Here is a 144,179-nt window from a genome sequence, read left to right on the forward strand (position 1 = left end):
GTATGGCTGCCCGGGCTGAGGTAATTCCCCCACCCGCCATTCCTCCTGCCGTTATACACAGTCACTACTGGTTTCCCCCCCCCCCCCGGGGCCTCCTGTATCACCACCGTGTTATTATTGTATCCCACACACATATGTATAGCCGTAACGGGAATAACCCCGCCATCTAACGGAGCCGCCGCTCATCTAACGGCACACAGCCTCCCGCGTCACGTGACCACTCCGAGAGGCCGCCGGACCTGCAGCCTGAGGCGCGCTCACGGACGGGCCTGAAGGGGGCGGGGCTTTTGCGCGCGTCCTTGCGTGGGCGGGGACTGTGTGTGTGTCTGGCAGTGGAGGAGGAGGGACTGGATGCGTGGGTGCGCGCCCCGGCTGGTGAGGGCATTGCTGGTACTCACAGAGTCCCCGGTTACTGGCAGCTCCATGCAGGGTACGGCGGGAGAGGTGAGTGCTGTGAGGCTGGGGGGTGCGTTAGTAGTGGGGACGGGGGGAGCAGCAGGGGGGCTCTGCGTCTTCTCCCTTCATGTGGCCGCGGCGGTGCTGCTGCTGTTAGCTCTCTATGTGTGTGTGTGCGCTCATGTATGTGCGGGCTGTGCGCTGCCCCATCCTCACAGGGGCTGGAGGTGGCACAGAAGTTACTGACTGGCACACCAGCCTGTCTGTTCCTGGGAAAGCTGAGTGCTGACCTGCCAGGCTCCTCCCCCTCAGTCCTGACTGACAGGACCCAGGCTGGTCAGCCGATCAGTGCGCTGGGAAAGCTGAGTGCTGACCTGCCAGGCTCCTCCCCCTCAGTCCTGACTGACAGGACCCAGGCTGGTCAGCCGATCAGTGCGCTGGGAAAGCTGAGTGCTGACCTGCCAGGCTCCTCCCCCTCAGTCCTGACTGACAGGACCCTGGCTGGTCAGCCGATCAGTGCGCTGGGAAAGCTGAGTGCTGACCTGCCAGGCTCCTCCCCCTCAGTCCTGACTGACAGGACCCAGGCTGGCCAGCCGATCAGTGCGCTGGGAAAGCTGAGTGCTGACCTGTCAGGCTCCTCCCCCTCAGTCCTGACTGACAGGACCTAGGCTGGCCAGCCGATCAGTGCGCTGGGAAAGCTGAGTGCTGACCTGCCAGGCTCCTCCCCCTCAGTCCTGACTGACAGGACCCAGGCTGGCCAGCCAATCAGTGCGCTGGGAAAGCTGAGTGCTGACCTGTCAGGCTCCTCCCCCTCAGTCCTGACTGACAGGACCTAGGCTGGCCAGCCGATCAGTGCGCTGGGAAAGCTGAGTGCTGACCTCTCAGGCTCCTCCCCCTCAGTCCTGACTGACAGGACCTAGGCTGGCCAGCCGATCAGTGCGCTGGGAAAGCTGAGTGCTGACCTGCCAGGCTCCTCCCCCTCAGTCCTGACTGACAGGACCTAGGCTGGCCAGCCGATCAGTGCGCTGGGAAAGCTGAGTGCTGACCTGTCAGGCTCCTCCCCCTCAGTCCTGACTGACAGGACCTAGGCTGGCCAGCCGATCAGTGCGCTGGGAAAGCTGAGTGCTGACCTGCCAGGCTCCTCCCCCTCAGTCCTGACTGACAGGACCTAGGCTGGCCAGCCGATCAGTGCGCTGGGAAAGCTTAATGCTGACCTGCCAGGCTCCTCCCCCTCAGTCCTGACTGACAGGACCTAGGCTGGCCAGCCGATCAGTGCGCTGGGAAAGCTGAGTGCTGACCTGCCAGGCTCCTCCCCCTCAATTTAAGCACGCCTGGGATAAACATACATCAATCCTAAGATAATAAGAAAGAAAATACTAAAAGGGCAGACTAGATGGACCCAGTGGTCTTTTTCTGCCGACAACCTTCTATGTTTCTATGTTATGTACTACAGTGTACATACACGCCGTGCTTTGTGTTGTGCGTAGGGGAGGGGGGCCCGTTAAAATTTTTTGCTATGGGGCCCCGTGAACCCTAGCTACGCCCCTGCACAGAACCCTCACCAGTTGTGCTGAGTGAACCTGTCCTAGTGTTTGGGTCCATCAGCGTTCTGCGCTTGATTCCCCTGCGGTTGCATAAGTTGGATGCCACCCTAGGGAGTCCTGGAATACATGGATACATACAGTCTGTGGCCGTATCTATGTTTTCCACGACTCCCTAGGGCGGCATCCAACTTATGCAGCCGCAGAGCATTCGGTGACGCTGCCAAACCCAAACATTTTGACAGATTCTCACCAGGAACTGACCCGTCAATCCTTGAAGCGAACCATTTACCAGGATTCCACTGACTGATGGTGTGTCTACCATAGCCTACAGATTTTGAAGCCAAAGCCAGGAATGGATTATAAACAGAGAACAGGTTATAAAGGAAAGACTGAGCTTTCTCCTCTTTTCAAATCCATTCCTGGCTTTGGCTTCTAAAATCTGTCAGATACATTTCTCTGTATAAAGGCGCCCTAAACCACTAGCATTGCGCAATAGTAGTGTCAGGCGGACTTGGCGGACATTCACTGAACCCGAACATTGGATGCAGCCCTAAGGCTGCCAGGAAAACATAAACACAGCCCAAGGCTATGTTCACACAATGTACGGACAGCGGCCGTTGTTTGGCACTCAGAAAAAATGGCTGGAAATAATTGACATGTCTATCATTTTGATGGCCGTAGCAAACAACTCCCAACTTTAACACGGCACATTTCACTATGAAAAGGATGGCCTTTTTAATTAAAAACAATGGCCGTTCTTTTCATAAAAAGTATGTTGTGTGAACATAGACTATGGCTGTATCAGTGTTTTCCAGGACTCTATAGGGCGGCATTCAACTTCTGTTGTTGAGTGGAAGAGATTCCCATCTGTGTACGACACAATAGGCGGCAGTGGAGGGACAGCTATCTGCCATCTGTGGGAGCGACAATGGAGGTCTATAGAGAGAAACCTCCACATATTACCTGAAAAGTACCACATTAAAGGGGTTGTCCAGCGAAAATCTTTTTCCTTCAAATCAACTGGTGTCAGAAAGTTATACAGATTTGTAATTTACTTCTATTAAAAAATCTTAAGACTTCCCATACTTATTAGCTGCTGTATGTCCTGCAGGAAATGTTGTTTTATTTCCAGTCTGACACAGCGCTCTCTGCTGCCATCTCTGGCCGAGACATGAACTGTCCAGAGCAGGAGAGGTTTTCTATAGGGATTCATAGAAAACGGAGACAGAGTTCCTGTCTCGGCCAGAGATGTCAGCAGAGAGCATAGTGTCAGACTGAAAATAAAACAACATTTCCTGCAGGACATACAGCGGCTAATAAGTAAGGGAAGACTGGTGATTTTTTAATGGAAGTAAATTATAAATCTATATAACTTTCTGACACCAGTTGATATGAAAGAAAAATATTTTCGCTGTTTTTTTTGTTTTTGTTTTTTCAAGATGATTATTTCTGGGCCTTTTTCATTGAAGGCCTGTGTTCAGGTTAGGCCTTAAAGGGATTATCCAGCAAAGATCTTTTTCTTTCAAATAAACTGGTGTCAGAAAGTTATATAGATTAGTAATATACTTTAATTTAAAAATTTCAAGTCTTCCCATACTTATCAGCTGCTGTATGCCCTTCAAGAAATGTTGTTTTCTCTCCAGTCTGATACAGTGCTCTCAGACCCCATAGAAAATCTCTCTCCGGCTCTGGACCGTTCCTGTCCCAGACAGAGATGTCAGCAGAGAGCACTGTGTCAGACTGGAAAGAAAACACCATTTCTTGCAGGACATACAGCAGCTGATAAGTATCGGAAGACTTGAGAATTTTAAATAGAAGTAAATTACAAATCTATATAATTTTCTGACACCAGTTGATTTGAAAGAAAAAGCATTGTGTAGTTCTAGGTTACTGTTGTGGAATTCTTTTTTTTTTTTTTTTTTTTATACGGTTTTTGTGTCAGAGGTCATCAGAATGCAGAATGCTCAGTGGGTGGCCGGCTTTTAAGCAGTTTGTTCCATTATCTTCCGTGTATCAGTGTGTTGTGTTTATGTTTCGTGTGTTGCGTTTTGTTTAAAATCACAAATTAAAAAAGCGCCACAAATAGAAGCAGATATTAAAACACTTCATTTAAAGAAGAAAAAATGCATTAACAATAATAAAATAAGTTAGTATTTTAGCTGTTTTTTTATTTTATAATTCCAAATTGAAATAAAAAAAAAAAAAACCCCCCCAAAAAAAACCAGTGTGTGCAGGAAGATTTAAGGGGCCTTAGGGAGTAATTTGAGAGTATTAAAAAGGAAGTACGGTAACTGCTTCCTTATTTTTCGCTTTTCAAGTCTAAAAATACAAGTAGAACACGTTGGCATTTTCCCATTTAAGTGTTTAAAAACATGGAAAACAATTGTAATAAAAAGTTTTTTTTTTTTTATCCAGCTGAAGTTTCTGGAGAACAATTCCCGAAATATGCCATACCTAGAGTATGCTAGAGAAATGTCACTTTATTTGGCACCTTTTCCAGACCTGTTAGTGATTGTTTATGTACCATGTTTGGGTCCGTTTACACACACAGATTATCTGACAGATTTTTGCAGCCAAAACCAGAAATGGATTTGAAAAAAAAAAAAGAGAAATCTTAGTCTTTTCTTTATGACCTGTTCCCTGTTTATAGTCCATTCCTGGCTTTGGCTGCAAAAATCTGTCAGATATCTTTCAGATAATCTTTGTGTGTAAACGGACCCTTAGATTGCGGAATACATAGACAGGTTTGTAACAATGAAACATAAACTAGGAGCCGCGCCTGTGTCATCCCCGATCACTGATAGCCGGGAACCCCCCACAACTCTCAGCATCGAAGACGCGCTCCGGTGCTGAGAGTTAACCCTGTAGATACTGCAGTCAGCACGACCACAGCATCTATAGGGCTCCTGACAGAGAATTCTCCCTCTACAGAGGGAGAATTCTCTGTCCGGTGTCCATCGGGGCTCTGCTACGGAGGCTGGTGCGGGAGAGGGAGGGAGGGAATCAGGGCGCGCACCGGGCATTGGGCCGTGAGCTCTGCCCTCTCCCCTGCTGCTGTCACAAGATAGTAACATCAGCAGGGGACAGAGGAGAGGGGGCAGACATAGGGACTTCAGTTTATGGGATCATTATGATCCTATAAGCTGATGTCCAAAAAACGACCTGGGCATTGATGCATCAATTAACCCCAGGTCGTGAAAAGGTTAAAATTGCAGAAATTACAGCATGTCAAAACAAATGACACATGGTCTTCACCCAGCTTGTTTCACCAGCTGTGCCCTGTGTTGTCAGGGGCCACATGACTTCATGTTGGGCATTATATATGTTATACACCGCTAAGGCTAGGTTCACACTGCGTTTTCAGCATCCGTTTAACGCATCCGTTTTTTGCAAAAAAACGCATGAAAAACGGATTGCAAAAAACGGATTCATTTGTGTGCATCCGTTTTTCCATTGACTTCCATTATAAAAAAAAAAACGGATCCGTTTTTTTTGGCGGACCAAAACGGACCAAAAAACGTTGCTGACCCTATTTTTCTGGACGTTAAAAAAAACGGATCCGTTAAACGGATGCTGAAAACGCAGTGTGAACCTAGCCTAAGGAAACAGAAAATTATTAAATAAAAGTGATTTAGCACTTACTCTAGGGGTCATCTTGCAGAATATCGACGGTCTGCCAGATGCAGTGGACCTTAGAGTTTTTTACTTTACTGTTTGTAATAAATTTGCTTCTTATATTGTAGAGTGATATGGTTTTCTTTTCTTTTTTTTTTGCTCTCAGTAATGGGATTGACTATGATCTTTTATATGCTCACACATATTTGTGTTGCAGCATAAGGGCCGTATTACACGGCCAGATCACTTTAGTAAACAAGCGACGGTCTGCTAGATCAGTGATTTTCAACCTTTTTTGAGCCGCGGCACACTTTTTATACTTAAAAAATCCCGGGGCACACCACCAACCAAAATGGCACAAAATGACACTAAAACAGTACATATTATTAATAATATAGATTCTAAATGTATTTATACTCAGTGTGAAACCTGGGCCTGTTTTCTTCTCCCCCCTGTGCTTCTCTCCTGTGATTCTCTCCACCATACTTCTCCCCCCTACTTCTCTCCTGTGCTTCTCTCCCCCCGTGCTTCTCTCCCCTGTTTCTCCCCCATCCCCAGGTTTCTCTCCCCCATTGTTTTCTCCTGTTTCACAGGAGCACCATAGTTTGGGGAACTTTCCCGGGCGGCACACCCGACCATGTGCCACGGCACACTGGTTGAAAATCACTGTGCTAGATCACTCTCACTATTACACATAGCAATGCACGGTTGATGGCCGATTATTTTCGGTCTGGACCAAAAGACACGACTAACCAATGATTGAATTGGCCTGATTCAGCATATTATCTCTCCGTGTAATAGGGCCCTAAGCCATAGCAGCCCATTGCCACCTACCTATGTCTAGCCAGTGTTATCAGTCAGCTCTTGCACACTACCGCCTAGTAACAGACTCCCGGCTATGATGTAATAGTATGCTATGAGGCAAGAAGGAGCTAAATGATAACCCGCTGTCTGTGGTTGGACAAATGTCAAGAGGAAAGTCGCAGATGTCAACACTGCCAGTTGTTTTCTAGTGACGTTTCTAATGTCTCGCTACTAAGAGAACCAATTTGCCAATCCAGGTCCATATGGTTTTTAAAGGCTACAATAATCTCTACCACTGAACGAAGGCTTGTGTGAGGCAGCTCGGCACTGTTGTTGGTACTGATTGTTGTTACTGCAGGCAGACACAGTCCACCTGAGCTCTTAGTATTTTCTGTCCAATAAAAATGGTCACGGACGTGTGAAGGGGGCATTCATGTGTTCCGTATATACAGATGTTGTGCTGCTGAATGGAATAAATCATGATGCCATGAGCTTCGAATCGTTTTAAGGGTACATACACACTGGGAGAATCCGCAGCGGATTTATTGCTGCGAATTCGCAGCGAGACCCGCTGCAGATCCCTGCCCAGTACACTCATGGCCAGACAAACTTGCAGCGTATACATCACCTGGTCCCGCTCCGGCTTGCTTTGCCCCGCAGCAGTACACTGATTGGCTGAGCGCAACGCGAAGACACCGGGAACCCCAAAGCAAGCCGGAGTGGTTACCAGGTGATGTATACGCTCCGGCGGCCAGGGGATTAACGGGGCAGGCTGCGGACATACTCATAGCGGGATGGACATCCCGCTGCGAGTTTGTCTGGCCATGAGTGTACTGGGCAGGGATCCGCAGGGGGTCTTGCTGTGAATTCGCAGTGAGAAATCCCTTGCGGATTCGCCCAGTGTGTTTGTACCCTTAGGGTATGTTCACACGTACTGTACCCGCAGCAAATTTTACGCTGCGAGTTCACTGGGCAGTGCACTGATTGGCTTAGCACCAGGAGCCCCTGAAGCAAGCCGGAGCGGGGACCCGGTAAAGTATGTACCTCGGCCGCGGGGGTTAAGGGAGCTGACTTTGACATACTCGCAGCTGGATGACTCTGCATCCTGCTGCGGGTATATCATCCCATTAAATAAATGGACAGGTATCCGCAGCGGATTTCGTTGCAAACTCGCAACGTAAAATCCGCTGCGGATACGGTACGTGTGAACGTACCCTCAATCTTTGTGCTAGAGTACTGACACAGCCACCTTGAGATGTAAACCGATTTGAAGCTCCCGGCATCATCATGATACATGATGCCGAGAGTTCAGTAATTTCTGTCTGTAGCACATCTTCCGTATGAGGCCCCTTATCAGGGAACGTGTGAATGCCCCCTTAGGGCCCTTTTACACGGCCCAATATGGCATAGGTAGTTAGTGTCACTGCTAGGTTAAATTGGGAGCCTTGTCTGCAGCCCCCCTACAGTAACAATGTTGCTCCGCTCTAAATGTAGCTGAATGGCTTCTCCATCCAAACATGGCTGCCTGGGAGGGAAAACTCGACCATACGTGACCCTGTGCTTCCTCCAGTGCACCTGCTCTCTTTGCTTGAGCACAGTGCACAGCTATAGAGGAGGCACAGTGATGTTTATTATCATGTGTTCCTTACAGGCCGCAATGTATAGACAGGGAATTCAGAGACCAGGGGAGGAGTGACATTGTTTCTCTGAGTGGGGCTGCAGAGAAGGCTCCCGATATAAGTAAGTCAGCAGCACTCACTGCTATAGTTTAAAAATAAATAAATAATTAAAAAAATTTAAGGAGACCAACCCCTTTTAAAGTTGTTCAGTGTGCCTGTACATGATCAGTGATGTCAGGCAGTGACGACAAATGATCTCACGGAAAATATTTTGAGAATATTTTTTCGTAAGCGAAAGTTTTTCTTGAACAAATGATCTTTTGTCAGACTATTGTCCGGCTTCTTTTCACACTATATCACACTGTCAACAGTAAGCAAAATGATAGTTTGTGGGTACAGAGTCACTTTAACAACAATCTGGCCCCCCAAACCACTTGTACCGTCAGATAGCTGCTTTTAATCCAAGATCTGTCCTGTGGTCCGTTCAGCAGGTGATGCAGTTATTGTCCTGAAAAACAACTTTTAAACTGGCAGCCCTGTGCCCTATGGGCGTGGCCTAGATTGTGTATGCATCAGGCTGGCACACCCTATCTGTCCCTCCTCCTCACCCTCCTTATCATTAGCAATGCTCCAGGCAGATTGTCTCCTATTCCCCACCTGTGTCATCCCGGCACATTGGCTGGATCGTTAAGGCACCTGTGCAATGTTCAGACAGCAGAAAATGTTCCAGTGGCATTCCTAATGCTGAAGAGGGTTGGGAGGAAGGACGGAGGGGTGGTGCAAAGTTAGGGCACAGATACTCCCGTTTGGCACGGGGCTGCAATAACTGCATCACCTGCCGAACGGAGCGCAGGACAGGTCTTGGATTAAAAGCAACTATCTGACGATTCAAGTGGTTTGGGGGGGGGCAGAATGTGGGTCGCTTTAAACTTCAGCCATCAAAGGGCTGGCAATGCTAAGGATGATGGTCATTTTCTAACCTTCGTCCTCAACATTGTTTTGGTAAATCTTGACTTTTTCAGAATTAGTTGGTTTGGCTGGGTTCACACTACATTTTTGCAATCAGTTTTTTTGCAAAAAAAAATGATGAAAAACTTATTGAAAAAAAAACTATTGCAACTGTGTGCATCTGTTTTGATCCGTTTTTCCATTGACTTCCATTACAAAAAAAAAGGAACAAAACGGATACTTTTTTTTTTAGTGTACACAAAAACGTGGTCAACCTCATTTTTGTGTCTGCTAAAAAAATAACGATCCTTTTTTTTTTATAATGGAAGTCAATGGAAAAACGGATGCTCACACATGCATTCGTTTTTTCTATCCGTTTTTTTGCAAAAAAAAATAAAATAAAATTAAAAAAAAAAAAAAAAACGTAGTGTGAACCCAGCCTTAGGTGCACTGAGGAGCGAATAAAGCCCTCAGTACACTGATCCACCCTACTGTCTGCCCCCCCCATATGAATATAGAGACAGCACTCTGTAATGACAGCACTTGGCGGACCATCATTGCAGAGCGCCGGGTGAATTTTCAAACCAAGAAGCGAGCCAGTTGGGCAGATCAGTGCACCAAACCACCTCTCCTCATGAATATTCATCCGTCATTTTACAATGAAGAGCAGCCGGAGCGACATTACTGTAGAACTTTACCTCAAGGAGATGGCAGATGGGGGCGGATCTGTAGTCCCTCCCCCTGTGCACCAAACCATCTAATTTACATATTAAGTTTTAAATAAAAAGATGGCTCGAAGAATAAAAGTAAACAAATTGCCTTCATTCTAAGCACCCCCAGTCCTATGGAACATAACAGCAGGTGAGAGTCTCCTAACCTGCCGTTAGTTTCCCTTTAATTGAAGTCAATATTTTCTCTGTTCTGTCTGACCTTAAAATGAAAGGCTGTTGGAATAGAATGGATATAGCTGATTGATCACCTCTGTCTTCGTAGGATTAATTTAACATCTGCTTCTCCTTGCATGTACTCGCTCTTCAAAAGCCCCATTGATGTCCAAAAGCAGGTTTTAATTTAGATTTTTGCCGATTTCCCTGTGATGTGCACTTGTATCATCAGGGCTCGCTGTTTCAGCGTCTACTTTGAGAGGGAGCAGTAGCGGAATGTATTTCTTCACCTGATGTAATCGCTATAAACTCCACTAGAGAAGCGCAAACTTGCTAAAAGTTTGGGTTTGCGCGAACCCAGACGATCGACATTAGAATCCAGCTGCCTGAAAAAGATGGATGTAGTCTGAGGACTGCCCAGAAAACATTGGATATGGCCCATGGCAGGGATGGGGAACCTTCGGCCCTCCAGATGTGACCAAACTACAATTCCCATCATGCCTGGACAGCTAAAGCTTTAGGGCCATAAAATGGCCATTTCATGGTTTAAAAAAAGGCACAAAATGCCATGTGGGAACAAGTACTATGAAATAAAAATGTGAAGCATATAAAAAAGAATACCATTTTAACAAAGTATCTTCAACTTAAAATGAAGTCCAGACGTTCTCTATATTTAAAGGGGAACTCCAGGTAGAGGTTTAAAAAAAAAACTTCTGCAGAAGCAGAACGCATTACTTACCTGTCTATCCCAGTTTTGAAACTACCAAAAATCCATTTGTTGGGGGGGTTTGCTCTGTTTTGTGTTTCTGTTCTTCCTGGTTTGGCATAGAATGCCAATGCCAGAATGCAATGCTTTCCCTCATGTGATCATCACAGCCCCCACCCATTACAGTCAGTAAAATTAGTGCAGCAGCTGCTTCTGGTTAGAGATGGTGAATCAGTCAGGGGATTGGGGGATCCAGCCAAGCGTCCTGTGACATCACGATCTGCCGCCTGTCTGCATCATCAGAAAACACACACAATGTGAGACGGAGGCATGGAAGATTTGTCTCCTAAGGGGGGATAGCAGAAGGAGCAGGAGAAAACAAGTTTTTCTAATCCGGAGTTCCCCTTTAACCCATAGCTGCACCAGGACGTTACTGAACGTCCTCGTGCCGCTATGGGAGTTCAGAGGGGGGTCGCGCGGCGACCCCCCTCTGAACTGCCGCGATCCCGGGTGCCGCATGTAGCCCGGGATCGCAGCTATTAGCGGGCACGGTCCGATCGCCGTAAGGCAGGGCCTACGCGCTGATGACTTCACCAGGGGGGTGGGATTGTGGGCGGGGCGAAGTGCTTGCTTCCTTCCTGATGCCTGTTCGCATTCTGTGCCATTACATGCATCAACATTATTACATTACATATTACACGGACCACTGGGAGCAGACAGTTGCTGTCGTGATCATTTTCATACAACATGGTAAAAGACAATGATCAGCCAACAATGGACATATCAGCTGATCGTTGCCTTTTAACATGACGTATTACACCAAACGATTATCGGCAATTAAGGCCCTTATCCATTAAGTGTCATTCCCCTGATGGACGCCTCTGGGTGCCTTTTGTACTGATCGGACTGGTATGCTTTGGCGTTCCTTTTTTAACTGAATATGAAGCAGAAAAGACAGAGGACAGAGGGCCAACGCAAAGAGAAAAAATGCAATGTATGGCAACTTATACCACTGTATGCTTTTACAACATCATAAAACTGAGCCTGCTGTCTAAGGTATGTCATGTATGTGAGACAATCTATTATGTAACTATCGTGATTTCCTCTCCCCGTTGGGTGACTCAGACACGCTTGTGGGTATAATATACACGGCCTTGGTGGGTACATATATTTAGCATGCGGCACATCTGCCATCCTGAGGAAACCACAGGTCTTTAGAGTTCAACCGTGCACAAATATATTTATTACTGTTATTTGTGTGTGTGTGTGTGTGTGTGTATGTATGTATATATATGTGTGTGTGTGTGTGTGTATATATAATTCCAAAGCAAATTTTCCCATAAGAAAAATAGCAGCCTTTGTAGATAAAGAATGGAGGTGCAGATCCCTATAATACAGTAGTGTAGTTCAACAGACTAATTTAGAGAAGCAGGGCTGCTGTCTGAGGTCTGTGTGGTCACATGACGGCAATGGGGAAGGGGTGTGTGTTCAGCATGGACCAATCAGGAAGTGAGAATAACAGCTATACAGTGACAGAAACTTTTCTATACAGCAGTGTGTATAGCTGAGTGTAAGTGCAGGCACATTATGGCAGCAGTGTGTATAGGTGAGTGTAGGTGCAGAAACATTATAGCAGCAGTGTGTATAGCTGAGTGTAAGTGCAGGCACATTATGGCAGCAGTGTTTATAGGTGAGTGTAAGTGCAGGCACAATATAGCAGCAGTGTGTATAGCTTTGTGTGAGTGCAGGCACATTATAGCAGAAATGAAGAGAATGGGAAACATAAGGGCTGACAGAGACTGCGGGGAGCATGAAGCAATGAGCAGGACATATGTGGGCACATAAATGCAGCACACTCAGCTATGAAGAGATTACCTCCACAGTCCTGTCTCCTGATGCAAGCCCCAGCCTGAAGTGGATCTGCTATGATTTGGAAGGTGAGGGAGACTTTCTGGGTCAGAGTACAGAGCTGTAGACCCTGCTATGCAGACCAGCTGCTGTATGTCATAGACAAAGATATGTAGGACATACAGCAGCTGATAAGTACTGGAAGACTTTCAATTGTAAATTACAAGTCTCAGACACTTTCTAACACCAGTTGGTTAGAAAGAAAAAGATTTTTTGCGGGAGTTGCCCTTTTAGAAAAGTTTTAAGGGTACCTGTCATTAGAAATGAAAAAAAATATCTAGTTAATGCTTGCCTTATGTATGCTGTTGCCTTCTATGTTAAATGGGTTGTCTTGCATTAAGCAACTTTCAATATATATATATATTGCTACTTTTATATAGAAAACAATAAAAAGCCTATGCTTGCCTGTCTGCACACCCATGGTGTCACACCTCCTGTGATGTTATCGGTGTCCCCCGCTGACTGCAGCCCCTCCACTTCCGAACTCATCTTGGGACTGACAGCCCACTCAGCCAATCACTGACTAAGGCAAGACAGCGCCGTGTCCAATGATTGGCTGAGCAGGCTGTTAGTGTCAGAAGTTGAGGCACTGCAGTCAGCGGAGGATACTAGTAACACTACAGGAGGACACCAGGGTGGTGCGTATAGGTAAAAGTTTTGATCGGTCTGGGTCTGAGTATTCAGACTTGTCTCAATCGGGAGAACACGCCAGGAGAAGACTAATCGCGGCCCTCTCCCTGCTCTGTGTCCCTGTAATGTGTCGGGCTACTAATGTAAGTCTATGGAACCTGACTCTCTTCACTGACACAGCGGGGAGCGGACCATTGCTGTTTGTTCTCACGATCGCTACGTGTCTGAACACTCAGACCCGGAACGATCAAAGTTTTTGCTATCTCAATGACATGTCAAAAGTTTTTTATGACGACAGGTACACTTTAAAATAGACCTGTTTTCCATTTAGTGATATTGAATTCAATGGGAATACGCTGCACAGTTGACATTTTATTTTACAGGCCTATAAAGTGACATGGCTTTTGATGTGTATTAAAGTAAGTTACATGCAGGCTTCAATAATCAGCCTGGTAAAATACACGTCTGACAGACCTTTCAGGAGCGTTCCTGCCTCGTATTTGTCTTTGTTTTACACCATGCGAGTTCTATAAAGGAGCTGCACAATGCAGACTCCCAACAAAGGATTCTTCCAAATTGTTTTATTATAAGGAATGCAAGTATGTATGGAAATAGGTTACAAGTAGTGTTGAGCAGTTATTAAAATGTTTGGGTTCGGCAATGTTATCTGGTCCCGATTGTTCGCCGTTTGATTTCCTGTGGCTGGAGAAGTGGATGCCGTCCTAGGGCTGCCAGGAAAACATGGATACAGCCTATGGCAGCCATAGGGCAGCATCCAACTTCTCCAGACACCAGGAAATCAAACATGGTGTAAAGTGAAACTGGCCCAGTTGCCCCTAGCAACCAATCAGATTCCACTTCTAATTCCTCACAGGCTCTTTGGAAAATGAAAGATGGAATCTGATTGGTTGCTAGGGGCAACTGAGCCAGTTTCACTTTACACCATGTTTGATAAATCTCCCTCAGAGTGTTCTGGTTCAGAAAACATTGTTGAACCCAACTCTCTCCACAGATCCACTCAACACTAGTCATCAGTGGTGACCGGTCCTCTTTAACCCTTTCTCTGCCTTAGGGCTCTTATCGTGTAATAAAGACAACGATCAGCCGATGACAAGGATCATTGGCTGGTCGAGTCTTTTGGTCCGGACATAAGATCATCGGCTGCCGTTTGCGTGTAATAGTGAGGTGCGGCCAATGGTTAATGAATATGTAAATAAAATAATAAACTGTATACATTACCTCTCTACACTCCCTGGTGTCTTCCTGGTTTCTCATGGCTCCCCGCAGCCGCCGGTACAACTGCAGAGCCGCTCTCTGAAGTGACAGGCTGCTCAGCCAATCACTGGCTGGTACAGCCACCACGGCTTGTGATTGGCTGAGCAGCCTGTCACTTCAGAGAGCAGCTCTGTAGTTGCACCGGCTGTGGGGAGAAACAAGGGAGCATGGAGAGGAGAGGTGAAGTATACAGTTTATTATTTACTATATACAGCAGGGGCTGTACGGATATTGCTAAATAGTGTGTGTGTGTGTGTATATATATATATATATATATATATTATGTGTGTGTGTGCGCATGGCATCACTGATTGGCTGATGGGGACCGACGGGAGCCTCACACTCAGCCGCAGCACCAAGCAGGTAGTGTATGCTCCAGGCGGGGGGTTAAGGGGGCCGGCTTACATATCTGCAGTGGAATGAATATTCCGCTGCGGGTATGTGACCCCATAGACCTTCACACTACATTGATCCGCAGCGGATTTCGCTGTAAACTCTCGTCGTGAAATCTACTGCGGATCCGGTACATGTGAAGGCACCCTAAGATGTATGTCGAGTGTCCTTGATGGGAGGAATGTGTAACTAAGCAGCTGTACTGTCTGTGGCTTCATCACTGACACAGTGGACCTGTAGCTGCAAGTCCAGGACTCCAGTCCTGGTAATGCTGCATTTACACGGAACGATAATTCGCCCAATCGATCGTTTAACCATTTTGAAGCAACAATTTGGTTTTTATAACAATCAGCAGCGAATTTTTAGCGAACGACCAACGACGATTTGAGAACATGCTGAAAGGCCAAAATGAACCATTTCTCGCTCGTTGCTTGATTGTTTGCTTTGTTTACACAGAACGATTATCGCTCAAATGCCATTGTTATTGTGAAAATTCGAACGATAATGGTTTCCTGTAAACACACCATAAGTTTAAAGTGTATTACAATAAGCTAGCAGGACTGGGCAGGCAGTTCTGGGAAACTAAACACACACCAGTGGTTTGATGTCCCAAAACAAGCTGAACTTTTTAAAAATATGTTGGTTTTTCCAGTTTTTGCAGTTTTTTGAAAGTATGTGAAAACAGAACTAGGCCTAAAGTATGACAGAAGTATACATCAGCAACCTGTCAAAAAGGTATGCCAATATATATTGTAACATACTGTTAGCAGGCTCATTGAGTGTAATGGACTTAATGCAGGGGATTAAACTGGATGGACAGTATACATCTGCAAACCCTTGACAGCAAAAGGGTTAAGGCTAAGGGAACATGCTCGTAGGAGATCTGAAATAAGAATACCTTGACATAGGGATATTTCCTACTTAATTTGTTGGAAAAATTGGCATAGGGTTAACACCATATTTTTCCATGTACATTGCTCAAAAAAGCAATGAAGCAAAACTGGTAAAATCAGATGTGTGCTACATATACTATTCTAAGAAAGTTAGCGACCTTTGGCTTGTGGGTCGTCATTTAAGTAGAAGCATGCAATGGTGATTTTTTTTCCCCCAAAATTATTTATTGAAATAAAACCAGTGTTGGGTATAACCCAGCAAAAAAAAGTCAGTGTCCCTCATTATTTCTTATCATCTGCTAGGGCATGGCATCCCAACTCCTCTTGAAGGATGGTCCTCAAGTCATTGAGAGTTTCCAGCCTCCCAATGGCATAGGTTTTTCCATGGGATTCAGGACTGAAGAAAGTGCAGGCCACTCTATTTGAGGTCCCCCACTCTATTTGAGGTCCCCCAGTCTACAGCCGCCGTTCCCTAATGCTGCAACCTCGATGAGCTGGAGCATTGTCATCCATAAAGACGAAATTAGGCGGCTGTGTTGCTCATGCAGAGGCACAATAACTGGATTACTGATGTTATTCAAGTAGTATGGGCTGTCATTATATCATTCACAAAGTGTTGGGCGGTTCTGTATTAGGGTGCTTTCACACACACCGTATCCGCAGCGGATTTTACAGTGCAGATTTAATGCTGTGTTTATTCATTTAGTCAAATCCACTGCGGATCCGCAGCAGAAAATCCGCTGCAGATCCGGTAGGTGTGAAGGCACCCTTAAGTAGACGCACCTTTTTCACATCGTAACCGAAGCCAACAGTGGCTGATGTGTAGCGCTCTCCTTCTTCATTGGACGAGGGATCAGTGGGCCTTAGCGCTGATGAAAGTCTGTTCATGCTGAGCAGAAATAATGTCCGCGAGTATTGATGGAGAAGCCAAGAAGAGTGCAATGCATCAGCCTTTGTTGGCAGCCATCTGTCATGCCATCAGGAACATGCCTACACGTGGTCATGTATGATTCTTTTACAAGTGCTTGGTGGTCCCATGTTGGTAGTCACAAGTGGTGGCTTCTTACTGTATTGGGTGATGTAACTGGGTGTTTGTGTTCATTAAAGACCGTCCCTTTAAATATGCAACTGCCGGGGTGATTAGTTAATAACAAACAGCTGATGTTTCCAGGGGGAGCTCGAGTGCATTGGAGTCACCCTCCATCATAGAGGGGGTCTCCAGCCAGGAGACAACTCGATTAATTAAAATGTCTTAGTATATGCCGCTAAGATGGGGTCAGACCTGTGGGTGACAATGCTTGTACTATGCAGAATCTAATCATTGGCTTCATCTTCATTAACATACCAGAGAGTTGGCAGGGTACCTTCACTAAATATAGAAACAGTGACCATGGAGTTTTACTTGTGATACTGTGCCAATAGTTACTACCTGTGGAAAGCTACAGAGGATATCTTTAGCTCGGAAATGAGTGGTATTAGTTCATTCTGGCCTGTTATCATTTATAACAATGACAGTGATTTTTATAGAATCAAAGAGGAACTGTGGTAAATTATCTTGGTTTGTAATGAGGTCATTTAAAGTGTCACTGTCGGGTTTTTTTTTTTTCTGAAATCAATAGTCCTGGCGAGTTTAAAAAAACTTTTTAATTGGGTTTATTAGGCAAATATGGCATTATCTGTATTCAAAAAGACTTTCCCCAGGTCCCCTCCCTCCTCTCTCTCATTCACTGCTCATTATCAGGAAATCTCTACTCTTTTACATTAGTCGAGCCCTGTCTAAACTATGGAGGGGGAAGGGGGGAGGCGGGAGATTAGTCACCAGCAGAGAACAAAGGATTACACAGTGGGAGCCAGTATTTAGAGTAGCTGTAAATTAACTCTTTGTTGTCCTGTTTTGGTGCCTCATCTCCCTCCACCCCTCCCCTCTCCATAAAAAACCATGAAGACAGGGGGAGAGCTTCAAACTGCTTTTTCATGATTAAAATGCATTTTTCAGCTAATAAACCCAATTACAAAGTTTCTTAAAATCGCCTGTACTATTAATTTCTGCAAAAAATAAAAATAAACAATGACACTATAACCTTTCAAGGACCAAGTCAACCTTGGGCATAAAAAACAGTGTTGCTATATATCTGTGATTCTTGTAACGCCTGGACTAGTGGATCCACTGGACCGTCACCAGCGATGGCACTAACCTCCCCAGGGAGCGGAGTCTAAGGGGCCGCTGGTTTTCACCAGAGCCCGCCGCAAGGCGGGATGGACGGAGCACGGGACGCCGCCGCGGCCGTGACAATTCTAATATGTACATATCTGAGCACAGCAGATCCTGTGGACGATAGGTTAGAGAGCCTCTCCAGCGTTATGTCATATAGAGAGTGCTGTGCCTGGAACTGTAGGCCTCTGAGTGATGAGGTCCGTGATGATGCTTAGGCAGTTAGACAGTGTTGCATGATACGGTAATCTACTTCCTACATGTTAAGAATTTGTTCCAGCTCAAAACCTCATTTACCACCAGATGACTCAGATAACAGGCACGGCTCTGTAGTTTAGACGACTTTCCAGAGTCTCATGTGTAAAGTGACGCCTCTACATTTTAATATAAGGTCTGCACAGTTTAGCTAACATATAGATCTCTATACGATTTGTACATGATCTTCTGATGGTTGTAGTATGCAAAAATGTTAATAATATTAAATGCTCTCTGTCACTTAAATTTTTTTTTAAAACATCCAAATGACCCTGATTAAAAGTTTACATACCCCAGCTCTTAATACCGTGATTTTTGCCCCCCCCCCTAAAATCAATGACAGCTTGAAGTCTTTTGTGGTAGTTGTAGATGAGGCTCTTTATTTTATCAGATAATGCTGCCCATTCTTCTTGGCAAAAAGCTTTCCAACCCATTTTTTTTTTTAAGTGCCTTCTTATTGTTTATCTTGAAACAACCACACCACTAGTTTTCAGAGAGTCCTGGGTTTTTCTTTGAACCCCGAACAATTTTCCTGACAAAATTTTTTGTTGGTCTACCGGAGCGTGGTTTGGTTTGTACAGAGCCCCAGATTTTCCATTTGTTAATTACAATTTGAACACTGCAGATTGGCATTATCAATTCTTTTAATATCTTTTTGTATCCTTTTCCTTTTTTATACAGTTCAACTACCTTTTCCAGTAGATCCATTGAAAATTATTTTGCTTTCCCCGTGACTCACAATCCAGAAACGTCAGTGGGTCTGTCTGGACCCCAAAAACTCACTCAGGGTGTAATTGCAGGCACATTATAGCAGGAATGGAGAGGATAGGAAACACAAGGACTGACAGAGACTGCAGGGGGCATGAAGGAATGAGCAGGACAGATGTGGGCACATACATGCAGTGCTCTCTGTCTGGGGATAGAGGGGTTACAGCTATGAAGAGATTACCTCCACAGTCCTGTCCCCTGATGTAAACCTCAGCCTGAAGTGGATCTGCTATGATGTTAAAGGTGAGGGAGACTTCCTGGGTCAGAGTACAGGGCTGTAGACCCCGCTATGCAGACCATGTCCCTCCCCCACTCCCCTCCCACCCAGTACAGGGAGCTCTTAAACCAAAGCAATGCTCCTAATCCAAGTTACAATTTTGAAAAACTTAAAGTTACTCTTAAACCAGGGTACCACTGTAAATGGCTTCACCCAACCACTAACCATGAGTGGAAAAAATTGTGTTTTTATTCATATTCTCAGAAAAAAGGACAACAAACAAAAACAACAAAAATTCTGCTGGGGTATGTAAACGTTTGAGCACAGTTGATTGGCCTACGTTCCATCCGTGCGCTGAGAGACGGACACCCAGTGTAAGGGCCCTATTCCACCGGACGATTATCGTTCAGATTATTGTTAAATCTTTCAAATCTAAACGATAATCGTTCGGTTGAAATGCTGTTAACGATTAACAACCGAACGAGAAATCGTTGATCACTTTATAAGACCTGGACCTATTTTTATGGTCGCAAATCGTTCTCATTGAATAAGACATCGTTCGCAGTAGATATGAACGCAATAGCAAAGAAATAGCGAAGAAAAAACCGATCGCAAATACGATTATAAGTAACGATTATCGTTCCATGGAGATGAGTGAACGTTTTCAGGTCTTTTGCAATAGCGGTCGTTTGAGAACGTTAATCGTTAACGATTATGCAAACGATAATCGTCTGGTGGAATAGGGCGCTAAGTCTATGGTACCATCTTGGTTGTGTTTACAGTGAGTAATTTAGAGCGCAGTGGGCCAACGTTCATGTGATTACTGCCGGTTCCTTGGGTGAGGTTGTCACTAATCGAATACTTTTCACATATCCTGTAGATGGGTGAAGGTTTTAAAGTTCAGGATAACCCTTCTTAAAGGGGTTTTCTGGGAAGGAAGGTATTTGTTATATTCACATTGGGACGTGTTATGCTCTCTTCACAGCATCCACAGGATAGGGCATAGTTAAGAGATCACTGGGGTCACTGAAATCAATTGCTGGATGCACATGCGCACCACCGCTCCATTTATTATCTAGGAGCCATTAGAGAAAGATGAAAGCAGTTTTTGGCCACTCCGTAGAGAATGAATGGAGCATCCCGATGCTCGTATTTCGGGATTCCCATTCTCAAGACTGTGGGGGGCTCTAGCGGTCAGACCCTCTTCAATCTTTTATTTATGCCCTATCCAGTGGATACTGTGCATAAGACAACGCTTGTCCAGATGGAAACACCCCTTTTAAAGTGAAAATAATAAGACACAAAAAAAAATTACATACTCACCTGCCCTGATCCCCCCCCCCCCCCCTTTGCTGGCATTTTGATGCTTTTCAGTCCCTGCTGCTCTCCTTACTGGTTCTTGTGATATTTTTTTCGAGCAGGAATTGGCCGCTCAGCCTATTACTAAAAAGTCAATGGAGGAAAACACCATATACTGTATACCAAGTGAATTATCCGTCTGAATAAAACCTCTTCTGACTACAAAGTGTCACACTGTGATATACGTCAGCTGGACCTGTGAGGATCACATTGTGATATACATCGGCATACTCTTTAACAGTTTGCATTCCAAAAATATAAATGGGGTCAGAACTTTGTGCGTAGATGCCACCATTATCAGTGTAGTTTTTTTTTCTGTCCCGTGTTCTCTCATGGGAGGTCCATACTAATTTGTATCTATTTCCAAGCGATGCGCCTGATGTGTTGTGTGGTGCAGCTGCGCGGGGACAACCCAAAGTGTCCAGGAAGTTGTGGGTTAGCAGCCCTACAAGTTTCTCTGAATTTCTTCTTCAATTCACTATTTAGGGGTTATAAAATAGAGTGTAAACAGCTGACTGATACTGTGACCCAATTGTAGTCATAAATGTCATACAATTAAGGTTTCATCTTATACCATGATCATTGAAAGATACCAAACCAAATGCGGTTATCAAAATGATTTTCCGTGAGATAATGTTCTGAATAACAGAGCTTACACCTTTCCGTCCCCACAGAGGAAGTGTTCTAAGTCTGACCATTAAAGTTTTAAAGTGTCACTGTAGTTTTTTTTTTTTTTTTTTATTATTATTTTTGCAGAAATCAATAGACCAGGCGATTTTAAGAAACTTTGTAATTGGGTTTATTAGGCAAATATGCCATTATCTGCATTCAAAAAGACTTTCCCCAGGTCGTCCCCTCTCTCATTTACTGCTCATTATCAGGAAATCTCAACTCTTTTACATCAGTCAGGCCCTGTGTAACCTATGGAGAGAGGAGGGGGGAGGAGGCAGATTAGTCACCAGCAGAGAGCAGAGAACAAAGGATTACACAACAGAGCTGTGAGAAAGCCAGTATTCAGAGGTCAGAAAGGTCAGTGCCGCCTTCAGAGGAGATAGCCGGTGATGTAGCTGTAAATTAACGCTTTGTTGTCCCTTTTTGGTGCCTCATCTCCCTCCACCCCTCCCCTCTCCATAGAGAACCATGAAGACAGGGGGGAGAGCTTGAAACTGCTTTTTCATGATAAAAATGCATTTTTCAGCAAATAAACCCAATTGCAAAGTTTCTTAAAATTGCCTGTACTATTGATTTCTGGGGAAAAAAAAAAATGTAAACGACAGTGACACTTATAGATGCAAAAGGAATTGTCTGCATGTCTATGGGGGTGGTTATATTTGCCAAAGGCTATCATGGCCTATACATACGGTATGGATTGCTCATTGGTTCCCTAAAGCTGAGCCAAGATGACAGGACATGGCTCACGTTTTTCATGGTGTCTTTCTCTGGAATACCCCTTTAAGAGCTACGTATAAAATTACTCTTTTTTTATTATATGACAGGCATATAATTCCGCACTTTTACGCATTGTTCTAAGTGTGATTATACATTTTACTTACAAAGATATTGGTATTTAGTTCTGTTTTGTAGAATCTTTGACAACAGAAAATGCAGCCATATTGGTCTCCAGTTTCAAATCAGCTTTGTAGAATCCGTCAGTCGATGGGTTTTGTCAGCATGTAAATCGGGAACAAGCAAATAAGCCATGAATTCCATGTCCTACATTAAGGTGTGAAACAGCTGTATGCAAAGTGATATTATAATTGCGTCCATACAGCAGGTCTGTCATCCCAATATATCCTTCCTAAATAAGGCTATTGTATAATAGGTACATGGCCTACTTAGCTTATGGACACATCCCGAAGCAAAAATAATCAGGCATTTTGGTAAAAGACCATATCATCTGGACACGTGTCTGCGCCCGCCCCGCACGGCCTCTGCCCACCAGCTCTCCAGCTGCTTCCTGTCTGCTCCAGAATGATTGACAGATGGAGATGGCTGAGTGGCAGCCTGAAGATACAGCATTGGCTGGAGAGTGGGCAGGCAGATGGGCAGCAATTTGAGATACGCTTTTTAGTGTGTCCCACGGACGAATTCGAATAATGTTTTTAAACTATAAACAGATATTACCTTTCACTGTATACCTGTGCGTGATAATAAGGAGGACAGTGCATTAAAGTGATCTGTAAAGAACAGGAAGCTTACTTTTAGGCTTAGTGGCTAGAATAAAAACTGTAAGATTTCAGGATTATTTTGTAATATAGATAGTAAAATTGTAAATTTAGGAAAAACCATATTCCTAAAAAAAAATAATAATAATAATCATAAAAAACTTTGCATACCATCTGATCAGCCCTGCCGTGCAGACTCTAGCTTTGCCACCTTTGCCGATTCCTGAGATCACCTCCAGTTTGTATATATGCAAATGTGCTAGTTTGGTGCACTGGAGGCGGGCCCAGTGCCCCCCAGTGTACAGATATAGTCTTGCCCTCGTTGATGCACTGCCTTCAGAATGATGCCTGTCCCTGGCCTGGATCAGAGAGATCTGTCCACTGTGGTTCTGGGCCTGCCTCCAGTGCACCAAACTAGCACATTTGCATATACACAAACTAGAGTAGATCCCCGGAAGAGGGCGGCGATATGAGGAATAGTTGGCATCTTGTGGTACATTGGCTGTAAGGTGTCACTGTCGTTTCCCAACACCTTTGACATGTCATAAAGACGTCAAAAGTTTTGATCGGTCCATGTCTGAGTTTTCAGACCCATATCGATCGGGAGAAAAACGTGCTAAGCACGGTCCTCTCCCGGCTCTGTGTCACATGATCAGTCAGACTTATCAGTTGGGCGCCATAGAGCTCCATTCTAAGTCTGACTGATGACGTGACACAGAGCCAGGAGAGGACCACTCTTAGTGCGGTCTTCTCCCGATCGATATGGATCTGAGACCCGGACCAGTCAAAAATTTTGACTTGTCTCTATAACATGTGAAAAGTTTTGTGAAATGACAGTGACACTTTAAACAAAGTAATGGAACTGTAATCCAACTTAAAGTTGCAAAAAATATTTTTATATATATATCTTGTACTTGAAATGATACAAATAAAGTCTTTCACATAAAGAACATAAAGAAAGTCACCACAGTGTAACGGACGGACAGACGCCAGGTGGTTTTCGCACCATGTTCCGGTGCACAGCAAGTCTCAGTCCTTACAAGGCTCTCACCCTCTGGGAAATGATGACGCAGAGACGCACGCTACGTTTCGAGGGAGGAGCCCTCTTTCTCAAGCGCTTCTCAGCGCTTGAGAAAGAGGGCTCCTCCCTCGAAACGTAGCGTGCGTCTCTGCGTCATCATTTCCCAGAGGGTGAGAGCCTTGTAAGGACTGAGACTTGCTGTGCACCGGAACATGGTGCGAAAACCACCTGGCGTCTGTCCGTCCGTTACACTGTGGTGACTTTCTTTATGTTCTTTATGTGAAAGACTTTATTTGTATCATTTCAAGTACAAGATATATATATAAAAATATTTTTTGCAACTTTAAGTTGGATTACAGTTCCATTACTTTGGTTATTAATGATGTGGATACCGAGTTAGCGGCTTGGTTTTTGATTGGGACATAGTCACACAGTGTATTAAGCACCAGTACCAATTTTATTATTTGCAGTGACACTTTAAACGATAGCTAATTTTCTACCCTGAGAGGACCAGGCCAATTTTCATGTTTACACTTTCGTTATTTCCTCCTCATGTATATAAGGCCATGGCGTGTGCATTTTTCCACCTAGAGACCCAGATGAGCCCTTATTTTTTGGCCCACTAATTGTACTTTGCAATGGTAGACATAATTTTGGCCTAAAGTATGCTGTGAAACCAGGCAAAAATTATATGCGCTGTGAACTTGAAAAAAAAAATGCAATTTGACAGCTGCATCTAAATGTCTAATTAGCAGGCACGGCGAACGGACCGTGCCAGCTAATAGCCGCGGTCCCGGGCTGCATATAGCAGCTGGGATTTCAGTGGTTCAGAGTGGGGTCGCCGTGCGGCTCCACTCTGAACTCCCCCTAGCGATGCAAGGACGTACATATACATCCTGGGTAGGGATGGTCCGAACCGAGTTCGGTTCAGGTTCGTACGAACCCGAACCCTCGGTAATGATTCCCGCTGTCTGCCCGCTCCATGCAGCGGGCGGATCCAGCGGGAGGACCGCCTGGAAAACTGGGATACAGCCTATGGCTATGGCTGTATCCCAGTTTTCCAGGCGGTCCTCCCGCTGGATCCGCCCGCTGCACGGAGCGGGCAGACAGCGGGAATCCGATGCCGAGCGTTCGGGTTCATCCGAACCTCGGCGGGTTCGGACCATCCCTAATCCTGGGTCGTCTAGGGGTTAAAGACGCATTCCTGTTAATCTGTTTACTAACAAACTTCTGTCATATAGTATTAGAAGCTTCCACTTTTTCCCCTAATAACAATGAAATGAAGAGGAGACTATATTTAGTCACAGTCCCGGGAACAGCTGGAAGCAATATCTGTACAAACTGTTTGCGTAGTGCCGATGCCGGGCCGCATTACAGACAGTGCTCCATATGATGTGCAGGTGGGAATTTTGGCCTAGGGGAGGATTCTAGTGTCGTAACTGCAATCCACAAACTATTCCAGAAAGGCTTTATATAATGCAGAGGATCTGAGCACCACATAGCAGCCAGGAAGAGACCCGATTTATAGCCAGGAACGGCTAAATAAATATATAGATGTTATGTCTTATATAAAGTGTTTTTTTTTTTTATGGACAATTCTAATGAGCAAAGTTGAGATCGGAGAATAACTTGTGATCCTTTGCTGACAGGGGTATCCCTCGGGGAGCTGTCACAGCGCGCCAGGTTTAGGAAATATGTCAGCTCTTCTATGGTTTCTGTCCATTGGCATCTATTAGTGGCTGTAAGTCGTAGGACAGGCCGATGCCCCTGGAAACGTGTCCGTTGAGCGGAGGTGGTTAGGGCTGATTATACTTTCTGCCTGTCAGAGCCTCCTGCAATGTTAAATAATAGGATATAAAACTTTATAAAAGTTTTCAGTTTTGTGAAATAACCCATATGACAGCTCTGTAATAGCACGATAGTTTGGATTGACTAAGACCTGAAAGTGCTATGTACACATTGATGTTGTTAGATGACTTGTCTAATTGTACTTGACACGTTAGTGTGACATTTGCACTCCTTTAGAGCAGTCATCACTCGGTAATGATATAGAGCACCATGGGTGACTATAATTCCATCACTACAGCTCTTACTGTACCTGCCGCATTGTATTTAACATACGTGTGTCATTATCAGCGACTTTAGGAAGATCTCCTATTCTATTTTATAAAAAAAATCCTTTGCTGTTATTGAGTCCCCTCAATGGTGCACAGCTGTCTCTGATTCTCTCATTAGAAGGGACGGGACCTGAGCTGGACTTTCTTACCCTTATGGTCCGTTTACACAAAGCGATAATTTGCCCAATCGATTGTTTAACGATTTTGATGCAACAATTTGGTTTCTATACCGATCAGCGTTTAGATGAATAAACCGTTAGAAAAATCATTAGAAAATTCCTTAGAAAAATCATTATTGCCATTTTTAGCAAACGACCAACGACGATTTGAGAACCTGAAGAAAGATCACAATGAACGATTTCTCGCTCGTCGCTTGATTGTTCGCTGTGTTCACACGAGTTGATTATTGCTGAAATGCGAAAATTTGCACAATAATCGTTCCGTGCAAATGCACCATAAGGGCCGTATTACACATCCATCAGCCATGCATCGCTATTACATGTAGTGATGCACAGCCGATGATTTCTAGGTTGGAATAAATGACAATGATCAGATCGTTTCAACGGCTGATTGTTGTCTTTATTACACAGATTGATGATCGAGATTATCACTCTATATTAAAGGGGTAGTGCGGCGCTAAACAATTATTCACTAAATAACACACATTACAAAGTTATGCAACTTTGTAATGTATGTTATGTTAGTGTTTCCCCCCACCCACACCAGACGCGGAAGTGTAGTGCTCTATACATACCTGCCTCCTGCCAACCCCCGTCCGCCATCTTGTGCCAATGATGTCATCTTCGGACAGAAGGCTGAACCGCTCGGACCGTCCCTAGTGCTGGCCGCCCTCTGCCGCGTCATCAGCTACTCAGCCGCGATTGGCAGAGCATAACTGTGCTCAGCCAATCGCGGCTGAGCAGCTGATGACGCAGCAGAGGGCGGGCGGCACTAGGGACGGTCCGAGCAGTTCGGCCGTCCGTCCGAAGATGACATCATTGGCACAAGATGGCGGACGGGGGTCGACAGGAGGCAGGTATGTATAGAGCACTACACTTCCGGGTCTGGTGTGGGTGGGGGAAAACACGGGGAAGGGGGCCATTCACTAACATAACATACATTGCAAAGTTGTATAACTTTGTAATGTGTGTTATTTAGTGAATAATTGTTTAGCACCACACTACCCCTTTGAGGGTTCAGTATATTAATAGAGATGAGCAAATCTCGAACATACTCTGGTTCAAACCCAAGAATGGGGCATTTAATTACCAGTAGATGAAGAAGTTGGATGCAGCCCTAGAGAGTCCTGGAGAACATGGATATAGCTATAGGCCAGCCAGTCTTAGGGCTTCTGTGCTTGCTGTGTTATACCGGATGAACCAGAGTGTGCTTGCTGTGTAATACTGGACAAACCCGAGTGTGCTGCAATGACGGAAGGAGGATTGCGGTACGGATCAACCAAAGTGCATCTGCCTGGCAGCAGAGATGACAGGAGCACAGAAGACAACTACTCGCCTACTCCCCCTGCGCCGGAGAACATGTGAGTAGTTATCTTCTGCGCTCCTGTCATTTCTGCTGGGCGGGGGAGGGATCCGTGCCGTAATCTGCACTAGGACATGTCCTATTTTTTGGGGGGTGGGGGTCGTGGCACGGATTGTATGAATGGCTGCATTCACTTGAATGGTTCCTAAAATTGTCTGTGGTCACAGATCTGTGTGAATGCAGCCTAATACTGGACGAAACCGAACATGCTTGAGGTTCGCTCATCTCCCGTAGTATGTACTGTGACTGGCCAGAGAAATAAAGGAAAGGAGGTCCTGTAGCCCAGTGCTGGTCCCGTCCCCTGTGATCAGAGACTGCTGTGCACCACTGAGGGGGGTCAATCAACAACAGCAAATTATTTCTTAATAAACTAGAATTGGAAATCTTCCAAAGTCAATGCTACTCTCATGACATAGTGCTTGTAAAGGTGCCCTGGACTGAATAGACCACAGTGTGCTGGGTGATGATTTACACAGGACAGTACTGTAGATTAGTATTACAGATCAGCAGAGGAAGAAGCAGATTTCAGGTTAAGGGATGTCACTTGAGGAGACCTGGTTGGTCGTTAGAAGGGCATCAGTCCAAAAACCAGGCTGGTATCTGCTGCCCTGTGCGAGGAGGAACAGGAGCAGCATTGCCAGAGCCTTGCAGAATGATCTTCACTGGGCTACTGGTGTGATTATCGGGCCGTCTAATAGGTCCTAACCGGCTAACCGGCATTACGAGCGCTGATCTAGCAGATTGGCGCTCATTTACTAAAATGATCGGGCAGTAGTCGGCCCGTGTCATAGGACCCTAACAGAGCGATATGGGAACAGAGAGGATCGGATAGGAGGGCTGATTGTGGGTGATTTTTGTGTTAGCTGCCAACCAAGTTTCTAGTTCACCAAGTAACTGGGTGCCTATAGGAATTCACTGGCACCAGTAAAGACAGTCCATATTATTCACGCACTGGGCACTGTAAACTCCTGTTGGGTTATACCAATTTACTGGGATCAGTGAATGGAGCGTGCGCCTCACATAATCAGTGCTCGCACTCCACTCCTACTATGTTCTAACAATTTTCATTAGTAGTGGGTTTCTTTACGTCCACATTCAAATAAGATTAAAAATCTTTTAAAATTGGCGCCACTTAAAGGAGAATACCGGAGAAAAAAAAGTTTTTTTATTGCCCCCCACGACCCGACTCCCAGAGCTGTGCGGGCTGTGGCTGCTGGAGAGGATGATGACAGAGGGATGCTCAGTGTCCCTCCAGTGCCCTGTGTCCCTCAGTGTCCCTCTGCCATCATCCTCTCCAGCAGCCACAGCCCGCACAGCTCTGGGAGTCGGGTCGTGACATCACTATTTTATCCAGGAAGTGACATCACCATGTTATCCAGGAAGTGACATCACCATTTTATCCAGGAAGTGAAGCCTTGATGCAGTAGTGAGTGCAGGGAAAAAAAAAGCACATTTCCTGTAGTAAGTGTACATTGGGGATTTGTATAACTTTTGGGGGGGCAATACAATACTTCCGTTAAACTAAATGGGGATACAAGGGGAGGTTAAAGGGTACATGATGGGGGATTGGACGGTGTTAAATGGTTTATTAGAAAGTTTATATATTTGTTCATATATAAGTTAAATATCGCTGTTTCACCAAGGTCCACTGCTGTCCATGGCTGAAATTGGATGATTGACCGTCATTTTTTTTAATTGTAATTTTCCAATTTTTGACACTTCTACAAGAACGTGTGTTAACAAATTCTCCCTTCTGTAATAGTCCCAGTATTGTAGCTACTATAGTTTGGTTTCATTGAAATTTGTTAGAATTCGATTCACGAATCTTAACGAGTTTGACCCAAAAGTTTGACCCCATAAAATAAATTTCCGGGCTGCTTCGCTCATTTCTAGTGAAAACCTCTGTGTTAGCCGGTAGTGACCCGACCACTGGTAGGTACTAAGACTCAGAGCCATTGCCTGACCTTATGCCGGTGCAGTGGACCCAGGACGATGTCTGGCTTAGAATGTGTAGGTAGTTTTGGGGTTCTGTTCTAATATTCTCTTATATCAAATGAAGTTCTAAGTGGATGTTCCTTCTTTCTCTTTCAGGATGTACCATTTTAGGCAGAAAGAAGAGATCATCGTAAGATGCGTACTCCATGGATAGGTGGGTTTATCATCGGTAATATGCTGTAATATTATAATAAGCCTAGTATAAATATTTGATATCGTAAATGGATATCTATTGCCGGCCCATTAATAGTTAATGGGATTTGAGATTTTGTAAAGAGATCAGAATTGGTCTTGCCAGCGAGTCACTTAGATGCTATCGCTTTAATAGTACTTGCTTATGAAAATGCCCCCACCCCCCACTCCCAGCAGATCACCACTAAAGTGTTATCGAAGGGGATCCTTATGGCAGAAGCCATATCAGCTATTTCTCTATCCCCCATCCACTTTCAGGTTACGGCATAATGTGGTGGACTTTCTGCAAGGAATTTCTGATATAAAAATCCAAAGTCTTTACAGTACCAGCAAAGTGTAGGAATTTTTGTCAATTGGAAAAAAGCTGATCAGTATTGTGTATTTTAACCCTTTGAAGACCAGGACAAATTCCTTTTTATCGCTTTCGTTTCTTCCTCCTCGGCTATAGGCTAAAGGTTATAGCGCTTGAATTTTTCACCGATTTCACTTATTTGAGCCTGTTTTTTTGCCACACCAATTGTAATTTGCAATGACAGACTTCATTTTTGCATAAAATATGCTGAAAAACTGGGAAAAAATGATTTGTGTGGTGAAAATAAATTTAAAAAAAGCCATTTTTTTATATGGGGGGAGGGGGGTTTGTGTTTATGCAATTACTCTATGATAAACTTGACAGTTATATACTTATAACTTTTTTTTTTTTAAAGGGGTTATCCAGTGCTACAAAAACATGGCCACTTTCTTTCAGAGACAACACGACTCTTGTCTCCAGTTCATGTTTAGTTTTTAATTAAGCTCTATTGACTTCAATGGAACTGAGCAGCAAAAACCCCACCCAAGCTGGAGACAAGAGTGGGGCTGTCTCTGGAAGAATGTGTTTTTGTAGCGCTGGATAACCCCTTTAATGTTCTTAAAATTGCTCTATTACCATGCTTATAATGCTTTTATCCTTTAGTCTATGGGGCTGTGTGAGGTTTCAAATTTTGCGCTCTGAACTTTCTATCGGTACCTTGATTGCGTATTTATGAATTTTTGATCTTTTTATTATAATTGTTCAGGATTTTATGTGACTAAAAATCTGCAATTTTACACTTTGGTGGGTTTTTGCACTTACACCATTTACCGTACAAGATCAGGAATGTGATAATTTAAGAGTTCAGGCAATTGCGCACACGGCGATACCAAATATGTTAGTTTATTTATAAAATGTGAAAAAGGGTGTGATTAAAACTTATTAGTGGAGGGGATTTTTTTTATTAATGAAAAGACTTTTTACACACTAACTACATTGATCTCTCATTGAGACCTATGCAGTATATATGTACTACATAGATCAATGAGATCTGTGATCTATTGCTCTGGCCTGCTGCAGCCCAGAAAAATGGATCGCTGAGCCAGGATCAGTGTCATTACTGCACAGAGCCCTGGCCCTTCAGGATGCAGGGATCACTCCTCCGTGATTGCATTGCACGGGGGCGATCCTGCTACGAGATCACCAATGATAGGGAATTTAAATGCATCTGTGAGCTTTGACAGCTGCATTTAAATGACTAATTAGCAGGCATGGTCATTGGGCTGTACTAATAGTAGCCGGGAGTGTCCCCCCTCCCCCAGACTCCCCAACTCAGGACATACAGTTACGTCCTGGGCCTTCAGGGGATTAAAGCTAATGTTCCACTTCAACCAACTTATAAAAATTTTCATATGACCTGATGGGTGTTGGTGCACAGATTCTGGTGGTGCCCTCAACTTTTTAAACCGCTGCCCTGTTCTCAAGATCATCTCCCCTATTTTCTGTGTAAGCAAATTGAAGTTTTTAGGTACACTGTTGGTGGGTTCAGCTCCCCCAGTGCACCAAGGTCTCCTCCCCTGGGTGGCACACTTCTTCTGCACTCCTCTGTCCTACCTCCTGTATGCCTATGAGCTCCGTCATTAGAGCATGGTATGAGTCCTACTGCTCAGGCTTGCACCCCGCTCTAAGCACATCTGAACAGATGGTCTGGTGGATATTTATGAAGAAGTACTGGCCGCCACAGAATTATAGCTGGTGTCAGTGGTGCCTATAATCCTGTAGTGGTACTAATGTGGCAAGCACTCCTTCATGAAAAATCTACCACACCCTCAACCGTGGGGTTACGAGCCTGCCCTGTAGGACTCTGCTCTGGTGACGGAGCTTATAGGCATACAGGAGGTGGGACAGAGAAGTGCAGAAGGTGTTTGTTGCCCAGGGGAGGAGACATTGCTGCACTAGGGGTACTCGGCCCACCTCCTGTGCACCAAAAGACTTTGTTAGAAAATTAAGGTGATCTCTGTAACCGGTTTTTGGCTCAAAATGTGAAGGGCCCCATCAGAATCTGTGTGGCGGCTCCCATCTGGTCATGTGAAAGTTTTTATATGTTGGTTGAATGGGTACTTTTGCTTTAAATCTCTAGCTCATTGTTTATTTTGTCAGATCTGATGCCGACTTATTGTAATTTTTTTTTTTTCTTTTGACTGCGTAAGTCAAAATCCAAAATAAGTCCTCTGGGGGGAGTTCATTTTGCTGCAGATCACTTTTTTATGGTGTATCAAGATGAGTGGTAGTACTGTTTTGTAGGAAGAGTTCATGGTCAGAGGCGGCTCATGTTTCATGCGCATAGGTTGCAGCTGAGGAAGTGCTGACTATAATGTTCCTCAGTGAAATTACTCAAAATGAGTCAGTAAAGTTGCCTGTCGCTGTGACCTCTGTTTACTTCTGAAATATTTCCATGTTTCAGGAATGTAGTAATATTCAGAATAAATGTTTTTTATTTATTTATTTTTATTAGCACTGCTTTCAGTCTTTTCTTAAAGTGTCACTGTTTTTTGTTTTTTGTTTTTTTTGCAGAAATCAATAGTCCAGGCGATTTTAAGAAACTTTGTAATTGGGTTTATTAGGCAAATATGCCATTATCTGCATTCAAAAAGCCTTTCTCCAGCCCCCCCCCCCCTCTCTCATCCACTGCTCATTTATTGGCTAATAAACCCAATTACAAAGTTTCTTAACCCCTTCACGTCAGCCATCTGTATATATACGTTCCTTTTGCACATGCCCCGTGCAGTAGGAATGTACATATACGTTCCGGCTTTGACGGGGCTTTGTGATGAGAACGGGATCGCTGCAGGGACAGCGATCCCGCTCTCATCTGTGTACTGCACCGGAGATAATGAGGATCAGCTGCGATTCCGCAGCTGACCCCCATTAAACCCCTTAGTGACCGCCGAAACGGCGGTCACTAATGGGCCGGTGCCGCCGCTGTATTTCATCTCCCCCCACCGTGAATCCACGGTGGGGGGAGATGAAATAAGTAAAAATCAGCCCCCTAGTGCCCCAGTCACTAACCCCCCCTCCCGCGGCGGCCATCGGATCCAAGATGGCCGCCGCGATCACTGTGAACAGACTAATGTCTGTTCACAGTGATCAAAAAAGAAAAATGAATGAAAGCCCCATGCTCTCCGCCACCGGAGGTAGCGGAGAGCATGGGGCAGTCATCGGGACCCCCCCTGTGGGGTCCCGGTACAAGCGATCAGCGGTATATACTATATACCGCTGATCGCTTGTGCCATGTGCCGCCGGCACTTTTTATCCCCTGTCACCATGAATGATTGGTGACAGGGGATAAAAAGTGTCGCCCCCCACCCCCCAAGTCGCCCCCCACCCCCCCTGTCACCCCCGGCCCCCAGTCACCCCCCCCCCCCCCCCCCCTTCCCCATATACTCACCGGATCCACGGAGCTCCTTCCTCCTCGGCGTCCTGGCTGGTTCTGAAGTGCGCATGCGCTCCACAACCAGCCAAGCTCTGAAAATTTAAAGTGACAGAGACCAATTTGGTCTCTGTCACTGAACTATGATTACTGTGATACAAAATATCACAGTAATCATAGTAATACAGTGAAAATGAATGTATAAAGTACAAAAAGTGACAAACATACAAAAAAATAAAACACACTTTTTATTATAGTAATAGTTGCAGTTTACTCCCAAATTACCCCTAACACCCCCCCCCCCCCCCCAGATTACCCGTAATCACCGCAGGTTGCCCGTAACCACCGCACGTTGCCCGTAACCACCCCAGGTTGTCCGTAGTCACGTCAGATTGCACGTAACCCCCCAGATTACCCGTAACCACCGCACGTTGCCCGTAACCACCACACGTTGCCAGTGACCCCCTCCAGATTGTCCGTAATCACCCCAGATTGCCTGTAACCACCCCAAATTACATGTAACCACCCCAGATTAGCTATAAGCACTTCACTCTATCCGTAACAATTCTAGATTGTCTGTAACCCCTCCAGGTTGCCCCTAACCACCGCAGGTTGGGCATAACCACCCCAGATTGCCCGTAATCATGCCAGATTACATGTAACCCCCCAGATTGCACGCAACCACCGCAGGTTGCCTCTGACCACCGCAGGTTGCCTCTGACCACCGCAGGTTGCCTCTGACCACCGCAGGTTGCCTCTGACCACCGCACCTTGCCTCTGACCACCGCACGTCGCCTCTGACCACCGCACATCGCCTCTGACCACCGCACGTCGCCTCTGACCACCGCACGTCGCCTCTGACCACCGCACGTCGCCTCTGACCACCGCACGTCGCCTCTGACCACCGCACGTCGCCTCTGACCACCGCACGTCGCCTCTGAACACTGCACCTTGCCTCTAACCACCCCAAATTGCCAGTGACCCCCTCCAGATTGCCCGTAACCACGCCAGATTACAGGTACCCACCTCAGATTACCTATTAGCACTTAAGTTTATCCGTAACCACAGCAGGTTGCCTGTAACCACCCCAGATTGTCCGCAACCACCCCAGATTGTCCGTAACCACAGCAGGTTGCCTGTAACCATACCAGATTGTCTGTAACCACAGCAGGTTGTCCGTGTTCACCCCAGGTTGCCTCTAACCACCCCAGGTTGCCTCTAACCACCCCAGGTTGCCTCTAACCACACCAGGTTGCCTCTAACCACACCAGGTTGCCGTAACCACAGCAGGTTGCCTGTGACCACCCCATGTTGACCGTATCCACCCCAGATTATCCGTAACCACCCCAGACTGCCCGTAACCACCCCAGACTGCCCGTAACCACCCCAGACTGCCCGTAACCACCCCAGACTGCCCGTAACCACCCCAGACTGCCCGTAACCACCCCAGACTGCCCGTAACCACCCCAGACTGCCCGTAACCACCTCAGACTGCCCGTAACCACCTCAGACTGCCCGTAACCACCCCAGACTGTCCGTAACCACCCCACATTACCTGTAATCTAATTTTTTTTATTGTATTTTAGTAACTGCGCTATTCTAATAACTGTTACTAGCTGCGGTTTTGCTCCAGCAAATTGGCGCTCCTTCCCTTCTGAGCCCTGCTGTGTGCCCATACAGTGGTTTATGCCCACATATGGGGTACCGTTGTACTCGGGAGAACCTGCGTTACAGATTTTGGGGTAGATTTTTTCTCCTGTTCCTTGTGAAATTTAGAAATTTCAAACTAAACCAACATATTATTGGAAAAATTCAAGTTTTTCATTTTTACTGGCCAATTTTGAATACTTTCCTCTAATACCTGTGGGGCCAAAATGCTCATCCTACCCCAAGATGAATTCTTTGAGGGGTGTACTTTCCGAAATGGGGTGACTTTTGGGGGGATTCTATTCTGTAGACACTACAGGGGCTCTGCAAACGCACCTGGCGCTCAGAAACTTCTTCAGAAAAATCTGCAGAGAAAATGCTAATTTGCGCTCCTTCCCTTCTGAGCCCCGCTGTGTGCCCATACAGTGGTTTATGCCCACATATGGGGTACCGTTCTACTCAGGAGACCCTGCGTTACAGATTTTGGGGTGAATTTTCTCTCCTGTTCCTCGTGAAATTGAGAAATTTCAAACTAAAGGAACATATTATTGGAAAAATTTGAGTTTTTCATTTTTACTGTCTACTTTTGAATACTTTCCTCTAATACCTGTGGGGTCAAAATGCTCACCACACCCCAAAATGAATTCTTTGAGGGGTGCACTTTCCAAAATGGGGTGACTTATGGCGAGATTTTACTCCGGTGCCACTACAGGGATACTGCAAACCCACCTGGCGCTCAGAAACTTCTTCAGCAAAATCTGCATTGAAAAAGCTAATTGGCGCTCCTTCCCTTTTGAGCCCCGCTGTGTGCCCATGCAGTGGTTTATGCTCACATATGAGGTACCGTTATACTCATGAGAACCTGCGTTACAAATTTTGGGGTACTTTTTTTCTCTTGTTCCTCGTGAAATTGAAAAATTTCAAACTAAAGGAACATATTATTGGAAAAATTCGAGTTTTTCATTTTTACTGTCTAATTTTGAATACTTTCCTCTAACACCTGTGGGGTCAAATTGCTCATCCTACCCCAAGATGAATTCTTTGAGGGGTGCACTTTCCAAAATGGGGTGACTTATGGGGTTTTTTCTCTCTGCTGACACTACAGGGGCACTGCAAATGCACCTGGCGCTCGGAAACTTCTTCAGCAAAATCTGCATTGGAAAAGCTAATTGGCGCTCCTTCCCTTCTGAGCCCCGCTGTGAGCCCATGCAGTGGTTTATGCCCACATATGGGGTACCGTAGTACTCAAGAGAACATGTGTTACAAATTTTGGGGTGCTTTTTCTCTCATGTTCCTTTTGAAAATGAGAAACTTTAATCTAAATGTATATATTATTGGAAAATTTTAATTTTTCATTTTTTTACGGCCTAATGGTGAATACTTTCCTCCAGCCCCTGTTGGGTTAAAATGCTCATTATACCCCTAGATTAATTCTTTAAGGTGTCTAGTTTCCAAAATGGGGTCACTTATGGGGGTTTCCAGTATACAAACCTCCTAAATCAACTTAACATAAGAACTGGTCCCTAAAAAAATCAGTTTTGGAAACTTTCACGAAAATGTGGTAATTTGCTGATACATTTCTAACCCCCGTAACACCCTAAAAAAGTAAAATATGTTTATGAAATGAAGCCAGAATAAAGAGGACATATTGGTAATGTGACTTAGTAACTAATTTATGTAATACAACTTTCTTTTTTTAGAAGCAGAGAATTTCATAAAGTTCATAAAATGCAAATTTTTTAAATTTTTCATGATATTTTGATGTTTTTCACAAAAAACACACAAAGTAGTGACCAAATTTTGCCACTAATATAAAGTGCCATATGTGACGAAAAAACAGTCTCAGAATCGCTAGCATACGTTAAAGCATCACTGAGCTATAAGAGCATAAAGTGAGACAGGTCAGATTTTGAAAAATGAGCCTGGTCTTTTAGGTGCAAATTGGCTTGGTCTTGAAGGGGTTAAAATCGCCTGTACTATTGATTTCTAAAAAAAATAATAATAATTTAAACAGTGACACTTTAACCTCTTAAGGACGCATGACGTACCCGTACGTCAATGGTCCGCAAGAGGTGTTCAGAGCGGGGCTGCGCCGCGACCACGCTCTGAACCACTGCGATCCCGGGTGCCACGTGTAGCCCGGGACTGCGGCTATTAGCGGGCATGGTCCGATCGCCATGCCCGTTAATCTGATGCAGCTGTCAAAGTTGACAGCTGCATCCGATTACCTTCTGCAGCTCTTCCCTGGTGTCTAGTGGCGGAGATCGCCCCCCGGTCTCTGTCTGTCCCGGAGGAGCGATCTCCGTTACTGGTGCCGGCCGGGGTCTCCGCCAAGATGGTGCTTGTTTTCGGCAGCAGCCGAAAGCAAACGAGTGCCTATCTCATTGATCTTTGCTGTATAACTATACAGCAAAGATCTCAATGAGAGATCAGTATACTTATACTAGAAGTCCCCCAGGGGGAATACCCCTAACCCCAGGGGGGATAACCCTTACCCCAGGGGGGCTTCTAGTATAAGTGTAAAAAAAAAAAAATGTTCTTATTAGTAAAAGCCCCCTCCCCTAATAAAAGTTTGAATCACCCCCCTTTTCCCATGTTTTAAATAAAAGTAAATAAACAAACATGTTTGGTATCGCCGCGTGCGTAATCGCCCGAACTATTAATGAATCACATTACTGATCTCGCACGGTAAATGACGTAAGCACAAAAAAATCCCAAAGTGCAAAATTGTGCATTTTTGGTCGCATCAAATCCAGAAAAATTGTAATAAGTGATCAAAAAGTCGCATATGTGCAATCAAGGTACCGATAGAAAGAACACATCATGGCGCAAAAAATGACACCTGACACAGCCCCATAGACCAAAGGATAAAAGCGCTATAGGCATGGGAATAGAGCGATTTTAAGGAACATATATTTGTTAACAGTGGTTAGAATTTTTTACAGGCCATCACATAATATAAAAGTTATACATGTTATATATCGTTGTAATCGTAACGACTTGAGGGACATGCATAACAAGTCAGTTTTACCCCAGATGCTCATAGAGAATGAATGGGGAGTCCGATGCTCCGTCATTCTCTATGGGCATCGGACTCTCCTGTGAGCACACGCTGAAATCTCAGTCACCCGGCGCGATGAGGTAAGTATAGGGGGCTCTAACGGGGGGTCGGGAGCCTGTCACCCCGGCACGGGGGTGACAGGTCCTCTTTAAGATGTTAAGCTCCACTATAACAGCAAACACATGGTGCATTGTTCTGTACTGTAAACCTTAAAGTGGTTGTTCACCTCAAAAAAAAAAATTCTTTGAAATAAACTGGTGCCAAAGATGTGTAATTTACTTCTATTAAATAAAAAAATCTCAAGTCCTCCAGTACTTATCACCTGCTGTATGTCATATTTGAAGACCTGTATTCTTTCCAGTCTGACACAGTGCTCTCTGCTGCTTCCTCTGTCCATGTCAGGAACGGGCCAGAGCAAAGCCCCATAGAAAACCTTTTTTGCTCCCTACGCTGGAAAAAATACCACTTCCTGCAGGACATACGGTAGCTGATAAGTCCTGGAAGACTTAAAGGACAACTCCAGCCAAAAGTATTTTTTGATATGTTATTACTTATGGAAAGTTAGACAATTTCCTAATGTACAATATTTATGGGAAATGCACATATACTGCTATTTCCCTTAATTTAGTAGATCATGGAGACTTCAATTTCTCTAAAAAAAAAAAAAAACATGACGTCACGAACCGGGGTGTAATTCCTATGGAGTGGCCAGCAGGGGGCGCAGTATATGTAAAAGCCTATGGACTGAAGTTTGAATATTGAAGTCTATGGGAGATGTAATGTAATGTGAAAACTACACTTTATTGGTAGACTAGGTGTACGGGATAATGGATTATGTGTATGGGATAATTTGGGGAGCAAAGGACACTTGCTCCCCAAATTAAAGGCACTGAGCAGGGAGGGAGAGAGGTGCAGGTACATCTAACTACCTCCTCCCTCCCTCCCTGCTCAGTGCTGTGGGACAGATACACACTACTACTCCTCCCATTATCTGCTCATAGTATGAGCAGATAATGGGAGGAGTAGTACTATGAAGATCCCCAGCACCAAGCCCCCCGCCAGCCGACATCGCCCGCACTGCCCCCGCAGTCGCCGCGCCGCCACACACTATATCCCAGATCTGTGGGCTGGGAGTCCGGTACCGGCAGGGAAGTGAGTAGGACGTGCGGCAGTGGGGGAGGCTGCGGGCTGGTGGTGGGGGCCAGGCTGTTACCGGCGGCGGCGGGCAGCAGCTATACAGTGGTGGGGGAGGCTGGGGGCCAGATTCGGGAGATAGTGTGCGGGCGATGTCGGCTGGTGGGGGCAGGGGGCTTGGTGCTGGGGATCTTCCTAGTACTACTACTCCCATTATATGCTCATATGAGCAGATAGTGGGAGTAGTAGTAGTGTGTATCTGTCCCACAGCACTGAGCAGGGAGGGAGGAGGGTAGATGTACCGGCACCTTTCTCCCTCCCTGCTTGGTGTCTTTCATTTGGGGAGCAAGTGTCCTTGCTCCCCAAATTATTCCATACACATAATCCTTTATCCCGTACACCTTGTCTACCAATAAAGTGTAGTTTTCACATTACATTACATCTTCTATAGACTTCAATACAGTCCATAGGCTTTCACATATACTGCGCCCCCTGCTGGCCAATCCATAGGAATTACACCCCGGTTTGTGACGTCACGGTATTTCAGAGAATTTGAAGTCTCCATGATCTACTAGATTAAGGGAAATAACAGTATATGTGCATTTCCTATAATTAATGTACATTAGGGAATTGTCTAACTTTCCATAAGTAATAACATATTGAAAATAATTTTGGCCGGACTTCTCTAAGATTTTTCAATGGAAGAAAATTATAAGTCTCTGGCACCAGTTGATTTTGAATTTTGAATTTTTTATTTTTATTTTTTTCGAACAATCCCTTTCAGGGATTTCTTTCCATTTAATTTAAAAGACAGAGCTGCCAGGCTGACTTATTCTAAGAGAAATTGCAGAATATTTTCCACATGCCACTTCAGTAGTTGGTGCTGTTGCCATGGCGTGCCCTGCCCACATGTCACACCTCAGACTGTAAACATGCCACCCAACACCCTCACACCCACAAATGAGCATTCCCGGCCTTTTAAAACATACACCACTATTACTGGGTAATGCAGAAAAACTGATTCTAAGGCTTCCTTCTATAGTCACCAGAAGGATTTATTAGTCACTATCCAATATTTTCTAGAACTAGACATGCCCAGCTCTTCTGGCAGCCACTTTATAGGAAATTCCTATTGGTAAATTGTAACCTTGTCGTCTTCCTATTTTGTATGTATATACTTAGAGCTGTCACTTATATAAGCTTTTGGCATGTTGTCCAAGTGTCAAAAGTTTATATCGCATTGGTCTTAGGCTAGGTTCACACTACATTTTTGCAATAAAAAAAACGGATGCGTGTGTTGCACTTTTTTAAGTGTGCGTTCACACATACAGGATCCGCAGCAGATTTGATGGCCCAGAATTGATTTGCTTTGAATCTGCGCCATCAAATCTGCTGCAGATCCTGTACGTGTGAACGCACCCTAATTTACACAAAATGTAGTCAACCTCATTTTTGTTTCCTTTAAAAAAAAACAAAAAAAAAACGGATCGTTTTGATCGTTTTTTTTTTTTTATTTTTCAATCGTTGCCTGCAATTACACAGAATGATTATCGTTTAAATTCGAACGATATAACGATTTTTCGCACGATAATCGTCCCTTGTAATAGGGCCCTAAGTCCAGTGACCTGCTGTGATGTGACCTATAGCAAGGTGAGAGCCAAGCGGCAGCACCAGATGCAGCTCATGTGCTCCAAAGACTAAGGGTCCTTTTACACGGAGCGATAATTCGCCCAGTCGATCATTTAACGATTTTGAGGCAACAATTTTATTTTTTATAACGATCAGCGTTTAGACGAAGAGGTAAATCTTTTGCAAAAAATCGTTATTGCGATCGTTTTAAGATCTCTTAACCCCTTAACGACATCGGGCGTAAACTTACGCCCTCGCGCCCTGGTACTTGGCGCATCAGGGCGTAAATTTACGCCCGATGTTTCCCCGATCGCTGCGTGTTCACACACAGCGGTCGGGGAAGATGGCCTGCTATAAATCATAGCAGGCCATCTTAGCTTCACGGCACGGGGGGTGGTTAACACCCCCCGTGCTTACGATCGCCGCTATAGGCTGATCAATTCAGATCAGCCAATAGCGGCGATCGGAACCTTTCCGGGTCATCGGCGACCCGATGACCCGGAAAAAAATGGCGGTCGGTGCTGTCCGAGGACGGCACCGACCGCCATTACTGTAAAAAGTAATGGTGATCGCCGTGCCACCGGCCCGATCGCCGTGAACGGCCGGCCGGCCGTTCACGGCGATCGGGCCGGTGGCACGGCGATCAGAGTCCCACAAAATAGTAAATACCTGCCCTGGACCCCTCAGCTAGGTAGCCGAGGGGTCCAGAGCAGGTATTTGTACATTACTCACCTGTCCCGCGCTCCTGATCGGCGTCTTCCGGGTTCGCGGCATCCTCGTCTTCGTTCGGGTCTTCGGCTTCTTCCGTGACGTCACGTTCGGCTTCTCTCGGCTATTTTCGGCTCCAGCGTCGGCTCTTTCCGTATTTTGCGCTCTGCTGCCCTCTAGCGGCTGATATGTGTAATACACTTATCAGCAGCTACAGGGATGTTCAGAATGTAGAATTTTTTTATTTTTTTTTTTTTCAAATTTTTTTTTTTCTATTTTCCGCACCCTATCGCCGCTGAGTGTTGATCAGCATTGCACGAAAGTGCGCTGCTAATCAGCAACTCCTCCTTTTTGGCGTAGGGTGTTTTTTTTCTATATTCTACTGCCACAGTCTGCTAATAAGTGCCGCACATAAGTGCGGCATTTATCAGCAACTCCTTTGTTGGCGTAGGTTTTTTTTTTATACTTACTGTAAAAAAACACGTAAAAAACACTACATTACACCACACTACATTGAATAAAGTTTGACACTACACCACTACATACCCCATATACCAATCCCCGTATACAAATGGCCCCCAGGGTGTTTTCGGCGTCAGAGGGATACGTTATTATTGCCTCCGACACCGAAACAGCCAGTGAGGATGAATGGGGGGGATCCTTCTTTCCTCCATTCATCCTCATCATCCTCATCATCCAGTGACGTGTCTGGGGGTAGCGTAGCGTACGCTGCCCCCCAGACACGTCTTTTCCGCCAGTACCGTCCCAATAAGAGATGACGGTATGTTGTGAAATTCTACAAACTGTGTGAGCGTACCTCAGGGTACACTTACAGATTTAGGGTACGTACACACTGCGGAATGGTGCAGGATAACCCTTTGTGCATTCCGCAGCTGGCACCCACCGGCGGACTGATGGAGGCGCGCGTCTCCCCCTGTGTCATAGACTCCATGTTATGCACGGGCGGATTCCATCATCCATCCAAAGAATGAATACGTTGGACGGAGAGCGGAATCCGCCCGTGCATAGAATGGAGTCTATGACACGGGTGGAGACGTGCGCCTGCATCAGTCCGCCGGTGGGTGCCAGCTGTGGAATGCACGAAGGGTTATCTGTCGCGATTCCGCAGTGTGCACGTACCCTTAGAGTGTATGTAGGAAGGGACACCCGAATCCAGCCCCCAGATGCCCCCTCCACCCCCCATCCTCGGAGTTAGTGGGGACATCGTCCGGGAACTGATCTTCCCACTGCTGGATAAAGGTCACCACCAGTACGGGGATAACTTTTATACCAGCACCCCCTCTTCCGGTCCCTCGCTGCCCGAGCTACTGTAGCTTGCGGCACGATCCGAAATATCAGAAGTAGTAATAGCGCCCTAATATTTAGCAGCCATGGAGCGGACCCAGCGCTTCTGGATATGAAGGACCCCGTATCGCACCAGGACAACATTTTCCGGGTGACGTCCCCCACACTGGAGAAAGGGAGACCACAGAAGAAGTGCAGAGTGTGGCGTAACAGGGGGATCAGGAAGGACACCATTTTCCCGTGTGACACCTGTCCTGATCCCCCCCGGCTTCTGCATACAGGATCGCTCCAAGGCGTACCACAAGTCATTGGAGTTCTACATTATCTAAATTCTGTCCCTTATTCCTATTTCAGGGGTCACGTTGATCCAGGGATTATTCTGATCGCCATTATGGAGTCGGGAAGGAATTTTTCCCCTGTGATGAGGCTACTGTCGTCTGCCTTACGAGGGTTTTTTTGCCTTCCTCTGGATCAACACAGGTTGAGTTTGATGGACACCTGTCATTTCCAACCTTATAAACTAATAATTGGCCTAATACCCCCAAATAAATTAGAATTGTCCCTTTTCCCCAGCTAAGTAGGTATGGCCGCCATTCCCATTAGAGGATGCCATGATGCAATTACAAAGCCTCTGTGCGGCCAGGACAGTAGAAACCCCCCACAAGTGACCCCATTCTGGAAACTACACCCCATAAGGAATCTAAGAAGGGGGGCAGCGGGGATATGGCCCCCTGGTGACGGCCACATTTGGGACGTGAAAATGAAAAAAATTGTATTTTTTATTTTCTCGGCACATGTTCTACGTAAGTGCCCGTCACCAGTGGGGTCCATATGCTCACTGCACCCCTTGTTAGATTCCTTATGGGGTGTAGTTTCCAGAATGGGGTCACTTGTCGGGGGTTTCTACTGTCCTGGCAGCACAGGAGCTTTGTAATTGCGACATGGCCTCCATCCTCCATTCCAGCCTCTAAATGGCGCTCTGTCCCTTTGGTGACTTGCCCTGTGCCCATATGGCACATTATGCCCACATGTGGGGTATTTTCGTACTCAGGGGACACTACCCTACAAGTTTTGTGTTCATTTTCTTTTTTAACCCCTTGTGGAAATGGAAAAAAATCAAGGCTAGACCAACATTTAGTGTAATTTATGTAAAATTTTTACTCTAAATCATTAATCTTGTCATGTTTTTTCATTTTCACAAGGGGTTAAAAGATAAAAAAAACATTTAATGTGTAGAGCAATTTCCCCTGAGTACGGAAATACCCCACATGTGGACATAAAGCGCCATGCGGGTGCAGGGAAAGCCTCCGAAGGGAAGAAGCGCCATTTGGTTTTTGAAGGCTGGATTTGGATGGAATGGATTTCGAGGGGCCATGTTGCATTCAAAAGGCCCCTGTGTTGCCAAGACAGTTGAAACCCCCCACAAGTGACCCCATTATGGAAACTGCACCCCTCAAGGAATGTAACAAGGGGTGTAGTGAGCATATGGACCCCACTGGTGACGGACACAAATGTGGAACAATGTGGCGTGAAAATGAAATATTACATTTTTTACACTATAATGTTGGTTTAGCCTTGAATATATCATTTTCACAAGGGGTTAAAAGAGGAGAAAAAAAAGAAAATGTGTAGCGCAATTTCCCCCGAGTCCGTAAATACCCCACATGTGGACATAAAGCGCCATGTGGGCGCAGGGCAAGCCTCCGAAGGGAAGGAGCGCCATTTCGTTTTTGAAGGCTGGATTTGGATGGAATGGATTTTGAGGGGCCATGTTGCATTCAAAAGGCCTCTGTGTTGCCAAGACAGTTGAAACCCCCCACAAGTGACCCCATTATGGAAACTACACCCCTCAGGGAATGTAACAAGGGGTGTAGTGAGCATATGGACCCCACTGGTGACGGGCACAAATGTGGAACAATGTGGCGTGAAAATGAAATATTACATTTTTTACACTATAATGTTGGTTTAGCCTTGAATTTATCATTTTCACAAGGGGTTAAAAGAGAAAAAAACACACAATATGTGTAGAGCAATTTCCCTCGAGTCCGTAAATACCCCACATGTGGACATAAAGCGCCATGTGGGCGCAGGGCAAGCCTCCGAAGGGAAGGAGCGCCATTTGGATTTTGGAGGTTGGATTTGGCTAGAATGGATGATGAACGCCATGTCGCATTTACAGAGCCCTCGTGCTGCCAAAACACTGGAAACCCCCCACAAGTGACCCCATTCTGGAAACTGCACCCCTCAAGGAATCTAACAAGGGGTGCAATGAGGATATGGACCCCTTGATGACGGGCACATTTGTGCCATGAAAGTGAAAAAATGAAATTTTTCACTTTCACGTCACATTGTTCCACATTTGTGCCCGTCACCAGTGGGGTCCATATGCTCACTGCACCCCTTGTTAGATTCCTTGAGGGGTGTAGTTTCCAGAATGGAATCACTTGTGGGGGGTTTCCAGTGTCTTGGCAGCACGAGGGCTCTGTAAATGCGACATGGCCCTTGAAATCCTTTTCAGTGAAATTCAGCTTCCAAAAGCCGATTGGCACTCCTTCCCTTTGGAGGCTCGTCCTGCGCCCCCTTGGCACTCTATCGCCACATGTGGGGTATTTCTGTACTCGGGAGAAACTGCGCTACACATTTTTTGTCTTTTTTTGCCTCTTATCCCTTTAAGAAAATGAAAAATTGAAGGCTAGAACAACGTTTTAGTGTAAAAAATAAATTTTTCTTTTTTCACGCCATATTGTTCGGAAAATCTGTGAAGCACCTGTGGGGTCCAGATGCTCACCGCACCCCTTGTTACATTCCTTGAGGGGTGTAGTTTTCTAAATGGTGTCTCTTTAGGGGTGTTTTTTAGGTTTTGACACCCCAGAGCCTCTGCCAACCTGAAGTGGTACAGTCAAAAATGACCAAATATAACGGAGGCATTGAAATTCACTAGGCGCTCCCTTATATCTGAGGCTTGTGGTTGCGTCAAATAGCGCAATAGGGCCACATATGGGGTATTTCTATAAACTGCAGAAACGGGGCAATAAATATTGGGGTGCATTTCTCTGGTAATAGGTTTATAATTATGAAAAATATTGGATTACAATAAAATCTCTGCACAGAAAATTAAAATTTTCAAATTCCTTACACACTTAGCTTTTATTTCTGTGACTCCCCTAAAGGGTTAAAACACTTTCTGGATGTGCTTTTGCAGAGTTTGGGGGGTGCAGTTTCTGAAATGGGGTGCTTTGTGGGGCTTTCTAACATACAGGCCCCTCAAATACACTTTAAATCTGAACAGGTCCCTAAAAATATCTGATTTTGAAATTTTACTGAAAATTTGGAAATTTGCTGCTAATGTTTTAAGCTTCCTATCGTCTAAAAAAAATGAAAGATAGTTTAATAAATGCCGCCAACATAAAGTAGACATGTTGCTAATGCTATTTAATATATAATTTATGTGGTATAACCACTTTCTGTATACGCAAAGAAGTTTCAAAGTTGGAAAAATGCATTTTTTCACATTTTTTCACATTATTTGGGTTTTTTTCATAAAGATTTGTTATGAGTATCGACTCCAATTTACCAGAAATGTAAAGTACAATATGTCACGAGAAAACAATCTCAGAATCAGCCGGATAGGTAAAAGCATCCCGAAGTTATTAATGACTAAAGTGACACTGGTCATATTCATAAAATTTGTCTCTGTCATTAAGGCCATTTCAGGCTCTGTCCTTAAGGGGTTAATATAACTTCATAAAAATAAATGTATAGGGGTTTTGTTTGTGTTTTGTTTGTGTACATAGCCGCTTCCGTTGAGTGTCAGCAGTAAGAGGTGACCCTGGAGTTCCCAATCCCTTGCTATGCTCAAGTGCTGCCATACAACATTATACAGAGCAGGGTCCCATTCCTAACTACACTGACTCCTCCCCTCTGTGCCAGTCACTGCACTGACTCCTCCCCTCTGTGCCAGTCACTGCACTGACTCCTCCCCTCTGTGCCAGTCACTGCACTGACTCCTCCCCTCTGTGCCAGTCACTACACTGACTCCTCCACCCTGTGCCAGTCACTACACTGACTCCTCCCCTCTGTGCCAGTCATTGCACTGGCTGCTCATTCAGTACAGAGTACAATATTAAAGGGGAACTCTCAGCAGGTTAGACGAATCTAACCTGCTATAGTGCCAGGGACGCTGTGTAGGAATATGTATTTTACCTTCCTCCTTGGCGCCGCTCATGCAGTGTTAGTCAGGGTAAGGTCTGCTCCGGAGCACCGTTAGGAGCACTGCTGTGTCATCTGGCCAGCCCCTTCTAATGATAATCAATGTAGGGGGCGGGCTGAATGATGCCCTGGAGTGGACTATACCCTCACTAAGAGCGCAGGACCAATGCCGAGGAGGAAGGTAGCAAATGTATTTTCCTCCTCAACGTCCCTGGGGCTATAGAGGGCTATCAGCAGGTTAGAGTTGTCTAAATTGCTGATAGTTCCCCTTTAACTCCTCCTCTCCCCAGTCCTGCACATCCCTACGTCCCATCCCTGTCTACCACTCTACCCGTGCTCTACGTTCTTTTTTTTTACAGCTAACGTCCTCCATAATCCGCACCTCTCACTCCCGTCTTCATGACTTTACCCGAGCTGCACTAGTTCTCTGGAGTGCATTACTTTAGAAAGTCAGACTTGATCCTAATACCCAAAGCTTTAAAGCATGGGTCTCCAAACTGCGGCCCTCCAGCTGTTGCAACACCACAATTCCCATCATGCCCGGACAGCTAAAGCTTTGGATCTGGTTGTCTACACATGATGGGAAATGCAGTACTGCAACAGCTGGAGGGCCGCAGTTTGGAGACCCATGCACCCATGCCCTAATGGCACATCTTATTAGGCAGGCTTATCAGGTTCCCTGGTCCCCGCTACTGCCCTCATTCTCCTGTACTCCAAGCACTTATGTTTTCTCTTCTATCTCTTTTATTTCCAGGATCCTCATGGAAACATTATCACATTGAAAGCTTAGTTTCCGCATGTTGACCAGTAAGGATGCGGGTCACTGTGAGGAAGGTGCTGTTGGGCTTTGGCTTCATTGTCTTGGTGGCGTTGGCCGTGCATCTTGGACAGCAGATGCTGGAATGCCAGCAGATTCTAGATGAAGGTTATGCCAGAAAAAACTGGGGTGTGATGAAGCCCGAAAGTGAAGAACTTGTAATGATGGATGCCAACAATATAGAGTACCGATATAGTAAAGACATGCCCCTCATATTTATTGGCGGAGTGCCTAGAAGCGGTACCACGTTAATGAGAGCCATGCTGGATGCTCATCCGGACGTCCGCTGTGGAGAGGAGACCCGGATTATTCCAAGGATTCTAGCGATGCGCCAAGCATGGTCGAAGTCCGGCAGTGAAAAGATGCGTCTTGATGAGGCTGGCGTAACAGATGGCGTCATGGATGCCGCGGTTCAGGCCTTTATACTGGAAATTATAGCAAAACATGGAGAACCTGCCAAACTCTTATGTAACAAGGATCCCTTCACCTTGAAATCCTCCGTTTATCTCTCCAAACTGTTCCCAAATTCCAAGTTTCTGCTAATGATTCGGGATGGACGTGCGTCCGTACATTCCATGATCACTAGGAAGATCACCATCGCCGGTTTTGACTTGAACAGCTATAGAGACTGCCTGACCAAATGGAACAAGGCCATAGAGATTATGTACGCACAGTGCTTGGAGATCGGAGAGCACAAGTGCCTTCCGGTTTACTATGAACAGCTAGTCTTGCATCCCAAGCAGACCTTGCATGCCATCATTGAGTTTCTGGGTATCCCTTGGAATGATGCTGTGCTTCATCATGAGGACCTGATTGGAAAACCAGGAGGTGTATCACTCTCCAAGTGAGTATTACCGTTGGAAATATGGGCCACCTTCATCTGTATTGTTGGTAGGAACATTAAAGGGGTATTCTACTCTTCATTATCTTTCTGTCTCTGTCCCCCAGTTCTGATCTGCTGCTCTGAGCTGAAGATACAGAAAACTGTATAGCTGTTGTCAGCTTCCCTCTCCACTCCTCATTCCCCCTTTCCAAAACAGCTCATGTAAACACTGTTCCTGGCCAGCTGTTTCTGCACTCTTTAATGCCTGGTGGTAAGGTCACTAGTAACTTGACCTTAGATTAACTGTCCCGCATTACAGAATACAAAGACAGCTCGCCAGGGAAACTGTTTACATGAGCTGTCTCAAAAGGTGTGTGTGTAGGGGGGGGGGGGGGGGGGGGGGCGGAGAGAACAGCCCACACAGTTTTCTTTATCTATCCTCAGAACTGGGGGAAGGAGACAGAGTATGGAATTAATTGTTAATCTAGAGGAGAGCTGATTCAACATACATTTTACCTGAGTGGAATACCCCTTTAATGGTGCGTTCACACCTACAGGATCTGCGTTCAGATATTTAACTGAAATCTGCTGCAGAAAATCAGCTGCAGATCCTGTAGGTGTGAACGCACCCTAAAGGGGTTTTATGGGACTTTTTGATAGCCTATAATTTTTTTATTAGTGGAATATCTCCTCGCCAATCAGTAGTGTGCTGCCTATATACACAGTAAACAGAGCTGGAAGCAAATGGCTCTGTACTTTGTGTAGTGGCCATGGAAGGCTACTGCAGGACAGCCTATCTTTACATCATTTAAATGTTTGTCCTGGCAGGGGACACTTATGATATATGGCTGGGGAGGGAGTGATTAAAAAATACTAATCTAACTCCCTGGCTTCTGTGCCGCCTGCAGTATCTGACCACCCCGTTCCCGATGTATGGCCGCTTGTCGGTTTTTGGGGTCATGATGTTGTCGGGTAAGCACACTGCCACCTTGGTCAACTAGGGAGACATAGGCTTATTATTACGATTTGCTTGTTCATTTGTCAAAAATGTTTTGTTTATGTTTTTGTTTTTTTAAAGAAAATAGTCTTTTTCTGATGACATGAAGTTATTAAAGAGGTATTCCTTCCCCATATAAAAATTAGAAAGTGGCTCAAATGATATAATATACACACACAATAGTCACCCATCTTATTTTCGAGCCCTATTTTTTTAGACAATTTTTTCAGGATTTACACATATAGGATCTGCAGTGCTGCAGATATCAATGTAAATAAAGAGCCTTTTACACTGGGCAATTATTGTCCAGGTGCGCTGCTAGAAACGCCAAAAAATGGTCTGTGTAAAAGTGACAGCGATCAGCTGAGGAACGGGCAAATGGCTGATCGTGCCTTTAGAGCAGGCTTCAAAATGGATTGTTATTGCCGTGAGGCAAATAACGATAAAGTGAGACTGACAGCACGGATATGTATATACTTTGTGCTGTCAGTTTCCAGATCACACAGCAGTACATACTTACCTAGTGCGATGCTGCTGTGCTGTAATCCGGCATCCTGTTCTCCCACCCCCTGCTGTATCTTCAGGCCACACCTCCTCCAGAATGATTGACAGTTTGAGGAGGCAGGAAGGCCTGAATGCACAGCTGCTGGACAGGAGAGCAGGATGCTGGATCGCAGCGCACTAGGTAAGTATGTACTGCTGTGTGATCTGTAAACTCCGAGCATATATATATATATATATATATATACATATATACTCTATACATAGTTGTGTTGTCTGTTTCCATGTTCACACAATCAATACAAGGATCGTTCGTGTAGCTCGGCCACTTGATTAATCCTTCCATGTAGAGGCGCTGCAAAGCATTGCTGATCCCACTGATCAGCGCTTGTTTGTGTCCTTACGCGGCCCTTAAATGTTTGAACCCAGCATAAAATCTGTCCCTTAGAAATCTGCTGCAGATCCTGTATGTGTAAATGAACCATTTGGCTGTAATTCTTCTGTAAAGTTTAACAAAGTTTTTGGTTATCTGCCAGAATCCCTTTTTTGCCTCTTTTCCTGCTTAAAATTTTTTTTTGTCTTTAACATTTAGGACTGAAAAGTCAACAGACCAAGTAATGAAGCCTGTGAATCTTGAGGCCTTGACTAAATGGGTCGGAAAGTTGCCAACAGATATAGTAGATGACATGCCTCGCATAGCTCCAATGCTTGCCCGACTAGGGTATGATCCTTTTGCCAACCCACCAAAATATGGTAATCCAGATGCACTAGTGGTCAACAACACCCACCGAGTGAGTATATCTGTAATGTGAAGACCTGGTTTATACTGATGTTTGCTGTGCTGTACTGGAATGTACCATTTTAATTAACTTTCTTTATTTGTATCTCACAACACATCTCCCATTTTTCTCATTATTATTTTCCAGGTCTTAAAGGGGGACTTTAAAACACCGAGCAGCCTGAAAGGATTTGTTCAGGTTAGACTTCCATTTTTCATATTTTATGCTCTAATGCAGGGGTACTTAACAACTTTTAGTGAAGGTCCACTTACCGGGGTCTATTGTCAGGTGAAGGTCCGAGCTAAAAGTCAGTAGTAAAAATGTGGTTTTGTTAACTTTTCACAAACGTTGTTGAACAATTTACATATAGAATTGATTCTTATTAGTGTGAAAACTTTTTTTCTCTATCACCAGCCCTTATATAGTCCCCCTGTGTGCTCACCCAGTAGTATATAGCCCCCCTGTGCACTCCCCAAGTAGTATATAGCCCCCCTGTGCGTTCCCCAGTAGTATATAGCCCCCCCCGTGTGCTCTCCCAGTAGTATATAGCTCCCATGTGTGCCCCACAGTAGTATATACCGCGCCCCTGTGCGCTCCCCTAGTAATATATAGCGCGCCCCTGTGCGCTCCCCCAGTAGTATATAGCCCGCATGTGCACTCTCCAAGTAGTATATAGTTCCCATGTGCGCTTCCCCAGTAGTATAGAGCCTCCCGTTTTGTGTTTCCCAGTAGTATATAGACCCCGTGTGCTCCCCCGATTGTATAGAGACCCCCTGTGTTCTCCCCCGTTTGTATAGACACCCCCTGTGTGCTCCCCCTATTTGTATAGAGACCCCCTGTGTTCTCCCCCTGTTTGTATAGACACCCCCTGTGTGCTCCCCGCTCCCCCCTTTTGTATAGAGACCCCCTGTGTGCTCCCCCTCCCATATGCATATAACATTAAAAAAACACATTTATACTCACCTGGGTCCAGGTGTCTTCTCTTCCCCCTGCCGCACTGCAGCAGTCACAAGAGGCCACGCTCCCCTTGTCTTGGCGCCGACGCAGTGACGTCACTCAAGTGCCGACACCAGAGACAGACAGCGGCCTCTTGTGACCGCTGCGGCCACAAGAGTGACTGACAGGGAGGAAGCCGATGGCTGTCAGTGCTGCTGCTGCGTGGTAACTATGAGCGCTCGTTGCGAGCGCTCATAGTTACTGTGCAGAGCGGAGCAGTGCAGCTCAGTATATAGGTATACTAAGCTACAGCCGGGGTCCGGACAGCTGGCCTCCGCAGGGGGGGCCAGTTGAGGACCCCTGCTCTAAGGGGTTCTCTAGGACTATAGAATTGATGGCTTTTTTAACGGATATCAATGTTAAAGGGGTATTCCACTTAAACATAACCTTTGATAGATTGCTGCCAATGGTGAGACTAACAATTCATTCCAAACTTGTTATTATCTATTCAGTCTCCTTCCCATAGTTCTGATCTGCTGCTTCCTGCTGGAGACACAAAAAAACTGTGTGAGCCTGGCTTGCTTTATCTGCAACTTTGTAACAACTTTGTAATGCTGGGAGGATTAATCACAGTGCATTCATTAGCAACTTAGAACTCAGATTAACTCTCCCAGCATTATAAAGAAGCTACAATGTTGCAGATAAAGCCTGCCAGGGACTTTACATCAGCTGTCTCAGAAGGGAGGTGGAGACAGAGAGAAAGGCTTACACACAGTTTTTGTGTCTTCAGCAGAAAGCAGCAGCTCAGAACTGGGGGAAGGTGACCGAATAGATAAGTATGGAATGAATTTTTAGTCTCACCATGGGCAGCAACATATCAAAAAATTATGTTTGAGTGGAAAATACTTCTTTAAATTGGTGAAGGCCCAACTCTCATCACCTCTGCCAATCAGCCGATTGAAGGGAGTATAACACTCCAGCAAGTGACACTTCACTTCATTATTTTCCTAGCATAGCTTCATAACTTTGGTGTTGGCTGCGGCTGATATTACAACTTGGGGTCCTATTACACGGAGCGATTTTTAGCGATTAACGTCTTACGATAAACGATCTCAAACAAGATTGTTTATCGTTAACCTGAAATCGTTCACTATATTACACAGAACGATGGTCGTTATTGCGATCGTTACTATGATCGTTTATTCCTTCTGATCCCAGCAAAACAATGGACATTGTGCAATTACACTGAACGATTAGTGAAAAAATGCGGAACTTGAACGAACGTGGAATTACAGCGAACGATTAACAATGATTTTAAGTTCAGATCTAAATCAACGATCAACGACATACGAACGATCGTTGCCTGCAATTACACAGAATGATTATTGTTTAAATTCGAATGATATAACGATTTTTCGCACGATAATCGTCCTGTGTAATAGGGCCCTTAGTCTCTGGCACTTAAATTGGAGCTGTGATACCAGGCACATCCACTACTAACAGTGCTATAAAGTAATACAGTGCTACTTCAGTCAGCTGATCAATGGGGTACCAAGAGTCTGACTCCCTCTGATCTGATATTGATGGTCTAGCTTTAGGGTGCGTTTACACAGAGAGATTTATCTGGCAGAGTTTGGCAGCCAAAGCCAGGAATGGATTTGAAAAGAGGATAGAGGATAGGTCTTTCCTTTATGACCTGATCCCTGTTTATAGTCTGTTCCTGGCTTTGGCTTCAAAGATCTGTCAGATAAATCTGTCTGTGTAAACACAGCATTAGGATAAGCCATTAGCTTTCAAGAAATCCTGTGAAGTTAAAAACCAAAGGAAGGCACAGGGGGTGCGGGATTATAATAAACAAAGTATCCTCACTTTATTATCTTCTTTTTTTTTTGTTTTGTTTTTTTTGCAGAAATCAATAGTACAGGCGATTTTAAGAAACTTTGTAATTGGTTTTATTAGGCAAATAGGCCATTCTCTGCATTCCAAAAAACTTTCCCCAGGTCCCCTTCCCCCCCCCCCCCCCCCCCCCCCCCCTTTCTCTCATTCACTGCTCATTATTAGGAAATCACAACTCTTTTTTACATCAATCGAGTCCTGTGTAATCTATGGAGAGGGGAGGGGGGAGGAGGGAGATTAGTCGCCAGCAGAGAACAAAGGATTTCACAGTGGGACCTGTGTGAAAGCCGCTATTCAGAGGTCAGAGAGGTCAGTGCTGACTTCAGAGGAGATAGCCGGTGATGTAGCTGTAAATTAACTTTGTTGTCCTGTTTTGGTGCCTCATCTCCCTCCACCCCTCCATTCTCCATAGAAAACCATGAAGACAGGTTGGAGAGCTCCAAACTGCTTTTTCATGATAAAAATGCATTTTTCTGCAAAAAAATCCAATTACAAAGTTTCTTACAATCGCCTGTACTATTGATTTCTGCAAAGAAAATTTAAACGACAGTGACACTTTAAATTTCTGAGCACTGAACTATGAAGTGTTAAATGGCCGCATAGAAGAATAATAGAGGAAATGCTCACTGAGCCAGTTAATGGCTATGGTGGGTCATCGCATTTCTCATGTTGAGATGTGACCAGTGTCAGAACGGCAACAGAGGGGGGTTGGGCAGGGGAGAAATTTAAATTCTTTTCTTTGCGTTATAGAGCAAAGAAATGGTTATTTTAAAAATTCTTATTGTCTAGAAGAGTATAGTGATTAGGCCTTTATACTTGGTTACTCATCTCTCCAGGTTCCAGAACTGGCTGTAACAGAAGGCTGAACACTGATTTGTTCAGCTCCCAGTTCTCTCGGTGCATGGAGAAGATAGAGAGCACTGCAGATAATTCTATCCAGCAGTATAGTTCTCTCTTTATGGGTATAAACACACACACCGTATACGCAGCGTATTTACTGCTGCGATACGCAGCAAATACGCACCAGATTAGATCTAAGTAACTGAACACAGCATCAAATCTGCACCATCAAATCTGCTGCGTATTTGTTGCGTATCTGCTGCGTAAACGGTGTGTGGGTTTGTACCCTAAGGGTGCGTTCACACCTACAGGATCTGCAGCAGATTTGATGCTGTGTTCAGTTATTTAAATGAAATCTGCAGCAGAAAATCAGCTGCAGATCCTGTAGGTGTGAACGCACCCTAAGGGTATAAACCCACACACCGTATATGCAGCGTATTTACTGCTGCAATACGCAGCAGATACGCAGCAGATTAGATCTAAATAACTGAACACAGCATAAAATCTGCACCACCAAATCTGCTGCGTATCTGCTGTGTGTGTTTGTACCCTAAGGCTGGGTTCACACTACGTATATTTCAGTCAGTATTGTGGTCCTCATATTGCAACCAAAACCAGGAGTGGATTAAAAACACAGAAAGGCTCTGTTCACACAATGTTGAAATTGAGTGGATGGCCGCCATATAACAGTAAATAACGGCCATTATTTCAATATAACAGCCGTTGTTCTAAAATAACAGCAAATATTTGCCATTATATGACGGCCATCCACTCAATTTCAACATTGTGTGGACAGAGCCTTTCTGTGTTTTTAATCCACTCCTGGTTTTGGTTGCAATATGAGGACCACAATACTGACTGAAATATACGTAATGTGAACATAGCCTAAGCAGTATTCCCATCTGAACTTTTTTGATTTTTGCTAATACATTTATTTAGCTAACTCTTAGTTGTTTTTTTTTCCTATAGTAGTATTTTAAAAAATATCTCTGTTATGTGTGTATCTTTTGCAGTATGTTGCTGTACTGTGTGACTGATAAAACCTATGATAATAAGTGATAAGATTGGTGGAAAGAAGTGCTTGGCCTATGTGACATGTTTATCTTCCTTCATTTTCAGATTCATCAGAATAACTCCTCGCACTGGTGACCGCAGCAGCGCAGGTACAAGTCCATGTAGCATACCATGTAGAATACCAGATCATACAAAAAGCAAGAGCCAGTTCTATGCAGTGGTGTGGCTACCATAGAGGCAGGGTAGGTAGTTGCTATGGAGCCCTGCAGGAGGGGGGCCCCGGGGAGAAGGTAAGAGTGTGTGTCCTTCTGCTTAACCCCTTATGTACTGCAGTGTGTAAGTGACCCAATGTTTACTTACATGCTGCAAAAAAAGGGTTAGAAAGCAGAAGACCTGACCTCTGTTCTCCAGCTGCAATCAAGTAAGAAAGAAAAATGTGCAGAGGTCAGTGGTACCTTGGTTTAAGAGTAACTTGGTTTAAGAGCGTTTTGGTTTAAGAGCTCACAGTTTTTCAAAATTGTGACTTGGTTTAAGAGCATTGCTTTGGTTTAAGAGCTCCCTGTACTGGGTAGGAGGGGGAGTGGGGGAGGGGCATGGTCTGCATAGTGTGGTCTCCAGCCCTGTACTCTCACCCAGGAAGTCTCCCTTACCTTCCAAATCATAGCAGATCCACTTCAGGCTGGGGCTTACATCAGGGGACAGGACGGTGGAGGTAATCTCTCCATAGCTGTAACCCCTCTCTCCCCGGACAGAGAGTGCTGCATGTATGTGCCCACATCTGTCCTGCTCATTCCTTCCTGCTCCCTGCAGTCTCTGTCCACCCTTGTGTTTCCCATCCTCTCCATTACTGTACAGTAACTTATAATATCACAGATTCTGCTGTTTCTGAATGTTTGTTTCATCTGTTTTACATGTTATTCAGAATAATAAATCATTATATTTGGGGTGTGGAACCAATTGTCTGCATATCAATGATTTCTTATGGGAACATTTGCTTTGGTTTAAGAGTGGATTTGGATTACAAGCGTGGCCCCAGAACGAATTATGCTCATAATCCAAGGCACCACTGTATAAATATATATATACACACATAGTTTTTTTTTTTGTTGTTGTGCGTAGGGGAGGGGGGCCCCTTAAAAATTTTTGCTATGGGGCCCCATGAAGCCTAGCTCGCCCCTGGTTCTATGGTAATAGTTATTAAGGCTCTATGCCATGCACATACTGAGGGAAGCCAAAACATGTGACAGCAATTTTATATTACTTATTTATTTATTACTGGTGTAATTTATAAAGTGTGGGGTTTTTTTTTTATTAAGGGAAACAAACAGCAGGTAAGTTAAAAGACGAGCCTGCCGCTGCCCCCTTAGTGCACAAGGTGCTGAGAACAAAGGTGATTTTCTTATCTTCATCCTCGGGAACAATTTTGAGAAATCTTCACTTTGAGTGCATTCACACCTACAGGAGCGGCAGATGAATATTCATGAGGAAGGATGGGCTGGCAATGCAGATTAGTGCACTGAGGGTTGTAGTCGTGTCCCCAGTGTGTCAACCCGTTTAATTTACATATTAAAGGGGTTGTCCGGCGATAAAAAATTATTCACAGAATAACACACATTACAAAGTTATACAACTTTGTAATGTATGTTATGTCTGTGAATGGCCCCCTTCCCCGTGTTTCCCCCCACCCACGCTAGACCCGGAAGTGTGGTGCATTATACTCACCGCATCTCGTGTCGTCCACGGTCTCCGATCGTCAGCAGTGACGTCTTCTTCGGGAGGCCGGCGGATCTTCCCGAGTGCCGGCCACCCTCTGCAGCGTCATCCGAAGCTCAGCCGCGATTGGCTGAGCATAACTGTGCTCAGCCAATCGCGGCTGAGCGGCTGATGACGCGGCCACGTCATCAGCTGCTCAGCCGCGATTGGCTGAGCACAGTTATGCTCAGCCAATCGCGGCTGAGCTTCGGATGACGCTGCAGAGGGCGGCCGGCACTCGGGAAGATCCGTGGCCTCCCGAAGAAGACGTCACTGCTGAGGATCGGAGACCGTGGTCGGCACGTGACAGGTAATGTATAGCGCACCACACTTCCGGGTACACGGGTGGGGGTGGTGGGACACGGGGAAGGGGGCCATTCACAGACATAACATACATTACAAAGTTGTATAACTTTGTAATGTGTGTTATTCTGTGAATAATTTTTTATCGCCGGACAACCCCTTTAAAGGAGTACTTCGTAATATTTATTTTTTTTCCTTTCAAATTCACTGGTGTCAGAAAGTTATATAGATTTTCATTTACTTCTAATTAAAAATAAACAAAATCTCAGGCCCTCCAGTACTTATGAGCTGCTGTATGTCCTGCCAGAAATGCTGTATTCTTTCAAGTCTGACACAGTGTGCTCTGATGCCACCTCTGTCCATGTCAGGAACTGTCCAGAGAAGGAGAGGTTTTCTATGGGGATTTGAAACTGCTCTGGACAGTTCCTGAAATGGACAGAGCACTGTGTCAGACTGGAAAGAATACCCCACTTCCTGCAGGACATACAGCAGCTAAGTACTGAAAGACTTGAGATTACAAATCTGTATAACTTTCTGACACCAGTTGATTTAAAAGAAATATCCTTTTTTTTTTTTTTTTTTTTTTGCTGGAGTACCCCTTTAAAGGGAATCTGTCAGCTCCCGCTCCCAAGCTAAGGTGCTGACAGCTGTTGGTGCTGTAGCTGGCAGTCCCCTAGTGAGCATGGTGACTTTTGATAATTTTCCGTGCAGTGGATTATATACAATCTCTTGTCTCTTACTGTAATGAAGAGTCAGAGAGTAGTTGTTTGTGCCGCACTATGTGGTACACCTCTCCACTCCTTACTCCTCCCTCCTCTTCATGAATAATCAATGCTACCCGGCATCCTGCTCACTCAGCTGTCAGCTAGTATCTCTGATTGCAGATCAGTCCTCTGTAGGCAGTTTATGTCTAAAAGAATCACTCAGATATAGTTGAATCTCTCAGCCCAAATGTTGGAGTTGTGGTCTAGGGGTAACTCACCTGTCTACAGACCTGCCAGCAGTTCATACTTTGGTTCAAATGCACTGATGGAAATTAAATAGAGGTCTTTATTTATTTTTTCCTCATTATTATGGCTATGTTCACACACAGTATTTTTGCTCAGTAGGATATCCGGTCAGTATTTTGCAACAAAAACCAGGAGTGGATTGAAAATGGTAGTGAAAGTGGATTTAATGATAAATATCAGCTGATGTTTTAAAATAAAAGAAATTATTTGCCATTAAGTGACTGCCATCCATTCAATAACAGTGTGAGAACATAGCCTTTCTGTGTTTTCAATCCACTCCTGGTTTTAGTTGCTAAATACTGACAAAAATACTGAGCAAAGGCCACAGCCCCCACACATTTGGGGTCAGAGATTCAACTATATCTGAATGTTTATTTCAGACATAACCTGTCTATAGAGGACTGATCTGCAATCAGAGACACTGGCTGACAGCTGAGCGAGCAGGAGGCCGGGCAGTATTGATTATTCATGAAAAAGAGGGAGGAGGGAGTGGTGAGGCGTCAGTGTGGCAAAAACAACTCCTCTTTGACACTTCATTACAGTAGGAAACCTTAGAGTATACATAATCCACTGCATAGACAAGTTACCAAAAGGCACCATGCTCACTAGGGGACTGTCAGCACCTTAGGTAGGGCCCGGGAGCTGACAGATTCCCTTTAAACTGAAGATTTAGCGAAAACAGCACTTAGGATGAAGGTAAGAAAATTAGAGGTCAGAGTCTTCTAACCTGCTGCCAGTTTCCCTTTTAAAGGGGTAGTGCGGCGCTAAACATTTATTCACAAAATAACACACATTACAAAGTTATACAACTTTGTAATGTGTGTTATGTATGTGAATGGCCCCCTTCCCCGTGTTTCCCCTCACCCACGCTAGACCCGGAAGTGTTGGTGCATTATACTTACCGCATTCTTGTCGACCCCCGGCCGCCATCTTGTGACAATGACAAACCGCTCCATCCGTCGAACCGAACCGCTCCATCCGTCCCTCAGTCGCCGCCCCCCCCCCCCCCCCCCCAATGCCTCATCATCAGCTGCTCAGCCGTGATTCTCGGCTGAGCAGCTGGTGACGCGGCAGAGGGGGCCGGCATAAGGGATGGAAGGAGCGGTTCAGGCGGCCTCCCGAAGACGACGTCATTGTCACAAGATGGCGGCCGGGGGTCGACACAAATGCTGTAAGTATAATGCACCAACATTTCCAGGTCTAGCGTAGGTGGGGGGGAAACACGGTAAGGGGGGCCATTTAAATACATAACACACATTACAAAGTTGTATAACTTTGTAATGTGTGTTATTTTGTGAATAATTGTTTAGTGCCGCACTACCCCTTTAATGCAGCTAAAGCTTTGGCTGTCCGGACATGATGGGAATTGTAGTTTTTACCATAGCTGGAGGACCGCAGGTTCCTTATCCCTGCTTTAATGTACAAGGCCGGGTCACACTGAGCAAAACTAGCGGAATGCCGTTAGCCTCCCTCTCATAATGGGAGGCGCGCGCTCCTGCTCTGTCCATGCTGAAGAATGAACATGTTCATTCTTCAGCACGGAGAGACGCTGTGAGAACACCAGCGCCCGCCTTCCAAAGACTCACATTATGAGAGGAAGGCTACCGGCATTCCGCCGCAGAATTCCGCTCGTTTTGCTCAGTGTGAACCCGGCCTAACACTTAAAATTTGAAACTTCCCACTAAAAGTATTACAATGGGTTTCCTACTTTGTTGCAAACATTTATAAAGATATAATTTTTTTTTTATCTTCAGTAAACATGGGATATGTGACAGTGTTCAACATATGTCCCTCACTGAATTCATAATGGTAGCAAGCGTTTAGTTGCCCTTCAGCGCCATCTAGTGCACAGACTGGTCATTTATAGCCATTTTTTTCCACCTACAAGGCTGGTTGGAGAATCATTTTTGCGCCATGATCTATAGTTTATATTGGTGTAAGTAGAATTTTTTTATCACTTTTTTATTAATTTTTATCTCATAATAAAAAATGTAAAAAAAATCTGCAATCCTGTTTTGTTTTTTGCTTTTTTCATTTTTAGCCCTACACACATTAAAAATGTCTTTACGTTTTTGTTGTTTTTTTTTTCAGGGTTTGATGATGACTTTCTCACCATCAAGACAAGCTAGAAGAATCCTGATACTGAAGGAATCCTGATATCCAAGCATATTGCTTGCCAAATATTGCCAAACTGTGACTGTCTAGAGCGAATGTATTTGCACTTGTTTGTACGCTACAACCTTTCAGACCTGTTGGTAAAATGGACCTGCGTAGCTCATCTGACTTTACTGTGACCTTGGGATCTTTTATTTGTTACTCAATATGGAGCCAGTATTTTATAAAGAGCCACATACGATTTTACTTTTGCCACACTGAGTGCCAGAAACCGACCTGACTAAGACCGATTCAGATTTCATTGTCCGTATACTGGACCGATGGTGGACGGCCTCATCTCTGGCATGACTGGTGACATGAAGGAGTGGCTGCAATAAATCATTTTATTGTCTCTTCACAAAAGACTGGTACATTGTAATAGTTTGTCATTCGTTTTAAGTAGTTGGGAGAAAAAAAAATGTGGGGGGGGGGACTGCGGAAAATGATTTTTCATGAGTGTTAAACTGTGTTCTTCAGATCTCTATTTAAAAGTTTTAATATATGATCCGTTGCATTCCAAGTTTCCATTCAGATTTCATTATATTAAACTGTTTTAATGAAGTGCCAAATTATTATTGCCGCTTCTTATTTCAAGGAGAGGTTTTGTTCCTCTGCGCGTGGGACTTTCTGCAGGAAGGTTGGAGAATATTGTTTCCTGTAGTAACAGGGGTGGTAGCGCAGTACAAAGGGCCACAAAATGAGGTAGAGTTACCAGGGCGCTCACAGGTATAAAAAGAATAGACTTTAGAGTACCTGTTGTTTTGCACAACTTTTGAGGTGTCATAGAGACATGTCAAAAGTTTTGATCGGTCCAGGTCTGAGTGCAGCGCGTCTACTAACTGCTCTGTGTTAAAAAAAAATAAAATTAAAATAGTGCTCATATTGTCTATGCAGCGCCACTGGCTTTTTAAATGGAAAAAAAATATAGGGGGGAATCTATCATCGTTTTACATCTGAAGTAAAAAAACACAGAAAAATGCAACAGCTCATCGCAATGGCAAGATACAGACTCACTACAGACTTGAAAATAGTTAATAGCAGCCCTGGACCACACTTACAGTCTGGACCACACTTACATAATAACACCAAAGGTGCATCAGTTGTTTTAAGTGATGTGTCTCTTTGGTTTTGCCAAATTTATTACGGTCACCACTGCACCATTATGATACATTTGTTGCATGGAAGAGAGGCTTGTATGGCCAAAGGCAGAATATAGACACAAAAGGGAAAGAAGCTCTTAGCTGAGCGTCACTTTTGGCTCGTTGAAGTGGTCTGAACACCCAGACCCTGACTATCCAAACTGTTGACCTATCTCTACAACATATGAAAAAAATAATAATTTTGTAGGCCTCTCATAGTTTACTCATAGACTATACACAAGTTTGTTGTTTCTCATAGGCTTTCTTATGGCAGACGCAACCTTCAGAAGTTATTTATCTCATGGTCTCCAGTCATTCTGCAGAGTCACAGATAGGTGGCAGTATTGCTACAGGTTTGGAGAAAATCTGCTCTCCACATAAAACTGTATATCACACGGCCAGAATTATCCATCCGAACTCGAACTTTCGGCATTTGATTAGCGGTGGCTGCTGAAGTTGAATAAAGCCCTAAGTCTATGTGGAAATCATGGATATAGTCATTGGCTGTATCCATGTTTTCCAGACAACCTTAGAGCTTTATCCAAGTTCTGCAGCCCCCGCTAATCAAATGCCGAACGCTCGGGTTCGGATGGACTCGAACCCGAACCCGGTTCGCTCATCTCTAGTCCCGAGCACTCTGGAAGAGGTTTTCATCCAGGATATCTCTGTACGTGGCTTCAATCATCTTTCTTTCAGTTGTAACCAGTCATCCTGTCCCTGCAGCTAAAAAACACCCCCATAGCATAATGCTGCCACCACCATGTGTCACTGTCTGTCCCCCCCATAGGATGGTGCTGCCACCACCATGTGTCACTGTCTGTCCCCCCCATAGCATGATGCTGCCACCACCATGTGTCACTGTCTGTCCCCCCCATAGGATGGTGCTGCCACCACCATGTGTCACTGTCTGTCCCCCCCATAGGATGGTGCTGCCACCACCATATGTCACTGTCTGTCCCCACCATAGGATGGTGCTGCCACCACCATGTGTCACTGTCTGTCCCCCCCATAGGATGGTGCTGCCACCACCATGTGTCACTGTCTGTCCCCCCCCCCCCCCCATAGCATGATGCTGCCACCACCATGTGTCACTGTCTGTCCCCCCCCATAGCATGATGCTGCCACCACCATGTCTCACTGTTGGGATTGTATTGGGCAGGTGATGAGCTGTACCTGGTTTTCTGCACACATACCGCTTACAGTTAACACCAAAAAGTTCAATCTTTGTCTCATCAGACCAGAGAACCTTATTTCTCATAGTCTGGGAGTCCTTCACGTGTTTTTTGGCAAACTGTATGTGGGCTTTTATTTGACTTGCACTGAGGAGAGGTTTCTGTCAGCACACTCTGCCATAAAGCCCCGACTGGTGGAGGCTGCAGTGATAGTGGACTTTGTAGAACTGTTTCCCATCTCCCTACTGCATCTCTGGAGCACAGCCACAGTGACCTTGGGGTTTTTCTTTAGCTCTGGATGCCCAAATCCAGGTGTGAAAAAAACTTGTTGCATCATTGCCAAAAAGACTCATGGCTCTACTAGCTCAAAAGGGGACTTCTCAATGCTAAGCAAAGGGTCTGAATACTTACTGTGTGACCATCTTGTTTCATAATTTTGCAAAAATATCTACATTTCTGGGTGGTTTTCTGTCAAGATGAGGTGCAGAGTGTACATTAATTAGCAAAAAAATGAACTTTTTTGAACTCTGAAAACTTAAAGGGGTCTGAATACTTTCCCTCACTTGCCGTTCACATCTTATTAGACAGTACTGTGTCCTGTCAGGATCGTAATAGACACCTTTCCCCTCGTTCCCTGCTCGCTGCCTGTGCTATTACACAAACAGACAGGAGGGGCCGCCCAAATGATCTAGATTGTTCGGGCAGCCCATTGAAGTCATTGGTGGTCTGCTGCAGATGCTTCTATTACACAGAGCGACAAGCAGCAGACCATAAGCATGATCTTTCAGCATGTTAAAAGGCTACTATGAACCGACGTTGTGCATTTCAGCTGGTTGTGGCCTATGATTGTTCGCTATTATGGTGCATTTACACAGGCAGATTTATCTGACAGATTTTGGAAGCCAAAACAAGGAATGGATTTGAAAAAAGGAGAAATCTTAGTCTTTCCTTTGTGACCCGTTCCCTGTTTATGGTCTGTTCCTGGCTTTGGCTTCAAAAATCTGTCAAATAAATCTGCCTGTGTAAACGTGCCATTACACTAAGGGCCCTTTTACACGGAAAGATTATCTGACAGATTTGAAGCCAAAGATTTGAAGCCAAAGCCAGGAATGGACTATAAATAGAGATCAGGTAATAAAGGAAAGCCTGAGATTTCTCCTCTTTTCAAATCCATTCCTGGTTTTGGCTTCAAATCTTTGGCAGATAATCTTTCCGTGTAAAAGGGCCCTTAGTGATTATCAGCCTGAGCAATCAATAATTGGCCAATTAAAGCCGATAATCATTTTGTGTTAGAGTCCATTTACACAGAAAGATTATCTGACGGATTAGCTGCCAAAGATTAGAAGCCAAAGCCAGAAATGGATTTGAAAAGAGGAAAAATCTCAGGCTTTCCTTCATGACTTGATTTTTGTTTATAGTCTGTTTCTGGCTTTGGCTTTAAATCTTTGGCAGATAATCTGTCGGATAATCTTTCTGTGTAAATGGACCCTAATAAGGCTTCATTCTCCAAGAATATCTGCCTATTAGACCCTGCCGAAGGCTGTTCCTGATGGTTTACATGTATTTAAAAATATATATATTGGAATACGACTTATCCTGAATCATTGCCACACGTATGAGTTATAGGAGTTTTCCTGACATTATATCCTGACGGCCTGTCCTTAGGATTAGCCATCAATCTGGGGTCTGCCAATCAGTTGTTGGGTGAATCGCAGCTCCAGCACACACACACAGTGAATGGGGCTGGATCGTGAACATGTCTCACCTGAACAGCTGAGCTGATCTTGAATGTATAAGTCCCAGATAAACCCGCTTTTTAAGTTAATTAAAGGGGTACTCTAGCAAAAAATGATTTCTTTCAAATCAACTGGAGAGCAGGAAAAGTTTTCTATGGAGATTTGCTGCTCTCGAAAGTTCCAGTCACGGACAGAGGTGACAGCAGAGGACAATTTTGTTGACTGAAAAGAATACACCACTTCCTTCAGGACGTAAGTACTGGAACACTGGATATTTTTTATAAAAGTAAATTACATATTTTTTTTTTTTTTTCTTGCTGTAGTACCCCTTTAACCCCTTAAGGACAGAGCCAATTTCGATTTTTGCGTTTTAGTTTTTTCCTCCTTGTGCTTAAAAGGCCATAGCACATGCATTTTTCCACCTAGAGACCCACATGAGCCCTTATTTTTTGCGTCACTAATTGTACTTTGCAATGACAGGCTGAATTTTTGCATAAAGTATACTGCGAAACCAGAAAAAAATTCAAAGGGTGGTGAAATTGAAAAAAAAAAAAGCATTTTGTTTATTTGGGGGAAACGTGTTTTTACGCCATTCGCCCTGGGGTAAAACTGACTTGTTATATATGTTCCTCAAGTCGTTACGATTAAAACGATATGTAACATGTATAACTTATATTGTATCTGATGGCCTGTAAAAAATTTAAACCATTGTCAACAAATATACGTCACTTAAAATCGCTCCATTCCCAGGCTTATAGCGCTTTTATCCTTTGGTCTATGGGGCTGTGCGAGGTGTCATTTTTTGCCCCATGATGTGTTCTTTCTATCGGTACCTTGATTGCGCATATATGACTTTTTGATCGCTTTTTATTACAATTTTTCTGGATTTGATGCGACCAAAAATGCGCAATTTTGCACTTTGGGATTTTTTTGCGCTGACGCCATTTACCGTGTGAGATCAGGAATGTGATTAATTAATAGTTCGGGCGATTACGCACGCGGCGATAGCAAACATGTTTGTTTATTTATTTATTTATTTACTTTTATTTATAACCTGGGAAAAGGGGGGTGATTCAGACTTTTATTAGGGGAGGGGGCTTTTTACTGTTAACAACATTTTTTTTTTTTAACTTTTACACTTATACTAGAAGCCCCCGTGGGGTTAGGGTTATTCCCCCCTGGGGTTTGGGTTATTCCCCCTGGGGGACTTCTAGTATAAGTGCTTTGATCTCTCATTGAGATCTCTGCAGCATAGATATGCTGCAGAGATCCATGAGATCGGCACTCGTTTACTTCCGGCTGCTGCAGCCGGAAGTAAACGAGTGCCGAGCCGGTGACGGCGCCATCTTGGAGCGGTCCCCGGCCGGCTTCAGAAACGGAGATCTCCGCCACTAGACACCAGGGAACAGCTGAATCCGGTAATCCGATGCAGCTGTCATGTTTGACAGCTGCATCTGATTACTGTATTAGCGGGCACGGCGATCGGACCGTGCCCACTAATACCTACGGTCCCGGGCTACAAGTGGCACCCGGGACCGCCGCGGTTCAGAGCGGGGGCGCCGCTCTGGATAAATTAAAGGAGAAGTCCAGCAAAAAAAATGTATTTAAGTATTGTATTGCCCCCCAAAAGTTATACAAATCCCCCATATACACTTATTACAGTAAATGCACATAAAGTGCTTTTTTCCCTGCACGTACTACTACATCAAGGCTTCACTTCCTGCATAACATGGTGACGTCACTTCCTGCATAACATGGTGATGTCACTTCCTGGGTAAAATGGTGATGTCACGACCTGACTCCCAGAGCTGTCCGGGCTGTGGCTGCTGGAGAGGATGATGGCAGAGGGATGCTGAGTGTCCCTCCAGTGCCCTGTGTCCCTCCAGTGCCCCTCTGCCATCATCCTCTCCAGCAGCCACGGCCCGCACAGCTCTGGGAGTTGGGTCGTGACATCACCATTTTATCCAGGAAGTGACATCACCATGTTATCCAGGAAATGAAGCCTTGATGCAGTAGTAAGTGCAGGGAAAAAAGCACTTTATAAGCATTTCATGTAATATGTGTATATTGGTAATTTGTATAAATTTTGGAGGGCAATATAATGCTTTAATAAAAATTTTCGCCAACTTCTCCTTTGTTTAAAAAAAACCTGCTTCCCAAAAATAAAAAATATGCTATGCAAACAGCAGATGAGAAAAAGAAGGGGCTGGTGAGAGAGGGGGGAGGGGGAAGTATCTCCAAGCTGACAGTGAATGATCTCAAAGAAACCTGTTATAATGGCCCCTATAGCTTTATCTATATCCCAAAGATGTTATACTCCATAGAGAAGATTGGATTCTCCGTTATTTTGCTGGTTCCTCCTTAATGCCAAATCCAAGCCCTCTTATTTGCTACCGATGCAGTCCTTGTAAGAGAGGAGAGTTGTGCAGTTCCAGTAGTGAAAGGATGGGACCACCCAGAGCCCTATAGTATCCATGTAGTATATATGTCCCTGACATTAGGACCTCTCCCCTAGCCGAGCCCTCTTACCTGTGTGGATAGTCAGCATTGATAATAATATATGAGCCCAGTAGGGTTGTTATTTCTTCCTTTTTGCTGACCAGATACATTCTTCCTTTATATTGAATGCAGTCAGATTGTAGCCTGGAGCATCAGACGTGTGATAACTGGACTTTATACATATTTGTAAGGGTGTACAGGTTAAGAGCTGCGGGGAGAGAAGACTGACATGAATGTGACTCTCAGTCATTGTAGCGAAGGCCGGGATGTTACCGCTGTATCCGTGCTGGAAAGCTTGTTCACTCAGATGATGACGGGTTCTGACCTGAAGTACGAGGTTTATTCAACTTGTGATACTAGTAATATGCAGAATATTAGGCTATGTTCACATCTATCCTACATTAACAGTATATTTATACTCTGGCATGCTCACACTGGGGTCCATTGAGTTCAATGGAGTGAACAAAGTCTACCAAGGTCCATTTCCATGTGTATACTGTCATGTGAATGGACGCAGGTGCAGGTAGCTACATTTTTGAGTCTTGCAAATACGTACGTTATAAAGGAAATGGACCAAATTGTCCATTGTCACTTGTAGACTACGTTTAGTCCATTTAAAGGAGAAGTCCCATAAAAAATTGTCTGCAGGCAGAGAGGTGCGAGAACATAAAATAGAATGTATACTTACCTGTCCCTGTGCCCTTGTAGCGCTGCTCCCCTCTTCTGCACAGCCGCCGGAAGTCATTTTGTGACCAGGCCATTCAGTGACTGGATACGTGGGCGATCCATCAACTGGGTACGTGACATTGCAGCAGGAGGCTGGCGGCATGAAGATATCAGGAATTCAGCGCTGTGAGGGTCCGGGAACAGGTAAGTATACTTCTTTATTATGCCCCTGCACCCTCCTGTCTGCCTTTTTTTCACTTTCATTGGACTTCTCCTTTAACTCTGGACCCGTGGGGGAATGCTGTGGTGTATGTTGGCATGCTAACCTATACCAGGAATCTATGGTATTATTAAATGCAAATATAACCTTTCTGGTAACATTTATATCCTAATTTAAACTCTGGCTTCCAACCTTTAAAGGGATATTCCACACAAAAATGTACTGATTGGTGGGGTGCCGACACCCATCACCCGTGCCAATCAGCTGGTCGGGGCAGCACTATACAGAGATGGAGTTTGTGTCTGTTCATTATGTAGCGGTGGGGATGTGCAACTGCAGCTGTTCACTTAAAGGGGAACTCCGGATAAGAAAAACTTGTTTTCTATTAAAAGTACATTAAAAGTTATATAGATATGTCTATACAATGTATCACCATATCTGTGCGGTTCTGCCACACTGGTAGATGATTGACATCCAGGAAGTGAAAAAAATGGCCCCTGTGCAAATCCACATTGTCTCCTGCTCCTTCTGCTTTCCCTCCTTAGGAGACAAATCTTCCATGCCTCTGTCTCACATTGTGTGTGTTTGCTGATGATGCAGACAGGGGGCAGGGCGTGATCTCACAGGAGGCTTGGCTGGATCCCCCAATCCCCTGAGTGATCCACCATCCCTGAATGGCCAGAAGCAGGTGCAGCACTAATTTTACTGATTGTGATGGGTAGGGGACTGTGATGATCAGCTAAGGGAAAGCATTGCATTCTGGGAACTGGTCAACCAGGAAGGACAGAAACACAATACAGAACAACCCCCCATAAACAAATGGATTTTTGGTAGTTTCAAAACTGGGATAGACAGGGAAGTAATGCTATAGGCTTCTGCAGAAGTTTCATTTTTTTTAACCTCTACCTGGAGTCCCCCTTTAACCTCTTAAGGACCCATGACGTATCGGTACGCGGGCCCTTTAACCGGGCGTCGCGCGAAATCGCCAGTCGCTCCGGTAAAGATGGCTGCTGATTCTTACAGCAGCCATCTTTCTTTGTCACGTAGGGGGCAGTTTCCCTGCCCCCCATGACGACGATCGTTGTGGTTGGCCGATGACTTCTCATCGGCCAATCACAGCAATTTTCCCGGTTTCCGGGACCGGACCCCGACACTAAGCTGTAATTGGTACTGTCAGAGACAGCACCAATCACAGCAGTGCCCGGGCATCACCTGCCCGTGGATCCGGCCCCCAGATCGCCCGTGATTGGCCGGTAACCACCAGCCGGCCATTCACGGGCTATCTTTACTACTACGCCCATCATCTCCTTCTCTGCTTGCCGGAATCGGCGAACTGAGAAGGAGATGATGGGAGCAGCGTGCAGTGAGCCCGGCGCCCGGTGCATACCTGGTGTGTGCCGGGCGCCGGGTGCCTCCTCCCCCGTGCTGCCTCCTCCTCCGCAGCCGCCGATCTCCGTCTGCAATGCAGGGAGATCAGCTAGCAGTTCCCTGCTGCTAGCTGATCTCCCTGTGTTGTGTCTCCTCTCCCCCCAGGCACCCTCCCGCTGCCACCAACCCTCTCCTTGCTGCCACCCACCCTCTCCTGACTGCCACCCACCCTCCCTGCTGCCACCCAACCTCCCTGCTGCCACCCACCGTCTCCTTATTGCCATCCACCGTCTCCTTATTGCCACCCACCGTCCCTGCTGCCACCCTCCCTCTCCTGACTGACACCCACCCTCCCTGCTGCCACCGCCTGTCATGCCACCCTCTCCACTGCCACCCTCTCTTCTCTTACCCTCTCCCCTCCATCCTGCCGCCACTCTCCTACTACCCAACCGCTCTGCTGTCAGCCACCCTCTCCCCTCTCCGCTGCCACCCTCTCTTCTCTTACCCTCTCCCCTCCGTCCTGCCACCCTCTCCTCTTACCCTCTCTTGTCTCCTCTTACCCTCTCCTGCCACCCTTTCCTTTTTCCTGCCACCCTCACCCCTGGATCGGTGGTGAATAGTGTCCCCTGCCTCTGCCCTCTTCTGTTTCTTTTTTTCTTTTCTTTTTCCCTCGGTGTACCCCAAACGAAAAAAAAAAGTTAATAACTCACACAAATAAAATGTAAAAACAGTACATAAAACACGCACACTAACACTTTCACGTGTAAAAGCATAACACTTACACACCCCTCTAAGGGTACCTTCACACACACACACACACGATCCGCAGCGGAGTGTATCCTTATGAGAATACATACACGCAGCGGGATTGACATCCCGCTGCGTGTATGTAAGTTAACCCCCCGGCGGCCGGAGCATACATCACCTCCTCCTCCTCGGCAGGACTTCTGGCTCAGCCAATCAGTGGCAGACACCGGGATCCCCGAAGCAATCCAGAGCGGGGAGGAGGTGATGTATGCTCCGGCCGCCGGGCGGGTTAACTTACATACACGCAGTGCGATGTCAATCCCGCTGCATGTATGTATTCTCATAGGGATGCACTGACACTGGATCCCAGCTTCCAAAATCCAAATTGCGCTCCTTCCCTTTGGAGGCTTTCCGTGTGCTGGCTTTGCACTTTGTGTCCACATGTGGGGTATTCCTATAATCGGGGGAAATTGCTCTACATTATTAGTGGTTTATTTTTTCTTTTAACCCCTTGTGAACATGGAAAAATTCTAAGTTACGCCAACGTTTTAGTGTAAAAAATTTAATTTTTCATTTTTACAGCACATTGTTCCACATTTGTGTCTGTCACCAGTGGGGTCCATATGCCCAATATACTTCTTGTTACATTCTTTGAGGGGTGTAAGTTTCCATAATGGGGTCACTTGTGGGGGGGTTACAATGTTTTGGCAGCACGAGGGCTCTGTAAACCCGACATGGCCTCCGTCCTCCATTCTGGCCAAATCCAGCTTCCAAAATACAAACTGCGCTCCTTCCCTTTGGAGGCTTTCCGTGTGCCGGCTTTGCACTTTGTGTCCCCATGTGGGGTATTTTTGTACTCGGGGGAAATTTCTCTACAAGTTTTATGAGTTTTTTTCCTTTTAACCCCTTGTCAACCTGAAATATTTAAGGCTAGACCAAGATTTAGTGTAAAAAAATAAAATTTTTCAATTTCACGGCACATTGTGCCTGTCACCAGTGGGGTCCATATGCGCACTATACCCCTCGTTAGATTCCTTAAGGGGTGTAGTTTCCATAATGGGGTCACTTGTGGGGTGTTTACAATGTTTTGGCAGCACGGGGGCTCTGCAAACCCGACGTGGCCTTCATCCTCCATTCTGGTCAAATCCAGCTTTCAAAATCCAAATTGCGCTCCTTCCCTTTGGAGGCTTTCCATGCGCCGGCTTTGCACTTTGTGTCCACATGTGGGGTATTCCTGTAATCAGGGGAAATTGCTGTACATGATAAGTGGTTTATTTTTTCTTTTAACCCCTTGTGAACATGAAAAACGTTTTAGTGTAAAAAATAAAATTTTTCATTTTCACGGCACATTGTTCCACATCTGTGTCTGTCACCAGTGGGGTCCATATGCCCAATATACCCCTTGTTACATTCCTTGAGGGGTGTAGTTTCCATAATGGGGTTACTTGTGGGGTGTTTCCACTGTTATGACAGTACGATGGCTCTGTAAACCCGACATGGCCTCTGTCCTCCATTCTGGCCAAATTCAGCTTCCAAAAGGCAAATGGTGCTCCTTCCTTTTGGAGGCGTGTCCTGCGCCCGCATGATACATTATGCCCCATGTGGGGTATTTTTGTACTCGGGGGAAATTTCTCTACAAGTTGTATGGGTTTTTTTTCCTTTTAACCCCTTGTGAACCTGAAAAATTTAAGGCTAGACCAAGTTTTAGTGTAAAAAAAAAATCTTTTTTTTTCAATTTCACGGCACATTGTGTCTGTCACCAGTGGGGTCCATGTGCTCACTATACCCCTTGTTACATTCCATAAGGGGTGTAGTTTCCTAATTGGTATCCCTTTAGGGGTGTTTGTTAGGTTTTGGCACCCCAGAGCCTCTGCCAACCAGAAGTGGTACTTTGAAAATTGGCCAAATGTAAGGAGGCTTCAAAATTCACTAGGCACTCCCTTATATCTGAGGCTTGTGGTTGCGTCAAATAGCGCATTAGGGCCACATATCGTATATTTCTATAAACTGCAGAAGCGGGGCAATAAAAATTGGGGTGCATTTCTCTGGAAATAGGTTTTTTATTATGAGACATATTGGATCACAATATAATTTCTACTAAGAAAATTAAAATTTTCAATTTTCTCTCACTCTTAGCTTTTATTTCTGTGACTCACCTAAAGGGTTAAAAAACTTTCTGGAATAGATTTTGAACAGTTTGGGGGGTGCAGTTTCTGAAATGGGGTGCTTTGTGGGGCTTAATAATATACAGCCCCCTCAAATACACTTCAAACATGAACTGGTCCCTTGAAAAATCAGATTTTGAAATTCTTATGAAAATTTGAAAAAATGCTGCTAAACTTTGAAGCTTTCTATTGTCTTAAACAATTAAACGAAAGTTTAATAAATGCCGCCAACATAAAGTAGACATATTGCTAATGCTATTTCATATATAATTTATGTGGCATAACCATTTTCTGTATAAGCACAACATTTCAAAGTTAGAAAAATGCAATTTTTCACGTTATTTTGGGGGTTTTCATAAAGATAGGCTGTAAGTATCGACTCATTTTTTCCAGAAATATAAAGTATAACATGTCACGAAGAAACAATCTCAGAATCAGCCGGATAGGTAAAAGCATCCCGAAGTTATTAATGGATAAAGTGACACAGGTCATATTCCTGAAATTTGCTCCGGTCCTTAAGGTCATTTTGGGCTCTGTCCTTAAGGGGTTAAATGGGAATAAGTGGCTTCTCGTAACAACCTGAATGGGGACCTAGAAGACTATTAGATTTACTATGTGGAAGTAATGACAGACGTCAAGCTGCAATGTCCCTGTCATCAGAGCTGCTGCCCGATCAGTGAATTCCAGGCTGCGGACGGAATTCTAGGTCTCCATGGCTACAAACACACATAATACCGTAAAGCGCACAACCCCCATTCTCCAGTGAGGGTCACATGCATTATGGTCTAGTGTGGATAGTGACTTAGTTAATATGGGCAAAAGTGTCAGTATGCTGCACATTTATTATATATGAGTGACTGTGATAACCTTGGTGCATCGTGACTGCCCGGTCTAAGCTCAGGACATTCAGGATTAGTACAGATGATTCCCCCCCCCCCCCCCTTTCAATCACTTGTTGCAGGGAACAGCGAAGTAGGTGAAAATCCGGATTGAGTACTGATATGTGAATTAGGATATAGACTTTTACCATGTCCGTGCAGCCTTCCAGCTGTGTAATAGGCTCAGTAAGCGAGTGCCTATCTAGCAGATCGGTGCTCGCATATCCAGAATATTGCGCCCCTAAGTCTAGACGTAGCCTAAAGAGAAGCTTCCAAGCTGAAGATGCCAAAGAGCTCTTTTAGAGTACAGGCACACTATGGAATGGCGCATGGCCGTTTCTAGGGGCGGGCGGGCCGGTGGCACCCCCAGGACGTCACTTATCAGCACGCACCACCGGCTGTCAGCCCGCCCCATCACCTGGCCTGACCTCCCCTCGCAATCAGCTGCCCCGACTGCCGGAACGCCCGCCGGACTGAAGCTCCGCCCCTCGAACCGAAGCTCCACCCCCTCGGACCGCGCTCTTCTCAGCCGAGTCGGGCGCTCATCACCTGGCCGGCGACTGCTGCCCCCTCACACATCTTCTTCCTCAAGCAGGCGCAGTGACGTGATATTACTGCGCCTGGAGGAAGAGGATGTGTGCAGGGGCGGCAGCGGCCTGCTTGCTCCTCGCAGGTTGGAGGAGAAGAGGAGACAGGGACCCAATCTATGTATTAAACTGAGTATAATGTTGTTGTTTTTTGTGTGTTTGGTAATTGGGGGGGGGGCAGGGGGGGGTTTAGAGCACAGGGGGAGATTATTACCATTATTACTATGGGGCAGACCACGGGGGGGGGGGGGGGGTTATTAATATGAGGACAGCATGGGGGTGATTTTTGGAGAGCAGAGCAGGGGGGTCTTATTACTGGGGGGGCACAGGGTGGATTATTACTGTGGGGACAGAGCACAGGGGGGATTATTACTGTGGGGACAGAGCACAGGGGGGATTATTACTGTGGGGACAGAGCACTGGGGGATTATTACTGGGGGGGGCACAGGGGGATTATTACTGTGGGGACAGAGCACAGAGGGAATTATTACTGTGGGGACAGAGCACAGGGGGATTATTACTGGGGGGGGGCACAGGGGGGATTATTACTGTGGGGACAGAGCACAGGGGGGATTATTACTGTGGGGGCAGAGCACAGGGGGATTATTACTGTGGGGACAGAGCACAGGGGGATTATTACTGGGGGGGCACAGGGGGGATTATTACTGTGGGGACAGAGCACAGGGGGATTATTACTGGGGGGGACACAGGGGGGATTATTACTGTGGGGACAGAGCACAGGGGGGATTATTACTGTGGGGACAGAGCACAGGGGGATTATTACTGTGGGGACAGAGCACAGGGGGATTATTACTGGGGGGGGACAGAGTTCAGGGGGGATTATTACTGGGGGGGCACAGGGGGGATTATTACTGTGGGGACAGAGCACAGGGGGGTCTTATTACTGTGGGGACAGAGCACAGGGGGGATTATTACTGTGGGGACAGAGCACAGGGGGGATTATTACTGTGGGGACAGAGCACAGGGGGGATTATTACTGTGGGGAAAGAGCATCGGGGGGATTATTACTGGGGGGGCAAGCACAGGGGGATTATTACTGTGGGGACAGAGCACAGGGGGGATTATTACTGTGGGGACAGAGCACAGGGGGATTATTACTGGGGGGGGACAGAGTTCAGGGGGGATTATTACTGTGGGGAAAGAGCATCGGGGGGATTATTACTGAGGGGGGGTGGGCACAGGGGGATTATTACTGTGGGGACAGAGCACAGGGGGGATTATTACTGGGGGGGCACAGGGGGGATTATTACTGTGGGGACAGAGCACAGGGGGGATTATTACTGGGGGGGCAAGCACAGGGGGGATTATTACTGTGGGGACAGAGCACAGGGGGGATTATTACTGTGGGGACAGAGCACAGGGGGGATTATTACTGTGGGGAAAGAGCATCGGGGGGATTATTACTGGGGGGGCAAGCACAGGGGGATTATTACTGTGGGGACAGAGCACAGGGGGGATTATTACTGTGGGGACAGAGCACAGGGGGGGATTATTACTGGGGGGGGCAAGCACAGGGGGGATTATTACTGTGGGGACAGAGCACGGGGGATTATTACTGTGGGGACAGAGCACAGGGGGGATTATTACTGTGGGGACAGCACAGGGGGGATTATTACTATATGGAGGCACAGCAGGGGACATTACTACTATATGGAGGAAAAGCAGGTAGCAGAGGATGCTACATACAGGGGACATGCTACATACAGGCGCTTTTAGCAAGATTCGCCCTGTAGTTCAAATTACCTAGAAACGGCCCTGGAATGGCGACTGATAACCCATCACGCATTCCGCAGCTCGCACGTGCTCACGGACTGAGGCGGGCGTGCCCAATATTCTGGATAAACGAGCACCAATCTGCTATATCCTCATTCACATGTCAGTACTCAATCCGGATTATTCACCCACTTTGCTGTTCCCTGCAACAAGTGATTGACACTAATGGTCCATTTACACGGAGCGATAATTTGCCCAATCGACAATTTGTTTTTTATAACGAACAGCGTTTAGACGAATAAATCGTTAGAAAATTCCGTAGAAAAATCGTTATTGTGATTGTTTTTAGGATCGCTTAAGCCCATCTCACACATTAGGGTGAATCTTTGAAAGACTGTTTCCACGAAGCGATCTGCGAATTTTTTTTTAGCGAACGACCAACGATTATCTGAGAACATGTTGAAAGATCACAAAGAACTATTTCTCGCTCGTCGCTTGATCGTTCGCTGTGTTTACATATGCGATCGTTATCGCGAAAATTCGAACAATAAACGTACTGTGTAAACGCACCATTACACTCTGTATTCATCCTGAGTGTAAGTTTAGACCAGGCACTCAAGATGCACCAAGTTTATGATAGTGACTGATATACAGTATAATAAATGTGGAGCTGCATATTGACACTGTTGCACACATTGACATCACCTATAGGTTGGGTAACTATCCACAAGTATTGTGAATCAAAATATTTCAGAAGCCACGCCCCTTCTGCTAAACCACGCCCCCTTGTCAGGTGCTTCTTAGTGCATTTGTCTCCTAAGAAGCAGGAATGCGCCATATTTTGCGTCTAGGCGCAAACACGTTAGTAAATCTGACTCCTGGTCGCACATCTGGCTCCTTGTGCTTCTGTGCCGGTGTATTTCCTGCAGATGACCCGTCACACCATAGTGAGGGCAGGATTCCGGAAACACATGTGACACTGTCGGTTTCAGCCTCTTGCATCATGACTCTATGGTTCTAGGTGACCCCAGCAGCCCCCCACATCCGGGCACAGACGGCGGGTGAGCCGGCAGGTAGAGGTCACGTGGCCCGCTGTGTGGCCAGCAGTGTCCTTGCCGGGCACCGTGTCACCTCTACACCATCAATGAGATAGTAAAACTCGTGCTGACCGTAAACCGCGCCCCCCTCTCTGATTGGCCAGCCTCACCAGTTCTCCTCCGTAAAAGGACAGAATGACCATATATGGGAGGCAGCGCCTCCTCCGGTACAGGCTGCGGTGACCTCTGTGTAAATCCCTGTACACACTGATGCCTGCGCTGAGATCCATGGACCGCGTTACCGGAGCTGACAGCATGGTGAGCCGAACCGAGAGCCACACACCCGGGCTGTCTGTCCCTGCTCCACACGATGCAGAAGAAGCCAAGGAAAGCCAAGCAGCGGGTGGGTATAACTATATCACACTGGTTGGTGGCATCATAGGAGCTGACACTCTATTATACATAGTATAACTGTATATTATACCTAGCAGCACTGTATATTACACATAGTATGACTGTATATTACACATAGTATGACTGTATATTACACATAGCATCACTGTATATTACACATAGTATGACTGTATATTATACCTAGCAGCACTGTATATTATACATAGCATCACTGTATATTACACATAGCATCACTGTATATTACACGTATCACTGTATATTACACATAGTATGACTGTATATTATACCTAGCATCACTGTATATTACACATAGCATCACTGTATATTACACATAGCATCACTGTATATTATACATATCACTGTATATTATACATAGTACCACTGTATATTACACATATCACTGTATATTACACATAGTGCCACTGTATATTACACATAGTATGACTGTATATTACACATAGCATCACTGTATATTACACATATCACTGTATATTATACATAGTATCACTGTATATTACACATAGTATGACTGTATATTATACTTAGCATCACTGTATATTATACATCGTATCACTGTATATTATATTATTCATAGCATCACTGTATATTACACATAGTATCACGGTATATTACACATAGTATGACTGTATATTATATTACACATAGTATGACTGTATATTATATTACACATAGTATCACTGTATATTATATTACACATAGTATCACTGTATATTACACATAGTATCACTGTATATTACACATAGTATCACTGTATATTGTACAGAAATGCACTGCTGTGCCATGAGCTGTCACTCCACAGAGTAGTAGATGCTTGGAACAAACTTCCAGCAGAGGTGGTAAATGTACAGTAGCTGAATGTAAACCGGTGTATATATATATATATATATATATATTATATATATATATACACACACACACCGCAGAACGAAACATTGCAGTTTGGGGAAATAAACATGTGTTAAATTCTATCCCAGGAGTGCTGCGGCATTCTTCCAATATATATATATATATCCTGAGATAACCATACGAAGAATATAATGTAAGGGCAGGGGGTGTTCTTATGCCACAATCTTCTATGTTTCATAGGGAATCAGTAAGTATTGTATATGTCTGCCCCTTCCTGACATCACCTCTTATATGATCAGATCCTTCCATACTTTATCATACATGAGATGATGCATCTGAACGCCAGGCCAGTCCTGAATGTTCTTTAGGTGATGTATATACAATGCTGGTCACTGACCACATGGATGTGTGTACAAACCTCCCAAGGTCACCTCTGCCTGTGGCTCCAGCACTAGTCACTATGGTCGGTAACACTGGGACACAGGGCAGGATACACAACACTACGTCTGGAACACTACTGCATCTATTCCAGACTTTGGCGTCACACTATACTCATTTTCTTAAAAGTTATGGTAAAGTTTCCAACTTACAAGTAGTGATGAACAAATATTCCGATGTTTGGTTCCGATCCCAAACACGAACATTAAAAAAAAAAATATCGTGATCAGTTTGTGTTCCTATACGAATGTACAGTAGAAGCGAACGTCCCGGTCTACGCACATGCATACAGATGATTAAAGTGTAAATTACGCAGATTGCGTACTTTTCACTCTAGAGTTACGCACATGCCTACGGATTATCAGGCGCAAAACGTAAATTATGCAGTTGCGTATGTTCCCAAGTTTGAGTATGTTTGAAAATGATCGTTATAACCATTCCGAACATCGAACAAATTGTATGTGATCAGCGAACACGAAGACTTAGCGTCATGTTCGTACGAACATTTACTATATACATATACACAGTGGGGGAGATTTATCAAACATGGTGTAAAGTGAAACTGGCTCAGTTGCCCCTAGCAACCAATCAGATTCCAAAGAGTCTGTGAGGAATGAAAGGTGGAATCTGATTGGTTGCTAGGGGCAACTGGGCCAGTTTCACTTTACACCATGTTTGATAAATCTCGTGTATCTATACAGGATATAAATATTCTATATAAACTCAATGATAAATAGACCTTATTCCAGTATCATGTGGACTTCCTGTTCTGTAAATACACTCTATTGCAGGTTATTATTGCCCTATTATTAGAGTAAGTTCACACACAGCAGATCCGTTGTAGAAAATTCTACAAAAAAAAATCTGTTCAATACATCTGAGCAAGTGAAATTTTTGCAACAAATCCCCTCCATAATGTGTAAACTCAGCGGCACTGATCACACAGAGCACTTCTTCAGTTCTTGCATCTAGTAGACTCACTATCTATCTGTCTTAAAGGGGTTGTTCACAAAAAAAAAATCTGTCAAATCAACTGGTGCCAGAAACTTCCAGAGATTTGTAATTGACTTCTATTAAAAAATCTCAATCCTTCCAGTACTTCTTAGCTGCTATATGTCCTGCAGGAAGTGGTGTATTCTTTCCAGTCTGGAGAGCAGGTGAAGTTTTCTATGAGGAGTTGCTACTGCTCTGGGCAGTGTCTTTTACAAACAGAGGTGGCAGCAGAGAGCACTTTGTCAGACTGGAGAGAATACTTCCTGCAGGACATACAGTAGCTGATAAGTACTTGAGATTTTTTAGAAGTAAATTAGAATTGTTGGGCACTTTCTGATTTTGAAAGAACTTTTTTTTGGTGAAATGCACAATAAAGTGCAGGGACATGACATAGAAAGACCACTGTACCCATCCCAACACCGAACACCAATCAGGGTTAGAACAGTGCGCTTACAAGTTTTAGGCTATGTTCCCACAACGTAGTAATAAGCAATAACAACGGCCGTTATTGTGAAACAACAGCCAGAATGAAATGTTCATGATCATTAATTTTGGACGTTGTTTTACAACAAAGGCCGTTGTTAGCGCTTATCAATACGTAGTGGGAACATAGCCTTACAAGTTACATCCATTGATCTTTGATAACATGCCACCTCCCTGGAGCCATAAGTGTAGAGAGGGAAGGGACTGGTGGGGCATGCTCTATAGAGAACTCAGCATCAGCTGTCACAACTGACCCTCCACCCCAAGGAATGGCGAGCAACTACAGCAAAGTGCCAGCTATTATAGTGTACATATATACAATGATGTCTTTGCTGATTGTATTACATTTCTTGTACAAGAACAGCCTGCTGTTTATTAAATGTCATCTATTAAAGTGTATCCATGTGATGACTGGTTTCACATACAGCTGGGCTTAGCAGACCACCGCTATCTCCTATGGGCTCCCCGGACCATCTAAAGATCAACCAGGGAGCCCCTCCCGCAGCTCCCTGCATTCCCCCCACTCTTACCTGCTCTCTGTCTGAGCGCGTAATAGCGCCGGCAGTGAGCGCTGATCTGACAGGCCGGTGCTCGGTTGCTCTCCCGGATCAGCCTGTGTAATAGGGGCTTTAGGCCTTTTACCCTCCTTCCTTGCACAATCCGTATATACACAATATATGAATATGCAAGTCACTATTGCTTCTGTTGTGTTTAGTTTCTGTTCATTCACTTTAGCCCCATGTTAAGATAAAACCAATGAATTCACAGCATTTTGCCTGACTAGAACTGTGTTTGTTGTGAGCATGTAAAGAGGTTCTCACAAAACATGTGCCGATTATGGGGCCTGGCCCTGAAATGACTTTGATAATATATTTATGGGGCCTGGCCCTGAAATGACTTTGAGAATATATATATGGGCCTGGCCCTGAAATGACTTTGATAATATATATATGGGGCCTGGCCCTGAAATGACTTTGATAATATATATATGGGGCCTGGCCCTGAAATGACTTTGATAATATATATATGGGGCCTGGCCCTGAAATGACTTTGATAATATATATACAGTATATGGGGCCTGGCCCTGAAATGACTTTGATAATATATTTATGGGGCCTGGCCCTGAAATGACTTTGATAATATATATATGGGGCCTGGCCCTGAATTGACTTTGATAATATATATACAGTATATGGGGCCTGGCCCTGAAATGACTTTGATTAAATTAGAGAGGAGCGAGCATGCTTGATGGTGTTCGTTACTCGGACGAGCATCTCGCGATGCTTCAAGCAATGGCATCTTCCTTTTCCTGCATGTTTGGCGGCTGTTTTTCAGCCAATCATCATGCAGGAGAGGCTTTGGGAGCTCGTAGCATCGCGTGGGAACCCTACATGTCGATAGCAGCGATTGGCTGGCCAGATCAGATGACCTGGGCATATAAGAATCCGGTCCTTCAATGCTCGCTTCAGACGCAGGCTGGATGAGGTTAGGGAGAGAGCTGCTGTCTGTCAGGGAGAGTGTTAGGCAGGGAATTAGTGTGTGGTTAGGCAGGAAAAGACACAAAGAACCCAACCGGGCTTAACATTTTTAAAACATATTTTTTTTGCTACTCTTGGCTGTTGGCTTGGACTTGTAGTGCAGGAGTCAGTATTCAATTTGTCCTGTTGCTGACATTCTTTTAGCTGGCTGGGATCTGTAGTTCAGCTTTACCTATCCTCACTGTTTCCTGTCCATTTTCGTGTTGTTTCCATCATTTTCTGAGGTTTTCAGGCAACCTTCCCTGTGCAGAGTTTTGGTCCCAAGTTTGCCATTGACTTCAATACGGGTTCGTTACTCGAAACCAGCACTCGAGCATCTGGAAATATTTGTATCGAGCATCGAGCCCCCGAGCATTTTAATACTCGCTTATCTCTAATATATAGAGGGCCTTGCCCTGAAATGACTTTGATTGGTTTAATCAATGGGTTAAAAAATGTTCTGAGTTACTGGACAATTGTAAGAGCTATATACCTGGAAGGGAAGACCTCCCTATAATGTAGGGACTTTTATATAGGTATCATAAAACCCTTCTCTTATTCTATCTTTACCTGTGGATGGAATTTTATAGATGTTGTATTAAAAGTCAGAGGGCAAAGTCCATTTCCTTTAATTTACATTCTTGGAGGCAATGTTACAGCTCTATATAATCTCGGGGTAATGTCGGTAATAGGACACATACTGTACCATAGAACTTCCAGAGTGTGGACACATATGGCAGTTTTTGACACCAGTTGATAATAAATTGAATAAATTTCCGCTGGAGTAATAAATTTCCCCTGGAGTATCCCTTTAAGTGGTGTGAAAGCCAAAAAAGTTGCTGTTTGCTCAAAAATGAACAACGAATGTTCACAAAAAATCTGTTTCTATGCAATGATAGATTCTCCCCCCAACCCCCCCCCCCCCCCCCCCGCTGCGTTTTGCCACGTTTCACCCTATATGTATCTTGTTGCAAGATAACTATTCTCAGGCTTAAATATTTGACAAGGCGCTATATATGAGACAACGTCCTACATCTGCCAGATACTTTGCTAGAGGGTCTGAATAAGAGGTATGGTGTCAGTCAGCATACATCGCAGCTATTTACCTGCAGGGGCTGAGATGTAGGAATGTAGCAATCCCTTTCTATTAGCATTAATCTTGGAGTCTTCTCTCTGCAGATGTCATGTCTGGATGATACCATGGGCTCTGTATAAAGCAGCTCTCCAAATACATGCTCCACTTTCCCTTAGGTTTCTGATTTAAAGTGTCACTGTCGTTATAACTTTCAAAATCTAAATCAACAGTAGATGTGATATAAAGCAAGTTTGCAATTTACAATATTATTTTTTTTTTTTGTTATCGTGCTGTAAAACAAAGCTGTACTTACCAGAAATCCAGGTCCAGTCTACAGCAGGCAGATTTTCTGACTTGTGCTGGTTGAAAAAAACAGACTAAACACAGGAATTCCGGCCAGTACAGAAAGTCACGGCTCAATTTGTCCGACAATCACATGACTGTCTTCTCCCTGTGAGCGCTCAGATGGCCTGGGATACACAGGACTTCCTGTTTTCTGTTTTGTGAGAAAAAAAAGAGTCAGAAAACAGAAAGTGCTGTGTTTTTCATGATAACTAAAAAAAAAAAATAATGAATGTAAATTGCAAACTTGCTCTATTTCACATTCACTGTTGATTTAGACTTTGAAAGTCATAACGACAGTGACAATTTAATATTCCAAAAGACTGAGACCTTATTCACGTTTAGTGATTTTTAAAGGGGTATTCCACTCAAACATAACTTTTGATAATGTTGCTACCCATGGTGAGACTAACAATTTCTTCCATACTTGCTATTATTTATTCAGTCTACTTCCCCCAGTTCTGAGCTGCTGCTTTCTGCTAAAGACTAGAGATGAGCGAACCAGGTTCGGGTTCAAATCAATCCGAACTCGAACGTTCGGCATTTGATTAGCGGTGGCTGCTGAACTTGGATAAAGCCCTAAGGCTATGTGGAAATCATGGATATAGTCATTGGCTGTATCCATGTTTTCCAGACAACCTTAGAGCTTTATCCAAGTTCAGCAGCCCCCGCTAATCAAATACCGAACATTCGGGTTTGGATCGACTCGAACCCGAACCCGGTTCGCTCATCTCTACTAAAGACACAAAAATCTGTGTGAGCTATTCTCTCCATCTCCCCCTCCTCCCCCCTTCTGAGACAGCTGATGTAAACAAGTCCCTGAGTGGCTTTATCTGCAACTTTGTAGCTTCTTTGTAATGCTGGGAGGGTTAATCTGTGGTCAAGTTGCTAGTGAACTCACTGTAATTAACCCTCCTGGCATTACAAAGATGCTACAATGTTGCAGATACAGCCAGTCAGGGACTTGCTTACATCAGCCGTCTCAGAAGGGAGGGGGAGGAGGGGAGACAAAGAGAACAGCTCACACACAGTTTTTTGTGTCTTTAGCAGAAAGCAGTAGCTCAAAACTAGGAGTAGGGCTGAATAGATAATAACAAATATGGAATGGATTGTTAATGAATTGTTAGACCATGGCCAGCATGTTTGAGTGGAATATCCCTTAAAGCTCCGTGAATTAAAGTTTGCTATCTAGCTCTGACCCATGAAAAAATGCCCGTTATGGCATCCGTATCGCAATCTGTGTCCGTTTTTTTCCGCATATCTGACAGGAGCGTAGAGGCGGGAGCATTATTATTATTACATTGTGCCGTCTCTGAGGAATAAAAACCTTGGTTTTAAATATATTACCATTACAGATACTGCCAAAGTGCCAAGTGGAAAAGTCAAGAGCAGTATAACCCCGGCAGGAGACACAGCGAGATCTCAGGATCTGTTTTATCTGACTGTTCAACTACCTGGAGGAGACAGTATTGAAATACAGGTGAGTTTTGATTAGTTTTTTTTTGTAAGTGTTCACATATAGGGGGAGATTTATCAAACATGGTGTAAAGTGAAACTGGCTCAGTTGCCACTAGCAATCAATCAGATTCCACCTTTCATTTTCCAAAGAGTCTGTGAGGAATGAAAGGTGGAATCTGATTGGTTGCTGGGGGCAACTGAGCTAGTCTCACTTTACACCATGTTTGATAAATCTCCCCCATAGTGTTTGCCTATATCACAGCTATATAGAAGTAGGCTGGCTGATAGGGACGTCATCGACGCACCCCCAGCAACTGGCCTGAGTGGTTACCAGGGATGCCGTTGGCGTCTTCACAAGCCCGGCCACACACTCCGGCAGAGCCAGAAGCCGAGCACGTGGCTTGAGCTCTAACAGTTGCATTCTTTCTTTGTAGAATCAGTACTGTATGTATGTGATATCTATGTACATATAAAACCTTTTTTTTTTTTAATACTAATTTGGTAATTTTTATTTTATTATAGGTATTGATACTTCCGTTACATTTGTTGTAATATATAGCTATAGGCCATCTGAAACTCACATTTCCTAGGAAAGTAAAGAGAACTATATAAAACTTATGATCATTAAGCAAGCACAAAATAGCAGGCGCAAGGTTGTCACTGCACATTAGTCATAAGCAAGGTTGTTGGGTTTTTCCAATTTCCTTGAACTCAGTGAATGGAAACTGGAGTCCTTGCCCATAGCAGTGAAACAAGATACATCTTCTAAGGACCGTATTACATGGTTCACAATTTGAGCGCCGATCTGCTAGATCAGTGCTTGCTTACTAAGCCCATTACACAGCTTGATAATGTGCAGCAAGAGCTGTGTGTGTGTGTGTGTGTGTGTGTGTGTATATATATATATATATATATATATATATATATATATGTGTGTGCTCTTTCCTTTTAACCTATCCTCTCTAGCCTCTTTCTCACATACACTCAGACCCATAACTCACAAGAAGGTACACAAAGTCCCCTGTAGGAGGAGTTTCACTGGTGGAGGAAGTGCTGTTCAGTTTTACTTAGTTTCCCAGAGAGAGAGAGAGGACATGAACAAAACAGTTCCTGCTTAAGTTAAGCCAGGGCCTGGCTTTTGCCAGGACTTCTGAGAAGAACTAAGGACAGATGCAAAGAAGACTTTCTTCTAAAGTAACTACTACTTACACTATGCAGTGTTAAGCCAACAGTAGGGGAGAGCAGCCACCAAGGAACACCCTAGCCCACGCCAGGAACCACAGGGCCATTGCTGAGGGACTATTTTCTTTTTTTCAAAACCCTGTAAGAAACAGGAGGAAAACTCTACAAGAAGGAGGAGAAATGTCTTTTCAAATCCCCAGCTGAAGGAACTTACACAAAGCTTTTATTCTCACAGTCTGGTAAGACAGTTGTCTAAACAAGAATATCACTTCACTACAACGATATCTACCAAGGTTCCAGCAGAGTACAAGGCTACACTGGGCACAAGGCTTCTCTGGCAAACTCCTCTCCTCTTCTCTCCACCTTCTACAAGGCACTACAACTACTACTTCTACTCTTCTCAAGCACTAAGTTACGCACTGGAGTCTGTAACAAGATTATCGTCTGTGAAACGTGTACTGTTCTCTTGCTTTACAGTAAAGTTGTTCTATTTTTATACCAAACGCACGGGACTCTGTCTATCTCTGCTCGCACCTAGACCTGTACACACACACTACCGCACCCCTTGGGTTATTTTTCCCCCTTCTGTGGGTGGTGGTACCGACAATCCGGGTGGGTCAGTTGCCACTCTAAGTTGCCATGAGAAGAGCCCAAGGTACCCACAGCAACCGGAAAGGTTACTGACCATTTTGGGGAACATACTACCGGCCGTACAAAAAAGCAGGTACCAACATCACACGTGTGTGCGGGACTAACACTGGCATCATGACAGATACCATCACTGGCCGAGTAGGGCAAGCAAGACAGCCGTAGACCACCACATATATATACCTTTAGCGATGTCCATGTAGCCCTTGCTGTAAATAGTAAATAATAAAGTATATACGTTACCTTCCCATGCTCCTGTTGTTTTTCTCGCTTCTGCCTACTACCCGCAACCACCGCTGCATCTTCAGAGCCAGTCTCTGAAGTGACAGGCCGCTCAGCCTATCACTGGCTTAGATGGGACGCGCCCTGGCCAACGATTGGCTGAGTGGCCTGTCACTTCAAAGACCAGTGTAGAAGCTTCAGTGGCGGGTGAAGTGAACAGAAACAAGAAGAACAACAGGAGCATGGACAGATATGTATAAAGTGTATTATTTTTTTTACACAGTCATCAGCTGTCGGCCACGCATCGATATTACACATGGCAACGTGCAGTTGGCGGGTGATGATTTTTAGGCAGGACCAAAAGACACGATCAGCCGTTGATCGTTGTCTTTATTACGTAGAGCGATAATCTGCCAAATCGGCCTGATTATCGCTTTGTGTTATAGGCCCTTACTATCTATCTACTCAGTTATCCTTAGCCTGGAATATTATGCTGCATTTTATGTGCACAGGTATCGCCCAAAGAACTGGTTCAGGAGATTATCCAGGTGTTGATGGAACATGAAGATTCCTGCCATAGAACCTGCTTTTCCCTGCAGTTTGATGGGAATGTCCTGGACAACTTTTCCGAGCTGAAGTCTGTTGAGGGACTGAAAGAAGGTTGTGTTTTGAAGGTTGTTGAGGGTAAGTATGAGTTCTGTATATCCCTAGATAATATATGCTTATGATTAATACGGATTATTAAGCATTAATGCTCCTTTATTTGGGGAATTGACTGAACAGTGGTCAAGCAAATAGAACAGGAGCATATTCATTTATTACTACCTCAAATTCTATTATTTTTTTTTTTTGTGTAAAGAACCATATACCATCAGAGAAGCAAGAATCCATATACGCCATTTCCGGGACTTGCTGAAAAGCCTTGACCTTACAGATGCCTACAATGGAGTGGATTGCAGTTCACTATCCTTCCTCAGCAGCATCTCAGAAGGCGACATTGGAGGTATCAATCCTTTAGTTTTAAAATTTTCCTATGTATTCTTTATGCTAATTGAAGAGATTTATAGAAAATAATGGGTTTCTACCGTTCTAGATTCCTCCAATTCTGAAAACAATGGAAATAATGGGAAGAAGAAGAAGCGATCATCTACAGAACAAGGGCTGGAGGCCATAGACTGTTCTCCACCAGAATATATTCTTCCAGGAAGTATGGAGCGGCCATTGCAACCTCTTCAGCCAATCAGCATTGACAATAAGGTAGCCTTCCTTCCTATTCTTATTATCCAAGTACTTCTGTCCATTTTTCATGAACTACTAATGGACATTATTCACTATGAGATTTACAGAAACAATGATCCTCATTTAAATGCGGACTTTCTGAAATGTGCTGACTTTCTTCTTATTGGTTAATATCTTCCCTGCAGACTCCACAATGTCTGAAATCATTGATTATGAGTGGCTGGAATCCCCCTCCAGGCAATAGAAAAATGCATGGTGATCTCCTGTACCTAACTGTAGTGACTATGGAAGACCACCACATTAATATCACTTCTTCCAACAGGGGCTTCTACATTAACCAGTAAGTACTGGGATCACTGGTCATACTTGTAAGTGTCTGGGGTCTCCAAAGTACATGGGAAAAGCAAATAATTTCTATAAATGTTTCCTTTAGATTCCTTATGAAGAATTTATTAGGGGTATTATATTGGCATTGCACACCAGAGGAGAACTGAGTGTATCCTCCACATTACCGGTATATAGAGAGTTGGCTTTCACATGACCTTTATTACTAGCAATGTGAAAGAAGGCTTAAAGTGACTCTGTATCCACAATCTGCCCCCCCCAAACCGTTGTACCATCAAATAGCTGCTTTTAATCCAAGATCTGTCCTTAGGTCTGTTCGGCAGGTGATACAGTTATTGTCCTAAAAAGAAACTTTTAAACTTGCAGCCCTGTGTCAAATTGGCATGGCCTATAGTGTCTTTGCCCTAGGCCTGCACCACCTCTCTATCCCTCCTCCCCGCCTTCTTCATTATTAGCAATGTCCCGGGCAGAATTTCTCCTATTCATCACTTACACATCAAGGCTGAGTTCACACTACGTATATTTGAGGCTGTATATTATACATAGTGTGAACCCAGCCCAACACTGCACAGGTGCCTTAATGATTCAACACATGTGCAGTGTTCAGACAAGTGATGAATAGGATAAATCCTGCCTGGGGCATTCCTAATGATGAGGAGGGACAGAGAGGCAGTGCTGGCCTAGAGTACAGACACTCTAGGCCACACCAATTTGACACAGGGCTGCAAGTTTAAAAGTTGTTCTGCGATGCCCCAGGCCCCTAGGGGCCACTCCGCAGTGTAGATGGTGCTAACAGGCAGGAACCGGGGCAGCTGTAGGGTATAGGGTTGTCACTGTGTAGGCACGAGGGTGATACAGCTGGAAACCGGGCTCCTGACCATGCGGGAATACTGGGCATGCGATTCCTCGTTGTCCTTAGTCAGGGCACCAATTATCACACCAATGCCAAGGTTCAGAAACAACGGTAGTTGTATATTTATTGTAACGGTGGTAACTAGTAGCAACAGTCTCTCCGGATGCAACCGGGAATAAGGCAAACTTGAATAAAGCAGAGTAATGGGTGATGCTGCAATAGGCTGAGAGAGTAGCGTGCTGAATGATGGGAGTGGTAGTGAAACTGAAGTGGAGATGCTGGGTGGAATGAGACTTGAATGAAATACTTGCTGTTGAGGATTAGAGGAGATGATGATGAGAGGAATGACTGAAGAACGACACCCAGATGAGAATCTTGAGACTTGAGACAGGAACACAGCCAGTGGACTGGAGCAGCAGAGCACACGCAGGCCTCTCTCTTAGCAGGGAGAGAGGACAGACACAACCTATCCCCTTTGTGGTAGGGAATAGACTGACTTGCAAGAGGAAGTTACATGGTAACCCCTGGCCACAGCTCGACGGCCGTTGGAGGAACCATGGTTACAGGGCACGGTCACGTGATCACCAGCCTTTGCATACCACTGCACAAAGTTATACATGCAAGATATACACAAGAACCTGAGAGTAATAGGGATTACACAGTAAACAGTTGCAGTGCATATAGTTTCCAGGACAGGCATGGCTGTAGCAATAAAAGTAACTTAAAGTGAGAAACAGACAGCATGTTCTGGGACACTGCAGTTCTTTAGGACGATAACTGCACCACCTGCCGAACGGATCCCAGGACAGATCTTGGATTAAAAGCAGCTATCCGACGGTACAATTGGTTGGGGAAGGGGGGGCAGATTGTGGGTACAGAGTGGCTTTGAAGTGTATCTGTCACAAATCTTATTTTAAAGAAACCAACAGTTGTGATCGCAAGTAGTTTTGCAACATACTCGCTTTATTTTATTTTTCTTAATTTTTCTATGCTTAAATTAGTGTTATACATATGGCCAAACTGTGCTCCATGCCGATATTTGGCTACTTTTTGTCTCCAGAGTGTTTCTTAAAATACAAATATCCATTACTTTGCTTTTTTTTTTTTTTTTTTTTTTTTTTTAAGATCAACAGCTGAGGTATTTAATCCAAAACCAGCTTCACCGAGCCACTTGAGCCACAATATTGTAGAACTGCTGAACCAGGTCAGCCCAGCTTTCAAGAAGAACTTTTCCAATCTGCAAAAAAAGAGGTAAAATGCAACGACAAATAAATTATTATTCACATAAATGTACATCGTCATATGAAATATTGGAGTAGCATTCCATCATCAAAAACTCACTGCTTGTAAAGCTTACAAAGCTTTCACATATACCACCTTAAAGGGGTTATCCAGCCTGGGGGGGGACCGGGGAGGAGGTGGCTGAAATAAAAGACGTCCACTCACCTCCCCGGTTCCAGGGGCGTGTCACTCATCGTGGCGCTCCGGTGCCTGGTTCCCGGCCACTTCCTGGTGTCTGACGCCGCCCGAGACGCTACGTCTCAGGACCGCTCAGCCACTCAGTGAAGGAGGCGGGATCCGAGCGGACTTCAAACGGATCCCGCCTCCTTCACTGGGTGGCTGAGCGGCCCTGAGACGTAGCATCTCGGGCGGTGTCAGAGACCAGGAAGCGGCCGGGAACCGGGGACCGGAGCGCTGCGATGAGTGACCCGCCGCTGGAACCGGGGAGGTGAGTGGACGTCTTTTATTTCAGCCACCTCCTCCCCGGTCCCCCCCAAAAAGTTCCCCCATGCTGGATAACCCCTTTAAATACCCAGCTACAAGTACAGCATATCGCTAAACCAGAAACACCAACCTTAAAAGCACATACATTGTAATAATTAAACAGATTTATTCCATGTTTTTTTTTCTGTGCATTGAAGCTTTATATTGAAGACCTCAAAACAGTAAAGTAATCAAATTAAGTAGCGAATGAAAAAGTGTTGACGTGTACCTAAACTTATTTACCTTCTGATCTGTTGTTGCAACATGTCAGAAATTGTGATCAATCGGGGCCGCCATTGAGATCCCCATCTAATTATAACATAATGGGAAGTGGCACTCTTCTTTTAATAGTTAGTTTAAATGCCTTAAAACAAAGCTATACTTACTTGTATCCAGGTCCATTCTCCTGAAGGCAGCTTTTTTGGGCTTGTGCTAGTTGAGAAAAAGAGACCAAATGCAGGAAGTCCCGGTCATCTGTGCTTACAGAGAAGGTAGTCAATTTGTACTGGCCGTGAGTGCAAAAATCTGCTTTCAGGAGACTGAACCTGGATACTAGTAAGTATAGCTTTGTTTTAAAGCATGTTAACTAAAAAGAAAATAATGTAAATTGCAAACATGCTTTATATCACATCTACTGTTGGTTTAGATTAGGACTCTAAAAAGAGTGCTACTGCCCCTCATTTTAACAATTGATGGGGGTCTCAACAGCTGTACTAAAAAATAATAATTAATATAAATTGCAAACTTGCTTTATATCATATCACATATACGGCTAATTTCGATTTTGAAAATTATAACGACAGGTAGAAACCAGACTATGTTTTATAATTTAGATTCTTCAAAGTAGCCCCCTTTTTGCTTTGGAAACAGCGTTCCACACTCTTGGCATTCTCTCAATCAGCTTCATGAAGTGCTTGTGTTTACTGGTTTTCAGTTAACAGGTATTTGGATAGTTAAAAGTTGAATGTGGAATTTATTTCCTTCATATTGTGTTTAGGACCAGATAAGTTGTGTTGTGAAGAGATAGGATTGGTACATAGTTTCTTACAGAGTTTAGCCATATTGAACTACTGTTGTAATCCACATTACGGCAAGAACTTTAAGGCATGAAAGACAGCCAATCTGGAAAACTGCAAGAAGGCTGAAGGTATCCTCACATGCAGTCATAAAAAAGATCCAACCCCATTGTTAAACTGGCACTAATGAACACCACCCCAAGAAAGGAAGTCCATGTTAGGAATGTGCAGTAGCCTGGTGTGAACTGGGCCTGGTTTCTGCTTTTGTGTGACACACCCAATTGCTTCCCAGCTCCCGGCAATGCAGGAGTTACACAGAGCTCTGCTAGACTTGATTGCTGCAGCTGAGCAAGTCTTTTTGATTGACATTTTCCTCTGCCTGTCCGGAACCTTGAGGATCAGAGTGCCGGTCCAATGGGGATCCGGACTGGGCTCTTGATCCTCATAAAAGAAAGCTGAGCCACTCTCTCAGCGCTGGCTATTAAGGTTCATACCCTGATCCCAGCTCCCCCTGTGATCCCCGTACCTAATTTCTCTGCTTGATTTACCTGTTACCTGACCTGCCGCCTGACCGTTGACTATTTGATTGTTTACCGATTCTGCACCGCGTGCCCATTTGGTTTGGACGTTGGCTTGTTTGATTCTCCCTTTGTGTTTGTTCGTCTGTCTCATTCTGTGTTACACCTACCAGAGCAGGAACTGCCTTTGTGGTTGTCCGCGACTGCCTAGGGCTGTTTGAGGCAAGTAGGTAGGGACAGTGGGTGGGCTCAGCCTTAGGGCTCACTGTTGTGTCTTATCCCTACCTCCCAGTCCTGACAGTCCAAGAGTTACCTCTGTTGCAGAGAATAGCTTCATTAGAGTCTCAACAATTTTTGATCCCAACATCCATGTCTTTGTGGGACCCAAAAAAGGTGAGCCAATGCTTTCTACACGTGTGGTTTCCACTGTAAAGAATTGTGACACCAAACACACCTTCTGGCTATGTATGGGCTATTTGACCAAGAAGACGAGTGATGGATTGCTTCACCACAATCACCTGACCTAAACCTAGTTGAGATGGTTTGGGTTTAGTTTAAAGCCTCCTTCAAGGCTGTTGGGAAACCATTCCAGGCGACTACCTCATGAAGCTGTTATCAGAACAAATTTGGACTACTTTGAAAAATATAAAACCATATTCTGATTTTTCTGTTATAGTTTTTATGTTTTCACTATGAGCCTACAATATAGAAAAAAAAAACATAAAAACATGGAATGGAAAGGTGTGTTAGAACTTTAGAGTTGTATAAAAACATTGGATTAGATTTATCAAACTGGTGAAAAGTAGAATTATCTTAGTTGCCCCTAGCAGCGGATTCCACTTTTCATTCCTCACAGATTCTTTGGAAAATGAAAGTTGGAATCTGATTGGTTGCTAGGGGCAACTGGGCCAATTCTACTTTACACCAGTTTGATAAATCCACCCCACCCCCCCCAAAATATGTATACAGTATAGATATATATGACTTGTTTTTACTGCTGACTTCTTCAGTTAAGGTTAAACTTTGCATATAGAGTACTGTATATACCAATATATTATATTATCTTTTTCTCACCATCTAGGGTTCACCGCCATCCTTTAGAGAGAATTGCAACTCCTTATCAAATTTACAGCTGGATTGCCCCCAGCAGTAATCATATTATTGACTGTGTGCGGGCCGAGGATGCATACAATTCACGTCTGGGATATGAGGAACACATTCCTGGCCAGGTACAACTTGACCTTTTATATTAAAGAGGATGTGCCACCAGGTACATCCTCTTTAATCTGAACCCACAGATCGAACGGCGCCGTCACGGGGAGGGAATTCCCTCCCACTGGGGGTGGGCCGGCCTACCTCCAGTGCTTGAGCACTGGCCGGTTCTGGTGCATAGAATGGTGCCGTGACTGTGCCGTTTGATCCGTGGGTTCAGATTAAAGAGGATGTACCTGGTGGTACATCCTCTTTAAGCACCATTGGTCTCAGCTTTTTGGAATACTGCAAAAATCTAAAATGTCACTGCCTCCTTAAGATAGCAAACTACACCCCAACTGAATATGGTCTATGTGCAACCTATTCCAAAGGCGTGTTACACAATGTGTTTTACCTTTGCACTATAGCACATAACAGTTTTAGGCTTTTACGGGATCATAGAGAGGAAAGGCGGCCGTTTCATAATATTGACGGCCGTGAATAATGATCATGATTAGCAGCCATATATGTTATGAGAAGGCTGCCTTTCCCCGATAGTTCCTGTAGTGAGAACATAGCCTCAGCTATATCACTACTGTTGACTTTATTGGAAAGTTACCCTATTAAAAGTGTTGTCTGGTAAGATATAAGTGAAGATGAACCAGAATCTAGGCACAATCAGAATGGCAGCATCTAGAGATGACTGAAGTAATCAAAGTGTGTGTTTTTTTTTGTTGTTTTTTTACCTCTTTTAAAGTTTCATTTAAATAGCAAATACTGTTTAAAGTATTGAACTGGAAAAACTAAACCTTATTATAGTTGCCAATAAATACAGTTTAATAACTATTGCAAAAAAGTAATTGTTAATAATATTCTTTATCGGAAAGATGAGAGACTGGAACGAAGAGCTTCAAACTACTAGAGAACTTTCTCGGGAGAATCTGGCAGATCAGCAACTGCGCCAAAGAGCAAACTTTAAGGTAATAACAATGGTGTATGTTAGAAATGAGCGAACACCAATCTCCAACACGCTCGGGTTTATCTGAGCCCGAACGCTTAGCATTTAAATACTGGTGGCTGAAGAAGGACCCTAGGGAGTTCTGGAAAACATGGATACAGCCAATGACTTATGGTATATTTCCCTTTGCATACTTTCCTATCCCCCAGGATTGTGCTTATGAAATCCCATAAAATCAATGGGACAGGCGGAATTTCAAGCAGAATCCGCAGCACTTATTCCGCTTAAAATATTTCACCTATTCTGTAGTGTGAACATACCCTTAGGATGCGTTCACACAAACAGGATCCGCAGCAGATTTGATGGTGCAGATTTGATGCTGTGTTCAGTTATTTAGACCAAATCTGCTGCGGCTCTGCACCATCAAATCCGCTGCGATACTGTACGTGTGAAACTATCCTTAAAAGGAAAATACCTCTAAAAGTGGATTCTTTGCATATCCTTATTCCTAACTTACTTCTATTTACTTATGTGGGTGTGGGCTGCTGTTTCTTTCAAAGTCCATGAAAAAGAGTAACCCTGTTTATGGGTATGTGCACACTACGGAATCTGCACGTAGAACTTCAAGCGGATTCCGCCACACGCCCCCACTTGAAGTCCTGCCTGTCCCATAGGCTCCATTCTATGCTCAGTCAATGTCAATTCTTTGGGAGGATGGCAGAATCGTCCTGAGCATAGAATGGAGCTTATGGTATGGGCGGAACTTCAAGCAAGGGCGTGCGGCGGCGGAATCCGCTTGAAGTTCTACACGTGGATTTTGTATTGTGCACATATCCTATGGAAGGGGGGGTAATGTTTTCCTAGTCTTAGATAACTGATTAAAAGGAGATGAATTATTCATTATATTATATATTATGCACCAATATGTGTTTTGTACAATTACCCCAGGGTTTAGATAAGCAGCACCACAAATTGGTGATATCAAAGGCCTGAAGTTCTTGCAGACGACATGTTGAAACATAAAGTTACTGACTTAACAGGTAATTGACTCTTGTCAACCATTCCTCATAGATCAACTCTGACTTTGTTGGGGCGTCCACCCGAGGAGCCATGGCGGTAATCGATGGAAATGTTATGGCGATTAACCCTGGAGAGGAGACCAAAATGCAAATGTATATTTGGAACAACATCTTTTTTAGCTTTGGCTTTGACGTAAGAGACCACTACAAGGACCTGGGGGGAGACCATGCTGCCCATGTGGCTGCAACCCATGACCTAAAAGGAGTACAAGCCTATAGTGATTTGGACATTGAAGAACTTTATGTGTTGGGCACTGTGGTTCTCGATTACAGAGGATACAGAGTAACTGCTCAGTCAATCATACCTGGAATATTGGACCGTAAGGAAGACCAAAGCGTTGTTTATGGTTCTATTGACTTTGGTAAAACCGTGTCTTCAAATGTAAAATATCTCACGTTACTCCAGAAAGCCAGTAAACCACTCCGTATAATGAGGCATACTGTGCTAAATGCAAAGAATGAAGAGGTGCTTCTGTGTTCCTCTGTGGAGTGCAAAGGAATTGTGGGGAATGATGGACGCCACTATATTTTGGATCTTCTGAGAACTTTCCCTCCTGATGTGAACTTCTTACCTCTGAAGGAAGATGAAGTACACAAAGACTGTCAAAACTTTGGATTCCCTAAACCGTATCACCACCGATTGTGCAGTTTGAGGCCAGAGCTCATGGAAAGTTTTGTTCAATACAAGTAAGTAACCCAGTTGGCTTACATTTAGGAATATCTTATGAGAAAGAATTAAAGATGGCAGATTAAAGATCGTGTCAAATAACTTAATGTGTTCCAGAGTTATACTACTAAATCAGACTGAAACATTGACATAATGTACACATCAGCACCAAACTTTCTCAGTATAATGTAAAAACATACAATGGGGTACAGTTGTGCCAGATCCTTTGGACATTTGAAAATGCTTCAGAACATGGCACTACAATTCTGCCCATTTATCCACACGTTAGTCAGGTTTAGGGTAGGTTCACAAAAATCATTGCGCTCAGAAACATCGGTGACAAAAAATCCAATGGAGTCTCCATTGATGTATAGCCCCCTATAAAATTTGGATATTCAAAATGGAGCCTCAGTTACAAGTCTCAAAACACAGGAATAGCCAGATATCCCTCCAGGGGAGGAAACCTGTTGCCAAGGGGTTCCTCCAAGTGGGGAGATCACCAAACCACCCTGATACATAGTCCCTTAAAGGGGTAGTGCAGCGGTAAGCAATTATTCACTAAATAACACACATTACAAAGTTATACAACTTTGTAATGTATGTTATGTTAGTGAATGGCACCCTTCCCCGTGTTTCCCCCACCCACACTAGACCCGGAAGTGTAGTGCTCTATACTCACCTGATTTGTGTCGACCCCTGTCCGCCATCTTGTGACAATGATGTCATCTTCTGTATAACTTTGTAATGTGTGTTATTTAGTGAATAATTACTTACCGCCGCACTACCCCTTTAAGTCCCACTCAGTTGTGAGTATTGGGACACAAATAGGAAAGTCCCTTTTGCGTCAAAGTCTAACTCTAACTCAGTTGCGAGGATTGCAATATGACAGGGGATTACTAAAGCCAGGCATCCATCCATAGATAGCTGTTTTGGGGTATTGTTTTCATTGCCCCGTTTGCCCCTCGTCAGCGTGGAGCAGGATTCTGGCTAATACCGCAAAACAGCTGTCTGTGGATGGATGCCTGCCTTGTCATGTCACAATACTCGCCACAGAGTTAGACTTTGACATAAAAGGGGCCAATCTGGTATTCCCATATTTATGTTTCAATACTCGCAACCAAGTGGGACTTAAGGGGCTACGTATCAGGGTGGTTTGGTGTACTCCCCACTGGGAGGCACCCCCTTGGCCACAGGTTTCCTTCCCTCCAGGCTGCTTGCCAAGAGCAGCAGGCAAAGCAGTACATGGGGGATTAGTGAGTCTATATCTCTCAAACAATACATTTTAAGGAATGAATTTACGTTTGAAATAAGTTTCATTTAACATAGTGCATCAGTTTAGACCTAGTTTTCTTCGTGGCACCACCCATTTAAGCTCTGACTGGTTTCTATGGGCAGTTTTTTGTTTTCAACAGTTTTTGTTTCGGATCCTGTATATTCACGTAAAATGGTGTGGTAGGCTCTATCTGAGATCACTTAATTTAGTTATTACTGCTTGATGTAATGGGCATGGGATGACATATTAGGCATGTGAAGTTAAAAGAGAATTCCAACTAGGCATGTGAAGTTAAAAGAGAATTCCAACATTAAAAAAAAAAAAATTATGACAAGTCAGACATGTGAAAAGTTTTGATCGATTGGGGTCTGGGGTGTTCAGACCCCCACTGATCATTAGGTATAGCTGTGAGAAGCAGGCGGCTGTGAGCTTCACTCCCAAACTCTCTGCTTGATCCACCATATTGCAGATGGGGGTTAACACAAATTTCAGTGGAGCCTGTCTCCTGCACTGAGACAGATCAGTTGGCGAGCTGGGCCTCTTGCTTCTCCTAGCCATAGCTAACAACTGATGGGGGTCTGAACACCCAGATACCGACCACTGAAAACTTTTGACATATCTGTATATATATATAAAACAAGTTATCCTGGAACTTTTCCTACAAAACTATATATCAATCTGCTCAGCGCTTCCTGCTCTACAACATGATGCCTGCAAATTGGACTGCATTATTAGGCTATGTTCACACATAATATTTCCATGATTCTTTTGGACAGTCTTTTTGAAACCTTTTTCCATTCTAGGTTTTGATTGAAAAAAATTGTGATCAAAAGACTGACGGATATACTGTGTGTAAACATAGACTTAGTGTCACAAATCTGATGATATTGAAATATTTAGATGTAGCAAAAATGTTTAGCCCTGTCAAATGTTGTTAGTGAGGTTGCAGACATCCATAATTTACCATTAAAGTGTCACTGTTAATTTTTTTTTGCAGAAATCAATAGTCCAGGCGATTTTTTTAAAGAAACTTTGTAATTAGGTTTATTAGCCGAAAAATGAATTTTTATCATGAAAAAGCAGTTTGAAGCTCTCCCCCCTGTCTTCATGGTTTTTCTATGGAGAGAGAAAGTAGAGGCACCAAAACAGGACAACAAAGAGTTCATTTACGTTCACATCACAGGCTCTCTCTTCTGACAGTCACCACTGACCTCTCTGACCTCTGAATAGCACTCTGAATAGCTCAACCACTGTGTAATCCTTTGTTCGGCTCACAGTTGCCGGCTAATCTCGCTCCTTTTTCCTCCCCCCCTTCCCTCTCCATAGAGCAGACAGGATCTGACTGATGAAAAACAGTCGAGATTTTCTGATTCTGAGCAGTGGATGCCAAAAAGGAGAGGAGGGGGGGACCTGGGAAAAGGCTTTTTAAATGCAAATAATGGCATATTTGCCTAATAAACCCAATTACAAAGTTTCTTAAAATAACCTGGACTATTGATTTCTGCAAAAAAAAAACAGCGACTCTTTAAGCTTTTCTAATACATCTGTTGTGTCTTTTATAGGTATGCCCAGTTTATGAAGGTCATAGTGGACAAGTCTAATAATGGCGATTTACTTCAGCCTGAAATCAATGGAGATGCGTCAACGAAAGGTAAGCCTAAAGAATTTGGTAGTGCTATAGGTAATTGTGTCTACATTTTTCATTGTACATCTATATGAAACGTTTAGCTATATACTAGGGCAGATTTATTATTGCAAATGCACCAGATTTCCGGAGTAATTTGTGCCAAAAAAAGACTGGCCTAAGTGACTTGTGCAACACTTACTGTGTGTGTGTTTTAGACCCTTCTTAGGAAGAAAGGATATGCAAAATAGCTCTCACACCACTTCCACAAAGTGCTGTCCCTTGAAGGAGTCTTATAACATTTACTGAGGAAGGAAACACTACCCATCTAAAGACAGTTGTTTCGGGGTTATTGCCCCTCTTCAGTGCAGAGCAGGGTGTTGGCTGGCGAGTGAGAGGCCTTTTGACATTTGCATTTGCTTTGGCTTGAGCTCCATAGTTCTACATGAGGCTATGTGATTTTTTTTTTTGGCCCTTATCTTACTTACTTTTTGCTTTTGGGATGCTCTTACCCCTGTAAGATTTAGCTGTATTTTGTGATATATTTTCAGCCATTGATGGGGCTATAACAAGAAGCTATATCGCCCAAAATACACTTTTATTTTTTCATGTGGGACATAACCCAAATTATATGCCAAATATTCAGCCATATTTTGGCAGGGAAACATTTATATTACAGATTCAGGTCATTCTCAAAGATTACATTTGACTAATATTTATAAGTCTGGTGCTTTCATGAAGGAAGCGTATACCCAACACCTCCTCCCTCCCAGTCACTGATAGGATACACCACTACTGGTAACTTGACCCGTGTATATGTGACAGTGGTCAGCTGAGGAGCGGCCCGCTCATCCGCTGATCTTATCTTTTTTGTGGGCAGCAATATATTTAAATGGCTGAACGAATGATACAGTGATCATTTGTGCGGCCCGACCACTCAATTAATCGTGCCTTGTAAAGGCACTGTGAATGAGCGCCAATCTTGCTGATTGCTTAGTGTAAAAGGACCCTTAGGCCATACTATCAAAGACACTCAATAAAGGGGTATTCTGCTAATATGTTTCTGCCCTTGCGGAAAACATATCAAAAAGCCCATTCTTTCCTTTTTGTGTTACCCTGTTGTCCTCCGGCATCATCTTCGGGTCCAGGCTGAACAGCCGTGCCACCACTTTCAAGATGGACCGGTCTCGGCAGCGGCAGCCTGCTCAGCTATCCATGGTCGTGGTGCTGTCCCATGTCGGTTAGTGGTTGGCTTAGCGGGCTGTCACTGCCAAGACGAATTGAGGCATGATTGTTCATCCGGGACCTGAAACACGGAAAAGTAGAAATAGGCTGTTTTTTAAAGTTTTGAAAGTTTAGTTTAAACTTTTGTTGCTGTATACTGTACTTAAAGGGGCTCATAGGATGGTTGTAATGTATTTGGGTGAAATGTATAACCGTAAATTACCGGGTTATATTAAATGATTCTGTTCTCCCCATCTACAGATGATCTACGGGGCGCGGATATTGTAAAAGAAGCCTGCCGAGAGATTGGATCTGTTACGGACTATATTTTCGATATACGGTTCAATCCAGATGTATATTCACCAGGTAAGTGTTAGAACAAGACTATAGTGAATGCCAAATGAATATAGATGAGATGTCAGACTCCTGATACTTGGAATAACCTGGTTTTCTCTCTCGTACTTAGTGGTCAGGTTTCCAGATTCCCAAAAACAGGCCCTCGAAATTCAAAAGCGATTGTTGAGCGAAGCGGCAAGTTTTCTCCTCAGGGTGCAGATCCCCAACTTTGTAAGTAGAAATTTATAAAGATGAAAATCTATCAGTGTCTGTGGGCAAATCCAGCAATACTGATCTTCTATCGAGTTATCATGATGCCTGTTTAACTGCATATCTTTTAGTGAGAAAGCTAAATGACAACCAGTATATATGTTGCTATTGCTGGGTTTACACGTAGCGATAATTCGTCCGATCGTACGATGAACGATTTCGAAGTAACGATTTTTTTTTTAGAATGATCAGCGTTTAGATGGAACGATATATCATACGGAAAAATCGTTTTGCGATCACTTAAGCCTATCTCGCACATAGGTTTAAATCGGTGAACGATTGTTTACACAGAACGATCTGCGAATTTTTTACGAACGACGATTTAAGAACATGTTGTAAGATCAAGATGAAAGATTTCTCGCTTGTCGTTTGATCGTTCGCTGCGTTTACACGTATGATTGTCGTTCGAATTTCGATCATTATCGTGCAAATTCGAACAATAATCGTTATGTGTATTATCGCATCATATGGGCAGATAATCTGCCCATAGCAACTAGTCATTCAAATTCCTTATGCTGCGTTTACACGGAACAATTATCGTTCGAATTTGCACGATAACGATCAAATTCGAAGGATAATCGTATGTGCAAACACAGCGAACGATCAAGCGATGAGCGAGAAATCGTTCATTTTGATCTTTGAACATTGTTCTCAAATCGTCGTTGGTCGTTCGCAAAAAATTCTGTCTGTGAATCAGGACCCTGATTTGCGGAAAGAAAAAGGACCCGCTGAATTCAATGTGGTCATCCCCGCGTCCGTTTTAAAAACGGATACGTTTTAGACTACAAAAGGTAAGATCTGCACTTATACGATCCGTTAATGCGGAACAAAGGGTCCAATAAAAGTCAATGGGTCTGTTTTAAATGGACAACATACAGATACACTATCCGTGTGACGTCCATTTTTACTGAAGCATTGTCTGACAACTTGTAGGCAACCTTGTGGCCACTTACTACCCTCCTAGCCACAAAAACAGATGCAAAACTGATGCATCACGGATGGTTTCTCCACGACATCACTGATCCTGATTTCCGGGGTCCCAGAAGAAAAACATGTGTGAATGAGTCTTTAGAGGCAGTATGTATGCATTTGCATGTAGTGCAGCCACTGTTCTGTGAGCTAAATAATGTGGATTCCATACTGATTAGAGTTGAGCAAACCCGAGTCTGCGCCATTTCATTACCGGTGGCTGAAGAAGTTGGATGCAGCCTTATGGAGTCCTAAAAAATATGTATACAGCCTATGGCTTTGGACAAGCGTGCCCAAGGATCGTGCATCTCTAATACTGATACATTATAACAGCAACTACAATTGTGGATTGGGCTGCTGCTGCTCAAACTGCATATTATAAACCTTCTTCTCACTGTACCTGACAGATAAAGGCCTGTCTGAATCATATCATAGTTCCCCTGGATGGTAAAACACTAAAAGAGTCTCTTCACGCACAAGGAATCAATATAAGATATTTGGGAACAGTCGCTGAGACAATTGACAAGTTACAAGTCCGCCCGTCTCTGGATCACCTTTATGTAAGTATGATATTTTACATGTAAATATGAAAAAAAAAATTTTTTTAGAAGCTGCATGTTACTGTCCTGAAATAGTGACTAGAGAACTCTGCATGTTTAACTCTAAGGGGAATTTAGAGGTTGGGTGGAATACAGGGAAGTGGAGCATAGGTCTGTGCATTCCATACAACCAGTCCTATTTCAGCCATTGCAGGACTCTCAGAGAAAGGTATCAGTGAGGGGAGGGTAAGAAAAGCTGAACTCAGACTCGCTCCACAGCTTTTGACTCAGCAAAACCCTTTAATGGGTTACTTCACCCACAACATTTTTCTTTCAAATCAACTGGTGCTCGAGATTTATAATTTACTTCTATTAAAAAATCTCCAGTCTTCCAGTACAGCTGCAGGAAATTGTGTTTTTTCCAGTCTGAAGAGCAGGAGAGGTTTTTCTATGGGGATTTGCTACTGGTCTGGACAGTTCCTAACATAGACAGAGGTGGCAGCAGAGAGCACTGTGTCAGACTGAAAGAAATACACCTCTTCCTGCAGGACATTACCTGTCCACGTTCCCAGTGTTGTTCTGCTCTCTGCATGCGTCCTGGCACCACGCCACTCAATGTATAAATGTAAAAAAAAATAATGTTTTCTTAATTGATACAAAGATAACTTTCTGAAAGTAAAGTAAATAAGAAATAATATCGTCATTTTTATTTGCCATGATACCCCTTTATTGGGGCCTTAAAGGTACATCTACTGTCTACCCTCCTTCTTTGAAGTAATCTTTGTGAATACTTGTCCAACAGAGAATCATAATTATTGACATAGTGACACGTTCAGCCAAAATCATCCTCCGCAGCTACTTACAGGTAAGAGCAATGAAACCAGTCTCAGTCTTGCGGTGAGTTCAGACATTTCGGCAGTTTTTTCTTCGATTTGTGCATAAATCATGGCAATGCTATAGTATATAATCCATATGATATTGGCCTTCATTATTTATTAGATGAGAATAATTGCACCCTACTAAATATTTACTAGCGTTAGGCTGGGTTCGCACGGCATTTTTGCATAAAACGGATGAAAAACCGATGCATTTGGTTGCATTCGTTTTGATCCGTTTTTCCATTGACTTCCAATATAAAAAAAAAAAAACATCAAAACGCATTTGTTTGTTTTTTTTACATACACAAAAACAAGGTCGACCACATTTTTGTATACCCTAAAAAAACAGATGTGTTTTGATCCATTTTTGCATCCTTTTTTTCCATGAAACAAATGAAAAAAACGGATTGCAAAAACACAGTGTGAACCCAGCCTCAAACATGATCCCTTTGCCATCACCAATGTTTATCTCAGGTACTCTATAGGGGTTTTTTTTTCTCAAATGTTGTGGTCAATTACATTTTTGAGTGCAGCAAAAAAAAAGGTAAAAAGTGTAACTTAACTGCACCATGGCAATGACCTCATAATGTCTTTTTTTTGGCCGTTTCCAGCCCTTTTTTGTCCATTTGGCGCCCAAATAACAGCCGTTGTTTCAAAACAACTGTTTTGAAATAATGATTGTTATCTTGGTGCAAAATGACGGCCGTCCAAAAAACAGGGCTAAAGGGCTAAAAAAAAGATGTTCTGTGTTCATGGCCTATGGGTGTAATTGCAATTTGTACATAGCCCCCTATATGTCCAGACCGATCCATACGATGTGTGTACGCTCCGGCCGGGATCCCATTGAAGATAGGCTATGTTCCACCCCGCAAAACTACGGCCGTAGTTCTACGGCGAGAACTACAACTGTAGTTTTACGTAGTGTGAACATAGCCTTAATGTGTCAAATTGTGTCCTTATGATTTGTATTAGGGAATAGAGATGTCTGCTCTGTCGGCTGCAGTAAGCCACTTCCTGAACTGCTTCTTGAGTTCTTACCCCAATCCCGTGGCTCACCTGCCTCCTGATGAGTTGCTTTCCCGTAAACGTAAGAACAAGAAGAAGATACGCTCCCTGGAAAATGGAGACAGCACAGCCTGGGCCAGTATGACGCCGACCGACCTTTGGAAGCAAATCCAGCAGAATGCGAAAGGCAGCTTTGACTTTACACTTTCATGGTAGGATTCTAAATATTAACAGGGGATATGTCAGATACTGAACACAGCACAGTCACAATGGCTGGTTTCCGCATTGTCTAGCAGTGTTTGTTTCATGTAAGGTATAGACCCTCCATGACCTGACAGAGGCCAAACGTGTGAGACACCTCTTGTCAACTGTGTTTCTGGCTTGTTTTCTGTGTCTTCAGCACAAAGCAGCAGCCTCAGAACTGGGGGAAGGAAACTGAATAGATAATAAATAGTATAGAATTATAGGAATTATTAGTCCCCAGAAGGGGGGATGATTCAAGATGTATTTTACCTATGCAGAATACCTAATTTACCTATGCAGAATCCGCTGCGGATCCAGTACTTTGAAATTGAATGGGTCCCATACACGCAGCGTATCCTTTAACCCCGAAAGCCTGCCCGCCTGCAGCCCTGGCCCCCTGTCCGCCCGCACTGCCTGCCGCCTCGAGCATAAATTACCAGCTCGCTGCTACGGCTTGATTCAGGCTCCTGGCTCCCGTCGCTCCTCTTCAGCCAATCAGGGCTGCCGTGCACTGATTGGCTGAAGAGGAGTGAAGGGAGCCGGGAGCTTCACACAGCCGCGGCACCGAGCTGGTAATGTATGCTCGGGGCGGCAGGTGGTGCGGGCGGACGGGGGGCCGAGGCTATGGGCGGGCAGGCTTCCGGCCGGCGGCGCGGGGGTTAAAGGGGCTGGGTCCCATACACGCAGCGGATCCGCTGCGTCTATGGGACCCATTCAAATTCACAGTACTGGATCCGCAGCGGATTTCGCTGCTAACTCACAGCGTCAAATTCGCTGCGGATCCGGTAGGTGTGAGCGTACACTAAGGCTATATTCAAACACATTCTTATATTTTTGCTCAGTATTTTTCAACCAAAATCAGGAGTGTATTGAAAACACAGAAAGGCTATGTTCACACACTGTTGAAATTTAGTGGATGGCCGCCATTTATTGGCCTTTAGTCCTGGTACAACTGTGGGTCTGATGACCTAAACCGATAGCTGTCAGTTCACATTATGAGACTTTCAGTCAGGCCGGGATTGTTGATCACAATACAGTTGCAAAAATACATCTGAACCGTCATGGGAAATATCTACTGTGTTTTAGTGACTCTGTGGAGCAGTTGGTTGAGAAGTTTACTCTGCAGAAGGTGACGCTGCTTCGGGAGTTCTGTATGAAGACTGGAGTTCAGGTAATTGTCTCAACGTGTATATGGAATGCCTAATGTTATATCTGCAGGGCTCAGGATAGCTTTCATACATGTAGTGTCTGGTATTTGTACAAGATATATGCTTTGCTTTTTGTTGAGAAAGGCGAGTATTCATCATCCCGTACATCAGTATCTACATCTATACAAAAATAACTGCCACCCTTCAAGTAGTTCAGGATTTGGATATTGATGTGGATAGTGATTTTGACTCGGTATACGACTGTCATGCACGAAGGCCCAGATTTACCAAGCTGTGTAGAATAGAAACTGGTGTAACCTGCCCACAGCAACCAATCACAGCTCAGCCTTTATTTCACCAGAGATGTGATTGGTTGTTATGGGCAATTTACACCAGTTTCTATTTTACACAGCTTTGTAAATCCGGGCCTAAGGGGAAGATTTATCAAATATGGTGTAAAGTGAAACTGGCCCAGTTGCCCCTAGCAACCAATCAGAATCCACCTTTCATTCCTCACAGGCTCTTTGGAAAATTAAAGGTGGAATCTGATTGGTTGCTAGGGGCAACTGAGACAGTTTCACTTTACACCATGTTTGATAAATCTCCCCCTATGTCTCTAAACTCTGTTCCAAAATGTTTTTGATATTACACACATGATTTTTTTTTTTTTAGGTTCTCTTACGAGAATACAACTTTGAGAGTCGTCATAAGCCAGCGTTAACAGAGGAAGACATTCTGAATATGTTCCCAGTAGTCAAAAATGTCAACATTAAGGCCAAGGCTGCACATGAGCTGTTCACTAAAGCACAGATCAGCATACAGCAGGGTGAAGACATTCTAGATACTACTTTGTTTTTGTTTTTTTTTGTTAATTTTTTTTTTTATATTAATATGTATTGTAAAATATATGGTTCCTTACAATGTTCCTTCTCAGGTAGGATGACATATTAGAGCTGACAGATCTGCTTTAAGATGTTATTGCCATTAAATAAAAAACATTTGACATGTCATAGAGATTGGTGCTGAGACCCCCACCGCTTGCTATAATGAGTTGGTAGAAGCGCTCAGGTATGCACTTCTCTCCCTATATCTGTCTCATGCATTGAGGAGAGAGAGAAAAAAAGTGGTTCATCCATGGAGTCTGAGTATCCAGACCCTGATTAATACTTTGCTTACTCTGCTCCTTCCGTCAGCTCCATAGGAATGAATAGAGCCATGGGTACGGCATGTGATTCTGTATTCATAACAAAGACGCCAGGGCCCTAATTTGGAGATTGGTGGGAAGCACGAAGGTTGGACTCCCGCGATCTCTTATTTCTCCCTTATCTTGTGTATAGGGGACAAGTTAATTTTGCCCAAATGTAGTTAATGTTAATGTAGCCCATGATTAGATTTAAAATAGAGTGAGTTTTATACCTATTTTACTTTTGTAGTTAGCTTTAATTTTACTGTGTGTGAACATAGCCTTAAGGTTATGTGTAGAGATTTGGTGACTTTATCTATCATACTTCACAGGAGGCCTTAAAGAAGGTGTTGTTTTGTTAAATGAAGCTCTGGTCCAGTTCAACAGTGTGTATGGTGCCGTACACCCAGACATCGCCATGTGCCTACGTCTGCTTGCAAGGGTAAAGTTCATTTTGGGAGACGCAGCAGAGGTGAGAAGCATTAGTCACATTAGTCATATAACTTTATAGGAATATACGTGCAGAAATGTATAACATGAAACCTAGTGAGAGGTTTAATATGAAAGTGAGTTTTTGTACTTTTAAAGGGTTTGTCCGGAGAGAAGAAGACAGCTGAAACCTTCTGCTCCCTGGTAAACCTTGTCGAACCTTCCGCATTTGATTCCCGATGCCTTCCCGGTCCTTGGGGAAGGAGGAGACAGCCCAAGTACCGCCTGGAATTCCGGGATTCAGCCTAGGTAATAGGCTGAATCCCGGAATTCCAGGCGGTACCTGGGCTGTCTCCTCCTTCCCCACGGACCGGGAAGGCATCAGGAATCGAATGTGGAAGGTTTGAAAAGCTTTGAGTTCTATAGAACCTAAGATTTTCCGATGTTCGATCATCTCTAGTAAGGAGCAGTCAATTTTCTTTATGACCTATGAATGCAAAATGGTAGAAATGATGATGGCCACGATGACTAAAGGTCCTTTTACCGACAGGCCCTGGATAACCAACAGAAAGCAGTGATAATGACGGAGCGGACACTGGGATATGAGAGCAGCTTCGCAGTTCAGGACTATGTAGGTTTATCTTTACTCATTTGGTATTCAGCTCAATGTTTATACCCTTAAGTATTCTAAAACTAATATAGGCACGTGGTTCACTGAAATATTTTACACTTTCCCAACAGGTCCTTCTCGCACATTACTGCTTTGCCAGTGGGCAATTACCAGTAGCATTGAAGCTTCTGTACCGGGCTCGATACTTGATGTTGGTTATAGCAGGTGAAGATCATCCCACCATGGCTACACTGGATGTGAGTATATGCTATGTATATAATATGGGAGTTTGCCCATTATATCAGACAACTAGAATATAAAATCTACTGTATAGGAAAGAGTTCACCAAGATACTGACCAGTTATCACTAAAGATCTGACGGCAGAACGTATGTACCAGTGGGTTTAGACCAATATCACAATTGGTCACAATGCAATGTAACATAATTTGAGGAAAACAACACAGCAATCTTTGGCAACAAGACCCATGTTGTGTATTCCTTTAGGGCTTATTCTCACATTCTGTATAACATGGAACCTACGGACAGGTAAGCGATGTAGTGGAATCTCCCCCGGCATCATGTATCAATATGATGTCGGGAGCAGGGATAGTGTTTGAAATTTCATGACACTGTAATGAAACAGCCGTGCGCCATCTGTATTCGTATGCCTAACGATCGGACTTGAGCGTGCTCGATTTGCTCTTATCTCTGGTCCTAATGCAGAAGATTTGCTTATTCCACCATGTCTTGTCCCTCTTGCAGAGTAACATTGGCGTGGTTCTACAAGCTGTGCTTGAATGTGACTTGTCTCTACGTTTTCTTGAAAAAGCTTTGGAAGTCAATAAAAAATATTTTGGACTGAAGTCCCTGGATGTTGCTTTAAGGTATCATGATTAACATGTAGTATTACCAAGAGTGGGATTTTTAAGGGACATCACAAGGCAGATTTACTAAGGCTGGGTTCACACTACGTTTTAGCAATCCGTTTTTTTTTTTTCATCTTTTTTTAAAAAAACGGATGGAAAAAACAGATGCGTGTGTGTGCATCCATTTCGATCCGTTTTTCTATTGACTTCCATTAAAAAAAAAAAAAGGATCAAAACGGATCTGTTTTTTTTAACGTACACAAAAACGTAGTCAACCTCATGTTTGTGCCTGTTAAAAAAAAACTGATCCGTTTTGATCCCTTTTTTTATAATGGAATTAAATGGAAAAACAGATAACAACGGATGCACACACAAGCATCCGTTTTTTGCAAAAAACGGATAAAAAAAAAACGGATTGCAAAAACATAGTTTGAACCCAGCCTTATTCTGTGAATTGTTAGACCATGCGACGATAGACTAGATAGCCTATAATAGTCTAAAAATGTGCCCGATTTACCACAGTGACTGTCCAGAAAGAGCACCACTCTTCTTCATAGACTTTATCTGGTATTACTGGTATTTGAATGAGACTGAGGTGTGATTGCACATATATCCAAAATTTGGCACTTCTTTTGGAAAATAAAATTGAATTTCTAAACTACAACCTCGCTAGGCTTAAAGAATACCTCTCATTAAAAATAACTTTTGACATCTCATAAGTTGTTGATCACAGTGTGTTTCACTGCTGAGACCCGCTGTGATCAGGAGATATAGCCGGGGAGACATAATGGCAGTGCAATCCACTCTCCAGCCGGCTGCTTATTTCCTCAATATTTTCTCAATGTAAGTCTATGAGAAAACATTGAAAGACTGGGCGGCCAGCCAGGGAGTGATTTGCGCTGCCGCAAACTCTACCCTGCTATACTGTCTGATCATAGCTGGTCCCCGCAGTGAGACCTGCTGTGATCAATAACTTTTTTAGCAGTTGGGGGGACTGCTTTAAACTATTTTCATGTTTTTGTGTTTACAATAACTTTTTTAGTGACCGTGCCCATTTAATAGTTACATTGGTTGATTTAACCTACAGAAGTGCCAGTCCTTCTTTCTGTACTCACTTCACAAGTTCTGCGGGTGAGGGTTCTATTACATGATAAATATGTTCTGCTCCATGTATATATTATGTAGTATAATATACCCATTGCTATAGCCAATAGCTTGGCTCATTTTAATAAATTCAGTGTTTATTTAGCACCACACATACCTTAAAGGGGTACTCCAGTAAAAAGCTTTTTCCTAGTAATTAAAACATCTGTCCCCCGTCCCCCTTCCCTATCATTTCCCCCCTTAACCTCCCACCAGGAAGTGAAGTAAAGCCATTCTTACATAATTACTGTTGACCCCAGGCTGCTCTGTGGCAGCCATTTTGTGACAATGGCATAATCAAGAAGGAGGCGGGTCTAAGCCTTGTTAGGCCAGCCTCCTTTTGTCAGATGACTCAGGTTGCTCAGCTCTGATTGGCTGAGCCAGCTGTAAGCCATCTAACAGTTTTACAGAGTCAGTTAGACATCACAGGAGACAGTGCATCATGGGAAACCCCAAACCAGGAAGCTGTGCCTGTGCAGATGATGTCATTGTCACAAAATGGCTGCCACAGAACAGCAGGGGGTCAACAATCATTAGGTAAGAATGGGTTTACTTCACTTCTTGGTGGGAGGTTGAGGGGGGAAAGACAGGGTAGGGGGCAGATAGGTGATTGAAGCATATTACAAAGTTATATAACTATGTAATGTGTTTCAATTACTGGGAAAAAGATTTTCGCTGGAGTACCCCTTTAAGTTTATACTGTGACTTATAGCTTGTACCATCTACATGTGGAGTATGACCGAGTTATGTTGCAAACTATTAACAGCACAATCACATCCTATAGAACGCATGTTCCTATAAGGCACCATTTAATGACATTCCTCACTCGATTGCTCTCTCTTCGAGGAATACTTCAGTAATGCGGTCTCCCAGAATTCTGAGTCATGTAGAAGTGATTCATTGATGATGAAAACACATGGTCTTCTCTAGGGATATATGGTTTTACAAGGGTTATGGAGCAACAGCTGATGCAATAGTAATAGCCTTGACAGTAAATCCTGCTTGTGCTGGCACACGACAGCTGTCTGGACCAGTGACCTTGCGAAGGTCAAATTCTAATACTACAACTTGATGTTGTAATATGTGTAATATTAATTTTAGCTTTTGCTGGCCTTCGGACTTTATTTGTAGAAAAAGAATTTCCATTGTTCTACTTTACCATAGGAGTCCAGAATCTCCAAATGATGGAAACATATGGAGTAGTAACAAATCTCCATAAAAAACTTTTCCTACTCTGGACAGTTCCTGTCACAAACAGAGGTGGCAGCAGAGAGCACTGTGTCAGACTGGAAAGAATACACAGCAGAACATACAGCAGCTGATAAGTACTTGAAGGCTTGGGATTTTAAAATTTAAAAGTAAATTACAAATCTATATAACGTTCTGTCACCAGTTGATTTAAAAGAAAAACAAAATTGTAAGAGTACCCCTTTTAATGGGTAAATCTGTGCATTTTTTTTTTTTACATAACGTGTGCAATGATACAGGTTACACTACGGGACGTGGAGATGTAGTTGTTCTGTATGGCTTAGACACAGGCTACATAATTCATTTCTTCTAGTAGGCCCAATGTATCCAAGCCCCACACTGAAGGCATGAACGGCAAAGCATCCTGATAGCAACCACCTCTACGGCCCAGTGTCTCCTCTGTTCCTCCCAGTAACAGAATGTATTTTTTGCAGCCACCATTTGATTGCTCTGGCGTATACAAGCAAAGTAGAATTCAGATCCGCAATGCAACACGAGAAAGAAACATTCACTATATACAAAGCTTTGGTAAGTTGATTTCTTTTCTTTTTTTTTCAAGAAAATTTATATTAAATTTAAATTAAATTTATATCGTACAAAAGTCATACACAATTACATGGCATGTATAAAAAGTACTGATACAAGTTGTATTTTTACGGGTGTTTCACAAGATTACATCCAATAAAGACACGGCCAAGATATAGTGTCCCAATAACAAGTATGGCTTTCTATAGTGGCTACCTCCATAAAGTAATGTGTCCTGGAGATGTTCATAGTAGCTAAGGCATGCACACAAAAAAAAAAATGGCTCATATCCGGTGGACTAGTCATCATACAAGTATATGGAGAGGAGCCAGTATCCTTAATCAACTGTCACCTATAACTGGTGAAAACTACTGTACGTGAATACAGAAAGAGTAAAAGACATAAAGTAAAGGTAAAAAACAAACAAAAGGGCCCTGGAAAATATATAATAAAGTTGATTTCTTCTTCTCATCAGGTTGTCGTTTTGGTGTGTTTCATGCAGGTTGCTAATAGCCATCAAATACTTATCAGCTGCTGTATGTCCTGCAGGAAGTGATGTATTCTTTTCAGTCTGACACAGTGCTCTCTGCTGACACCTCTGTCCGAGACAGGAACAACTGCTCTGGACAGTTCCTGTCTCGGACAGAGGTGGCAGCAGAGAGCACTGTGCCAGACTGGAAAGAATACACCACTTCCTGCAGGACACACAGCAGCTGATAAATACTGGGAGGCTTGAGATTTTTTTACATTTGAAGTAAATTACAAAACTATAACTTTCTAACACCAGTTAAATTGAAAACATTTTTTTTTCTGTCAAGAGTGCAATATGTTGTACTTTCTGATCCCTTTATTTTACTATATAATGTATTGAGAAACTCCCCCAAAAATATAATTTGTGTAGTGGAATATAATCTCCCCCTCCCCCGCCAATAAAAGATTAGACCTATTTTAGAATGATAAATAGGAGTGTTGTGATTTTTTCAAAGACAATGTTGCTGTCTTTTGCATTGCACACAAGGGAAATTTAGAATAAAGCTAGTTTCTACCCATCCTGAGTTCATTAGGTCCAACCTAAGGCCAAAAGGTGCAAGTCTCATACTGCACATACATGGGCATAGGCTAAGAACCTCAACATGATAGGTATAGTAAATGTGGAAGGATTGCAATTTGCACATCTTGGCATCTTTGTATTTGTTCGCTTAGCCCTGTGGTCATAGAAAATTTGCACCTGGCCCTTTATTTGAGGTTACTAGGAGGTGTTTGCTTCTGTGTCTTTGTCGTTTGAACAATGTGTAACTGACCTGGTAGCAGATTTGACTACTTTTGACTACTTGGGGGGGCGGGGGGGGGGGGGCATATAGGAGCTTATAGCGATAACAGAGAATTTTGCAAGATTGGTTCCCTTTAATGGGGAACTACCAGCTGGTAGAATTAATCAGATAGGGCAGTGCTTCTCAAACTTTTTCTACTGGAGCCTCACCCAACAGACCAAGGCAATGCCGGGGCCTCACCAGACTGACCAAGAGGGTACCTGGGCCTCACAAAAGTCTATTTAAAAGCTGAAAATAATGCTAGGGCTGCCTTTCACCCATCTTCCAAGCTCTAGATACTAATAAAGCAAGTACTAAATAAATTAATAATGTTGCTAAAATGGAGATTTTTGCAAACAGCAAAAGGACTGTGCAGATTATAGTTACTTTTCTGAAAACTGTCTCCCCAGCTGGGCCTCACCAACAACTAGGGGGCGCCTCACTGTTTGAAAAGCACTGAGATAGGGGCATAACTACTGGCCTTCTGAGCACCGATCTGCCACCGGCCTACCCCCTCACTCCATTGATAATCATTAGAGGATGCAGCCCGACTGGGGGCTGTAGCCTTGTCTCCTGCACAACCTGGACAGCCTAATTCATTAAAGATCAATGGGGGGAGGGGGGATCGCCACATGCCCCCTCTAATGATTATCAATGGAGTGGGTGGGCCGGATCAGTGCTTGAAGGGGCGGTAGCCAAGCCTCCAGTGCTGACCTAAGGGCTTACTGGGCACAATTCAGAGAGACATTACCTTCATCCTCAGCACCCTGTGGTCACTAGGGAGCTATCAGCAGGTTAGATTCATCTACATCCATTAGTTAAAAGAAAATATTAATCAAATCATTATGGAATTGTTATAATCCTACAAAGGTCAAACTAAACTTGTAAAGTTAAATGACATTTTGAATATAACAGCTTATATTAAGGCCATATTACAAAGTTCGATGGTGGGGCAGTCCAAACAATCCTTAGGGTGGTATTCCATGGGCCGATGGGGCCCGATAAACGAGCGCCGATCTGCTAGATTGGTGCTCGTTTACTGGGCCTATTCCACGGACCGATTATCTTTAAACAAGGGCTGCAGAGACCTCGTTACCGATGTCCTTGCAGCCCTAGCTTAACTAGTATATGTTACCTATGCATGGTGCAGGGCTCCTCTTCTCCTGCTTCTCCCGGGTCCCGCGTGCTCCTCCAGCGTCAGGCAAATCACTGCCCGGGACTGCCACGGCCAGTGATTGGCTGAGTGGCCTGAGCTGAGACAGGCCGCCCTGACGCTGGAGGTGCGCGCGGGACCCGGGAGAAGCAGAAGAAGAGGAGCCCTGCACCCTGCATAAGTAATGTATATCATCAGTCGCCGGCCGCGCACCGCTATTCTACGTAGCAGTGCGCGGTCGGTGCCCAACGAATATAGGTCCTAAGGGCGCCCTATTCCACCGGACGATTATCGTTCAGATTATCGTTAAATCGTTCAAATCTAAACGATAATTGTTCGGTTGAATAGCAGTTATAGACTAACGACTGAACGAGAAACCGTTGATCATTTAATAAGACCTGGACCTATTTTTATTGTCGCAAATCTTTCGCATTAAAAAAGAAGTCGTTCGGTCGTTTGCAGTAGTGACTAACGCAATAGAGACGACCGCAAGAACGATCATAAGTAACGATTATCTATCCATGTAAATGGGCGAACGATTTCAGGTCTTTCGTAATAGCGGTCGTTTGGATCGTTAATGATTATGCGAACGATAATCGTCCAGTGGAATAGGGCCCTAACCTATATCAACGATCAGCCAATGACAACGATCATCGGCTGATCGTTGTCTCTATTCCACGGAGCGATAATCGGCTGAATCGGGCCGATTATCGCTCCGCGGAATAGGGCCCTTAGATAGTTCACTGAAGTCAGCGGCAGTCTGCTGCCTCCTATTACACAGAGTGACCCACAGCAGACTGTTGAAAGACCATGATCAGCTAACATTGTGCGTGTTGGCTGATTGTTGCCTTTTAATATGTGCATTAAATGATTACCGACCTAAAAGGTCGCTAATCAGCCAAGTAAGGCCGATAATCATTGTAATTAAGTGTAATAGGGCCTTGAGTTTGGATCAGACCTCTTGGAGCTTTATCACACATTTCTCAATATACAGTATACAAATGTACCCGAAGAGCTTAGAAAGTTGAGGCTTTGCTGATAATACAACTTTCCCATCTACCACTTGATCATGTTGTGTTGAAAGTTTCTCAAATCACAGGAGTAGAACATTGTGAAATGGAATTAAACCAATATTGACATTGAAGTCAGGACTGCGTAATAAGGAAATAAATACAGGATAGAGTTTTCAGTAATCAATATAATGAAAAAGGCAGCAGCTGCTTACAATATATAAAAAGGTCAAAAAAGATAACTGCTTTATCTGTCAAAGTTAAGGAAATGATTTCACAAACTATGCTTTACAAAAAGCTACAGTACATGCAACCAGAACAGATATGGTGGAGGGCTTTGAAAAAACATGGCAGCCATGGATAGCTTACTTCCTGCAAATTACTGAAACCTCCAATCTCCTTGTTATCTTTGTTCTCACTAACAGGGCCAGTGGCGTAGCTACCATAGAGGCAGGATAGGCAGTTGCTATGGGGCCTGTGCAGGAGGGGGGCCTGGGGGAGAAGGTAGGAGTGTGTTCTTCTGCTTAAATCCTTATGTACTGCAGTGTGTAAGTGACCCAATGTTTACTTACATGCTGCAAAACAAAAAAGGATTAACAAGCAGAAGACAGAGATCTCTGCTTCACTGCTATAATAACCTCTGACCTCTGTTCTCCAGCTGGCAATCAAGTAGGAAAGGAAAATGTGCAGAGGTCAGGGGTTATACAGTATATGCGCAGTGCTTTGTGTTGTCCGTAGGGGGACCTTACAAATTTTTGCTATGGGGCCCCGTGAATCCTAGCTACGCCCCTGAACAGGGCACAGTCTTTTTTCACTGGCCTGAAGTTATTCTTTCTTGTATATTTCTATTGTATTGTACTAATAATGTACTATTGGTTTTGTTTTGGAACTTCTTGTTCTGTGTTGTAATTCTTCCCCCTGGATAGCAAGGGGATATTTTGCCTCCTCTATGATGCCATACTATGATACTAATAATAGTGAAACTAAAAAAGTTAAAGTTTAATGTAAAGATGTCTTCTGTATATTGGACCCACTCCTGGTTTTTGCTGAAAATACTAATGCAAAATCCTAAGCAGTGTGGCAATACTTGTTTTCTAGGCAGTTTGCACCAGTCATTGTTGGGTCACATTTGCCACCATTTTTTTTTATTTAGCGTTCCAACATATTCATGTGTGTTGGACAATATCATAGTAAATTGGGCACAGAATTAGATCCCTTCGCAGCCTCCCCATCAGGCAAAAAAAAACTTTTTACTGATGTGCGCCAAGTGGAGGAATGATAAATCCCCCAGTATGTTTTTATTAGAAACATAATGTACATAGATTTCTGCTGTCTGCTAGATGTAGGTGTTGGGTTGTTAGGTGGAGTCATGTATGTTTTGAGTCATGTATGTTTTAGGCTATGTTCACACTACGTAAAAGTACGGCCGTTGTTGCCATTGGCAACAAGGGCCATACTTAATGCAGTGTGGAACATTGCCTCTTGTTCTATCGTATACGCTCCGGCCGGGATCCCATGCCGGGCCGCAAAGAACTGACATGTCAGTTTTCTGCGGCCGCAATTCAGTGAAAAGGCTGTCAGTTCACACAATGAAGCGAGTGGCTCCGGCAGCTTGCTTCATTGTGTGCTATGAGGAGTTCTGATGCAGGTGCGCACTGATGCGCCCGCATCAGAACACTACGACCATAAAGATCATCCGGCCAGTACTGCAGTACCGGCCATTCCATGACCCAGCTGGGTCACGGAACGCCCGGTCTCTTACAAAGTGTGAACATAGCCTTTAAGTGTACCTGTCGTTTCAAAAAACTTTTGACATGTCATAGAGACGTATCACAAGTTTTGATCGGTCCAGGTCTGAGTGTTCAGATCTGTACCGATCGGGAGAAGGAGTCTAAGAGGATGCGCTGCAGCGTCTTTTCTCCCCGCTTTGTGTAAGAAAAAAAAGAGACGGGCTCCATTATAAGCCTGACTCTTTTTTTTTTTCTAACACTGAGCAGGGAGAGGACGCGCTGCAGCGCATCTTCTCCCAGCTCTATTTCCCGATCAGTACAGATCTGGTACACTTTAATAACATCAAAGCCCATCAATTTGAAATAGCACACAGAAAGCCTGAAATAAATGCCGACAGGCCATGTATTGATATCTTTTTTGATCATTCTAGCTTGGAGATTGCCATGAACGTACTAGAGAGAGCTCTGCCTTTCTGAAACACGTTACACAACAAGCTGTCAACTTGCAGCGGACCATGAATGAGATCTACAAAAATGGAGCTATTTCATCTTTTCCTCACGTCCAGGTAACCAGGGGAGGTTTTATATTTTTTTTTTTTTTTTTTTTTTAATTATCAGCAGAGAAAAATAGGCAAAATAGCTCTCACACCTCTTAGGCAAAGAGATGTCCATTCAAGTCCATTTGGAGTCGTACAACATTGACTGGGGATCCATGTCAAGCTAACTCTCTCTAAAAAGAAATACTTCCTATCCCCAGACAGCTGTTTCGAGGTTGTAGTGGGAGGCCTATCAACATGGGTCAAAGGGATACTAATCCTCCTTTAAAGAGAGTCTGTCATAAAGACGTGTGGAGATTTAAAGGCCATTCCTGCTCCACTGGGAATTCCAAGAATTTATCAGCATTAATTTGCAAGTGTAGTCTTAGGGGTGATTCTTAAACAGGGCTTTTCACAGTGTTGAAATTCTGCACCACCTACTTCTGGTCTTGTTGGGTTCTCCACTGTATAGAACAGTTTTTTACCATTTCGTTGTCACACAAAAGTAAATGAACACTGCCCCAGGTCACTTATTTTTTTTTTCCTTACAGATGAACTCTTTTGGTATGTGCACACTACAAAATCCTGACTGAACACCCGTCGTGGATTTCGCAGCTCACACCCGTTTGCTGCATCTCCACTGCTATTCTATGCTTTGCCAGATTCCACCGTCCACCCGAAGAATGAGTGGGTTCATTCTGTGGGTGAACTGCGGAATCTGGCAAACCATAGAATGGAGTCTATGGGAGCCGTGGAGATGCACACTGCCGCCTGATTCCACGAGCTGCGGAATCCACCACAGGTGTTCCGTCGGGATTCCGTAGTGTGCACATACCCTTACACTGTGTTATGTCTAGGTGCAGGGTCTGATGTAGATTACTTGGGTTGTGTATTTAATTCACTATGTCTGTATATCTTTGCATAGTTTTAAAAACTAATTTATATTTACAGATTGTTCCTCCTGGGGTTGACACTCTGTTGCAGCAACTAAACCTCCTTAATGGCATTTTACGGATCACTGCTGGGTAACATGCTATTTTTTTTTTTTTTTTTAGTGTAAATTTATATTTATATATACCATACACTTTGATTGTTGAATTGGAATTATTCACATATATCTTATCTAAATTGGCAGAATTACTGATCAAAATAGTAAAGGAAAACAGATTAAGAATCAAAATTCCACAGACAGAGGGGAAGAGACATTAGAACCAATTTCTGAAGAGGATCACAAAGAAGGTACCGAGAAGATAAAGGAAGTGACCAAAGATGAAGCAAAAGCTGAACAGCAAAAAGGAGCTGAAGACCAACCCAAAGATAGCAGCACAGAAGAAGATAAAATGGAAGACCAACCCAAGGATGCCAGCGCAGAAAAAGAAAAACTGGAAGACCAACCCAAGGATGCCAGCGCAGAAAAAGAAAAAATGGAAGACCAACCTCAAGATGCCAGTGCAGAAGAGAAGACTAAAGACCAATCCAAAGGTGACGCTGCACAAGAAGATAAGATTGAAGACCAAACCAAAGGTGACACTGCAGGAAAAGATGGCACTGAAGACCAAACCAAAGGTGACACTGCAGGAAAAGATGGCGCTGAAGAACAATCCAAAGGTGACGCTGCACAAGAAGATAAGATTGAAGACCAAACCAAAGGTGACACTGCAGGAAAAGATGGTGCTGAAGACCAAACCAATGGTGACACTGCAGGAAGTGATGGAAATAAAAACCAACCCAAAGATGACGCGGAAGGAAAAGATGGTGCTGAAGACCAAGCCAAAGATTCTTCTGCAGAAAAGGATAAAACTGAAGACCAACCCAAAGGTGACACTGCAAGAAAAGATGAACAACATAAAGATGACAGCGAGCAGAATGATGATGTGAATGACCAAAACACAAATGGAGATGATGGTCAAAATAAAGAGAATGAGGAACCAAAGGATAAAGCTGAGGAAATAAAGGTTCAAGATAAGGAACCAACTAAAAATAGTGATACCCAAGATGGGGCTAAGGAACAGATTGATGCAAAAGAGGAGAATGATGTAGGTGATGGACAAAATGAAGGACATGTGGATGAAAAGGTAGATGTGGGTGTTGCAGATACAGAGCAAAAGGAAATAAATGATAAATAAGCGTAGTAAACGTCTGGTGTAGAAGACCAACCAAGACTAATATATTAAGAATTCTCCTACCCTACTCATGATCAAAGGACAAAACACTTTCCAGCTAGTAAGCCCATTTCTGATGGTTCCTTTCCAACTGGAGGCTCAGAATGTTTGTGATACTTACTGTAGTTTCGCTCTTCTCTAATAAGTGCCATTCTGCGAAACGCCGAACTCTTGCCATTTGGCACTGGAGTCTATCGGACATTGGCTTTATGCAATGTTACAGTAACAAAATGCCTTATTAAATGTACCAACAGCTCAGATTACACATGCATTGGACTCAGGGCTCCTAGAACCATATACAGTTAATCCAGTTAGCTTACCTCTGTGCCTTGAAAAATTACACTGTTTCTACTCTGTTATTTTTACAGCAAAAAATGTAAAATTCAACTTTTGGTTAGACTTTCGAAACCCTGCTTGCCTTCAGAATTAAATTTACCAGAACAGGACCATTTAAGAAGTCCACACATGGAGCTTGAGCTGACCTGGTACTGCCTTAAGTACTGGTACAGCCATAGCAGCAAAACCCATCGTAGCCACATTGTTTATCCACAAGTCTTAGTGGAAGCTGTACAACAAAGAAGACACAAGACAGCAGTCGTATAAATGTTTATTTGTTGAACTTAGGGGGATATTTATTATGGTGCGCAGTGGTCATTTTTAGGCTTGATCGAACATCGGAAAAAGCTAGGGTTGATCGAACTCGAACCTAGCCGGACCTTCCGCATTTGATTGCTAATGCCTTCACGGTCTGTGCAGAAGAAGGAGACATCCAGGGGGCCGCCTGGAATTCTGGGATTCAGCCTAGGTAATAGGGGCGCACAGGATTTACGTAGAAGCAGTGCACCTCTACATAAATCCGGGGAGCATCTGCGCTGCAGGGACATTTTTAAGCCCACCGCAATATACTGTATACCGGACTTAATAAATGTTAACTATTAGAAAAGCTTTATCTATCTTCTGGAGATGGTAGACTAGGCCTAAGCAAAGAAAAAAAAAAGTATTACTATATAGTAAGTTTTTGCAATAATTTTAAATAGGTATACTAACCAGGAACTAGTTTCTAACATTTGCTACCGTAATCAAGTGAAACAATGTATATATAATTTTATATTCGAATATCAGGCAAGTTTACAGATGCTTACGTGTTACACCACTTCAGTGAAGTTAGGTGTCATGTCACTGAGAGAGTGTGTCAGTTATTCAGTAAGGAAGTCCCATAGATATTGAATGGAGCAGGGGCTGAGCATACACACTGCTTTCCCATACACTTAGGGGACAAGGGGAGCATCTGTGCTCTCAGACCTTGCAAATGTAGGTTACCCAATCAAGGTACCACTCTCATAATGCTTTTGTATTTGTGACACACAAGTATTTTCTATCACATGACTTGTGTTTATATAAACATGCAATAAATCTTAATAGTATCTGTCCCTAAACCAAGTGACTTCCAATGGCCAGAGGTGTGGTGTACTACCCTGTTTGCCCGAAAATAAGACAGTGTCTTATATAAATTTTTGCTCCCAAAGATGCGCTATGTCTTTATTTTCAGGGGATGTCCCTTTTTTCCATGAAGAATTCAAACTTATTGTTGAACAAAAAAAAAAAAAAAAAAAAGATCATTTATTATATACTGTATAGTAGTTGCCATCACAAACCAACATAAACTGACAACCCACCCCCTTCCCTAATGGCATGGTGGCGGCACAATCAGACATTCAGTCTGAATGTAGTCAGATACTGTACACAGTTTACAGGAATAGACATTCGGGGTCTTTGGATTTTAGGTAGGCTTCCAAGATAAACACAAACTTGGCACAACAGCCAATACCTGTCAATGTTTACATTCTTCAGCTATGTTCACACAAGGTAAAAGTAAGGGCAAAATACGGCTGTAGTTGGATAAATACGGCCTGAAATAATGATCATGATCGTTATTTCAGGCCGTATTTATCCAAATACAGCCGTATTTTACCTTTATTTTTACGTTGTGGGAACCTGGCCTTTAAGTGACCTACTTTACTGCCAGCTGCAAAATCTACTATTCAAACAAACAAATCCAATACTAGGGATTTTAAACTGAATGGACATTTTCAGTAAACTGAAACAGTCCATCGCTGTAAACTCGCCTCCTGGTGACGCTGGGCTCGGTGACATGCGGACAGCTCGCGTGTCAATATGGGCGCAGGCATGATGAGTATCTGAGGCCAGCTGAACAAGGAGACAAGTTTACATACTGGACTGAGGCGAGAGGGAGGATGTAATAGCCAACCTCCATGACACTGTCCATCCATGATCAGAGCAAAAAAATACAAAAAAAACAAAAAACACAGAGGCCATCAGTGTTGGACTGGGGTATTCTGGGGCCCACCAAAGGAAATGATCCTGGGGACCACCAGTAAAGAACCAGTGAGAAACGACATGGTTCTAAAGCTGGGGGCCCGCAGGAGGATTCTCCGGTCCTCCGGTGGGCCAGTCCAACACTGGGGGCATTTTTGTATACAGTTAATAAGTGCTATACACGTGTGCTACACAGTGGCTAGTTTTCCTTCACACACCAGTTTATTAAAATGGACGGTACTATTAACATATCACTACCAAAGTTCCTAGAGTCTTTGTCTCCTGATCTCGACAACAGCTGAAATAAAGTTTACATGTAGTGACCTGTCAGTCAGTTGCATTTCTACACAGATGTTCCAGGACTAAGGAGTCTCATTTAACTATGCAAATGATTGTGTTTGTTATGGTTTTATATTGTTATTTTTACTTCTTTTCTAATAAAATGAAATATTTTTTGCTGTTTAAAGACCTTTATGCCTTTTAATAAACCTGACAATCTTACCTTACTGCATTGTATTCACTGTTATTAACAATAGGAAATGAAAATCTGCCTGGAAATCTAGACAGATTTTCTGACCCATAGGGTTGTATTGGGCACAGACACCCTTCAGGATGTTTCCTAAAAGGTGTCCATTCTGGAAAATAGGTCAGGGTTTTCAGAAAAAAAACAAACCCCTGTCCTATTTTCTGCCAGAATTCCGGCATGGGTGCATCCCAGATATTTTTGATTCCTTCCATTACAGGGGATAGGATCAGAGCTAGACTGTTTGCCAGCAGTACATACTCTTAACAATTCCTTACTTGCCAGCCAGCACTCCTCACTGCTGTGCCATGACATAGTGCTGGTGAAAGAGCATTGGACTGAACAGACTGGCACTGTGCTGGGGGACAATTTACAGTACTCTGCTATAGATACTCACACACAGAGTATGATGATGACGACAAGGGAGAGAGAAGTGGAGATTACTCTTAGGGGCCTATTCCAGTGAACGTGGAGTAGAGACAACGATCAGCTGATGATCACATCATCGGCTGATCGTTTATTTAGGTTCAAACCTAAAATCATCGGGCACCCACTGCGCATCTCTGCGTGGAATAGCGATGCACGGCAGGCAACAGACGACCGAAGAAGGAGGGCAGGAGAAGCCCTGCAACATGTGTAGGCAATGTAGGGTGATTAAACAAGGGCTGCAAGGACATTGGTAACAATGTCTCTGCAGCCCTCACTAAACGATTATTGGGCCGTGGAATAGGCCCAGTAAATGAGCTCCAATCTAGTAGATCGGCGCTCGTTTACATTATTCCATCGGCCCGTGGAATAGGACCCTTAGGAGGCAGCACTGTGTACATCCAATACTAAAAACAAAAGCAACTGCTGCCCAGAACTTTATGGGTTGTCATAGATCATTCATGGCTTCCTTATTTTCTTTCTCAGACAGTGGGGAACCTCTGGAGGGGTGGAGAGGCTCACAGATTGCAGATACACAGCCCAGGTTTTCTCCCTTTCTCCTATACATAGCATCTAGCAACTTATCCCCTAAGGTTCGGATAGGTGAGAAGTACCTGATTGGTGAAGGCGCAACCTCAGGGGTGAATGGAGCTGCAGCAAGCATGCTTGGTTTTTCTCATCTCCATAGTGTTTTATATTTTACCAATAATTAAGAGCTTTTCCACCGGGTACACCAGTTTCCTCCTGCACGCCAAAAACATCCTTTTAGTCATCCTTCTATGAAATGGTATGTAGGTGTCTGACATAGGAAAATTGACTGTAAAGGCCCTATTATACAGAGCAATTATCGGGCTGTCTAATAAGTTCAGTAAATGCTTGTTTACTAAAATTGATAGGGTAATGTAACACGGGCCAAAGTCCCACTGGGGCGCAGTGACAGTCACTGTACAGCACTGGAATAATTTGATACTATATAACAGGGGTCCTCAACTGGCGGACCGCAGTCCGAACCCGGATTGCAGAGGTCAGCTGCCCGGACCCCTGGGCAGACCTCCGCCCGGCCTGAATCTGGTCCGTCCCGGGACGGCCCCCATGTGTCCCGCTCCCCACTGCAATGCCTCCCGCCCCATAGACGTACTGTCCTTAGATTTCAGTACGCCTGTGGGGCTGGGGGCAGTGTCGGCCCGGCCTCCGGCTGATACGTCTCTGGGGACGTCCCGGGGATTCCCCAGCAGAGCGTGCATCAGTGACCTCAGTGTACGCTGCCGGCCTGAACTTCCCGTAAGTACAGGCCGGCAGCACACACTGAGGTCACTAGTGCGCGCTCTGCTGGGGAATCCCTGGGACGTCCCCAGAGAGCGCGTATCAGCCGGAGGCCGAGCCGACAGGAGAAAAGAAGAAGACAGGCGCAGCGGGGAACGAGGTGCTAGGTAAGTTGTGGTTTGTTTGTTTTTTTTGTCTGGGGGCCATCTATAAGGGGAGAGCTCACAGGGGGCTATATACTACAGGGGGAGAGCACAGGGGGGCTATATACTACTGGGGGGAGCTCACAGGGGGAGAGCACAGGGGGCTTTATACTACTCGGGGGAGCTCAAGGGGGGGCTATATACTACTGGGGGGAGCTCACAGGGGGCTATACACTACAGGGGGAGAGCGCACAGGGGGGCTATATACTACTGGGGGGAGCTCACAGGGGGGCTATATACTACTGGCTTGAGCTCACAGGGGGCTATATACTACTGGGGGACAGCGCACAGGGGGCTATATACTACAGGGGGAGAACGCACAGGGGGCTATATACTACTGGGGGAGCAACAGGGGGCTAAATAGTACTGGGGGAGAGCGCACCGGGGGGCTATACACTACTGGGGGAGCAACGGGGGGGGGGCTATATACTACCAGGGCAGTCACCCCCTTTGTACCTAATATCAAAGAGCTGGTGAGAGAGAAAAAATACCACTAAAAGTTGTTGAGTACCCCTGCTATATAACAACTGGCAATAATTAAAGAGTTTGTCTTTGTCAAAATGCAGCTACCAAACATGGCCGACACATCTCTCTGACATGAGATAATAGAAATGATCTAAAATAATTCTGTGCAATACTGAAACCACCCATTGTATTACAATAAGTTTGTTTATTTATTGACAATTTTATATATTGTAATATATATATTTATTTAAAAAATTACTATGTTTTTAAACAGTAAAAGTGGACAAAAAAATTGCATTGACATATAAAACAATTTATAAGAAAATAAATTCTCACTTGCAGAATCCATCCATACTGAAATATTCTTCTCTTCAGGTTGGTACCTCACTGTACGGATAACTTGTATACGCATACAACTGCCTGTGAGTCTAGTGTATGACCAGTTATTGTGCAGAAAAACATCCACACTTCTAGACAAGCCAAGAAGAAATAACCACATGTATTCCCTCGATGACATTCACCTATTGTAACAATCATGGCTACCTAGGGGGACTAAGAATGATTTCCAGGTCTTCACAATCTTGATATTGGGGTTCATCTGGACTCTGCCATGTTTCTTTAGATACAGACTTTAGTTTGGCAACAGGAAAGCTGTGAACGGACGTGTCATTGAAAACATCACTATAGTGATCACTCTCTGGAAATGATGTTTCTTCTACCATCGTTAGACTCTGTGGAAATAGCAGAATGGTTAATCCCTCTGTAGCAGGCACTACTATCTTATCCTGATGATGTATAAATGGTACGGTGGTCTCTCAGTGATTCATTTGTAAACATGCCAGGGGTCTTGGAATGCTTGAAAGTATCATTTAAAGGGAAACTGACAGCACGGATATGCATATAGCTGTGCTACCAGTTTCCAATTGCCAATCACACAAGCAGTGTATACTTACTGTCTGTGATGCTCTGTGATTCGGCCTGTTCCTAAAAACTGTTCTTTATCCCCGGGCTGATGGTGTCACAGAAGGGCGTTTGTGAAACTGTCGGTGCCTGGCCCGTACAGCCCCTGCCCAAACAGCTCTGCAGCCAATGCTGTATCTTTAGGTCACCACCTCGCCTCCTCCAGAATGATTGACAGCAGAAATAGGCAGATCACAGAATGATTGACAGCAGGATCACAAAGCAGCACAAAATGTAAGTATGCACCGTTCCTGTGATCAGCAATGGGAAACTGGCAGCATGGATATATACATATCCATGCTGTCAGTTTCCCTTTGAAGTGTTAATCCAGAAAAATATTTCAACATTTAGAACTTGTCACTGCTGCGGATAGTGACTGACAGAGCAGGCATTTCCTATGTTTCAGACAACCGAAAATTCAGACTAGAGGGACCAGCACTGTCATAGAACCAGCAGAGGACTCATGCCCCCCTGACCAGTTTTAAACATTAAATGTTTTTCAGAATAAGCCCTGTGGAATAGTCTGTAAAAGGAATGAATGATTAAAGGGATTATCCAGTGCTACAAAAACATGGCCACTTTCTTCCAGAGACAGCCCTGCTCTTGTCTCCAGCTTGGGCAGAGTTTTGCTGCTCAGTTCCATTGAAGTGAATGGAGCTTAATTGCAAACTGCACCTGAACTGGAGGCAAGAGTCATGCTGTCTCGGAAAGAAAGTGGCCATGTTTTTGTAGCACTGGATAACCCCTTTAATAGCAATTAGACCGTCCAACATCATCACAAACGTGGTTTGAGAATGACATTGTGACATTAAGCTACTGTAATGACGCAGTTTAACATATTTCAGTGTTTATAACAATAAGTCACTTGTATTTATGTTTTCTCCTTAACAAGAGATAATAATACAGATTGACACCATACACGAAATGACGCTACAAGCATGCGTTATCCGGTCCCCAAATCAGTGTTGCCATCTGCTGGCCAAACTTGGCACTGTCACCATCATACTAAGGTAATGTATGAATTACAGTACAGCGCAAGTTGACAAATTGCAATATATATATGTTTTTTTCTATGTATGCAATATGGTTGAGGGGTCTGTGACAGTCTGGCGAGTATCTCTGCCTTTTTGTGATTTACAAGCACGGTATTGCATGTTTTACACTGTACATTTGAACAGCTCGTTCTCATTAAAAGTGAATGGGACCAAGGTACCTAAAAAAATTTTCATGTAAAATTTGGGTTATAAGCATGTTACCGCTGAGAAGGATGACTCCCTTGTAAATAATCGAGGGGGGGGGGGAAAGCACTGAAGGCATTTGTACTGAATTACTATATGTTACACTTCGTAACTGCTTGAGAAAGCCAACAGAGTGAGCTAAAATGTCTTGTGAATATATATAGGGGAAGAAATCAGCATGTTCTTTTGTCAGGCACAATGAATACAGATCTGTGAAAAGTTGTGCTTAATAAACACTGAAGGGACATGGCCCACTGATTGGTGGGGGTGCAGGGTGTCAACCTTCCCTAAACATTGTGATACGAATGGCCCATCCTAAAGACAGGTTGTCTATATCAATGTCTGAAAAAATTCATCAGAAGTCTAAGTTCAGAAATAGAAGAAATCTTTAGTTTCTGAATGGCGATATGATGTGTTTTTAAAGGGAAACTGTCCTGGCCACTGTCTTTTACATCCCCTCCTACTACCTGCATATTCTTCTATGCATAAGTACATACTATATCTCCCTACTCGGAGTAAGTAGGAGGGGACATACAAGCCAGCGTGTGGGCGGTACAGTGCACTAGGGGGCCGAAGAAAGCCCCCAGTGCATCAAAAAGACTAATTTACATATTGGCTTTCGATCTAACTACTCCAAAACTGCACCACGGAGGGGAATAAGAAGACCTGCAGCGAATTCAGCAGCCCTGCCACTATAGGTACACATCAGCAGGTTCTTATGTACAAACTTGCTGATACTTTCCAGCGCAGGTTCACGTCCATGTAGATTGAAGGCCAGAAGTCACACTCTCCAATGCATTCTCTATGGGAGAGCGTTACTTCTGGCTTTCAATCGACACGGAGACAGAAGAGGGGTCAGAAGAGCGGTGATGTGAACGTGCGCAGGATTTGAACTACGATGCAGGATCGGAACAAAGCCGCGCTGCCGGACACTGATCATCGCTGGCGAGTATACGCGCCAGCGCGCAGTGGACAGACATAAAATATTAATTCCGGAATGCTTCTTTAATGATGTCACTCAAAAGTCCTTAATAATAGTAATGTAAAATAAGCTTACCTTATATATATAAGTATAATCTCTCTGTAAGATTCTGGAAACCAATCTATAATTAAAAAAAAAATAAAAAGGAGTCAGCATTGAGCTGTTTCATAAACATATACAAATGGGATATGGTCTAAGTACTTACCTTTCATCTATTTCCTTGAAGCTGTTACCAATAATGATCATTTGTGATAAAGCGTCACATGACCAGTTCTTCCAGAGCAAGTTATTATACAGGGCCTTGCCGCAATGCAGCATATAGAACACTGTGGGCTTACAGACTGCATGCTTACCCTCCTGTAATGAGATGGTAACACATATTAGATAAGTCTCTTCATTCAAGTACATCCTCAACAAATGCAAATACTAGATTTCATACATTTTAAGAATGTGAGTTAAAGGCGTCCTGCACACAGCCATGTTACAGATCAGTAAAACTGCATTCATCTATGGACCCATACTCTATCTCCATAAAGAGGGTTCTATTATGGTGCTGTACTGGGAAGTGGCTATCATTCTATAACACAGAACCATAGGGGCTTTGTGTGTAATATTGTGCATGAGGCCATAAATGAAATGATAAAATCCATTTTTAGATTAGAAATATTTCTGTGTAGTCTTCTCCTAGTTGTAGGACATTTCTAGATAACTTTCCAGTGTATTTGTTCTTTATCTAACCATGCTTTACTGCATCATGAAGCCAAACATCAAAAACCAGAAGATTCTTAAAATACCCTCCGCCTATATATAAGTTATGACAATGCTAAGTGTTAAAGCGAATATACCAGTTCAATCCATATCCAATCCATATCATATTATATATACAGTATGACCTTATGGGCGCCGCTGCACTAATTCTGCTGGTGTGGTTCTTTTTCCTATCCCCTGATCCTTGTAGTTTTCTAAATATGCAAATGAGGTGGCTTGGTGCACTGGAGGTGGGCCCAGTTCCCCGAATGCACTGGAGGTGGGCCCAGTTCCCCGAATGCACTGGAGGTGGGCCCAGTTCCCCCAATGCACTGATATGGCCCTGGCCTGGCTCTGCCTCAGCCTGTCACCCATGGGCGGGGATATTGGTGTAGTGGGGGTGCTGGATCCACCTTTAGTGCACTGAGCGAATACAAAGGCATATTTAGAAAATGACACAGATCACAGGAACTGGACAGGGGATTGGAAAAAAGATCAGACCAGTGGAATCAGTGCACCGATGCCCATAATGTTGTATGAAAAGCTTTTATGTGGATTGAACTGGTATATTCGCTATAAACCTTAGCATTGTCATAACAAAGTGTCACTGTCGCTCTAAGTTTTAAAATATAAATTAATAGTAGATGTGATATAAAGCAAGTTTGCAATATACATTCATTATTTAGTTATCATGGAGAACACGGGACTTCCGGTTTTCTGACTGTTTTTTATTCTCAAAAAAGAGGAAACAGTAAGAAAACAGGAAGTCCTGTGTATCCCAGGCCAACCAGCACAAGTCTGAAAATGTCTTCCGGAGACTGGACCGGGATTTCTGGTAAGTTCAGCTTTGTTTTACAGCATGATAACAACAAAAATAATGAACGTACATTGCAAACTTGCTTTATTTCACATCTACTGTGGATTTACATTTTGAAAGTTATAACGACTGACACTTTAAAGGGAACCTGTCACCCCTGGATGCCCCCGAACCCATCCTACCCCTGGATACAGCCCCCTATACTAACCCCATCCTGCTGATCCCGCCACGGAGATACAGCTGTCTGCTCATCTGCGCGCTCAATATGGAAATGAGCGGAGATGAGTACAATGTCCATAGAAAATCACTGCTCCAGACATATCTCTGCAGCGCGATCCGCAAGATAGGGTAAGTATAGGGGGCTGTATCCAGTGGTAGGATGGGTTCAGGGGGTTGTCCAGGGGTGACAGGTTCCCTTTAACCTCTTAACAACGGGGCCAATTTTCATTTTTGCATTTTAGTTTTTTCCTCCTTGTGTTTAAAAGGCCATAGCACTTGCATTTTTCCACCTAGAGACCCACATGATCCCTTATTTTTTGCGTCACTAATTGTACTTTGCAATGACAGGCTAAAATTTTGCATAAAGTACACTGCGAAACAAGGCAAAAAATTCAATGTGTGGTGAAATTGAACAAAAAAAAGCGCATTTTTTTTTATTTAGGGTTTTTTTGTTTTTACGCCATTCGCCCTGGGGTAAAACTGACTTGTTATGTATATTCCTCAAGTCGTTAAGATTACAACGATATGTAACATGTATAACTTTTCTTTTATCTGATGTCTTGTAAAAAATTCAAACCATTGTTAACAAATATACGTTCCTTAAAATTGCTCCATTCCCATGCTTATAGCGCTTTTATCCTTTGGTCTATGGGGCTGTGTGAGGTGCCTTTTTTTGTGCCATGATGTGTTCTTTCTATCGGTACCTTGATTGCGCATATACGACTTTTTGATCGCTTTTTATTACATTTTTTCTGGATTTGATGCGACCAAAAATGCGCAATTTTGCACTTTGGGATTTTTTTGCGCTGACGCCGTTTACCGTGCAAGATCAGGAATGTGATTAATTGATAGTTCGGGCGATTATGCACGCGGCGATTACCAAATATGTTTATTTATTTATTTAAAACATGAGAAAAGGGGGGTGATTCAGACTTTTATTAGGAGAGGGGGCTTTTTACTAATAACACTTTTTTTTTTTTTACACTTACACTAGAAGCCCCCCTGGGGTTAGGGTTATTCCCCCTGGGGTAGGGTTATTCCCCCTGGGGGACTTCTAGTATACACACTCTGATCTCTCATTGAGATCTTTGCTGTATAGTTATACAGCAAAGATCAATGAGATCAGCACTCGGATGCTTTCGGCTGCTGCAGCCGAAAACAAAGGAGTGCCGAGCTGGGATCAGTGCCATTTTGGCGGAGACCCCGGCCGGGTGAGGATGTGTGGATCGCTCCTCCGGGAAAACGTCCCGGAGGAGCAATCTCCTCCACTAGACACCAGGGAAGTGCTGCATCCGGTAATCGGTTGCAGGTGTCATCTTTGACAGCTGCATCTGATTACTGTATTAGCGGGCACGGCGATCGGATCGTGCCCGCTAATACCCGCGGTCCCGGGCTACACGCGGCCCCCGGGACTGCGGCGGTTCAGAACGGTTCAGTACGTCATGCGTCCTTAAAGGGAACCTGTCACCCCCCGTGCCGGGGTGACAGGCTCCCGACCCCCGTTAGAGCCCCTTATACTCACCTAATCCCGCCGGGTCCCGCTTCTGGAGATGGTCGGGTGATGAAGATCTCAGCCGCTGCAGCCCGGCGCGCGTGCTGAGAGATGAGTCCAACACCCATAGAGAATGACAGGAGAGTCCAGCGCTCCGTCATTCTCTATGAGCATTGGACTCATCTCTCAGCGCGCGCGCCGGGCTGCAGCGGCTGAGATCTCCGTCACCCGACCACCTCAGGAAGCGGGACCCGGCGGGATTAGGTGAGTATAGGGGGCTTTAACGGGGTCGGGAGCCTGTCACCCCGGCACGGGGGGTGACAGGTTCCCTTTAAGAGGTTAAGATCATTACCACATCAGAGCTGACTCACACATGTCCTGTGTATGCGCTTGTGTAACTTTTATAAATAATAAAGCTTAACACAACGTACGTCATTCTTTAGCAGAACAGTAAGTCCTAGTTTCTGAAGAACAGCAATCTCCAACGGTGAAAATACAGGATCAAACACATAGCAATGGTGTCTCGGGATCTGAAAAGAAAAATACACAGATTATTTCAGGGCCCAGACCTGTCACTGCAGTCTGCTCCTTATTATTTATGTCCCTGGTTCCTTGAAACCTCCGTCCTTCATAGACATGGGCAAGAAACTGTAGATAGAAATACCGAAACCAAGAAGGCCACATGAATCATGTCCCTAAGATAGGCCGCTGGAGTCAGCATTGTCCAGATGTGATCTGCAAATAACTACAAAGATTTTATTTTTTTTTTTGCAGAAATCAATAGTCCAGGCGATTTTAAGAAACTTTGTAATTGGGTTTATTCGGCAAATATACCATTATCTGCATTAAAAAAGGCTTTTTCCAGGTCCCCCCCTCCCTCCTCTTTTCCATTCACTGCAAAATATCAGGAAATTGTGTCTTGTTGCATCAGACATGGCTCTGTCTGTTCTATGAAGAGGGGAGGGCAGAGATTAATCGTCAGCAGAGAGCAGAGAACAAATGATTACACAGTGTGAGTTGTATGAAAGCCGTACTCAGAGGTCAGAAAGGTCAATGCTGACTTCAGAGGAGATAGCCAGTGATGTAGCTGTAAATTAACTCTTTGTTGTCCTGTTTTGGTGCCTCATCTCCCTCCACCCCTCCCCTCTCCATAGACAACCATGAACTGTTTTTTCATGATAAAAATGCATTTTTCGGCTAATAATACCCAATAACAAAGTTTCTTACAATCGCCTGTACTATTGATTTCTGAAAAAAACGGTATGTACCGGTACGTCCTGGAAGTCTGTCCCCAGACGCGCTTCATAGCAGGTGGGGGCCGGCTGCAATCAGCAGCCGGGACCTCACCGGTAATGACACGCTGCAGTGATCGCGCTGCAGTGTGACATTAACTCCTTAAACGCCGCATCGGGTCCCGATCGGCGATCTGCTGCACTAAGCCTGCACAGGCAGGCTCAATGAGCAGATCGCCGATCACACTGATCAATGCTATGCCTATGGCATAGCAATGATCAGTGTATGTAATAAAAGTATGTATGTACAAGTCCCCCAAAAGTTAAAAACACCAACACACAACCCCAAAACCCCTCCCCCAATAAAAGTTTAAATCACCCCCCATTTCCCATTATATAAATAAAACATCTAAAAATAAATAAATAAATAAACATATAATATACCGTAGCGTGCGTAATTGTCCGATCTATTAAACTATAACAAGCGTCATTGCGAGCGGTGAACGGCGTACACGAAAAGAGGGAAAAAAGTGCGCGGATTACCGATTTTATGTTACATTATATATAAAAAAAAATTAATAAAAAGTGATCAAAAGGTCCGATCTTTACAAATATGGTATTAATAAAAACTAGAGATCATGGCGGAAAAAATTACACCCCATACAGCCCCGTAGGTAAAAAACTAAAACCATTATAAGCGTCACAATAGGCCCATTTTATTAATATTTAATTGCCAAAAAAAGGATTTCATAAAAAAAAAAATATACAGTAGATAATCTGTGTAACCTGCATATGGTTGTGTTCGGACTGACCTATAGAATAATAGTGTCATGTCGCTGTTACCATATAGTGCATTATGTAGACACAGGAACCCCCCAAACATTACCATATTGCATTCTTTCTTACGATTTCACCTATTTATATCTTCATAAATAATATATTTGGAATTCCATCGTACATGTTATGGTAAAATGAATGACGCCATTACAAAGTACAACTATTCCTGTAAAAAACAAGCACTTACATGGCTTGTAGATAGAAAACTGAGAGTGCTAGAGCTCTTAGAAGGGGAGGAGGGAAAAACGAAAGTGCAAAGATCAAAATTTGCGCGGTCCACTGGGTCATTTTGGGCCTGGTCCTCAAAGGGTTAAACTTATGGAGGACGTGTGTATTTACTACTGTTTTATTTAGACCTAAAATATGCCATCAGAGTGTTACAGTTAAAGTGGTACTTCAGCGAGAAAAAACAACAACTTTAAAATCAACTAGTGCCAGAGATTTGTAATTTACTTCTATTAAAAAATCTCCAGTCTTCCAGTACTTATTAGCTGCTGTATGTCCTTCAGGAAGTGGTGTATTCTTTTAACTCTGGAAAGCAGGAGATGTTTTCTATGGGGATTTGCTCCTGCTCTGGACAGTTCCTGTCATGGACAAAGGTGGCAACAGAGAGCACTGTGTCAGACAGAAAAGAATACACCTGTTCCTGCAGGACATACAGCAGCTGATAAGTACTGGAAGTGGAAGACTTAAGATTTTTTAAATAGAAGTAAATTACAAAGCTCTGGCACTTTCTGATACCAGTTGATTTGAAAGAAAAAACAACACTTCACTGGGATACCTCTTTAAGGTCTTAAGCCCCACCAATTCCTAAAAAGAAAGGACTCCTTCTTCTCCAGACTTTTCTTCTGCTCTTGACCAAATGCCATGGTAAAAGAGGAAAAGAGAACAGGGAGGTAGAAAAAGTCCTTTTATTCTAGGGGACTAGTGAAAGTCCCTGTTACACCCACACTGATCACCGATATCCTAGTTATATATCATCACTTACTATGTTGGATAAACCCATTTACATTAAAAGGGCAGTTCACAAAAAATCTTTCAAATCAACTGCTGCCATAACGTGCCAAAGATTTGTAATTTACTTATGTCAATATAATCTCAAGTCTTCCAGTATTTATCAGCTGCTGCATGTCTTGCAGGGAGTGGTTTATTCTCTCCAGTCTGACACAGTGCTCTCTGCTGCCACCTCTGCCCGTGTCAGGAACTGTCCAGAGCAGTAGCAAATCCCTCTAGAAAACCTCTCCTGCTCTCCAGACTGGAAAAATACCACTTCCTGCAGGACATACAGCAGCTAATAAGTACTAGAAGAAGTGAGATTTTTTTAATAGGAGTTAATTACATATCTCTGGCACTTTTTAGCACCATTGATCTGAAATTATTTTTTTTATTTGGTGAACTACCCCTTTAATTCAATTAAAAATAAATAAATAAAAAGAACACGCAATTCCTGACACTGTGGAATCTTCTTACTGGGTTCAATCACCTTAAATTGTTCCAGGAATAAAAGCAAAAAGGCCATCTGGTGTCGGGATATAACACATGATGTAAAGCTCCCCAGACCATAGCACACACAGTCATAGTGCTGAAGAGACATGGAGGTGGGTATGGGGCCCTCTAGGTTCAGCTTCTCCGTGAACTCCTCAGTGATAGCGCCCTCACCTGAAGTCACTGGGGATACACACTGACATTTAAGAAGACAACCTAGAGAGAAAAATTAGAGTTTGGAACAACAAAGAAAAAATATTTAATAGAATTTATTGCAAAGAGGTGCTACAAAGAAAGGTAGTAACATGTCCATGCACGACATGGAGAGACCATTGGGGGAGATTTATCAAACATGGTGTACAGTGAAACTGGCTCAGTTGCCCCTAGCAACCAATCAGATTCCACCTTTCATTTTCCAAAGAGTCTGTAAGGAATGAAAGGTGGAATCTGATTGGTTGCTAGGGGCAACTGAGGCAGTTTCACTTTACACCATGTTTGATAAATCTCCCCTATTGTCTTTAAAGTGTACCTGTCGTCGTTATAAAAAAAACTTTTGACATGTCATAGACACACGACTATTTGTTGTGATGATTTTCCCCCCCATCTTTTCTACAGTCTACACTATCCAGGTCCCACATTCTCACCTTGACAAGAGGTCCAAAAGTCTGACAGTCGCAGATCTGCCCTGTTAAGCATTAAGAAAAAAAAAGAGGCAAGATTATACTAAGATCCATGGGGACGTCTCAAGTTATTATAAACTCAAACAGATATACTTACAGTAACTTATAATAAATCAGAACATTTATAAAGCATGCGCTATAGAGGTAGATATCACCTGTTTCATCTACATAACAGTTACGGTATACATAGTTCCCAGCCGCTGTACATACAAAAGACCAGGAGCGAACGCTAGTCAATGTGCAAGGGATCTGAGAAGACGACGTCATGAGGGGGCGGGGCAAACGGTGGTGTTGTGGGCTGGGCTAAGTGGCGCTTCGGCCGCGAACTCCGCCCAGATAGCACAATCCACAGATGATAAAAGATCACTTTTTATTGGAACAAACACCATGACGTATGATATAAAATAAGGTATGAAAGCTGCAAAATTTACCCTTTACACCTCTTTAGAGAAGTCATAATGCAAAAAGGGGGGGGGGGCACAGTGTCACTTAAAGCGACTCTGTACCCACAATCTGCCCCCCCCCCCCCCCCAAACCTCATGTGCCTTCGGATAGCTGCCTTTAATCCAAGATCTGTCCTGCGGTCCGTTCGGCAGGTGATGCAGTTATTGTCCTAAAAAAACAACTTTTAAACTTGCAGCCTCGTGCCCTACGGCAGTGCTTCTCAATTCCAGTCCTCAGGCCTCACCTCACCTCACAGGTCATGTGTTGAGGATTTCCCACACAAAGGACACCTGTGATAACACCTGATGCATAATTATATCACCTGTGAAATACTAAGGAAATCCTCAAAACATGACCTGTTGGTGAGGCCTGAGGACTGGAATTGAGAAGCACTGCCCTACAGGAGTGGCCTAGATTGCATATGCATTTGGCTGGCCCCACGTCTCCGTTCCTCCTCCCCGCCCTTATCATTAGGAATGCTCCAGGCAGATTGCCTACTATTCGTAAGCTGTGTCAGCACGGCACATGGGCTGGATCGTTAAGACACCTGTGCAATGTTCAGACAGGAGAAAATGTTCCAGTGGCATTCCTAATGATGAGGAGGCTGCAAGTTTAAAAGTTGTTTTTTAGGACAATAACTGCATCACCTACCAAACGGACCCCAGGACAGATCTTGGATTAAAAGCAGCTATCTGAAGGTACAAGTGGTTTTGGGGGGGGGGGGGGGTCAGACTGTGGGTACAGAGTCGCTTTAAAGGGTTTAACCAGTGATTCAGCACAAAAACTGCATTAAAATTATATTGGTTAACTCTCCTATTCACCAACATGCAGTTGGGACTGTTCCTCCACTTTTTTTACTGCTCTGATCAAAATATTAAAATTTTTCTCTGCCGCTGGTCCTCTGTCATGCGTGCCACCTGTAAACTATATTTTACACTGCTGGACAGAGGGAGTGCAGGCTGACTGTAGTGAAGAAGAGAAGAATTGGTTCATGTCACATGGTGTGATGCCAGGAAATCCTTCTAAGAGGTCAGCAGACAGTTGCATAAATATGCTTACCAATGGTCCTAATGAACGAGGCAAGAACCCAGCAGTACCTTCTCCAGGTTGTGTATCATGCATCCTTGTATGACATACAGTGTTGAGATGTCACTTACATGGTCTCACTTATTTGCTTCATTACATGAGCGGCATCTTTGTCTGGATACAGGAATTGCGGCTGATCAGAAGCAGCAGGTGTACCGCCTCTGTTCTCCTTCAGGTGGGAGGATTTTTTGCTGGCCTTTTTCTTGCCGACCACCTGCCACGTGTCCAATTCCATCCTGGACCTGAAGTCAGAAAATATGAGCAGGACTCAGCACTATAGACTGTAATCACTCCAACAATGCCTGACACCTAGGACGTTCACTCTGATAGATCTGTCTCAAGCACACACAATAGACATGCTTCACTGACCAGGGGAATGGTAACAAACCAGGGCTGTATTAACAGATGCTGCTGCCCTAGGCACTACACCTGAAGACGCCCCATCTTCATGCACCAGTTAGTAACATGAAGAAATAGGAGAGTGGTTTTGGCCACATGCATTTCTCTACATGTAGAAACATTGTCTGAATCACATTTTTCATGTTTTTTAACAGCTTAAAACATAAACAAATGTCACTACATGAATGGTAGATTGGTAAGTAATAGCTCCAGGCGTTATATTTAACACCGCCACACCAGACCTGACCAATACCGCCATACTGTGACTGGATAACACCGCCATACCAGACCTGACCAATACCACCATACTGTGACTGGATAACACCGCCATACCAGATCTGACCAATACCACCATACTGTGACTGGAGAACACCCCCACACCAGACCTGACCAATACCACCATACTGTGACTGGAGAACACCGTCATACCAGACCTGACCAATACCACCATACTGTTACTGGATAACACTGCCATACCAGACCTGACCAATACCGCCATACTGTTACTGGATAACACTGCCATACCAGACCTGACCAATACCGCCATACTGTGACTGGATAACACCGCCACACCAGACCTGACCAATACCATCCCCCCCTCAAAGAGACACCAGATTTACGTCATGTGTGAACGGGAGGTGGGAGACTAAAAAAATTATAAAAAAAAAAAAAAAGTTGTTTCTTCTCCCCTGCACCCTGGTACTGCACTAGGCACCGGACCACGGGTGCCTGGTGGTAAAAAAGGCCCTGGTAACAACCTACAACCTTTTATCAATCTATTTATATGTTACCAAGAGAAATCACAGCACTGGGGTGGGGGGTGGGGGGGATGTATATAAAAGATGGGATCTGGAGTCTGTAAAGATGGGTGCTGCTGGGTCTTTATAAGTAGGGGAAAAATAGTGTTAGGGCCTATATTCATTTTGAGGATGGGTTCACACACAACTGATCCGCTGCGGATCCCTTAACTGTTGAAATTGTCATCCAAAGCAAGCCGGAGCGCAGACCCGTTAATGTATGTGTAGCAGACTGTAGTGAGATGTACCGGGCCACTGGGGGGGAGGTTAAGGGGGCTACCTCTTACATACTCACAGGGGGATGCAATGCTACTCTGAGTATGTAATCTCATTGAAAGTGACTGTGAAGGATCTTCTGCGGATGCGTTACGTGTGAATCCACCCTGAGGGTCTAATCTTCTTCAGTCTGTATTAACTTAAAGGGTCTGTATTCACTTAAGGGTAGGATGAAGGGATGACAAAAATATGACAAAAATATTTCCAGCAAGCACTGTGAATGGCACTCATCAATATTCAATGTGGCCGTGCTGTCTTCCATGTATGGTCAGGGACGTATTTACAACTAGGCACACGTGGTCCGGTGCCTAGGGCAGCACCTTGCAGGGGGGGCAGTACAAAGGAGCAGGGGGAAGGAAACAACCATTCTACCCACCTATATAAAAGCCCCCCAACCATCGTGCCCAAAATGGTAATAATGCCCCCTTCTGTATCCCATGCGGTATTATTCCCCTTAATAAATAAAAACAAAGGGTAGCTTCACACGTACCGGATTCGTAGCTGATTTCACGCTGCCAGTTTGCAATGAAATCCGCTGCGAATCCTGGCACTGTCACTTCAATAGGGTGACATACCTGCAGCGCAATTTTCATTCCACTGCGAGTATGTAACCAGGCCCCTTTAACCCCCGACAGCATAAATCACCTGCTCGGCGCTGCGGCTAAATTGTGAGGCTCCGGCGGTCCCGATCAGCCAATCAGTGACTGCAGTGGAGCGTGCACTGACTGGCTGAGCAGGACTGATCGGAGCCGGAAGCCTCACAAGCAGCCGCGGCGCTGAGCAGGTAATGTATGCTGCGGGGGGGTTAAAGGGGGCGAGTTACACACTCACAGTGGAATGAAAATTGCGCTGCAGGTATGTAACCCTATTGAAGTGACAGTACCAGGATTCATTGCGGATTTCGCTGCAAATTCGCAGCATGAAATCCACTGCAAATGCGGCACAGGATCCACAGCAGATTTGATGCCGTGTTCAGTAATTTATATGAAATCTGCTGCAGATCCGCAATATAAAATCCACTGCGATACGGTATGTGTGAAGCTATCCTAAAAGAAGTAGCCCCCACACAGCAGTTACCCCATTATTTCTCCCAGAAATGTATTCTTTTGTTCGCTTTTTTTTTACATCTGGAATTTCATTAGGAGATGGCTATTTGTGATGAATATTTGCCATAAAAAAGTGGTAAAATATAGAGACGGCCCTGGGATCTATTCAGTGATCAGTTCCCCGTCCCACCGGCTGCTGCATTGGTGACAATAGCCGCCATTACATCAGAGGTGGAGCTGTCCGTCTCATCTGCTCCTCCTGTCAGCGCAGCCGCCCGGCCGTCTATTGGTGGGTCAGGAGTCTGATAACCTGATCTCCATGTATATCGCTGTGCTGGAAGGGGTGAGATATAAAGTGGTACAATATAAAGCTTATTACAATGCGGATCCTGATCCTATAGGCCGTGTCCTGTTCTATGTCCATCAGGGGAGGAATCTCACAGAACAACGGCCGGGGTACAAACCATTTTATTTACATATTGGGATCAACTGATATTGTTACCATAGCAACATAGACAATCCCTATATATGTCACATGTCAATAACAAGCGGTACAGTATAGGTGCTGCTTGCGGTGATGATGATGTCATAATGTCCTAGTGATGTCACATGGGCTTCGGAATGTTTCCATGTGACCACCGGCAGGTATATAAGAGGCCTCCGGCCACCTATAGCTTGTCTCTGCTTTACCATTCTTGGTGATAGGAGACACCCCTCTTTGGCAACAATGAGGTTCATTTTCCTTCTTTTATTTCTGCATCTGATCCACAATACACAGTGCGACATAACACTTTTTAAGGACTTCTCATCTTGGACCATCCTGTCCTATGAGAGTCCTATAGAAAAACCACCACCACCTACTATGTTTGAGGTAAGTGTCCAAGTACAATACATAATTATTCCTTGTATTTATTATTAGTTTGTTGACTATTATTATTTCGTGTCTTTTAGGACGTCTCGTCATGGATTAAAAACATCTTGTCCTATGGCCGTCCTATAGAGAAACCCCCCCCACCACCTCCCACTATGGTTGAGGTAAGTGTCCAAGTACCATCCTTGAAAATCATCATCATCCACCATTAATGATAATATGAAGCCCTAACTATTCCCTGTATGTATCAGATGTTATTATATTATTATTTGTCTTTCAGGAATTCCTATACTGGATAAACAACGTCCTGTCCGTTCCGGTCCCACCTGCTCATAGACGGACCCGGGAGCGCTGTATTGAAGTAAGTGGAGCTCATACTGTGTATACAATGTGTACATGTTATGTTAGATGCCTCTGCTTCCCTTCATAATACTTTCTATGTAATTTATTATATTATCTTTGAACCCTTGTACTAGTTTTCTTTTTTTTTGCATCTTACAGAATAACCCATCGAAATCCACTGGCCCCCGAGAGAAGCCGACGATTATAAAGATGATGTATAAATGGATATCGGCTAAAGCGTTTGGGGTGAATAACGCCATCTTGTATTATAGGAAGCCATCATGACCCCCTCCTGTTCTGACAATGGAGGCTGGGACTGCTCTCATGGCTTCATACTGACTTTGTTCCTTTTTATTACAGGAGCCCCCACCACCCGTGGTCCCACCAGGCTGTATAGTGACCTTACGTGACCGGGTTATCAGTGGCGTGGTATATGGACTACTCATATCTCCAATCTTTGCAGTAGTAGTCCTGGCTGCATGGCTTGCCCAACCATTGCCGCTGCCAGACATCCCAGCCACGGTCCCAGAGCCTGCAAGAGCAGCTGATGAGCCAGTGCCTGAACCATCGAGGCCAAAGAAGTCAGCGCTCAAGGTACCATCTTCCATGGGCGCCAGAAAAAGAAGAAACAAAGCTCCCAAACATTCATCTAAACGTGTGAGCTTCAATAAGATGGTGCACTTCCGACCCATACCACCAAACCACTGTTACCGAAGGGCTCCAACCTCTGAAGAACATCATGAGAGAGAATTTGTCGAAGACCCCATGTCTGCATATGACCTGGCACTGGACGAAGACACGGACACGGACACAGAATGAGGACAGACAACTATCAAACCTGTCACCTGCCCGCTGCAGCGCCAGACGCATTTAATCTGGTTTGGCCACAGATACGCCGAAAACTAATATGAGACGAACTTCGTCAAATTTATCATATTAGTAAAAAATATATATAAAATGATACAATGTGTCAGTGAGTGATTTAAAGGACTGTAAAGGGGGGACAGATCATCTAAATGGGGCGGCCATTACTTAGAAGCTAAAGGATCTGTCTAAATCAGGGATGAGGAACCTTCGCCCCTCCAGCTGCTGCAAAACTACAATTCTCATCATGCACGCTTTGGCTGTCCATGCATGATAGGAACTAAGCAGGTCTAACAAGGTTATTAACTGCTATATCAGCGTTTGTCAATGGTTTCCCTCTATACCAGGGCTTGGCTCTCCAGCTGTTGCAAAACTACAACTCCTATCATGCCTGGATGATGAAAGCTTGGAAGTTGTAGTTTTGCGACACACATACACACACTGCAGTGCACCCCTGCTGGGCCCATTCCCATTGAGATGAATAGACTTAATGCAGCCTACAAAGTTTTATCTATTTCCTAAACTTCTCTTTTTTTCCCCTCAGAATGCACAAGTGAGGTCTGCTGCACTGATGGACGCCGTAAGGAAACTTTTTGGAATTGGAAATTTTTGAAAAATAGAAGAAAAATGGTCACTAGAAGATGCCATTCAGTCCATTATACTTGGCTATCCTGCCAAGAGTCACAGTATATAATGAATACACTTAGCAGCAGACATGCTGATACTATTGTATACAGATGAAAATCACCACAACACGATGTGAACAGGCCCTGATATGTAGAAGTATATGGTTGTGTTCACACATAATATTTCCATAGCTGAAAACACAAAACTATGCAAATCTTTCCAATATAATTTTGCCCTGTCAGTTCCACTCCTGGTTTTTGGATGAAACAAGACTGAGGGATATACTGTGTGTGACCATAGCCTAGGGCTGGGCAACATGGCCAAAAAATAAAATCTTGATTTTTAATTTTTTTTGGACGGTTCTTGACTTAAATCTCGATTTTTTTTTCTTTTTGCTAAATATACAGAACATTTTTCTCCTTGCAGCGTCAGATACTATTTTAATGACGTTTGAGACAACTGTATTGCTTCCCAGTCCAACAGTTCTCCCCCTGTGCCCCCATGTCGTAGACAAGCCCCCTCTGTGATAAGTAGTTTTCCCAAATATGTGCCCCATATAGTATAGGAGATCTTCTTTGTGCCTCCTTCTAGGTAGGGTGCAGTAGTGGAGGTATAGTGGATAAGGAGTGTAGTAGTACAGGAACAGATGAAGGGGTAGTAGTACAGGAATAGATTAGGGGTGACTGGGGGGACTGAGGCAGCTGGAAGTGACTGAGGGGGACTGGGGCAGACTGGGAATGACTGAGGAAGCTAAGGGAGTCTGGGGCAGCTGGGGGTGACTGAGGTGGACTGGGGCAGCTGAGGGAGTCAGGGGCAGCTGGGGGTGACTGGGGCAGGCTGGGGGTGACTGAGGGTCACTGAGGGAGACTGGGGGTCACTGCACATAGCCCTCCTCACCCTGGCACAAATGCTTCCCTCCCGACCGCACGTGCAGGTCCCCGGTCTGTGGAGGAGGTCGCAGGGACTGTAGAATAAGGAAATAGCGTTGGTGCAGGTCCTGGAGCTCCAGGACCCGCAGCGGCGCTATCTCATTATTCCACAGTCCCTGCGGCCTCCTCCACAGACCGGGGACCTGCATGTCGGGCTGGGAGGGGAGAGAGACGCAGGTCAGCCGCGGCTCTGCGTGTAAGAGGCTGGAGGCCGCCGGCACAGTACAGTGTCGGGCGCGTGGTCCAGAGAGATGCGGAGCCAACGGGCAGAGCTGTGGCTGACCTGGTCCCTCTCCCCTCCCAGCCTCCCTGCACTTCACCGCGCCGCCTTGCACCTCTCTCCGCGCAGCCCGCCCTGCACCGCTCCGATCGCATTTCACCTCACCGCTCTGCCCCCAATGATTTTTTTGTGAAAATCGAATTTACTATTTTCACCAAAAAATCAAACCGATTGTGACATTCTGGGCGAATTAATCAAATTAATTTGATTAATGGCCCAGCCCTAGGTGTGTAATATACTGGTGACCTAATACTGGGGTGTGTAATATACTGGGGACCCAATAATGGCGTGTGTAATATACTGGGGACCTAATAATGGGGTGTGTAATATACTGGGGACCGGATACTGGGGTGTGTAATATACTGGGGACCTAATAATGGGGTGTGTAATATACTGGGGACCTGACACTGGGGTGTGAAATATACTGGGGACCTAATACTGGGGTGTGTAATATACTGGGGACCTAATAATGGGGTGTGTAATATACTGGGGACCCGATACTGGGGTGTGTAATATACTGGGGACCTAATAATGGGGTGTGTAATATACTGGGGACCTGACACTGGGGTGTGTAATATACTGGGGACCTGACACTGGGGTGTGTAATATACTGGGGACCTAATACTGGGGTGTGTAATATACTGGGGACCTGACACTGGGGTGTGTAATATACTGGGGACCTAATACTGGGGTGTGTAATGCTCCTTTTGTGTTGTTCTGACTGTAAAATCTAACTGGAAAATTTTGAACCCACACCCCTGATAGGCCACACCCAAAATAAGCCACACCGCTTTTTAAAGGGGCTCTGTACCCACAATCTCACCCCCCAAACCACTTGTACCTTCAGATAGCTGCTTTTAATCCAAGATCTGTCCTGGGGTCTGTTCGGCAGGTGATGCAGCTATTGTCCTAAAAAACAACTTTTAAACTTTCAGCCCCGTGCCCTACGGGAGTGGCCTAGATTGTGTATGCATTAGGCTGGCAC

General features: G+C 44.1%; 4 protein-coding genes across 9 annotated transcripts in view; 3 read left to right on the forward strand and 1 right to left on the reverse strand.

Moving 5' to 3' along the window:
- The first annotated feature begins 316 nt into the window (after positions 1-316).
- TPST2 (tyrosylprotein sulfotransferase 2) lies at positions 317-61,256 on the forward strand. Its single transcript, XM_069964100.1, has 7 exons — positions 317-444; positions 29,363-29,420; positions 47,628-48,534; positions 50,604-50,802; positions 50,938-50,988; positions 55,582-55,625; positions 60,633-61,256. Exons 3-6 carry the CDS (start codon positions 47,687-47,689, stop codon positions 55,609-55,611), a joined length of 1,128 nt encoding a protein of 375 aa, XP_069820201.1. The 5' UTR covers positions 317-444; positions 29,363-29,420; positions 47,628-47,686; the 3' UTR covers positions 55,612-55,625; positions 60,633-61,256.
- A 15,669-nt stretch (positions 61,257-76,925) lies between these two features.
- Positions 76,926-121,201, forward strand: LOC138785399 (clustered mitochondria protein homolog). The gene is made up of 26 exons (XM_069961317.1): positions 76,926-77,046; positions 84,128-84,252; positions 86,795-86,966; positions 87,142-87,285; positions 87,376-87,539; positions 87,707-87,861; positions 89,845-89,970; positions 93,099-93,246; positions 94,096-94,188; positions 95,238-95,932; positions 98,748-98,836; positions 100,295-100,399; positions 100,500-100,600; positions 102,016-102,168; positions 102,950-103,012; positions 103,998-104,242; positions 105,360-105,444; positions 106,094-106,247; positions 106,937-107,076; positions 107,584-107,664; positions 107,775-107,900; positions 108,407-108,528; positions 111,336-111,429; positions 117,061-117,195; positions 118,117-118,190; positions 118,301-121,201. The coding sequence occupies exons 1-26, from the start codon at positions 76,932-76,934 to the stop codon at positions 119,289-119,291; spliced, it is 4,695 nt and encodes a 1,564-aa protein (XP_069817418.1). The 5' UTR covers positions 76,926-76,931; the 3' UTR covers positions 119,292-121,201.
- Positions 119,928-144,179, reverse strand: part of SRRD (SRR1 domain containing) — a 25,688-nt gene continuing 1,436 nt past the window's right edge. For 2 of the 5 annotated variants that reach the window (XM_069961321.1, XM_069961322.1), the window contains exons 2-10: positions 136,835-137,005; positions 135,198-135,238; positions 134,552-134,769; positions 131,431-131,529; positions 127,930-128,081; positions 127,800-127,845; positions 125,088-125,275; positions 123,228-123,357; positions 119,928-120,304 (exon numbers count right to left, since the gene is read on the reverse strand). In XM_069961321.1, the coding sequence (XP_069817422.1) occupies positions 123,306-123,357; positions 125,088-125,275; positions 127,800-127,845; positions 127,930-128,081; positions 131,431-131,529; positions 134,552-134,769; positions 135,198-135,238; positions 136,835-136,998 (960 nt within the window). In that variant the 5' untranslated portion in view covers positions 136,999-137,005 and the 3' untranslated portion in view covers positions 119,928-120,304; positions 123,228-123,305. Of the gene's footprint in view, positions 120,305-123,227; positions 123,358-124,811; positions 125,276-127,799; positions 127,846-127,929; positions 128,082-131,430; positions 131,530-134,551; positions 134,770-135,197; positions 135,239-136,834; positions 137,006-139,660; positions 139,701-144,179 lie in introns of those variants that run through there. The other 3 variants (XM_069961323.1, XM_069961325.1, XM_069961324.1) reach the window with 3 other exon arrangements.
- Positions 139,940-141,402, forward strand: LOC138787006 (uncharacterized). 2 transcript variants are annotated; one of them, XM_069964101.1, is made up of 5 exons: positions 139,940-140,152; positions 140,233-140,316; positions 140,433-140,513; positions 140,654-140,740; positions 140,855-141,402. In XM_069964101.1, the coding sequence occupies exons 1-5, from the start codon at positions 140,009-140,011 to the stop codon at positions 141,311-141,313; spliced, it is 855 nt and encodes a 284-aa protein (XP_069820202.1). In that variant the 5' UTR covers positions 139,940-140,008; the 3' UTR covers positions 141,314-141,402. The 2 variants fall into 2 exon arrangements, with proteins under 2 accessions (XP_069820202.1, XP_069820203.1); XM_069964102.1 differs by lacking the exon at positions 140,654-140,740.

This window comes from Dendropsophus ebraccatus, chromosome 3 (assembly GCF_027789765.1).
Source record: "Dendropsophus ebraccatus isolate aDenEbr1 chromosome 3, aDenEbr1.pat, whole genome shotgun sequence".
Classification (NCBI taxonomy): domain Eukaryota; kingdom Metazoa; phylum Chordata; class Amphibia; order Anura; family Hylidae; genus Dendropsophus; species Dendropsophus ebraccatus.

What these genes read in the sequence shown, in the direction of transcription:
- TPST2 (XM_069964100.1), top strand. Translation starts at nt 47,687, where the DNA reads ATGCGGGTCACTGTGAGGAAGGTGCTGTTGGGCTTTGGCTTCATTGTC. An exon ending in GGAGGTGTATCACTCTCCAA is followed by an intron (nt 48,535 to 50,603) that starts GTGAGTATTACC and finishes TTTAACATTTAG; the next exon opens with GACTGAAAAGTCAACAGACC. An exon ending in TGGTCAACAACACCCACCGA is followed by an intron (nt 50,803 to 50,937) that starts GTGAGTATATCT and finishes ATTATTTTCCAG; the next exon opens with GTCTTAAAGGGGGACTTTAA.
- LOC138785399 (XM_069961317.1), top strand. Translation starts at nt 76,932, where the DNA reads ATGGACCGCGTTACCGGAGCTGACAGCATGGTGAGCCGAACCGAGAGC. An exon ending in CTCAGAAGGCGACATTGGAG is followed by an intron (nt 87,286 to 87,375) that starts GTATCAATCCTT and finishes CTACCGTTCTAG; the next exon opens with ATTCCTCCAATTCTGAAAAC. An exon ending in CGTCTCTGGATCACCTTTAT is followed by an intron (nt 102,169 to 102,949) that starts GTAAGTATGATA and finishes CTTGTCCAACAG; the next exon opens with AGAATCATAATTATTGACAT.
- LOC138787006 (XM_069964101.1), top strand. Translation starts at nt 140,009, where the DNA reads ATGAGGTTCATTTTCCTTCTTTTATTTCTGCATCTGATCCACAATACA. An exon ending in CACCACCTACTATGTTTGAG is followed by an intron (nt 140,153 to 140,232) that starts GTAAGTGTCCAA and finishes CGTGTCTTTTAG; the next exon opens with GACGTCTCGTCATGGATTAA. An exon ending in CACCTCCCACTATGGTTGAG is followed by an intron (nt 140,317 to 140,432) that starts GTAAGTGTCCAA and finishes TTTGTCTTTCAG; the next exon opens with GAATTCCTATACTGGATAAA.